At 29.0% G+C, this 121,896-nt stretch overlaps 12 protein-coding genes across 17 annotated transcripts; 5 read left to right on the top strand and 7 right to left on the bottom strand.

Annotated features, from left to right (window-relative positions):
• Window positions 1-714: 714 nt before the first annotated feature.
• Window positions 715-4,453, bottom strand: LOC123298435. The gene is made up of 4 exons (XM_044880434.1): window positions 4,302-4,453; window positions 3,357-3,634; window positions 2,632-2,844; window positions 715-764 (listed from the first exon to the last, which is right to left on the bottom strand). The coding sequence occupies exons 1-4, from the start codon at window positions 4,374-4,376 to the stop codon at window positions 734-736; spliced, it is 597 nt and encodes a 198-aa protein (XP_044736369.1). The 5' UTR covers window positions 4,377-4,453; the 3' UTR covers window positions 715-733.
• A 4,406-nt stretch (window positions 4,454-8,859) lies between these two features.
• On the top strand, window positions 8,860-13,030 carry LOC123297896 (dynein intermediate chain 2, ciliary). The gene is made up of 10 exons (XM_044879717.1): window positions 8,860-8,914; window positions 8,971-9,087; window positions 9,146-9,350; window positions 9,742-10,013; window positions 10,569-10,824; window positions 11,083-11,244; window positions 11,451-11,879; window positions 12,089-12,317; window positions 12,555-12,788; window positions 12,853-13,030. The coding sequence occupies exons 1-10, from the start codon at window positions 8,891-8,893 to the stop codon at window positions 13,028-13,030; spliced, it is 2,106 nt and encodes a 701-aa protein (XP_044735652.1). The 5' UTR covers window positions 8,860-8,890.
• A 2,496-nt stretch (window positions 13,031-15,526) lies between these two features.
• On the bottom strand, window positions 15,527-17,709 carry LOC123298434 (fukutin-related protein). The gene is made up of 3 exons (XM_044880433.1): window positions 16,933-17,709; window positions 16,472-16,629; window positions 15,527-16,245 (listed from the first exon to the last, which is right to left on the bottom strand). The coding sequence occupies exons 1-3, from the start codon at window positions 17,692-17,694 to the stop codon at window positions 15,588-15,590; spliced, it is 1,578 nt and encodes a 525-aa protein (XP_044736368.1). The 5' UTR covers window positions 17,695-17,709; the 3' UTR covers window positions 15,527-15,587.
• A 3,723-nt stretch (window positions 17,710-21,432) lies between these two features.
• LOC123298193 (nicalin-1) lies at window positions 21,433-25,654 on the bottom strand. The gene is made up of 7 exons (XM_044880129.1): window positions 25,367-25,654; window positions 25,117-25,304; window positions 24,367-24,693; window positions 23,793-24,002; window positions 23,181-23,585; window positions 21,674-21,894; window positions 21,433-21,607 (listed from the first exon to the last, which is right to left on the bottom strand). Exons 1-7 carry the CDS (start codon window positions 25,539-25,541, stop codon window positions 21,463-21,465), a joined length of 1,671 nt encoding a protein of 556 aa, XP_044736064.1. The 5' UTR covers window positions 25,542-25,654; the 3' UTR covers window positions 21,433-21,462.
• Window positions 25,655-26,748: 1,094 nt separating this feature from the next.
• Window positions 26,749-28,760, top strand: LOC123298194 (tubulin alpha-4 chain-like). Of its 3 annotated transcripts, none has more exons than XM_044880132.1 (4): window positions 26,749-26,882; window positions 27,105-27,324; window positions 27,387-27,688; window positions 27,745-28,760. In XM_044880132.1, exons 1-4 carry the CDS (start codon window positions 26,880-26,882, stop codon window positions 28,576-28,578), a joined length of 1,359 nt encoding a protein of 452 aa, XP_044736067.1. In that variant the 5' UTR covers window positions 26,749-26,879; the 3' UTR covers window positions 28,579-28,760. The 3 variants fall into 3 exon arrangements, with proteins under 3 accessions (XP_044736067.1, XP_044736068.1, XP_044736065.1); XM_044880133.1 differs by having other exon boundaries at window positions 26,750-26,882; window positions 27,108-27,324; XM_044880130.1 differs by lacking the exon at window positions 26,749-26,882 and adding an exon at window positions 26,902-27,031.
• A 108-nt stretch (window positions 28,761-28,868) lies between these two features.
• Window positions 28,869-40,256, bottom strand: LOC123298191 (coiled-coil domain-containing protein 186). Of its 3 annotated transcripts, none has more exons than XM_044880126.1 (12): window positions 39,764-40,256; window positions 39,168-39,348; window positions 38,172-38,504; window positions 37,251-37,386; window positions 37,037-37,191; window positions 36,809-36,951; window positions 35,948-36,128; window positions 35,443-35,682; window positions 35,181-35,378; window positions 34,027-34,263; window positions 29,979-30,128; window positions 28,869-28,964 (listed from the first exon to the last, which is right to left on the bottom strand). In XM_044880126.1, the coding sequence occupies exons 1-12, from the start codon at window positions 40,114-40,116 to the stop codon at window positions 28,896-28,898; spliced, it is 2,376 nt and encodes a 791-aa protein (XP_044736061.1). In that variant the 5' UTR covers window positions 40,117-40,256; the 3' UTR covers window positions 28,869-28,895. The 3 variants fall into 3 exon arrangements, with proteins under 3 accessions (XP_044736061.1, XP_044736062.1, XP_044736063.1); XM_044880127.1 differs by lacking the exon at window positions 28,869-28,964 and adding an exon at window positions 32,197-32,210 and having other exon boundaries at window positions 30,061-30,128; XM_044880128.1 differs by lacking the exon at window positions 28,869-28,964 and having other exon boundaries at window positions 30,066-30,162.
• Window positions 40,257-42,383: 2,127 nt separating this feature from the next.
• On the bottom strand, window positions 42,384-43,809 carry LOC123298278 (zinc finger protein 239-like). Its single transcript, XM_044880238.1, has one exon. It carries the CDS (start codon window positions 43,787-43,789, stop codon window positions 42,707-42,709), a length of 1,083 nt encoding a protein of 360 aa, XP_044736173.1. The 5' UTR covers window positions 43,790-43,809; the 3' UTR covers window positions 42,384-42,706.
• Window positions 43,810-44,918: 1,109 nt separating this feature from the next.
• On the top strand, window positions 44,919-45,732 carry LOC123298358 (small integral membrane protein 4). The gene is made up of 2 exons (XM_044880342.1): window positions 44,919-45,170; window positions 45,600-45,732. The coding sequence occupies exons 1-2, from the start codon at window positions 45,017-45,019 to the stop codon at window positions 45,674-45,676; spliced, it is 231 nt and encodes a 76-aa protein (XP_044736277.1). The 5' UTR covers window positions 44,919-45,016; the 3' UTR covers window positions 45,677-45,732.
• Window positions 45,678-45,990, top strand: LOC123298359 (protein brawnin). Its single transcript, XM_044880343.1, has one exon. It carries the CDS (start codon window positions 45,678-45,680, stop codon window positions 45,852-45,854), a length of 177 nt encoding a protein of 58 aa, XP_044736278.1. The 3' UTR covers window positions 45,855-45,990.
• A 930-nt stretch (window positions 45,991-46,920) lies between these two features.
• Window positions 46,921-57,070, bottom strand: LOC123298190 (DNA topoisomerase 2-binding protein 1). Of its 2 annotated transcripts, none has more exons than XM_044880124.1 (22): window positions 56,851-57,070; window positions 56,643-56,782; window positions 56,448-56,583; window positions 56,281-56,388; window positions 55,423-55,684; window positions 55,194-55,361; window positions 54,436-54,558; window positions 54,262-54,365; window positions 54,037-54,200; window positions 53,699-53,840; window positions 53,466-53,628; window positions 53,186-53,398; window positions 52,867-53,048; window positions 51,777-51,946; window positions 51,503-51,705; window positions 50,176-50,972; window positions 49,996-50,115; window positions 48,512-48,662; window positions 48,296-48,444; window positions 48,031-48,234; window positions 47,537-47,751; window positions 46,921-47,373 (listed from the first exon to the last, which is right to left on the bottom strand). In XM_044880124.1, the coding sequence occupies exons 1-22, from the start codon at window positions 56,941-56,943 to the stop codon at window positions 47,172-47,174; spliced, it is 4,209 nt and encodes a 1,402-aa protein (XP_044736059.1). In that variant the 5' UTR covers window positions 56,944-57,070; the 3' UTR covers window positions 46,921-47,171. The 2 variants fall into 2 exon arrangements, with proteins under 2 accessions (XP_044736059.1, XP_044736060.1); XM_044880125.1 differs by having other exon boundaries at window positions 56,448-56,580.
• A 1,023-nt stretch (window positions 57,071-58,093) lies between these two features.
• LOC123297894 (intraflagellar transport protein 46 homolog) lies at window positions 58,094-61,134 on the bottom strand. The gene is made up of 5 exons (XM_044879712.1): window positions 60,998-61,134; window positions 60,488-60,747; window positions 59,622-59,883; window positions 59,444-59,556; window positions 58,094-58,403 (listed from the first exon to the last, which is right to left on the bottom strand). Exons 1-5 carry the CDS (start codon window positions 61,109-61,111, stop codon window positions 58,094-58,096), a joined length of 1,059 nt encoding a protein of 352 aa, XP_044735647.1. The 5' UTR covers window positions 61,112-61,134.
• Window positions 61,135-76,245: 15,111 nt separating this feature from the next.
• LOC123298554 (farnesol dehydrogenase-like) lies at window positions 76,246-81,490 on the top strand. The gene is made up of 5 exons (XM_044880586.1): window positions 76,246-76,397; window positions 77,962-78,169; window positions 78,942-79,204; window positions 79,992-80,138; window positions 81,449-81,490. Exons 1-5 carry the CDS (start codon window positions 76,302-76,304, stop codon window positions 81,488-81,490), a joined length of 756 nt encoding a protein of 251 aa, XP_044736521.1. The 5' UTR covers window positions 76,246-76,301.
• Window positions 81,491-121,896: the final 40,406 nt, after the last annotated feature.

Below are 121,896 nucleotides of genomic sequence, written 5' to 3'. Positions count from 1 at the left end.
TACACTTAGTGTGGGTTTGCAAATTCATTAAATAATTTTTTGTGGACTGTTATAAAAAAGTTTGATTGTCTTGAAAAATTTATTTTTCAATTTTCTGATAATTTTTGTATTTTTGTGTTACTGTAATTTGTTGATAATGTTTTACATATTTACTTTTAACTTTGTAAAAAATGTTTGTAATATTGTTATATGAATAAATTTAGCTATGACGATGGTTCTGTTGCAATCAAAATATCGATATTTAACGAAATGGAAATCTGTAGTATGTTTTTTAATTATAGTTTTTAAATAAATATACGATTTTATTTCGAGTTTCGTGGTATTTATTTCAATAACTATACTCAAAATAAAGTAAATTCCACAAGGCCATTAGATTTTGGAATTTATGAAGACACTTTCACAAAAAATTTTATAGTTCTTTAACTAAAGATATAATGAATCAAAAATTGATGCTACTAGACAATCGAATAAGTGATTTTTTTCTTAAAAGCATGCAATGTGCTTCGTTTACATTTTTCTTTTATAAGTTTACTCAAACGTACGGGAATAAGAATCATAATTTTAAATAATAAGAATTTCAATAATCAATTAGGTACTTAATTAAACTTAACTTACAAAATATAAAATTTTAATATTAATAATTTAATATTTAATAATTTAATTTATGGAATTTTATCGATCTTGAAATGATGAACAAAAACTCAAATAATATATGGGAGCTGCCAGTATTGAGCTATATATTGTGGAAATTCATTTTTATGTGTCTAGGAAGAAATAAAAAAAATTGAATTGCATTTTTTCAATTATTGGAAACTGATTAACATGGCCATGACATTTAAAAACGGTAGTTTCTGTGTGAATAAGTTTATTCTTGTTTCATTATGACGAAAAAATCTGCGTAAGTAATTTTTTATTTTTCTGAAGTAGATTCGGCTCAAGAACAAGTAAAATTTACAAAATTTAAACCCCGACAAAAAAATTTCGGGTACGGAACCCTACACTCCACTTGAAACATTTCTAAGAACACTCTCCTTTAAATTGCCTTTTTCCTTAAACCAAGTATGTAATCTCACTAAATTTAGGTTATACTTTTTAAATTTCTGATCAAAATTAACCTAGCTCTATTAGGTGACTAGACTGACATCACAGTTGAAAAGAATGACCTAAAATTAGGGGTTTTCTAAAAAAATTTCAATAAGATTGGATCAAATTTCCCTGTGTTATCAAAAAAATCGAATTTTTTAACTCTATGACGTCATATGATTACCAAAAATTTAATTTTGCTCTATCACATCTAAATTTTATCCAATTTTGATAAACCAAGTATCTAATCCCACTAAATTTTAAATGTATGGGATGCTAGATGTTTGGACAAAGCGTCCCTGCATATTTCGAATATCGTATCGAATAATCATGGCCGTTGTCATGTCAAACTGACACTAATAGACCTTTTTATCGATTTGTTTTTGTTTCGGACAGTTGTCAAAAAACTATTCAACCTAAGAAAGTTAAATATATTTTATCTTTTTCAAGCAGCGCTTTTTGACAAGGATAAGAGATAGAAGATATGTCTTTACTTTATTTAAAACAGTCCGAAACAAAAAAGAATCATTTTGTAAATGACAAGCCCTATTGATGCTGGCATAAAACATTTTGTGCTAGCCGTCAGTTACTGTCAGTTTAATATAACTAAATGCGTATTAATTGGATGTCTGTGTAGAGCCCAAATTAAACATAAAAAAAACGCGTCTTAAATCAATAAATTTTAATTGTAGTGGAAGTTTTCATAACAAATTTGTATATTATTGGCACAATATGGAAGAAAATTTCACAACTATTTCTTCCAGTTATAATTCCAGGGCCAGAAAATCATAAATTGTAAATTCAGTTAAATAGTAATTCTGTTTCAAACTCTTTGAAAATTTCGAGTGGATTGAATCGGAATAACTTCATTGCTTTTTGAATCATTCTATCCGAAACAAAAACTATTCGTTATTTAACTTGTGTTCCGAAATTCCAAATAAGCACAAACCAGCAGCTGGATTGGATTTTGAAATAGAATGCTTAAGAATACTATAATTTCAAAATCATTAACTTAAATAAATTCTTCCCGAAAATATCTAACCATTACGTAATCCAATTTTGCAAAATATATTAGAAATGCAGCTTGAAAACTAAAGCAGAAAACTATAAAAATGTTTGGCACAATATTTGTATGTATTTTTTTAAGTTGAAAGGCATTGCTTTTGGCACTTTTACTATTTTTGTAACGTCACTAGAAGACGCTTTGCTTATTATAAATATCCAACGAATATTATAAACGAAACAAGATAAATGATAATCGTATGCATATACCTACATATTTTCACAAATTTTACAGTCGATTAATGTCGATACCCTTCTGTTTTCGAAAAAAAAAATTGCATATAATAATTACTTTATTTTAAAAATACTAACAATTGTTATTTTAACCAGAAACGGAATATATCGACACAAATCGAAGATATAAACTTGAAAAATTTATTCCTCTTTAGAACACAATAGCCGTTGCAATTTTATTGTTTCGTCTAATAGAGAATTCGTTTTTTCTTGTTCAAATAAATTTAATAATAAATAATTTAAATTAATTACATAATAGAACATTTCTCCGTTGGTAATGACATACAGCATTCAAATCGTCGATTTAAAGGTGTGGGAGGAACTAAATGTAAATCGTCTTCTTCATCTTCATCCTCACCTCCCGAAATTGACATTTCTTCTATACTGAATGTGTCTGTTAATTCTTGATGTTTGTGAATTTCTTTAACTCGATTTATTGGGAAAAAATTTGCTATATCTTCCTCACTAAAATAAAAAATGAAATTAGAACTTATTTCAATTTTTCTAATTTTACGTAATAAATCGGTATCCAGGCAAGAAGAGCTCTTAAATAGGAACTCAATCTCCATATTTTACATGTATATCAGATCGTTAGAATTCTTTTAAATAAGCTTTTTGGTCTATAATCCAATAATTTTCTTTAAGGTTGCGAAAAACAGCTCCAAGTGGTTCATGGAGTAGTGGCCGGTGATGGGCCAAACCCTTTTTCGGTATCACAACGGACCCTATGATCTAATGTGTGTCCCACTCCAGAACAACCACTGTAACCTAGCCTAACCTAACCTATTGCGAAAAATATAACGGTTTGATTTTTTTCTGGATAAAAAATTTTACGTTTGAAATTTAAATATTAAATAAAGCATAAAGCATAATTTTTTTCTAGGAATTAGCAATTCTATCTCTCGAAAACACTGTATTCTTTAAAGTAGTTAAAAATCTATTTTAAATTCAAAGTATTTACTAATTTTTCAATTTACCTTTCATCTGTTTCCCAATCAACTAAAGGTTGTTGCTCTTTAACGCCCGGTATTGGTAATCTCTCTATTGGTATTAAATTCTGAGTGGTTTTCTTATATTCTTGTAAACGATGTTTACGTTTCGCTTGTTCTATACGGGCCTCTAATTTTCTTTGAATTTGTCGAGTACTTGCGTTTCCACCTATGCATGATGATACGACCACTATTGGCTGAATATCTTTTGATGAAACTGATCTGGGTGGTGATGAACTACTTCCACAAGAGCTATCACTTCCTACCTGTTAAATAAATTAAACAAGCTATCATTTAAATTGAATCAATTAATGTAGGATTGTCACCTCTAAATATACTTCTCTACATTTAATCCGAAGCCTTCGGTTTCCAAGGCCTGAGTCTAATTTCAAAAAATGTGTAATTTTATGGGGAAGTGAATGTTCACTTTTTTGTGAAAAAATTTTAATTTCTTTAGTCTGTAGAATATTTTTGCCAGTGGCAACCCTTAGTTAACGCCTTGCCCTAACCATGAAATGTAAAGACATGTGGAAAATTTCGATTTCGAAAATCGGACCCATTACAATAACTTCCTATAGGTACTGAAAAGTTAATTAAATCGTTCTATATATTATTAGAACGATTGATCTAGAAAATTCTCTATCATTTTAAATAGTTTTGAATCGTAGCAGACAATTTATAACTTTTAAAAATGATTGAACGATTTGAAATGGTTTTTCTTAACCAGGGATTTATTAACTTAATGACACTTATAAATATTTTATTTTATTTATGTTGGATTAAGTAGAAATTCATTCATAGTAATCTAGGTTTAATAAGATTATGCTAAACTTCTTTGATTGAAATTAAAGAATCAATTAAAACTACTACAAAACTATTCACAACAATACATATTGACCAATAATATAATTTTAGCTCAGAATAAATTCTTACCGCATTAAATAATCCTTCTTCTTCGCTTATAATTGATGGTTTAGTATCTCCACTGTCGATTCCACTATCTTCCATTATAATTTGATTTAATGTATAAAAATTTTTTATTAAAATATTAGTAAACAGTATTTACTCGATTCAACATTGATAATAATTTCTGTTTAGTTCCATTTCAATATAAAATTTTGATGAAATATGACTTCCATAAAATTTTTCATTGATTTCTTGTTAAATTATCACAAAATTTAATTACCAGACAATAAAAACATGTTTGTAAATGTTAACATTCAAGTAAATAATATATTTTCATTTGCCATATCACGTTTTCGTCAGGAAAATCAATATTTGAAACAAGTGGTTTGTAACTTGGATTGAATGATGCCACATATTAGAGAGTTCATGCACTCAGAACAAATACTTTATATAAATAAATTAAGATTATTTCATTTTCCAGTATATATGAAATAAATTTATTTTCTTTGAACGATTCTTAACTCTCTTGGGTTATCCCGTAAAACAGAATTTTCTTCTCATAGAACAGCACATTTGTGATCGGATTATTTCGTATTTTATAAAATATAAGGAAATTAAATGCCAAACACGGAAATTTCCGACCATATATATTTGCTTTTTGGGAAATATGTGAAAAAATTTTACCAGTTTTTTCCATAGATTAAATATTTGCCTCATTTTATCTGGTGATGGTAAATTTTTGTAATTTGGGATCAAATTATAAAATATTAAATAAAATTTTTTTTTCCAGTCTAATTCCCTATTCGCTCCTTTCTAGTTCATTCCGATATTAAATTCTTCGAATCTTGATTAGTATTAAACAAATTAAGCCATGAATTACATTCGTGAAAATAAAATTGCTTCACTAAATATCACTCTTCACACATTTTCAGTTTATTCTCCTTGGTGAACAAAATATTTGAAGAAAAAGTCTTAAAAACTCTGAAAAAGTCTTAAGAACTTTGAATTAGACTGTCCAAAAACGTTGAGAAATTCAGAGTTATTCAGAGTTCCTAAGAATTTTTCGGAGTTTCTAAGACTTATTCTTTCTTCACATATTTTTTCCACAAGGGCTTTTTTCATTATAATTCTGTATTCTTCCTCTATTCATTCTAAAAATTATCCTATACATCGTCAATTTTATTTACAGTGCAAACAATATCTTTTATCACATTCTGGTATATTTTCTGTTTCTCAGGATTTAAGCCTCTTTCATTTATGGCTATATTTTGTTTGACCCTTTTTATGAAGTACTTAAAATCAGAATTTTTACGTTTCGAATTTCTAAATACAAAACCTAATGCCGTAAAAAATATATGAAGAATATAATCATAAAAAACGTTCTCATGACCAATACGGTAAGAAATTTCTCTACGAAAGTGGTAAGAAAATTGTTTTATATATGTAAACAGTTTTTTTTCTGGGTATGCCTTATGTGGATAAGCAGAAAATACAGCAGCTTCAAATTTTATGGATATGTAAATCGATGATCTTGCAATATTCGATAAAATAATTTTATCGGAATTAATTTCTGTATTATAAAAAATTTTACTAAAAATTACTTGAAGTCTTTTGAATTCTAATGTTGATTGTACTAATTTAAATGGGTCATTTTCAGGATAGAACGAATTCCAAAATTTCCATTTATCTTTGTTATTATATTTTATCTCAAATTCGACTCCTCCATTTGATAAATTAAATTTTTTACCACAGAACGTAAGAGTTTCATTTCCATTCTGTTTTAAATTACTTTGTATTTTTTCTTCACTTAGTAGGCATTGTTTTTTCATCACATTTATAAATTTTTCTGCCAAAGTTTCATCGGTTGTAATAAACATATAATCATCTACAACACGATAAAGTAGCGATTCAGTATTTTTAAACTCTGATAAATACTCTCTATCGAAATTACATCGGTAAATATCACATAGAGCGGATGAAAAGGGACACCCTTGAAGGATACCGTGTTCCCATTTGTAGTATCGAACAATTTTTTCATTTAATTTTGGTCTCAGTTTTTTCCGTGGAAGAAACCCGCATGATACTATTTGGTTTTTCAACTGTATTTCAATTTCATTCAATAATTTGCGCTCGTTCGAATTATCTAAAAATTTATACTTTTTTTGTCTTAGCATTGCAATTAGATGGTTGATGTGAATATTGCCGAAAGCATCCTTAATATCTAAGACTACGCCATATTTTTTAGCTTTATGGTCTTTATTGAAATCAACCCAGTGTTGTTCCAGATTATTACTCTTGCAAATACGATCTTCTATAAGTCCATACAAAATTCCATTGGCCCATTTTTTAGAGTCCTTTGATGGAAATAAATACCGTGGCATTTCGTTTCGTTTACCGTACTTCTTTAGTATTTTACACTTGCTAACAACAATACGGTAATCTTTTGTCTTCTTTCTTTTCGGACGAATTTGTAGATCACCGCAATAGTATTTCTTAATATCTTCAATATTATTTTCTAACGGTTTTATATATTTTTTGTTACATAAATCTTGAATGACCATTTTATAGAAATTTTTCCAAGCCGAAATATGAAAATAAACACATTCGTAACCAATGCTTGGACTAAGCATTGTTATGTGAAAATTAACAGATATTAACGGTTTTATATAACATTTTACAAACCATATTAAAATATTTATCACTACAGACTTCTTTTTTTCTTCAGGTAAAACGTTCAAATATGATACACCAATCAAATTCCAATTTCGTGTAAATTCTTCAAGGTATATAGCCTCATTTCGTGCACTGAAAATGATTCGCTTTATAATATATTCAAATAGATTCCAATTTTTTAAACTTCCAAATATTTGTCTAGGTATTACTCTTTTAACAACCCGTTTTATTGAATTAAAAACTTGTATTTTTTTCGCTATTTCAAACTTCTGTTTACCTCTTGCGTCTCGTTTTACAGCTCTATATTCAAGACAATTTTTTTTATCAAAATTGTCTAAAAATTCATTTAAAATTGGAATTAAATTGTCTCTTATTGTGCCGGCCTCAGATCTTTTTAAGTTATATTTATTGTTAATAACTTTCAATAAATCATTGGCTAGATATAAACCTGGGTTTTTCGTTCGCACAGCCTTGATTATTACATTGTATCTCGGCCAAACCATCTCTTGTTTTTCGACATCAATTAGATTAGATAACAATGAGTAATAAATATTTGATTGTGGTACATATTTGATTCTCTCAGGTTGATTGTTTTTACCATGTTTTCGATTTTCCATTTTGTCAGTTTTAGTATTCTAGCTAATTTAAATACTTACTCTGCATGTATTTTAAAAAAATTAAGTTTTCAGCTTATTATTTATAACTTTGAATACCTGACCACTATTACGATTGTACAAATAAATAATTATACGTCACTTTAAGATTTAATTCAATTTTCATTTTAGGTATTTGATTTAATTTTTCAAAGTTTTAACGACTTTTGAACAAATAAAATGTCAAATTTTATTTTAAAAGTTTTACTCACGAAGTATAGATACAAGGAGTCTGAACGGTATAAGCTAAGCTTATGCTTTTCCATGGTATTCATGTACACAAAATAAACTCGATCATAGTTGCTTTTTCTGCCACTGGCTGCGCAACCGTACCGATGCTATTATTATCTGTCCCCTAAATTGAGACCTTACGTTCGCACTCCTTGTATCTATACTTCATGGTTTTACTCATGATCAAAAGATATATAAGGTCTGCTATGGTATATTTAATGCTAAGAAACACTCTACCTAGCGGTAGAAAACAAAGTTACCTCGCATAGATATATAATATTGAACGGAAATGTATAACTCCACATAAAATTGTATACCCTGCGTTGGAAACGTGCTTCCCTTCGTAAACTGTTCGGGAATTTTTATTCCCTTTACGGGAATTTTAATTCCCTTTAATGTAAATTTTATAAAAAATATGGTAAATTTTAGCCCGATACATAACCCTAATTTTGAGAAAAACGAATTTAAAATTAGACACAAATAAATTACATCACAACGCATGAGTTAATACCTCTAATAAAAGCGTGTCCCATAATTTTTGGTCTTTTGATCCAGATAAAAAACAAATGACTTAAGCACATTAACGACTTGCTCTAGTTAGATTCAATGGTAATTAGTACGTTTTATAAGGGAAACCATCATTGAAAGCCAAGTGTATATGTTTATGTATTACCACAACTCATGAGCTTTCAGCTTTGTACAGCTATACAATATATATCTCCAGCAGATAAGCTAGAATTGCAATGTAGGTTATAGTTGTAGGCCACTTTGCTACGGACCACTTCACATAATAGTTTCTATCATGCCAATCAGCCCTCGTGCGAGGACCCCTAAAATCCATATATATATATATATATATATATATATATATATATATATATATATATATATATATATATATATATATATATATATATATCTAAAATCGTTTTTCTGTTCCTATGGATACTTTATTTATTATTATTGATTTTTAATTATATTATTTATTTATATTAACTGCTTATTTGAATAGCTCAAATCTATTTTGAATTAAAACTAAATTAATATAATTTTATATAAATGCCTCCTAAAAAAGAGCCGAAGGTTTGTAATTATCACTTATTTAAGTTTTACAAAAATAACAATAATTATATTTTTAGGGAGGTGGGAAGGGTGGCGTTAAAAGCAATAACAAAATTTTTACATTATCCCAAATAGACGTAGAAAAGTTAAAAGAGCTCCATAGGCCAGAAGATCAGTTAGTTCTATCAACAAAGGTAAATGTATAAGGATTAATTGAGCTTTTTTTTATTGAAAAATTTTACACGGTTTTAGGAGTTGGAGGATGAAATAACTAAAATTTTATTGACCCAGAATCCTATAAAGGCAGATAGTTTAGTTAATTACAGCTATTTCACAGGATATTATGAATACCTTCCTGATCCTGGCGATGCTGTCACGTTTTTTAATATGGAAGGTACACTTTTGGAACGTGGTACGCCCAAATACATAGCACAACTTGTTAGCCAAGGAGTCGATCGTGAGTATAAATTATGAAGAGCCTAATATATAATTCCTTACATATATATATATATATTCGTACATACTATTATGATTTATGTAAGCTACAAAAATTAATAATGAAAATTTTATTTGTTTGGATTCATTTTTGAAATAGTTAACCCTGAAAGTTTGCTTTGTAATTATAATTACTGAAATGTACTATTAATTATATAGTCGACTAAAAATGCCACTTTCATGAAGCGAATTCCAAATTTAACCAGCATTAGGATATGAAAACCAAATAAAACCAATATCAAGAAAGTCAATTATCAAATAGAACCCCAAAAAAATATCAAAAATCATTCGACCCAGACTAAATGGACTATGTAATCAATACATTATAACATTTTAATATAATAAATTTTAAGCTGCGACGCTTGAGGAAGAGGAAGCAGAAGAAGAACACCTCGAAGAGGAAGAAGAACAGAATGAAGAATTAAAACATAAGGATTCAATTGTACCCTCAGATGAAGGCTTTGCAGACTCGGTTGTTGAGGGTGAAGAAGATGAAGAAGAGGAAGGTGGGCATGATGCTGGCCATGACGATGAAGATGAAGAAATTTTTACAAAGCCTAAAAAGCAGATGAATATGTTTAATTACTGTGAACGCGCTTCAATGACCTACATTACAGTTTATCGAGTATGTATCGATGTGCATAGAAGATTTTGTGATTCAATATTTCAAAAGATAAGAAAGAGAAAAAACATCTTGTTGCATATACAATATACAAAAATTAAAATTATTCAATGTTTGTCTTTTCCTTGTAAATCTACGGTTTCTGAGATGCGAGTTACGTTGGAATAGTAGAAATTTTATATCGATAGAGTCCAATGCCCTTTAAGATTTTTGTTATTTGATATATATTGGTTAGTAAAGTAAAAAGCGTAGTACCGTGAAATTTTTCGTAATTCTACGCTATTTTTGTTGAAATAAGGGTTGAGAAATGGAGAGAAACTTGATACAAGCTTGATACAAGTTTCTTTCCATTTTTCAAGCCTACGGCAGATAAAATTCGTTAAAATTTGAGCATAGAAAAATTTGATTGCACCATTTATGTTCCAAGGCTACTGTTTAATATACTCTCTTTACTAACCGATTTCTTTAAAAAAATAAAAATCCTAAAGAGATTAACACGTGATTTCGATTCAAATTTAGAAATTAGAAATCCTACATTTTTATGTTAATTATATACAGGCAGGTGATGGCCAAACAATTCCACCTCCACGAGCGACATATTCAGCGCAAGTCCATCAATGGGGTATTTATGATGCTTTGCAAGAAGATTTTGATAGGCAAGAAAAATTAAAAGAAGATAAAACTAAAAAGAAACCAAAGAAACAAAGAAAAAAAGAAATTGATAAACAAGATATTATAAATAGGAAAATGTTTATCGCATTAAATGTTTTGGAAAGAATGATAAATCAAAATACTTACAATGATATTGCTCAAGGTATAAGTTTTGGATATCCTGCTTTAATCATTTGATAAGATATTAGCTTTCGATAAACATACTGCTACAAGTCTCCTTACCTCTTCTGAGCTTGCGCCTGTCAAAATTCTGCTGCATATGTGCATACTGCCGGTCTAATTAGAGTTTATACTTAACAAAAAAAGATTTCCTGTCCTGCCGGTTATCTATGCACCTATTACCTATTACTATATTATGATGTAGATTTATAAATACTAGCACATTAATTTTCATTAATAGATTACAGATTTTGGGATGATCCAGCTGATGAATTTAAAGAAGATGTGGGAACTTTATTGCCACTTTGGAAATTTTCATATGAAAAGGCTAAGAAAATGACTGTTACAGATATTCGTTGCAGTCATTGGTATTATGATTTATTTGGTGTCTCGTTTGGATCATGTAAGTGTCTAATAATATTGAGAAAAGCACAGCGAATTTCAATAATTAATCAGGGATCTTACAAAGTTATATAGTAACTTGACATTCTTAATTTTCTCATGACTTAAAGGCAGAGAATTATTACCTGTTTAGTTCATAATTTGCCTCCAATTCTGTACATGCGACAAATGAAAACAGATTTAACCTATTAATGAATATCCTTTTAGTTGATTTTACCAACCGTTTAGACGAAGGATACATGTGTTTATTCACCGTTAAAAATCCTTCTTATCCGGAAAGTATTTGTAGAACAAACAGTGGTTGTATGTGTGTCGATATTCATCCGAATAATCCATATTTTGTTGTGGTCGGTTTATATGATGGCAACGTTTATGTGTATAATATTCAACAAACAACAAGCGCTCCACAATTTCGAAGTGATCCAATTACACAAAAACATACCGATATCGTATGGGAAGTACAATGGGCGAAAGATCTTGATGATGGTGATCTCAATTTCTATTCCATATCTGGCGATGGAAAAGTTAATCAGTGGGTGTTGCTTTTAAATTCATTTTCGTTAACTACAGTAATGACATTATACATGGATTCATCTCCAGTTCCTGGACCTGACGGAACATTTATTAAATTATTAGGTAATATTTTTTCAATATAAATTTTTATAGAACAGCCTTCTTAGGTGATATTCAAAAAATAATGAAAAGACGACAATAACTATATGCTCTTTAAGCGAACTATGTTTTAAACATACATAAGTTCACTGTGTTTGTTTATTTATAAAAGGCCCCAATAATTCAAAACTTTAAAATTTCAAAACTGAAATTCTATATAATTTAAATTTCAGCTTGCGGTTCTTGCCTAAGATTACATCCCAACAATCCATTAGTGTATTTAGTTGGGACAGAAGATGGATTTATTTATAAATGCAGTCCACAATATTCATTTTTACACATGGTCACATATCAAGCACATGATATGCCCGTGTACCGTATCGATTTTAATAAATTCAACGATAGTATTTTCATATCTTGCAGTGGTGACTGGCGAATAAAAATTTGGGAAGATGGTCGTACGTAAGTCTAAATTATTACAATCAATTTTAAAATAACATATATATTTTAATACTATTTGTCATTTGCTCAACGATTTTTACTTCATTAATATTTTAATGGTGTTAAAAAAAACTCGCACCTCGATATCTTCAGTAATTTTTCTGTAATACACACAGAAACACAAAAACAGTTTCGATTTTATTTATAAAATGGTTTTGTGTCACGTACTAATAAAATCAACAATTTTATTTATTGCAGAGAACCACTGTTTGTATTTGATTTGGGTACGTGTGTAGGCGATGTTAGATGGGCCCCTTACTCAAGTACAGTATTTGCTGCAGTCACAAATGACGGAAAAGTTCATGTTTACGATATAAACATCAACAAATACAAACCAATGTGTATCCAAAATATTGTAAATTTTAGAAGAAACAAATTAACACGTATTGCCTTCAATAGAAAATTGCCTATTATATATGTTGGCGACGATAAGTAAGTAAAAAAAAAAAAAAATTGAAACATCGTTCGAAATAACAGTGTTACGTTATTATTACAGGGGTACGGTAACAAGTTTGAAATTATCTCCAAATTTGCGAATTCCCGTTAAGCCGACAAAGAAACAATCTGAAATGACGCAAGAAGAGCTACAACTTTGGAAATTAGAAAAAATATTATCGCTAATGAGAGAGCCGACAGTACTAGAACGTCCACCAGATATTGTTGAAGAAGATTAATCAAATATTTTAATTTATATTCGAATAAATTTTTATTATTTATTTTAAGATTGTTTCCTTTCGCAAAATGGGGATTTTTAATTTATTGTATTAGTGCGAATAAATATTTGTATAAAAATGATTAAAAACAAACAAGGGATATCCGTATAAACTGACAATAGTTATTTTTTGGAAAAAATGAGTATACAAATACAGAAAGATACGAAACATAAAAAATACAGGATGGTTTAAGCATGTAGCCATCGTTAGAATGGAGTTATTAAGGGGACGCCGAGGCATCATAGAGACAATTTTTGTAGTATTTACCCAGAATTCGTAGATTATTGGTGTGCATATGATCGTCTACTGATTTAAATAATTTTGAGCAAATTCTACTAGAATTTGATCAATAATAATATTATTATTAAACAATATTTCTGTAATCGATATCCACAGAATTTATAACTTTCTTAAATACTTAAATCTCTTATCAGTTAATATGAGCTAATTTTTAGCCCTCTGCGCCCAATAGCCAGATTAGTGCCAGTCATCTTTTAAAATAACTAGATGCCTATATCAATCGGAGACAGTTTATACGACAGTCGAAAATATGGTCTTATGATATTTAGGTGCTTTGCATGACAGGTTCTACTTTAACAAAAAGTTAGTAAAAATTATCTAAAATTATTGTTTATTATTTTGGCATTAAATTTTTATTACATTTTTTAACAATAAAGTAAATACTATATACTTTTTTATAACAGGAATAAATTTTTAAATAGTGTAATTATACGTTTTTAAAAACTACTTTGGCACTTTCAACTGTTAACCGAATACATAAAATAAACTTATTAACATTTTATACATATAAGCTATAGTTTAGGATGCTTCCTTACTATTTTACAATTACAATACAATCTCACTAATCCGGCATTTCAATAGATCGATACGTCAAATAATCCGACAAAAACAGACCTCAATATTCTCTTAATGAAATGCTTTATTTTGTTTATTATGCATTTTTGAATTTTTCTATACAATCCAGTAATCCGGACATTCAAATAATTCACTTGATAGACTGACACAGTAATGTCTAGCCCAAAAAGCCAAAGAGGATTATTGACTACGATACACACGTATAAAACGAATTGAAATATTCTTTCAAACAATAATCTTAGTTTAATAAAATAATTTCCAATAATGACTAAAAATGGTATTTTTGGAAATAAAGGATCTTAAAACGTAAAGATCCGATGAAAACTCATCATCGAATTTTTTGATGGAAAATGTTACCTCTATTTTTCTACGTGTTGCCTCTATATAAAGATAAAAATGTAATAAATTTATTATTATTAATAAATTTATTATATAATAATAAATTTGATAAGCGTAGCGCCAATGGCTCAATGGATCGAACCGGATTAAAAAATACAGTTTTTGAGTTCACTAGAAATCAGGTTTCCGGTCTAGATACCTGTGGTCTATATTCTTTAAATGGGCAGAAAATTTCTGATTATCTTATTGAGTTATTTTAGTTTGACCGATAAGTGTGGGTGTATATCTGCCTGTCTATGGAATCGTAGCTCCTAACCGATTTTGATTTTTTCTATAGGGTTCTAGCTATGCTTCAAGAAAATTGGTTCAGTTTGGAGAGAGCTACAAGGAAAAAACTGCATTTGTCGGGTTTTTTTTATATTTTGTAAATATCACTAGTACAAAAGTTAGTATAGTTAATCAATTTTCAGTCGAAAATAAAAGAAACGTCTCGAAATGCATTTTTTTAAATAATTTTAAAAATAAAAGTGTTGCTGGCAAACACAAATTGGAATATCACATCTAAAAGATGTTTGAAATATTGTTCCGTTTTTGAACATTTTTGTTTGTTTTGTTTGTTATAACATTACCTTATTTCGAAAAAATCGAAAAATATTGAGAAAGATTTAATAAAAAAGACTCAAAAATAACTAGAAAAGATCCTACCTATTTTTATACTCTATAAAAATTTTTGGAAGCATTTTAAATTAATTATCATATCTATTCGACTAAATCTAAGTATAGTGTTTTTAAATTTGTACGTAGTAGTTGCTAATAGTAAGTCTTGTAACTTGTACACATAAAAAAAATGAAATAGTTCCCGTGCTCAGATTAAACGTAAGGAAGCATTCATTTTTCTTTAAAAGATTATTTAACAAATTTTAAAAACTTCTAAAAAATGATTATATGCAATAAAACTTCTGTTTTTTCTTTTTTGTTTGTAATAATTTTTAACACAAATACTTTGAGAAATTACAGTAAAATCTCGATAATTTAAACCTCAACGTACACCGTTCATATCAGTGATAAATTAACTTAAACGAATAATTTGGACATTCCTTAGTAACTCAACGGAGCATCTTATCGAAAGTAATGATGACTAAAATATAGTTTGTACCTGTATAACTAGTTACTCTTTAATCTAATTTATAAAAAAAAATTTTTTTTTATTATAAAAACTTAAAACTTAAGAAACCCCTTGAACTTCATCTTATCGAGAGTATACGATATATTTGAAATTGAATTATTTTTAACTATCTATTATCTACTCTATATTGGCTACAGACGTTTTATATATCTTTTTTGGGAATTTTAAACGAGTCGGATCTGGATATTGGGGATTTTCAATAGCCCCTTTACCAAATTTTAACTCTAAGAAATCACGAATATTATTTGGACTAGGTACAGTTTTACCTAAAAATTCTATACTAGAAATAGGATGCAAGAAATAATCAGGAAATTCCATATTTTTATGACTAGTAAACCAACCATCACGCGTCATTGTACCATTTTTCACATAAAATGGAAACAAATTAACAAAAATACGATTTTTTTTACTATAATGTACACGAAAAAATTGACCTTCAGTGGCTTTCTCCCAAACAAAACCTTGTTCATCCGTTGTTGGACGATCCGAAGCTCTTGATAACCAAACTACTTTGTGCATATCATCACGATTTATTCCAATATCCACATCGTAGTCCCATGGTAAGATGTCGCCACCACGCATAGCACCTAATAGGCTTCCTGCTTCCAGCCAGTGCCGAACACCCGCTTCGGACAAACATGAAAATACATGACGAGCAGTACGGCGCAAATGAGCTAAACAACATGGTGGAGTCCATAAGTTTTTGTACAAATACGACGGCACTGATTCAAAAACTGTTCCAAAGCAACGACTTGTATCTCTAGTACATCCATACCTATTTATCAAAATAAATTTTTAAATCCTTCAAAATTTTTGCCTTTCTATCCATACCAAATTATTTGTTTAAAAGAAGGAATAATTATATTTTTTGAACAGTAAATATTTTCAAACAAAAAATATAGTAACATAGTTATTTGTTTAAATATCCTGCTTATACTGGCTAGGTCCAATCCTTAGCAAATTCTAAAACTAATTATTAATAATATAAATGAAAATCTTACCAATCAACAACACCATTTTCTTTAATAATTTTCTTAATGGATAATTGGGCAAAAGCTTGTTTTCTTCGAGATAATTCAATTTGCTCTCTTCTTAATTGAGCATGATGTGAATGTAAAACAGATCTCCCATCCCATAAATATGAATTAATAATATGAACCTAAATTTAAAAAAAATCACAAAAAATCAAATTTAAAGTCATGGAATACTTCCTTTCATCACGGTTATTGTAATCAAAGCCTGATAAATTCTTCGACTATAGATATATTGACATTGAAGAAGAAAGGAAGGTAATCGTTATAAAATCAGCTTAGAAACTGTTTCTTAAAATTAACATTCAGAAAAAATGTTAAGGAATACCATGAGCTTTACCAAAGTTGGAGGGTGCAAAGAGGATCGATAAAGTTTTAATAAAATTCTTATTTATGTAGTATAGGAGCTTGAAATACTGAGAAATACGTACCTTCGAATTTAAAACAGCCGTTTGGACGTACAAAGTTTCAGGAAATGGTAACATAAACGGTTCCGTTAAACGTTTCAACAATTGTGTTTCAATCAAGGTAGCATGTTTTCCCGTAACAGCATCACAACTAATAGATTTCTCCTTATTGTTATTAACAATTGTTGAATATTTTAATGTCCATTCACGAATATTTAAATCAATCTTTAAACAACCAAAGTTCTTATTATTTGAGTACAACGCTACACTTAAATCATTTGGATTTTTAATTAATTCATTCACTAACGATTGAATAATTTGTTTCGATGAAATTCTAGTTGAATCAGGTATAAATAGCACATATTTCGTATTAATCATAAACAATGGTAAACGATCCTTTAACGGCACATTTAAATTAACACCTAAATTAAAAAAATGTATATTTTTGCTAAATGTTGTGTTTGAGTACAAGATATTTAAGGGTGGATAAGGAATATCATCACTTATTATAAATATTTGTATGTTTGGAAATAATGATAAAATTGATTCAACTGTTGCACTAACATCATTTTCATAAAGTTCGAATTGTCGAATAACAACGGTTATCGACTTACTTATATGTTTACTAGGTGCTTTATTTACAATTGCAGTTTGGTATTGTTCTTGAAATAAAATTTTTTTGGATCCAACCCCTATATGTGAAAATAATTTCCATGTAAAATACAATGCAATCACATTTACAAAAATTATTAAAAATGCTATCAATTTTGATACTTTAATACGCATATTTTATCACATTTTTTATAAAATAAATATAAAATTTTTTTATAATTTTGTTGATTAAAATTGCTCCTTTAAATTTATATACTTTAATAATACATCCCTTAATATTGTGTCATCATATGCACTTTTATACAAACCCTTCAATTACAACCCCAACTATCTATTCTAATACTAACTTCATATTCAAATATTGGCGTGAAAATGTATGGGAGGGTAGAGAATTTTTTACGAATGAATGAGCTATTAACCATTTTATCGAGTGTATGTTTTATTTATAATATACCAACATAGAAAAATATACCTATACATTGTTGCTAACTTTCTAATACCTGCAGCTTCATTAATATCGTTTTTTCCTTAAGGCACACTAAATATATTTAACGCCTGCATAAATTATTGAATTCTTTACGTAAAATGTATTATGTATATATGACGGATTTAACTTAAAATCAATTTGGCGACTTTTGGCGAAACTTTAAAAAAATATTCCTTACTATTTCTATTATCATTGTAGGAGGAGATAAGATATATATAATTTATTCCATTATGAAAAATTAATTTTTGAATTGAATATAAACAATTTGCATTTTATCAATGCAAGCTTTGTATGTGCCTTTCGCAACTCGCAGGCTTATTAGAAATTTAATTACGTTTTTGAGCAAAATTTAACAATTTACGATGTTTTTGGTAGAAAAAACACACATCAATACATAGTATAAAAAAAAGTCGATTCTCGCTGCTTGTCCCTATGTCCCTATCTATGCTTAGATCTTTAAAATACGCAACGGATTTTGATGATGATTATTTCTAATAGATAGAGTGATTCAAGAGGAAGGTTTTTATGTATAATACATGCATATTATAGTGGAGAAACACTAATAATTTTATAGGTTAAACGAAATTGTGAACAAAAGGAGGGTAAGTGACGGCGTATGAAGTGAAGGTTATATCACAATAATCTTTGTATTTAAAATTGAAGTTGTCCAGCAAAACGGGTAGTTCGCATCTGTGATGATGAGGATTTTTTAAATTTTCGATATAACAATTTAAGATTTATTTTAGGCTGTATTTATGACAATAATATTTTTATTGAAAAGTACCCCTCAATTTTTGTAGGTAAAAACAGGGTTTAAATTTAAAATTAAACGATGGATTCTGACAGTACTTTATATAAGTAGATAAACAGTCTCCAGGGGCACGTCCTGTTAGTTGTGCGTCGTGTTAATGAAGAAATATCAGTGCTAAAATTTTTCATATCAGTAATCCGGCCCCTGGCTAATCCGACGCTCCCTGTAATCTGACGTGTCTATTATTATTTAAAACATAGTGAAGTATGATTTTTACTTCAGAGTATAACATATAGAATCTTATTATTGAATTTGTGATTTATCGAATTACAAGGTACTTTTTTGTAAAAAATTCCGGATTATAGGGACTCTTCGACAATACTCTATAATCCTCCAAATTCGATAGTTCGACATTGCCCTGCAAAACGTTTGCCGGATTACCGATATTCCACTGTAATATATTATAAGGGGAGTGTTTATAAAAAAATTTCATAAAATGAATAGTCAAATTTAAATGAATTTTTTTTTATTAACAATAAATATAATATTTATCATACACGTTTCATATAAAACCGACTAAAAGAAACCAAATTAAACCAAAAATTATTATAATACATCTAAAACACTTATTTTTTAAATGAATAACAGTAATTGATAGTATTGCTTTTTCAATAACGTAAACTTTTTCATTAAACATATTAATTAAGCTAAAATACAATATTTTCGGAGATCATAACTGGAAGAAAATTACATGCAAATCATTTTAATCGCAAAATCGTTTCGCAAACAATGAATATTTATGGTATAAATGCAATGAATATAATATGAATAACGATTATCATTCGAAATTAAATTCGACTACTAATCGTTTAAAATATGAGACATTTCAGAGCTATGTTTCTAAATATTCAATTTCGAAGTGTGGAAAACTGCGGGTTAGCAACAGTTTTGGGCTAGCAAATTTCGGTATTTTCTTTAAAAGGATGCAAGATATCGGATTTTTAATTTCATGCTTAGTTTTTCAATGATGAATTATTTCATATAATTCTGATATTTCTATCAGAAATTGTAATAAGAGGAAAAATATCGAACAAATATTAAAAAAAAAAAAAATCAGTCCCATTTTAGATAAGTAAATAGTTTCGATAATTTACGCTTCACTGACTCGGCAATAATTATGTTTATGGAATAGCTTGATCGTCATGATTGGACAAATATTTTTATACACAAGGATTGAATAAAAGTGAATATATGGAAATCAAAATAGTATTAGATATTTTTACAATTGCTAAAATAGTAATTGCTAATAAATACGGAGTGTTAATTAAATCTGAAAACAGTCAAATATTTTGAAAAATACACTCAAATAAGACAACGATAAATGCGTTTCAGCTTTTGTTTTAATTATTTCACCGATGCTAAACGGGAGTTTCATCTAGTTACTATTTAGTAGTGAACAAGTTTATATTTCTGAAATTATTATATCGTTTTCGAATTTTAAGGGGTAGTTAGCTCGCAAACTTGTGCTCTTTATTTCTATAAGCCATAGTACTCATTTTAATTGTCACAATAACTCAGGCGAATCCAGAAAATATTTTCGAAAAGGCAATTTTGAACTCTTCATGAACATATTTTGAATAATTAATGTTTTCTACTTTTAAGTTTGTGTATTTTTAGATTGAACGACAAGATATATCTGAGAAATCGGCTAAAATTACCACAGGATATCGAGCTTCGTATACGATTTTTTAACATCTCAAAAAATACACAATACTCGTCAAATGATTTTTGAATTTTTGGGCCAAATTACTATAGTATATGATTTTTATCCAGATTGGAAACAAAATAATTTTCCCTATTTTTCGCAATTTTCTTAAAATTTTTATTTCGGATGATTCGATAAAACTTTGAATATAGGGTAATTTTAACCCAATAAATTCAAAACTCAGTTTATTTAACGATTGGATGAATCATTTTTGAGATATAGGCCCAATTCTTGTAACAAGTCAAATGAGCTGTATTAATGATTTTGGGTCTTTATAAATCTAAATAATCTAAAAACATCAAGATCTGATTTATTTTGCGGTTGAACGATAAGTTTCTGATATATCGACTGAAGGATATTGCTCTAGGATATCCGTCTTCTGATATCTCAGAAACTACTCATTCAGTCGTCAAAGTATTTTTTTAATATTTGTATAAAATTACTCCAAATTTTTATGCAAATCAGAGGCAAAAGAGATATACCATTCTAGCTACGAGCTATACAATTGTATTATGTATTACGACTAAGGGCTGCAGGGAACGTGCTAATTACTTAAATCGCTTATATCATTACTTTTTGTAGGGGGCAATTGCTCTAATTGACTATTAACTTTTGCCACAGAATGAGGTATAATTAATAATGACATTCTTTTTGATCTAAGAATATTATTAAAGCTACGAACGGTATGGCGAATTTTTATTATTTATTGATCTGACATGTACTTTTGAGATATTCGACTCCAAACAGATTTCATTAACGTTCTTTATATTTAGAGGTATTTTCAAGAATTAAAAATTACGTACAATTACTTAACTATCAATAAATATAATAATTTTTAGTTAAAATTAAAATTTGGTAAATATATTCTACACAAAAAAAAGAAACTTATTCGTGGTAACAATCCATAATAAATTATATAAAAACAACTCGTATCTACATTTAATCGATTTTTTTATAAGAATTGGTTGATATTGATGATGTAAATTGATACAATTTTGGAAAATATTGTATTGCAAAATAAATAGCTGTTAAATATATTACAATGGCAACAGTAAGAACTAAATCAAATATGGCAGGTTTTACGCTGAAAATAAGAATATTTTAAGATATTATTATCATCAAATAAATGAAACAATTTTTAAAGACTTACTTATATACATTAACTGTTGATCCTGTAACATCATAAAACATAAATTCAGGATCACGTTTGTCCGGTGTAAATGTGCTTGTTTTAACATCTTTAACATATTTGTTGAGTAATGTTTTTAATGTTGGTACTATAATATTTTGTTTTTGAACTAAAAGCTGTGTAGATCGTGGCTGCGAACTAACGATATTCAAAACTGATTCTAATGCTTCTGGTTCTACTTTCTGTAAAGCGAGAAACATTCAATTCTTATTATTTACATTACAAATAAATAGCTGAAATTTTTTTGATACTAAGTCGGGAACACTAGATTTTGGGATTATACGGCCAACATATAAAGGTGATTGGTTACACGAAATTTTTTTTCCTAGACTGTAGGGAAATAACATGCATTCAAATAATCAACGAAAGGTCAACTTTGAGCAAAAGTGCCAACTTAGAGCAGAAACGCATTAAAAAGTACGGAGATTACTGGCATTACGCAACGATAATTTGATTATTTTTTTATTTCGATTTTATTCAAAAATTTTTATTTTCCATAACTTTTGCCAAGGTCTGTAGGCAGAGTATTTTAACGAACGGCTAGCCATTTAGTCATCCAAAGTACTAGAAATAAATGAAAACAATGTCGTCAGCCTAGAGAAAGAGAGGGTATTTTTCCATCTCGCTTATCTGCAGTCGGGTATAATTACCGCGCATGTGCGAAATTTATAAACTGTAAAACGTGATAGTATATTCAATTATTTACACAAATAGCTAAAATTGTACTATTATTCATATACACAACAAAGATACGAATAGGGTACTATCTATTGGTAGTGAAAATAAATTATGAAATTTGATAAAAATTAAAATTTATGTAGAAATATACTTAAATATTCTGATTTTGAATCATAAAAGCACATTCTTGTTTTATAATATTAAAATTGAAAGTCGTAATTTGTAATCTGTATATCACGTGGTCTAAAACACGATCCGCCATGATGTGACATCACACAGGCAAAAATAATATGCATTAGTTTCTAATTTATTGATGGCTTTCATAGTAATTGTAGTTTATGTTACCATCAACTTTATTTATACATATAATAATTACATACACAACTGTTGCTTTTACCAATATTATGCCACCAAAATGGCTGACAACGTTTTTGCGAGAATAAAAAAGGTTTAAAATTTAATTTAATTTTATGGCAACAAATCGTGTTTATTTTGCCGAAATATATTTTTTTGTTGCTTTTTATTAGGAAAATCATCATTTTGAAGTACTTTTTCAAACATAGTAGAATACCCTATTGTGAATACACTATAAGTATGAAGATATTGTTGCTATTTCTCTTTGTAGGTGACCTTAAAACTTACTGGCATTAACACTATAGATAACTATGATGTTAGAAATACGGCAATCAATTTACAATCGTGTGTCATGTTTAATCCATATGCAAGAAGTTTTTGAAAAGATGCTTCAATTTTTTATTTAAAAACGCTGATTTCTGACTTTCGTACTTACCAAAGATCCACTAAATAGATCATTTGCTGTATAATTATAAACAAATTTTCCTAATGCTTCAGCAACAATATGTGTATTTCTAACTAATCGATCAATACGAATATTTTCCTTGACATCTAAAATGGTACCACGCATAGAATCCCGATGACTTTTTAATGATGATAATGTAAATGCTGGAAGACGCCGTATACTGTATCGTTCATGTTCCCATGCTAACATTTCATCAGCTAAGTTTATTTTTTTATGGACACCATCAATTGTAACTGACGGATATTTATCGGCAGCAGATTTTAATTCTTTGAAGAATTGAGCAGCTGGTGATCCATCTTTTGGTGGTTTTGAAACATGCATATAAAGTGCATCACCAGTAGCTAATGTGTCCAGGCAAACAACAAACGAAGCATCCTAAAAATGTATAACTTTATTAAACTGAGAAATGTTACAAGTAATGCAGTCAATTGTTTTAATAACCGGTGTATTTTTAAATTTATTACGAAAAAGTTTTAATAATAAGTTATTTATTCACGATCACTTATTAAAAAAGTTACTGAACATAGTTTATTTAGAATTATGAGAAAAATATAAAATATTTATTAAAAATAAAATTTATACTTGGATTATGGATCCATCTAAAGAGTCCAATTGATCTTCAAGCCATTTTTTACTTCCTTGATAATTAATTTTTCCTCCAGCTGTTAATAAAAAAACTAAATTATATTTTCCTTGAGTTTTTGAATTTGAATACAAATGTGAAAATAATCGAGCAATTTCTAAAAGTATTGCTATACCAGAACCATTTGAGTCAGCCCCGAAAGATAACTCCTAAAAAAATTATTTAGAAAGATAATTTTATACTAAGGAATCGTTTATTGAGAATTTTCTAAATAAATGTGGAGATATTAACAAGATATCCTTTGGATGAATTAAAGCCTTTTTTTTGAATATAGCAAAAATAAAAGTGCGTTCGCTTGTTTTTTAACTGTTGTCAAATTTCCAGCCAGTGCTTTTTTATGCAAAACATAGCCCGTATCGATTACAGTTCAAATTTTGAAATTTTCATTTTCAAAATGTATTATAATCTTTGTCATCGCTTTCTACGATTCAATTAAAATCATTTAGTTTCACCCGAGAAATCTTTTTAAAAATTCCCACATCTGATTAGAAACAACCCGTAAATTTTACATACAGGAGCAACTCCAAAACTATCGTAATGTGCTATAACAGCAATTGTTGGAATTTTTCCATCGGATCCAATACCACCTAATTTACCATGCAGTGTAACAAGAGTCATGTCCTGTTTTGGACCAGCTGTTCCAGGGTTAATAACAATTTGATATCCATTTGCAGAAATAGAATTTATAATTGCTTCTAAAGCTGTGCCCGATTTTTCATCAGAAATAAAACCATTTGAAATATCTGTTACAATTTCATTTAATTCTGGTGAATATTTTGCAAAGTAAACTGGCGATGATATTTCTTGTGCTAACATAGCATCTTCCAAGATCATTAAATGCTATAAAAATACATTAAAATTAGTTACAACGCAAAATCATTATCATTTCAATGTCAGTTTGGAATCGAAAGTAATTTCTTATGTTCATGAGAAATTCCCTATATTGTTTGTAAAAATCATAAAAGTCTTTAGCAAGAGTTATTTTGTAACAGTACCAAATTGTTTATTTTGTTATTTATTTTCCTAATTTTTATAGAATTTCTCTTTAACAAGATAGACACCTAAACTAGATTATTTCTTGGGGACAAATGATCAGGGGCAAGGTATTTTAAGATTCACGCATTATCTGGATATCCTATAAATAAATTAAAATTATGTTTTAAATATTCCACATAATAAAGTCTATTATTGTTATCTGATTATATTACTAAGTAAATATTTATCTTGAATATCACAATTAGAAGTTAAAAATAAATTAATTACTTGTTTTTCTTCTGCACTTAAAGCAGATAAATTTTCAGGTATGATAATAAGTAGAGCGCCAGCCTTGGCCCGAATTTCTCTAAAATGATCAACAGTAAGATCTTGTAATCGAGCAACGACACAATGTCTAAAAGTACTCCAACTTGTTAATGAACGAGCCTCTAAATTTACAGCAGCACTTCGACAACCTAAAAATAGTCAAAGTTGTTTTATGAAAATGATTTTTTTAAATTATTTAAAAATTATTTACCGTGAGCAACTCCATGTATATCAAAATGTTGCATACGATGAACAGCAAATTCATGTGAACCAGATACAGGATTCACCGGTGATATTATTATAAATATCGGTAATACAATTAATAAATAATACGGTAAATAACTACGAAAAATTTCTGCAACACTATCTGCTTCTTCAAACCACATCTTTATGTTATAAAATTATAAATATTTACTAAATAAAAAAGAAGCACTTCAATGTTCTAACCTAATCGATTAATTTAATACGAAGCCCCATTTACAAGTCATTTGCAGAAACTGATATTATCCTCTCTCAGTTAAAGGTTGGTACACACTAAGCTTTGTCAGAATCAACTACATGACTTGTTTTTATATTATAAGTTTATACCTAATATTACACTGTAAAATTGATATTCATGATAGTTGGTAATATATAATTAATAATATAAAACATAAAACATGCATCCAAACTCTTCATAAAACATGCGTTTTACATGGTTTTACATTTTATAATATTTGGTCCCTTTGCTGTAGTACTCCTTTTCAATATTAGCGTAAGTATATCGTGTATACCTTACACATGACCATTGAACTTATTTAATAAACAGCCACATGATCCGTCGTATATTATGTAACGTGTACTCTCGAATTTAAATAAATAAAAAAATCGTTAAGCATTAAATTTCTGAACTAAAATAGTCATGATTACGGAATATGGGTTCTTTTTTTACAGATTTTTAGATATGTCATAATAACAGGGCAGGCCGTACTCAAACTTTCAAATTCACAAAGCATTGGTGGATTTACACATTTAACCCCGACAGTATAGCTTATTTATTTAAGTTTTGTCGCCCTATTTAGAAATTTAGGGGCTCCCTATACCGTCCGCCTTTAGCCCTTAGTGCCCTTTACGGGTACACTTTTGTCAATACTTGTCCGGCCGATTACATTTTTTTCGCCAGCGAGTATTTCACCACTATTTTTTTACCTTCGAAAATTCGATGCCTGTATAATCTGCCGCCCTAGGCTCCAGCCTACTCAACCTATTGATAAAATCCACATACTGCCAAAAATAAAATGGTACCTTGATTGACAACTTTCAAAAAAATTTTAATTTAAAATGTAGTTTCGTAAGTAAAGAGAAATGAATAAAATGCAATCGCACCAGGACTCGAACCCGGACCTCTTGAATTCATGCTACACTTTCGTTTCGTACTATATAAAACTCTATTCTTAGAAAATCAAAGGTGATCGGCATCAAAAACTCTGAGTAAAGATCCGATTCAATTAGATTAAAGGCAATCTATTATAAACAAGTTGCCAAATATAAAACAAAAATAAGGTAGATTTTTTCTATCCAAGTTACCTGAAATTTTCAAACATAAAAGTAATGTAGTTAATGGAGATAAATAAATAGTCGTTTTTAATCATACAAAAATTTTAGTAGAAATTTCTTTTTGGGGTTTCGAAAGAATATTTTTTTAATTTAATCAGTTAACAGGGCAAAATTTATTGCATATAAAGATGGTAAGTTTCCTATGATGATTTATCCAGCGCCCAAAAGAAACTTTTAGAAAATAATTAAACAGTTTTCCTACGAGCATTGATCAAAATTCTTATCAAAATCGTTATATTTCCAAATTTTAATGCTTAATCAAACAATGGAATTTTTTAAGGTAATGTTTTGAAAATCGATCCAGCAATTTACATATGTTTGAACAGAATACTCTTTTTCCCTTTTTATTTCAGAGGGAATGTATTTCGATTCATGTTGGTCAAGCCGGTGTTCAAATAGGAAATTCAACATGGGAACTATATTGTTTAGAGCACGGAATTGCACCTAATGGGACTTTAATGAAAGGAGAAAAATCAACGGCCGATAATTGTTACACAACTTTCTTCTCAGAAATTGAAAGTGGTAAAATGGTTCCAAGAGCAATAATGGTTGATTTGGAACCCACTGTAATCGGTATTTAAATGTAATTTACATTTAATAAACTTGTAAGTAATTGAAAATTTTCTTCCTAATAGATGAAGTGCGAGTAGGAAGTTACAAACAATTGTATCATCCAGAACAAATGATTACTGGAAAAGAAGATGCGGCGAATAATTATGCAAGAGGGCATTATAGTATTGGAAAAGAAATGATTGGTTTTGTTATGGATCGAATACACAAGCTAGCTGAACAATGCAATGGATTACAAGGATTTTTTGTTTTTCATTCATTCGGAGGAGGTACAGGATCAGGATTTTCGTCTTTATTAATGCAAAAGTTAAGTCAAGATTTTGGGAAAAAAAGCAAATTAGAATTTGTAGTATACCCTGCACCCCAGGTAAAAACTTAATAATTTTTCGCTTGAACGAAATTTTCAAAAATTTGGTAATTTAGGTGTGCACTGCTGTAGTAGAACCCTACAATGCTGTATTAACGACTCATACCACTATCAATCATTCAGATTGCGCATTTATGGTTGACAATGAAGCAATTTACGATATATGCCGAAGAAAATTAGGAATCGAACGACCAGATTATACTAACTTAAATCGATTAATTAGTCAAGTAGTATCGTCAATTACAGCGTCGTTACGTTTCGATGGCGCTTTAAACGTTGATTTAACAGAATTTCAAACCAATTTAGTTCCATATCCAAGAATTCACTTCCCATTAGCTTCTTACGCACCCGTTGTTTCGTCAGATAAAGCATATCACGAAGGAATGTCAGTGAGTGAAATAACTGCTGAATTATTTGAGACAACAAATCAAATGGTAAAATGTGATCCAAGGCAAGGCAAATACATGGCATGTTGTCTTTTATACCGTGGTGATGTTGTACCGAAAGATGTAAATGCTGCAATTGCATTCATGAAAGCAAAAAGTAATGTTCGATTTGTTGATTGGTGCCCGACAGGGTTTAAAGTAGGCATTAATTATCAAGCACCAACAGTTGTACCTGGTGGGGATTTAGCAAGAGTTCAACGTGCCGTTTGTATGCTATCAAATACTACCGCAATTGCGGCAGCCTGGAGCAAACTTAATTATAAATTTGATTTAATGTATGCTAAAAGAGCGTTCGTACATTGGTATGTTAGTGAAGGTATGGAAGAAGGTGAATTTCAAGAGGCTCGAGAGGATTTGGGTACTTTAGAAAAAGATTACGAAGAAGTATCTTTAGAATCAAATATTCCTGAGGGTCAGGCAGATGGCGATTATTTTTCTCCATAAATGTTTAAAAATTTTGTTCGTTTTTTAACTTCTGTATTTTTGTGCCCTTTTTTTAAAAAATTTCATTTAGTGTTCTATTTATACAACGAAACAAGCTTTTTGTTAAAAAAATCTGTATTTATTTTAAGTACATTTATACATCATAACGCATATACAAGATATAATAATATATTAATCATAAATCGCTAAATATGGAATTTTTTTAAATCAATAAATAAAGAATGGAAAGTTACATTTAAATGCAATGTTACTTATAATTTTCTGAATTTGCTAGTACGGTGTTGCTTTTCAATCTTTTTTTATTTACACATTTCAGATTAAGTTACATTTGTTTTTATCTCTGACTTTAGGCGTTCAATTTCTTGTCCCAATGTATCCACACTTTCCTTAAAAGAAAAAAATATTGTATTAGAAAAACATAAGAAACTTTAGCATGAAAAAATAACATTCCAAAATGAACTTGGAATTTTTTGCGAATGATTAAAATATTTAGTACTTTCTTACGCAATGAAAGGGAATCTGCAGAGATAAGCTAATGCCGGTTTTCCAGTACACGGACAAACAAAAACAAAACAGCAACTTTTTACACACTTTTTGAAGACTTGGCAATGTAATCGTCATTAGTTTCAGTTTTGTTTTTCAACAAAAACAAAAACTTAACTGTTCGTTTAGTGGAAAACCGGCATAAGAGACTGAATAAGATGGACCTTCACTCATCTGATAACCAGATGCTTGTGGGCAAACTCCTATGATAGCTTGCCAATCGAAAAGTGCTTATGACTATTTTTAATTAAATTAACTAAGGTATGGACAGGGTAAGTCAACCAATCGAAATTTTCATGAGAAGATAATTAAATTATGAAAATAGCAAACTTTCCTGCAAAAACCGTTATTTAAAAAAATTAATTAAAAAACATGAACACTTTTGGATAGACATAGTCGTGTTTATCATAAAACATTTCTCATCTGGCTAATAGATGGGTGAAGGTCGATGTTATATCTAATGTATTGTAGTAACTGAGCTCAGAATCTCTTATATTTGCAGCAAACTTCTTAACCATTCGATCCTGAATAAGTGATTTAATACCCAAGTCGCCACTGCATCACTTCTTAATATATCTATATCTTTTTAAAATAATTTGTTTAAAAATCGTGTCACCCTACGTTAACCACACGGTCACACTTTTCCACTCGTTTCGTTTGATTTAATTTCTGGAAAACTTACGAACAAATGAAACCATATATAATTTGGTCACCATTCGGTGTAGTTACCATATTCATCAAATAAGTTATAAAGTATTAATACGATAATAAAAAGTCAGAAAAACCCCATTATTTCTTTATTTTACGTTTAAAAACAATACAAGAGTTTTATTTCTAAAAAATAAATAAAAACTTACTTTCAAAGTGATATTTTTGAGTATCGTATCTTCTAATACAGCTTGCAGTTTTCTGTTAATATCCAATGAGAGTTCTAATGTTAAATTGTTGTCTGATACACGGGAATTGAACATGGACGCCATTACTCCTTTTGATTTTGCTACCTCCGCCTGACAAATGTTATAATTTCTCAATATATTTTCTCTGTACAAAAATGATGTACAGTATTAAAGAAATCAAAACAAAATTAGTTATAGCAAGCGTATTTTTATTATTGAATTAGAATTTACCTTTCTACATTTTTATGCCAAACAATATCATGGGGATGCTTTTGTAACAGAGTTAAGACAGTACCCAACGTAGCGAATTCAAAATATACAAAACCTTTAAGACACTTTAAGTCTCATCGCAATGCTCTAGCAACATCCGTGTTGGAATATGAGCTTGAGAAGTTTCAAAAAACGCATGTATGACAAACAAATATTCCTCCAAATATATATATATACCCCCAGATGTCATTCGAAAACGATTTCTTTAAAAATTTTCCATTGCATTGCTTTAAGATCATAAAGCTGCCTTGACTCTGATTACAGTTTTTACAACATGCATTGCAAACAAAATGCAATCTAACCGCTAAACAACTAAGCAAGACTTCGATAAATTTCACGTGGTAACAACAATTTAGACTAAATATAGCTTTTGTATCCAAAAAATGGAGTTATCTGTCGAACAAATGGTAACCGGCGGTAATACTCCTCCCCTTGTCAATTTTTCATGTTAATGAGTTTATGAAATCACAACGTCAAAAATCGAATTTTTAAGAATATTATTCGATTGTGTAAACCTTACAATTTTAAGGTTGTCTCTTTAAAATCAAATTGCCTCTTTAAAATTGCATTTAAAAATTTTTAAAATTGAAAAGTTTATAAAGTTGAAAGTGTGTGCAAGTGTCTTATGTCGATTTTGCGCAACTTAGTTTTAAATACGTTTTTTTCAAAATGAGGGCCGCATTTAACTAATTAAAAGATGAAAACGCTTAAATTGTCTTTCCAGAAACTCCGTATACGAATAATTTATTTGTTATATTAAGAAAAAAATCGATTAAAATATGTACGATGCTAAATATCTAGAAAACGATTTGGCCATTATGTAATATCTCGACAATTATTTAACCGATTTATAAAATAAAGCTCAAATTTCATAGTATAAAATAAAAATGAAGTCACATGGGTAACACAAAAAATTACATTATTGCACGGCTACTATGGAATTAAGAGCCGGTATATTCAATATTTTTATACCCAGTATGTATGTGTAAAATGATAGCTATATTATGTTCAGTAAGTCTGTAACGCTAAAAAATATTTATAGAGTAATTTCCGATATATTCAAAGCTAAGAAAATAATGGAGCATTGCCCGGCGCATATTTAATTTTGTAATTGATATTTAATTTATTTACGCAGTTTGTTTGCGTAAATGTATAATTTCTTAAGGATGTACGAGCATCAAGGCAATTTTAAATAAAAAGCTAGATTGTTTCATATGAAGTTATACTAAGTCTAAATACATTCTGAAAATTTTAAGGGGGGGGAGGGTGTTGTCCGATTATTTAAATAAATTAATGACTTCAAAAGTAGGCATATTTAACATTGGTCTTATAGGAAAAACGGTAGATATATGACATGTTTTCATAGATTTCTCCAAAACTAGTCGGTGGAAATTAAAAAAAACTATTTATTTAAGTTAAAACCTTAATAAATTAATGAAAACAAAAAAAACCTGTTGTGCCCGACTAGTTAAGGATGTATGAGCACGGTAATGGGGACACAAATTTAAAAATATTTTTTTTCAATTTTGATGGTGAATTATATAATAACTTGACAATATAAGACGAAAAGTAAGAATAAAATTTTTCGATATCTGGAGAATTTTCAAAATGTGGAAAATTTTGTGTAATTATTTAGTTTTCGATAATTCCAAAACCAAGGCAAATATCGAAAAATTGTAGTCTTATTTTTCGTCTACATTCATGAAGTTATAACAAAATTCATCATCAAAGTTGAAAATAAAGTATGTACAAATAATTTCAACCCAAAATCTAAAATTGCCTTGGTGCTCGTACTACCTTAGATAAGTGCATTAGATCATTAGCAAAAAAACATTTAAAACATTTTTGATTGTGCATTAATAAACAAGTAACCAAAGAAAAGTGCTAAATAGACGAAATAAATACTCACCAAAAATAGGCAGGCTAATGAAAATCAAAAATTTGAATTTAAATCTTTGAATATTTAAATACAGTAGAATCTCGATAAGTTAAACCTCGGTAACATAAAAACCTTAATTACTTCGAAAAATACTACGTTCCCTTCCCATCAGAGCCCAAAACCTCTATAGCTTAAAATACGCAACCTCTATAACTTAAATAAATAATTTCTGTTAGGCCCTCAGTAACTAAAAGAAATGTTTCCACAACCTCTATAACATAAAATTGTGTGAATGAGTCATTTTGAAAGAGTGTCAAAACAAATGGTTTCGATATTTATTGCTTGCACGTTTTTACTTGTTAACGTAAACAATAACATTACCTATTGTTTGCTTTATCTAAATTCTTCAAAGCTTTGCGGTGGTTAGCTTTGTCACAACGACTTACTTGCATCATAAGTTTTTTGATTGTTGTTCTGGAAACATCGCTTTACTTACTGTGTGATAAAACTGTCTTAAAATGAGTACAAAAAGAAAACTAACAACCCTCACCTACGCTGATAAATTAAAAGCTATAGAAGCAGTGAAAAATGGATTGAAAAGGAAAGAAGTTGCGGCTCAATTTGGAATACATGAGAGTACATTGTCTCTCATCATTAAAAAAGAAGCTGAAATCTTGAAGAAACAAGAATCAGGAGGAAATCTTCAATGTAAAAGACAAAAAAATGCCGAATTCCCTAATTTAGAACATCCCATCCTTCTGATGCATTCAATAACATAGACCCTTGATAACTAAAAACCTCTATAACTTAAAATATTTTTTGTTTCCCTTGGACTTTAACTTATCGAGATTCTACTGTAATTACATTATCGAACTCGAAATTAAAATTTTTTTAAAATTACAATCTTGTGTTCGTCTAGTTAACAAATTGCTAATCGAATATTTGATATGTGGTGAACTAATATATATGTACATTTGTACAAAATTTTGTTTTGTGCTTAAAAAGTGCATTCACCATTTACCAATTAAGATTTTTGGTAGACCTTAAGAAGTTTAAATAAAATGCAATTATTTCCCAATAGCAAGCTATTTCAAACACCTACCCTCATTCCTGAATTTGTCGACAATTAATAGAATTCAAGTTTATTTTTTAAATTCAAAGTATTATCAAGTTTTTTTCTAGTCCCTCATAAAATTATTTCGAATTAAATTGGTACTTAGTATAATCTATGTTAATATTAAAAATGTGAAAGTGTATTTGTTCATTTATTTGTTTTCAAACAAAAACTGAGTAACGGATGGCTGTATTTCATTGAAAAAGACTGGGATGGCATCAGCTATTTTTTCTCCCATGGAAATATCTCCTTCGAAAAATTCTTATTGAAATGATATAAATACAGAAACTTAGCGATTGGAATAAAAGTTTTACATACCATGTTACAACCTCTGTTAGGAATACTATGAATATAAAAAATAAACTCTGTTGGCAATAAAAAGAATATAATACATAATATAATTCAATATTTTTTAACTATGTATACTTCAAAATGTCAAAACGAACTTATATTCAACAATGCAGGGTTCCGTTTTGATGGTAGTTTAAATCTTCATTTTATTAGACTATCTATCACACGAATTAAAATATAACCTAATTATGGAAACTATAACTAATTACATTTTGCATAAAATTTTCATTTCTCAAATGAATATTTTTACATTATCAATCGGTGTGAAAGCGTTTAATCAACTTCCTCAAATCATGTATTATATTCTCATTATTATTGAAATTAATTAAAATTGGCCATTTGAAGTTTTGTACATGAAAAAAAAAAAAAAAAAACTAAAATAATAATAAACATACTTTGTGATTATCCATTGCATTAGAGGTGAGAGCACCTGTCTGTTCTCGAACCATATAATCTTGTAATAATCGACTTTTCTTTTGTAGTTCTCCTACTAAAGTTTGTACATGACTCTCTAGAAAATCTAATTTCTCGGATTTCCTTGCACTTATCCTTTGCAATCGCATTACATGTTCCAATAACGCAGATTTATCTAATTCAATTGGTGTATCTAAAACTATGGGGCTTGTGCTGGTCTACAAAGAAAATATACATTATTACATAATAAAACAATTTAGTATTTAAACAAAAAAGTGTGTACAATAGAAAACAATTTGTCCATGTAAATGAAGTCACAGTAACCTGTCGCAATCTAACCTAATTTGCTCAGCAATTCCTTCGTTCAAGAATTACTTCTATTAAATGAGTGCATGGAATTAATGAAAAATAAAAAGTCAGTTCCACCATCAAAAGTGTGGTGTGAGTTCGAGTTCATTTGAAGACCGATCTATAGAACAATTTCAGGTTTTACATATACAGTATGTTCACAGTTTTTGGTAACACTAAAAATTTCAGCTGTTTGACTTTGTATAAAATGTGATTTTCGCGGAATGAAAGAGAGTATAGAAATGCATATATTTTGAAAATTTAAATTTGTAATCCTTGCGGTACACACGTATGGAATACAATTTATCTTTTTTTAAATGACACACCTATTATTTTTTTTTAAGATTTGAACACGTTAATAATTTCAAATTCAACTTGCTGTACCTTTATAAATTCAGCATTTAGATGAAAATTTTCTTGTATGTTTTAAAATTAATAATATTCAAATCTCTAAAAAATAATAGGAGTACCATTTAAAAAAAAAACCCTTGCGATACGCGCGTACGGATTACAAACTTAAAATTTTTAGAAAATATGCATTTCGATACTCCTTTTCATGCCCCGAAAACCACATTTCATACGACGTCTAACAGCTGAAATTTGTAATGTTAATAAAAACTGTAAACACACTATATATGCTGAACTGCTTATGGTCATGAAAGAACTAGAAAACCTAAATCCTAACTAAGGTATTTCTGCTAAGTCTAATAAATTTTTTAAATTTGGAAAATAGTACGGAAGTTAAAGTGATTTAGATTGTAGTAAAAAATATATGAAATATACTTACGGATGTAGTATTGGCTGGTTTCGAAGTAGAGATGGTGGCTGCCTCCTTATTAACAGTTTCGTGAGCTCTATTAATAGGCGAAGGTGAATTACTAACATCTGACGATTGAGATGATGATTTATATGAGTTTTTCATTTCTTCGCTATTTTTAAGGGACTCAATCGTTTTATGGCAATGCTGTAATTCTTTTGTCATTTGCTAAAATGGAAATAAAAAAATCACATCAACTTATAAAAAATATTGGAAATTGTGATTCATTTACCTTAACTGTGGTGTCGAATTTTCGTTTCAATACTTGATTTTCACCTTTTTGATATTCCAACTCACGTTTTAATTTTTCAATTTCCTGAGTTTTTTCTGCTACATGTCTTGTCAATAAAGTATTTTCGCTGTTTCGGCCTTCCTTTTCGTCTTCCAAATCTTTTGTAAGGATATTTATTTTTGATTGCATTTCTTTCGTTGATCTACGTAAATTTTCTTGTTCACACTGCAATTGTTGTACCTTAAAAATTTTTTTAAATTAAAATCATAAAAATAGTATCTGCAGACAAAATTTAAACCAAAGTAATATCCCAAGATTAAACTGTGGGAAAAATATTTGAAGAAAGAATAAGTCTTAAAAACTCTTAGAAAACTCTGAATAACTCTAAATTAGACAGTCCAAAAACGTTTAGAAATTCAGAATTGTTCAGAGTTCCTAAGACTTTGAGTTTTTAAGACTTATCCTTTCTTCGAATATTTTTTCGATCAGAGAAGTATAAACTTACTTTTGTTTCAATAGCAGATGATTCAGATTGAAGTCTAACATTTTTCTCTGTTAATGTTTGTGTAAATTTTAACATTTCTTCTTCACGATGAACACAATTTTCTATATCGTTTTGAAGTTCAAAATTTTGTTGTCTTAACTTATCGTTTTCTATTTCCATTAATTTGTATTTTTCTTCTTTGCTAGTAAAACAAAAAGTACATTAAAAATTCATTTTGGAAATATTCAAAAACCAAAAAAATTATGTGAAATCGAAAAATTTATTTCTGCTCATACTATGAAACATGGGCATACTCATCATTGACCCAAGCCGTTTTTTGATAACGATAAGATGCAGAATACAACTATTAAATTTTTTAAAAAATGTTTATTTATAAAGAAACTAACAATGTTTGCGGGAAATCTTTTTTAAAAGTAAACTATAATTCTATAAAAATCAAATGCGTATTGTTGAAATAAGGGATAATCCTGATGTCGAATTGGCCAAATTACCCATAAAAATGTAAAACTAGACTTGATACCATGACAAAATTTAAAATTTAAATTTAAATTGATTAAAAAACGAAGAAGTTATAAGCAATAAAAGATTCCATTCAAAGGTTGCCCATCTCCTTTTAGCAAAACAAAGTTTTATTAAGCGATATCCACGTATGGCGTCACTAGTTCATATCTTGCATACTAGTAAAGATTTTTAAAAACCAACTTCATTTTTCTATTCGTGAAGTGAGAATTCTTTATTTAAAGTGATAAACAAAAATTTTGTCCGATCCCCTATTTTGCATTAAAATTTTGCTAAATCTATTCAATGTTATTTTTTCAAATCCTATTTATTTACCAAATAAGTTTTATTTAGATAATTTACCTTTCTAATTTAAGTTTTATTTGTTCTAATTGAGACTCTAATGCTATTGATTTTGCAGTTTGTTCAGATTCTTTGTTTTTAGTTTCACGTAATTCAGCTAATTTTTTATCCGTTTCAAATCGTTCCAATTCTAATTGTTGTACCTGTTCAAACAAATAAACTTAATATAAATGCAAAAGAATGTCGTTATTTTACTAAGAATCAATTCTTATCGAGAATACACTTTACCTTTAACGACAATTGATTATTCTCTTGAATCACTTTTTCAAATTTTTCTTGCAATTTATCCAGTTCAAGTTGCAGATAATGAGATCGTTGTTCCCTGTCACCACATTCATGTCGAACCAATATTAAGTTTGCCGTAACTTCTTTTAGCTGTTTATCTGTAAACAATTTAAATTATTTACTTTGTGTTATAAAATAAATGCGGGATAATAATTACCAAGCATAAATGCTTTATTTTCTTGGGATTCACGAAAAGTACGAATAGAGTCTTGTGCTTCACGTTTGGCTGTTTCAATCTGCGTATTAGCAGCTGATAATTTTGAATTTAATGTTTCTATGGTATGTTGAAGATCCTAAATATACAAAATTATTTATGAATGACATGTTTTTTAATTTATTAAAAGCTACGTCCTATACACGCTTTGTTAAAAAATAACAGATTCGATTTTGATACAATAAAGAGCAGAATTTTTATAGTAACGTTGCCATCGGTTGTATATATTCCAATTTGATTAAAAAAATCGTAGCTTTCAAAGAATAATTTTCAAAAATTATAAACCTCTCGCGACAATTTTAACAAGATTTTCTTGTTTCATAAATCCAATTTACCTTATACAACTATAAATATAAAGTGAAACAAACAAAATAATCAAATGACTTATCTAACTTTTTTTAAATAGTGGTAAAACCAACCGAGCCCCGCTTTCGGGCATAAAAGGTACGTATAATTTTTGAACGTTCCTTCGTCGGTAAAGCTATTAGTTGGCCCCAATTTAAAAAATAATAGTAATATTACTCGCCAATAGATGTAAGAGTCATATTTTTCAGTTTTTACTGAAAACACGGATAAATCGACGTTTTCTAAAAATGAAACGTAGTTAGATCGATTTTCCGCCCCAAAAACCACCTGTATACTAAATTTCATGAAAATAGTTGACGCCGTTTCCGAGATTCTAGATATGTATATATATATATGTATATATATATATGTATATATATATATGTATATATATATATGTATATATATATATGTATATATATATATGTATATATATATATGTATATATATATATGTATATATATATATATATATGTATATTGTTCGTTTAATTATATAAGATTTAATATTTATACATACCCGACGTGCTTCCTGTTCACTTTTTAACGCCGATTTAGTATTTTTTAAAGCTTGTTCCGTTGTAAATAAATTTCCTTTATATTTTTCGCATTCTCTTTGTGCACTAAATAATTCGTGACATTTATTGTCAAATAATTGACAAATACGATTTTTTTCCGATGCTGATAACGATACTTTATTATTAAGTAACTCAATCTCTTTCATTGCATCACGCAATTGTTTTTCTAATAATTCTCTTGCATTCTTCTGATCAATAACGTTTTTTTCACTAACCGCATATCGCATAACAGTTGCTTCTTTTTCTCTTTTTGCACTTTCATACCGTTGTATCGCCTAAACATAAATTAAATATTAAAATATAAATGCTATTTTATTTTATTACAAGTGAAATTTAAAAAACTCCCGACAAATTTTTTGGGTACGGAACCCCAAACTCGCACTTGAATCATATCTAAGAACACTCTCCATTAAATTACCTTTTTCCTTTCACAAAATGAGCATTCATTGAGCATTCACAAAAATGAATCGATTTTGAGAATCACTACCAATTTTTTTAGTTGTTCCGAGTACGGAACTCTAAACTCGCAATTCGAACATAGCTAAGAACACTCTCCATTAAATTATCTTTAAATGAAACAAAAAAATCAAAAACATTTCATCCGTTTAGGCGTTAAGATTTCACAGACTGAGAGACACTCAAACACACATAGCCGTCAGACTTATAACACTATTTTTTCGATTCGGGGGTTAAAAATAAAAAATGGTGGGCATAGATTTACACGTTGGACACTGAGTTTATCGATGATTGTGGTCAATTTCTTCAAGACCGCGTGATTGTGAGTGTGAAGTTTAATAATATTAGCTTATTTTTATTTTATTTGCAAAATTGAGGTGAAATGTTATGATTCCCAAAATCATTCGCGCTCAATATGTTAAGTACAATTCAAACCATTTGCACCTTTTTTTATTTCAGGTGATACTAAAATTTTTTCCTACCGTTTGATATTTGGCTTCTACTTCTGCTCTAGCTAATCCCTGCTGTAAATTGACTTCTTCCAGATAATGGATATGATCTATAGCCCGCTCTAAATCTACTTTGTATTTTGCAACAGATAAGCGTAATTCTGATAATTCTTGTTCATGTACTTCATTTTCAATTTTTGTCTCTTCTAAACTTCTGTAACAAAATTAAACTTAGATATTTATGAAGGCAAATATATTTTTTTTAAATCTTTTAATGTAATAATGCTATATTTATTTTAAATCATATCCTACAAATTTTGAAAGGTATCTTTTTATTGTATAGCGATTTTTCTATTATTTAAAACCAATTTCATATTAACAAGGGCTTCGCGTTCTTTACAGTAAGAAGTGATCTAAATGTTGATTCATAACCATTTAAACCAGCGTAAATAGAATTTTCTACATGTAGTTTTACAAATCTTCTTGTATGTTTCCATTTTTGAAATGGTTGAACTGAATAATTTATATAGGGTTGGAAATATTTTCTGTGTTAAAGAAGTAAAAAGATTTTTGCTCGTTTACTTACAACTTCTGTCCGAAAATAATAATATATTCACAAGCAAACTTACTCTGGAGGATTTAAACTTGGACTTGTATTATCAGGATAATCACTATTAAAACTTGTAGACTCAATAAATTTATTTGGTGTAACAGGACTTGATTTTTTTGGTGACGACCTCTGTCTTTGATCGTTTGGTGCTGGGCTATATGAATCCCGTTCACTAGCACCTGGAGAACAATCTGAAATACCTTCATCTCCAACAGCAACTACTTCTTCAACATTAACATTATCCACTTGTTTATCGCTCTCATTGTTTGATATCACACTCATACTTGTATTTTGGTCACTTGGATCGTTTACATATTGAATTTTATTTATGTATTTCGATTCATCGTCTGATATATTATTTCCAGTCGCCATAAAAGATCCTTGTTATCACCGCAATAAAAATTTGTTACAATGTAATTTTGAATAAATGATAATAAACGTTGAATTTTACATATTTCAGTGTACTTTTTTGACGTATGGAAGATTGATAAGAAACATTTGACAGTTCTACACACCACCGTTTCAATAGTTACCAGATATTATCAGTAATTTAAATAAATTCTAACATTTTTAGTAATGTTTTATTATATTAATTAATTATTTAAAACATAAATTATTGCTAATATGTAGACCTTTAGTTCAATTAATAATTCAAGTCAATTGTTTATTAGAACAGATATAGTTCATTTCGTGGAGAATGAACACACTAATTTGTATACAACAGTTTTATGTAAATCAATATTTAATACCGTTAACTCATGTACCTGTAATATCTATTTTATTCATTTTTTTCTCACAGAATTTAAATTTTTATGTCCAATGTATGAATAGGAATGTGGATTTTTTTTTATTCAAAATTATTCAATACTACTCCTTTTTTTGTCTTTAAAAGCAAAAAACTTATTTTAAGGTTTACATTCGGTTTTAATAAAAAGTTGCATACAAAAGTTATTGCAGTAGTAGTATGAAACTAATATTCCCCGAATTCTTAAAAAAAGTCCGTAAATCGGAGGCATGAAACAAAATTTTCTTTACTTTAAAAAACAAGATGGTGTTACAAATTTTTTTCTAAAAGCATAAGTTTTATTGAGAGTGAAAGCAATTTTTTGGAGAACGGAAGAACGGCAATTTTTGGGCATATTTAGAACTGATAAGCCATTATGACCCAATTCTTCGCGAACATTTAGAGAAATTGAAGATTTCTCAACAACAAAAAACGTTTGCAGGTCCACATCTTCCAACAAATATTCAAAATTAGTTCATTGAAGTTTGTGCCCAAAGCGTAAAATCAGCCATATTAGAAGGGAAGATTGCTAGATATTTCGCTATTATAGTTGATACCACACCTGATTCAAGCCACATCGAACAAACAGCGTTCATTTTGTGGTACCTTCATTTTAACCCTGAGAAAAAGATATTCCCAATTGAAAGACTTGTAGGTTTCATCGGCTGGAATAAAACACTGGCGAGGCGATCGCTGATTTAATTTGCGAAGCTCTGAAAAAATACGAAATTCCTTTGGAAGTGTTTTTTCAATGGATTGGTGGTAGGAGCCCGAACTTATTAATCTCTTGGCCCCGGATTTTCTCCCGAAGGCCTTGTTTTATCCGATACAACGGAATTTTTATATATTATTACTAAGTTCAATTTATGTTAATAATTTTCGATAATTGTGTTTTTATATTTCCGAATGAGTTAACTAAACTAACTAAAACTTCAGCTGTTAAAAATTAAAAATATGACTCAGTCAAGACAATGAAATAAAATTTTGTTTTTCCAAATTTGTGGATAAATTATCTGTTATTATAAAAACATACGTATTATTTTACAATATCAACAGAAGTAAATAATTTTTCATCTAGGAAAAGAGATGACACAGACACGCTGAGAAGTTCTTCTCCGTTTTGAAGAAACGAAAAACTGAAAGTTTAATGGAGGTTATTATAAGGAAATATCATTAATTAAATGAAAAAATTGTTATTTTTAATTTACAAAATTTAATTTTTACATATATTACAATTATTAATTTTAAATTACACATCAAAATGATTGATCAACAATTTTTTAATATGAAGATATAGAGTATTTTCTTCGAATATAATAAAAAAATCTGATTATGGCATATTAAAAAGAAGTTGAAATTGAAACTCAATATTGTGAATTAAAAAGTATTATTACAACTCAAAGGAAACATGCAATTTCAAATTAAACTATATTTCGATTCCTTAACATTTATATATACAGGCTAACCCATTTTAATCGATGGATCCAAATATTTTCCACAAAAAACTACAAAAAAATGTTTCGCATGAAAATTATTTAGATTAAAGTTGTACATCATATTCTAGCGTCAGATTTTATCTGCGTCTTCTGGATCCTTTAATAGTTGACTCCGATTCTTAACAATAGGAGATAGAATAACAATTTAAATTAGAAAGTTGAACCTCATAAAAAAACTAACCTTTTTTATAAAAAATATTTTTTCGAAAATCGTACTGCATTTTATCAAAAGAAGAAGCAAATATTTTAGAACATGTTTGGGTCTGTCGATTAAAATGGGTTACCCTGTATATAAGAAAAATAATAAACAGGCATTTAATTTCATATTAGATCTCATGTATGTAATATTCGATCACGTAGCCAGAAGTTGATTTTGAATTACATGGAAGCGGAAAAAACATTTCATGATTATAATTTTATTAATTTAAGTATTTTGAAAAAACATTCGAGGAAAAACAAAAGACTGTTGATTCATTTTAAAATGGGAATCGGGTAATCCCAGATGTAATAATAAATAGTGATGTTGAACATTTTTGAAAACAAGTAACTATAAAGAATTTTCCAATGCTATAGCCACCAATTAATGGTTGCTTTATGCACTTAAACTATAAAGTTTATTTTGCGCTTCTCTGAAGACAAAACATATTTTTCCTTAAAATAACTTAATTTTTGTTTTAAAAATTCATACTAGTTCTGTTTTTACTTCAATTTTATGATGCATTTTTTCATGTGCATATAAATAACTACGTTGAACAAATCCTTTACCACATTCCTTGCAAATATGCGGACGTTTATCAGTATGTGTAAAATTATGTACCCGTAACGTATTTTGTCGATTAAAAGATTTATTACATATTTTACATTGAAATGGTTTTAATCCTGAATGTATTAGCACATGGCGATTTAATAATGTTTTGGTATGAAATGCTTTACCACAATGTTCACAAGGAAAACGCCTTTCATCTGTATGTTTACGCATATGTTCCACTAAATGCCAAGACATTTGAAAATTTTTCGGACACAAAGTACATGAATACGGTCGTTCTCGTGTATGCGTTCGATGATGATAACGTAAATCTGTTCGTTGACGAAATTCTTTACCACATGTTGAACATAAATATGGTCGTAAACCGCTATGCACTCTTTTGTGACAATTCAAACCGGTTTTTTGACGATACGTTTTATCACATATATCACATTTGAATTTTTTTTGTTCGGTATGTGACGTCATGTGATAGTTCAATCGCCGAATATCAATAAATTGTTTACCACAAACCGTACATAAAAATGGGTAAACTTTATTATGTTGTCGCATGTGAATTCGTAGCGAATAGAACGATTTGTACAAGTTCGGACACTTTGGACAAGGATATAGTTTTGATTTATCGTCCAAACATATAAATTGATAATCTTCCTCTTTTCCTAAATCATCTTCTGTTTTAATCATAACATCTTCATTATTATCAGCTTCTGGTACATAATTTTCTGTATTGCTTTCATAGAATTCCTCACAAGTTTCTTCTTTTGCGGCAACCATTGATTGATTAAGTAATGCATCCTGTATTAATTGAATTTCAGATTTTTCTTCATCTGAATCCCATTCTACTTTAATTTTTATTTCTTCGATGTCATTATTATTTAAGAATTCTTCATCTAAAAATTCTATTTTTTGTGATAGAAATTCTTGTAATACACTTTCAGTTTTTTGTAGGGTTTGTTTAAAATTGTAAGCATCAGTTAAGTTTGATATACATTTCGAACACATTTTTGTCGGTAATTCATCAGTATTACCCACCTGAAAAGTTAGGAAAATGATATTAGAATTATAATTATAATCATGTTTAAAAAAGGCTAGTCTTTGACACTCATAGTAATACAAGGTAGCATTTAAATGAAGAAAACTGTAAGTAGAACGGTTAGACTAAATTTCTTAAGTCTTACAATGAAAGGTCATATAGAAGTATCTGAAGAAAATTGTCAATGGCCAATAAAATTCAGTCTATTTCATTTTTAGGACGTATATTTTTTAAGAAATTGACTCAAATTGACTCGAAAAACCGCTTTCTATATGGAATTACGGACGATATCTTAGTAACTCTGCTTTCAATCATCAATGGGGCCTGATTTTTAAATTTTGTTTTTATTCAAAACTACCTTATGTGCTGAGTTTTATCGAAATCGAAAAATTTTCTCGAATATTGGAATTTTCTTAGTCAGTACTGTTTGTTTCAGAATTTGATAAAACACACATAATAGTAATTTTTACTGAAATGCTTTGCTACAATATTCACAGACAAAATGTCTCATCTGTATTTTTACGAATTTAGATGAATACGATCATTTGAACCTAGGTATCAAATTGTCTCGATTTGTGTTATTTTCTAGAATAATTAGAACCCAAAATATAAGAAAATCAAGTTTATTTGATTATTAGACAAATATTTTCTGAAAATTTGCCTGAAATGGATTCGATAAATCACTCATCGACTGGCATTTTTGATAATATCTCAAAAAAAGATTACCATATTATTTATAGCTATATTTTTGGCAACAAAATCTTCTAAAAAACTTTATATCCTGAATTATTACTCGTAGAGCAGACAATTAGGCATACTGCGCCCCTCTAAATTCGTATCTAGTGAAAAATGTGATATAACGAAACTTACACTGATTGAAGAAACTTCCATTAACATTTCTAATAACGATGGTGATGAATTTAGGTCAAAAATTGATTCCATTTTTTCATAATATCCTAAACAACCTCTACAAATTTTTGATAAATTAAAATTATTTCTCATTAACAAATCCATTTTAATTAAAATATCAGAAAAATCATTTCAATAGCAATGAATTTCTTGGTTAACTTGAAACAGTAGATATGTCAAAATTTTAAACTAGAAATTAGGAAGATTTGTGTCATCAGAAAAGTATTGGTTATGTCATAAAAATTTAACGTTATTTGATTCAGTTGTTTTCTAAATCCAGCTTTTAAATGAAATTACAAAATAAAACTTTAAAATATTATTTGGATAAGTGGCCAGGAAAACGTACACTCGGAATTTATCGATTTTTACCCCTATTTTTTGTACTTGGAGCTGCATTAGAATTTTCTATGATCAATTGGCATGTTGGAGAAACAAATTTCTGTAAGTTTATGGGTTTTTATATTTACTAAAAATATACGTATACAGAAAGTGATTGGAAAGTAAATTGGACTCCCCCGTAATTGGGATTATACACGATACTGAAAATACAAATTTCCACATGTCGTTGAGTATCAAAATAATATTGCCCGTGAATTAGACAATTTTTCAATGTTTTCCTTAATTTTTAAATTATGAAGGCGAAGATTAGGTAATTATTTACCCCATAGTCTTTAAAACAAATAAAGCACATGATTATGACATAAAGCAATTCTAATCAAGAATTAAGTGGCAAAAATGTTTTTTTACAAAATTTTGAGAAAAATTAATCTTTAAATTGATTGCCATTTAGATTCTTTCTTTTCCCCCCATTTTTTTTAATTGGTGATCAATATTTTCTTTTTTAAAACATTAGTTTGAATTTTATTTCAGATAGAACATTTAAAAAACGACAAGTAAAAGAAATAATTGAAGAAAAATTGCACGCAAACGTAGAACGGCAGAATTAAAATGCCTGCTGGAGTATCTTGGCCTACGTATTTAAAATTTTTCGCCGCCGCTATGTTATCAATGATGGCCGGTTCACAAGTTGTCCATATGTATTACAGACCTTTAGATGACATGAACGAATTAATTGAAGCAGAAATTCGTAAAAAGAAACTGGCCGAATCAGCAATTAGTCCATGATCGTGATATTCTTTAAATATCTATTGGGATTCTAATATTTTTTTGTTAATTTCATTGTTATAATATGAATTTTGTTTATATTTATGTTTTCTTTAGTAACATATTTAGATCTCAATGTATTTTATGGAAATTGAACTTTTAATAAATGTAAATATTTAAAAAAAAACAAACGATTTTAAAATGATTGTTTTATTTGCCTAAATTTACAAAATTTAAAAACGATAATTATTTTTTACTCCTTGATTCGTATTAATGATAAATAAAACTGTTGTAACATCTGCATTTTACTTCTTTTGGTGGCTTCCTTATGACGAACAAAAATCCGACGACCACGAGGAGGTAAATAATAATATCCACTTTTTGCAAACATAAAAAGAAGGTAGTTGAATAAGAAAAAAATAGGTAATTTTATTCTATCTACCTCTGTTTCACAAAAATAGCACGCATTTACATAGAGTATATATACTAAAACGTGCGTTTTTTGTGACACATAAATCACGTTCTCCATTTCAAAAATTGCAATTTTGTCAAAATGAAGCCATATACAACTAATAACTAGATGTTATATTTGTTATCACTAATACGACCCTAATACTCTTTCGGCAAATGTCTAGAAATGGGAAAACATTTTAAACTAAAATAATTTAATAAAATATATATTAAACATAAAAATTATGTAATTTAAACATAAAAGTTAAAATTATGTACAATGACAGTGTTAATGAACGTAAAATGCATTTTCTGATCTTTTTTTTTTTTTTTTGAAACACGTAATTCTGAAAATCATTATGATTCTAAAAAATGATTAATATTAATAAGAAAACCAGGCCTGAAATTATAGAATTCCGTATTAATAGCCAGCAGAATAATCAAAGAATATATAAAAAAGTAAAATCCACAACACTTTTATTATCACATATTTAAAATTTTGTATGTTGGCGAAGAGGGCGAGTCTAAAACATATATTATTTGGGAAAATTTTTCAGTTTTCTTTTACGGTGTTGGCAAAATTTTCAGATTAATGATAAGCTTGAAATGAATAAATATAAGTTTTTTTTCTAGTTAGAATACAATTGAATAACAAATGGAAAAATAATTGTATCTGATAAAAATGAAGTTAGAAAGGCCGCCGACATCAATAATTTTTGCGGGCTAATAATAATAACTTGAAATTATACTTAATTTTAATTATCGTAATTAAAAAATAAACATTTTTATCTGTTATTTTTAAACTGCTAAAATAGCACTTCTAAAAGAATGCATTAAAAAATGAGATTGAAGCCCAGCTTCTAGACATTTACCCAATTTTCAATATAACTATTTGTAATACGATAACAGATTTGGTATAATACAATCTTTAGGGTTTAATGGAGGATCTGAGATTAAAACATTACTTAAATATATTGGAGGCAAACAGAAAACACCCTTCGATGCTAAAAATTTAGTTTGGGGAAAATCATTGAGTTGTTTTGGATCAACAAAACAATGAGTAGCGTCATCTAAATCTTCATCACAGGATCTGAAAAAAAAAAAAAAAAATTATAAAAAAATTAAATTAAAATTAATCGGTCAGCATGTTAAGCAGGACCTTCAATTTTCAGATAATTTGACCGAATAGCCTTTCACATTTAAGTTATGTGGGGAGTCTTTTCATTTATTTTGTTAATCAAGTTGTTACTTACACGTCATTTATAACAGTTCCACCACCCGCTTCAATCAGTCGTATTAATTGATCTTTTCTTGATTTAACAAAAATAATTGCTCGCATTCCATGGTATGCTCTTTGTTTAGTCTCACTTATTTTTGTCCGCCATCTAAATACGGCAGCCGCAATTTGTGGATTGGGTATATCTGTTAACGATGTTGCTAATGGATTGCCGTATTCATACAATTCTTCCTAAAATAAAAAAATTATCAGTTTAGAATAACTATATGAAAACATATAATCCATCTACCGTTTTACTTGGTTTTACTAAAAAAATAATGTTAAATATGCCTATTTTTGAAGTAATTTATTTATTTAAATAATCGGGCAACCCCCTCCTATAATTTTTAGAATTAATTTAGACTTAGTCCAACTTCATATAAAGAAAATCAAGCTTTTTATTTAAAATTGCATTGGTTTTCGTACATCCTTTAAAAAAATAGATGTAAATGGTAAGTTTAAAGCGCTTACATTTAAAAAATGGCCTGCTTTCGCTGAATCTTCTAAATAAGAAGTATGTAATACCCATTTTCCAGCAGCAACACTTGCTAACATTTTTTCATTTCGTGATAAAGTTGGACATATTAAATGTGTTGATGCTTCATCGAATAACGTGATTTGATCAGAAATTATTCCTCCAACCGATTCTATTAATTCAATATATTTCTGTCTATCCTGAAAAGTTTAGTAATTTTTAAATTTTGAATACTCATACATACAAGAAAATTATGCTTACAGTGGTTGGAATTTGGGATAACATAAACCGTCGTGGTAAGATAAACGAGGATTCTGGTTTATGTACAGATGGTGATAAGTTTTCATGATTATCTGCTTCTAAGGGATCTTCCCAGCCAATTGTTTCACTTTGTGATTCAACAGGCATTCCTGAAATTTAATATTGTTTTACAAACTAATCTTAAAATGATAAAATTCTTAATTAAAAATTGTATACTTGTAAGAGTGGGTTCTTCATTTTCACATTGTCGTTCTTCTGTTCTGACTAATGAGCGTCGTAAACCTTCTTCACTGGCTCGTCTTTGAAGCATAACTTTCAACTGTTGAACTTGTGCACTAACAAGTGGATTTTTTGTCGGTGTTAACACCTAAAAATTCATTGAACTATAAATTTAAACTGTTTTTTTTTTTTTTTTTTTTTTTTTTTTTTTTCATGTAATTACAACATTATTTAGATAAAAAAATCAAATTACCAAAATTAATTGTGCAGAATGCCCTGTTACGTATGTGGAGCAATCGGGCCGCGCATTCAAAGAAAGAATAGAGGAACTTAGCGCATCTATTCAACTAAAAATCATCGGCGCCACAGCTTTTTCAGACCATTGCATTCTAAATGCTTATAAATACATGCGCGAAAGATAAGCTTATAAACGTTTTAGAAGGGATGGAAATTTGGAAAAAATTCAAAAACAATATATAATGATGAAAAGGATGTGTCACGAACTCGTATTTTGAGTCTAAATTTCAAATAACTTTCTTTAAATTTTCATTCCATTTACAAGGTATTAATAAGTTCGTAAATTTTATAAAAACCACTATATTTATCATAAACAAATTATGTATAAATTAATTTAATCCCTTGATAATGAACGAAAACTCGAAAAATTTTGAGAAAAAAAAAACTTGTAGTCATACATCAACAATAAAAATATTTTTGAATATTTTATTAATTTCAATCTTTTCTTCTCTTCTCTATATATATAAATGCGAAAGTAAGAATGTTTGTTTGTTACGTTTTCACGCTAAAACTAGCGAATGGTTTTTAATGAAACTGTACAGCAATATAGCTCATACTTCAGAATAACACATGAGCTATAATTTATAAAGATATATTTAAAAAAAAAATAAATAAAATTTAATCTGACATTTACTATTTTAAATTTTTACAGAAATCTGTAATTTATGGTTCAAATTGATGATTATAGACGGAGCAGATCTATAATAATCATTTTGAACCATAAACTAAAATATTCTGTAAAAATTTAAAATAGTCAATGTCAAACTATTCATGGTCAACTTTTCTGATATACTCAATGAATTATGACTATTTTACATTTAACAAAATTGAAAATTGTGTACATCAAGAGAGGTGGAGGCAATAAAGCGGTGTTTTTTACTTTTAAGCCCAGTGAAACGGGCAGGTTATCAGGCTAGTTATTTATAAATTTAAAGCTTCACTTTTTAATAAGGATTGTCAAAAAAAAAAGAACTCCTGACACTACACTTCACTTTTTATCTTTCCGTAATTTTTTTTACAGCTTTGTTCAATAATAAGTTCTTAATATTGTAAAATTATAAAGATTAACAAATAATGATGTGGGTGGCCTCAGTTATAGGCGTATATGTCAGAGAAACGGAGGGTAGATCCCATTATTATTAATATTGTAAAATTTCATAGACTTTTGTTTATAAAAAACAAACCTTTTCCACAGGACTGCAATTTTCTTGTTGTGCATCCTCTGTTTTACCAGTTTCAATATTTTCTTCATAATCAGCTGGTAAAATTTTCCTCCACAGTCTTTCTTTTAACTCCGATAACGGCTGAAAAAAAAAAAAACAATTAAATTAGATTTTAAAAACGATTAATTTTGAAATACATACTGTTGAATTAAGTCTTGGTCTTTTCGATGGTGGTGTATGATGATAACTAGGTAAAGCATTAATACGTTTAGCCCAATATTTTCTAGTTTCAGGTGAAGGATTTGGATTTCCAAAGCATCGTCCAAGTGGTGTTTCTGGTGTGACAACGTGTGAAGGTGTTAATGGTAATGGTGAGTTATCCGGTGTACTATTTTTTGGTAATCCTAAATTTTCAAAAAATTTAGCGACTGGTGTCATTGGTTGACTAAGACCGATTGGACTATTTATATTTGTTAGTTTGTTAAGATGAATTGGAGTTTTAGATTTTGGTTCCACAAATGGTGAATTATTTTTCGTATCTGGAAATAATTTACTAAATCGCTGTTGTAATGGGGTGAATTGACTATCAGAAGATGATTGTTTCTCCGATAAGAATGAATCACTTTTTGGTGTCCTTTTATTATTAGCATTCATGGACTGATTTTTTGACGTATTTTGCAAAGAAAAATTTGTGTCTTCTAAATCGACCACTGGTAATGGTGAAGAAACTCTTTTTGGAGTTTCATTTTTACTTTCAGTAGTTTTTGTACTTGTCGTACTGAAGAAATCGTCCAATGGATGTTTTTTCTTTTCATTAACTTTACTGGTTTTAGGAGTTATGTGTTCGTTTGTTTTGTTACTACTCTCATTATCTTTATTTAATTCATCAATATTTTCTACGATTGTAGAATTATTCTGATTATTGACAATGTTAGATGGTCTGGATGTTGATGCATTATTTTCGTTGGATACTGAATCAGTTTTCGTGTTGTCTTTCACTGTAAAATTATTAAATTTAAACGAATTTGTATTAAACGAGGAGAAAGTTTGTGTTAAATCAAAGTTCGGTGCAAGTTTAATGGTAGGTAGAAACATTTCATTTAAGTTTCTTCCCTCGAATTCCATAATGGATGATCATCAATATAAATTACAGGGGGTTAGTACAATTATCTCTACGAATGTTGATTTCACGTGTAAAAGTCTGTGTTAAAAATTGTTGAGAACAATAATATAAAAGTTTATTAGTCAAATTTCGATTTTTTTTTTTTTTTTTTTAAATCGTAGATTCCAAAAACTGAATGAAGAGTCAAAACGGTTTTTCAGTTTTATGACGAAACTAAATATCGAAAGCAATAATTTGAATCGAACAAACCTTTTCTAAGGATCATCATTTGTAAAGTCAATTAAATAGTCAAAATATTGAGAAATGTTTCAAACAAAAGTTGCTGGAAATATTGTTCTCAAAAATATCCCGGATTTCGATTTAACACAAAACATTGATGTACCAAGTTATTGGATTAAAACTTACAGGGAGATTCTTTAACAGTATATAAATTTTCTGGAATATGTTTACATTCAGCTGCACAGGCAAGTAGCCAATCTTCAGTAACAGTATAAAGACCCCATCTAACTGCAGCCGTATATTTACTTCCCATTGGAGCAGGACAAATCAAATGTGTCGATGCTGGCACACCTTTTTTATTATCTTTTTTTGACAACATTTCTTCTGCACTAAATTAATAAGCCTTTTTGAAGTAAGCTAACTTTTTGAGATATATCATTAATATAAAAATGTATTTTACCTTGCACCCAGGTACTGTATAAGCCAAATTATAAAAGACCGTTCATAATTTTTATACGAACTTAAAGTGATAACGCAACCTTTTAAAGGTGCTGCATCTTCTTTTGATAAAGTAACAGGTTTATGATAATATTTAACAGGATATAATTTATTATCATTAAAACATTCTTCCTAAAAATTAAGCACAAGTTTGAGTAATTGATAAATTATTGAACATCATAGATTTAATTTATATTTATAATTTAATATAGCTGAAGTACAGTTTTCTTAAGGTAGTTTGTTACTCAAAACACTAAAACTTGACTCCACATTTTTTTATATTTATTCGAAAGATTATTCTTAAATACATGCATAGAAAAAAATCATATTATCATATCCTGCAAAAATATGAGATTTTATGAGTGTCATTGTTTAATAACTGAATGTGCGTATTAAGTATTATTCTTAAATACTTAATTAAGGGTTTCTAAAAAATCGGTAAGCTTGAGCTTCCAAAAAAACGACATCTCAAACACACATTAGAAAGAATTCAAAACGATCTACCGTATAATTTCTGTTTAAGTAATTTTTTAATATTATCACCTGGCTTATATCTATGTTGTTTATCGAAAACATTAAAACGCATTGTGCGAACTTGAATGTTTATTATACAGTGTGTTCATTTCAAAAGTATCCACCCTTAATAACTCTTGACCTGATGTGATTATTATTTTGTGTGAAAACATGTCGATTTGTATATCGAGTGGGAAATTCAAAAATGGTATCTAGAGAATTTTAGGTTTCACCCCTTCGCCCCTAGCCACTCCAACTTTGAAATTTCAAATTGCATCCTCTACCTTGTTACACCCCATTTGACATTTGGTACAGCAGAATGACATTGATCAATAAAATATTATATTGTTTTACTTTAATTTATTATCAATTTTGTTTGTATCTTTAATTGAAAAAAACAATTTAAAAAGGTCTGCTGATTTGACTTAGTGATTTAGGTAACAAATTACCTTAATTTACAATAGACGAAAAACGCTCTATTTAAAGCTACTAAGGGGGTCCTCAATTTACATTATAATTATGTAAGTCTATTTACATACCACCCATAAATTTGTAACAATTTCTCTAGCATTCAGTTCGCATTCAACTCCTTCAAGAGGTACAATAGCATAATCAACTTTATCACGACTATTTTTAACAACTTCACCACCACAGTTTGTTATTATTTCTGCAATTTGTTCTTCTGACGTTTCATCCCAATCCACTATGGAAAATTTAATACCTAAAAAATAATTAATTTAGTATGAATAATTTATTTTTAAACGTATATTTTTAGTTGTCGCTTTTCCTACTTATTATAAACAGTTTCTCTGAAAAACTTTTGAATCATTTCAGAACAATAGATTCATAAAAGGTTACCTTCAAATATATCAGAAGATCCTGTAACATCTGTAATATGTGAAGTTGAATCATCAACAGGCAAAGGAGCAACTTGTTCTATATGACTTTGTCGAGGCAATGGTAAATTATCCTTAACAATTGTGTCAGATTCATTATTTTTTAATGTTTTTGCTTGTTCAGCTTCAGTAAGATTTCCTCCCGCTAAGAATTGGTCCAAAGTATCTGGTTCACCTGCACAAATTTTATAATTGATATCTTTAAATTTTATTACAACTTTTAAAATGTGTTATTTTTATACCTGAATGTCTCTTTTGAAAATATTCTTTCATAAAATCATTTTCGTTTTCTGTTCCAAAAACAGGATTCTCTTTTCCTGTCGTTAACATTTCATCTTCTTTATCAACGGAATCGTTGTTTTTGGATATGCTAGCAGAACTATTTGTGCGCAACATTTGAACGCCCTAATTTAATAAAGTTAATCTAATAATTTAATATTATAATAAAAAAAATTGACATTTTAAGATATCCAACCTTTTTACTTAACGGTGAACTGGGTGATAACATTGAATCAGTATTTTTAGATTTAGTTGGATTTAATTTGTAGGGTTCTTCAGGTGCTGGACATTTTAATTTTATACTTTCAATAATCCATTCCAAAGATAATGCTATTGGACTGTAAATAATATATTTAATTAGTAATGATGATTTTACACTCCGGAAAAATTTCGGGGAAGCTGGACTTTGGTAAAAAGCTCTTTTATCATGTTATACTTCGCAAAAATTAGTCTTACTTATTAGTCTCACAATCAAACTTTCCTATATTTGCTTTCGAGAAAAAATAATATTTCTGCAAATTTTTAGAACCTTACCTATGGCCTTCTTCGTGAAATTTTTCAATTTCAGATGTGCTATAATCTTGAGCAATTAAATGAGTTACGTGTCCAGAAATTGTATCATAACGAATAGCCCCACCTAAATTTAAGATTTTACATAGTTTTTCACGTTGTTCAACAGGAAACCCAGCCAAATATACCTAAATCAGAAAATAAGTTAAATAGAAAAATTCACAATTCTTTTTTTTTTGTATGACTTACACAACATCCATCTAAAAACGGGCCGATTTTCTTAATTTCTCTCAATTCTGGAAGATTTTGCATTATACTATCTACTTTTGTGTGAGTATTGTCTTCGTTGTTACCTACAGCAAAATCAGGACCATCTTCATAAAAGTTACTATTTTCATGATAAAAATGCAGTATAAAACAAACCTGTTTTAGGTGTGCCTTTAAACGGTAGTATGGATGAAATGGTAGAAGAATTCATTAGTCTCGATTCTGATATGTCTCGAGAGTCACCTTGTATAGTACTGGCCATTGAAAAATTTAGACCAACTGTTTAAAAAAAATATACTTAATAAAGTCCTTGTTATGATTAATTTAACGTTTAAAACATTCACGTAGGTGTTTAAAATCGATGGCATTTCTATCCAATAATTTGGGGGTAACGTATTATTTGAAAAGTTTTTTTTTAATAATACTGTTATCGAAAAAGCTATCAGTGTGTGTTAAGCATGATTACAACACTTTCAAGCTTAATACTCTTTTAAAAATTTCATTTGCAAGTGGAAACCATGTTGCAACACTACAGGAAAATAAATCGGTAAAAATCCTCTTAGCTAAATCTCTAATTTTCTTAGGGTTTCACCTGGAATCCAACGGAATAAGCTGAACACTTGTACAAACCAACGAAGACAAAGCCAACGAGATTTTCGCAAAAAAAAGTTTTTAGCAAATTTTGACCTTGAATATCTAAGGAACGCTCTCACGTGATCATCTAACTTTTGAGATAACATTAAAATAAAGATATGTACAAATATTAAGTTTATTCCGTTAGATTCCAAAGTTGGCTCCTTTTTTTTTACTAAGATGAGTGGATTACATTTAGTATTTAATCCAGTGGTTATAACGCTTCTCAATGCAAATCGATAAAATAAAAATTAAGCATAAATGTGTTAAATCAAAATTACCAGTTTCGTTTGGATTATTTAACGTTGACGAAGCAAAATCTTTATCCATAATACGGTATTTATCAAAAGGTAGAGCATACCCAAGTTTTGCGCTGTCTGAAACCCAATCCATTGTACAACAATCGATTTTACTTTTTTTTGCAGCATAATATTTTTCGCTCGCTGCGCCTGTTACAAACAATTCATGTAATTTTTGTATAAAGTTTAAAAAAAAAAAATCATGAATTACCTTTCCGACAGATTAAAACTTTTGTGAATTCCGATTGAAATTTTCCAGAATAACTCCCACCATTATTATTGATTAAAGTGGTGATACTATCTCGTTCTTTTTTACTTAAGCCAGTGCTAGTGACATTTAATTTATAAAATGGAGGGCATTTATGTTTATCAAAAATGGGGTCATCAGCAAACATCGTATTAGACAAATTTTCCTCCCATACAGCGTCCACCCATGAACTCAAATAAACAGGAATTTTTAATTCAACAGCCCACTGAAATATTTTTAAAATTTTGTAATATGAAACGCAACAATAAATACGATATCTTGAAAATTTTATGTTAAACGATTATATATTGTATTTTTTTGGGTCAAAATTGACCCTATTTATTTATTTTTTTTTTATTTTGTGTCAAAATTACCTTGTGGACTGAATTTATCGAAATAGAAGACGGAAAATTTCAGAGTTTGATAACACACGAGTAATTTTGACCCAAAAAATCAGCTTCGTTTGACGTGTATTTCTTAAACTATAGCCCAAAATGCTGTATGAAGTCTAAATTTTGGAGAGATTTACAGCAGTACCTAGAGAACTACCGATCTATGCATCAAATGAAACGGATTTTTGAATCTTGTTTACTCTATGTATTCAAAAAAACAAAGTCGAAAAATTTTTAATTGTACTATTTTAAGCGTAAGGAATTTAATTGTACTATTTTAAGCGTTAGAAAAAAAGTTTGATTTCTTTGATTCCCAGGTTTAGCTTTGTAATTATCATTTTATTAAAATGAAATCTAAATTAATTTGCTAGTTCTTAATTCCTCACATTTAAAGCTGGAAAACTCTCACATAGAAAGCTCATGTACTTACAGCATATTTAACTGAATTTACGCAATCAGTAACTAAGTGTGTAGTCTGCTTTGTGAAACTTGGAGAATATAGACCACCCATGTATCCAATTTTAAGTTGTAAATTTTTCTGGTAAAAAAAGTTAATATTAAACAATTTGTTTAATCAGATATTATTATTATTCAAACCTTTTCGGCAGGAGGAATTCCAGAGCAACAAACAATCATGTTGGTCATTGAAATGGTGTACACAGGTGTTGGACAATTTGGTATTGGTATTTTTTCAAGTAAACATGTTTTTAAACATCGATATCCCAGAATTCTGCTAAGAAAAATATTTAATGTATTTAATTAAGCGATAAAAATTAACAAAGTTCTACTTACAAACACTTTTCTTCGACTAAAGTCTTAAAAACATCTCCTTCAAATTCTTGAAAAACCACAACATCTTGTTTTGTTTTGGATATTTGTTTCCAATTTTGTTCCCGAATCCATGAACATTTTTTAACGTGGCTTCGACACAACTAAAATTTTTTTTATTAATATTAAATGGTATATAATGGTTTGGGATGCATATAACGAGAATTCTTACATCGAATGTGCCTTTCATTCCATCATCGCAATCACTTTCGTCAACATAATCTCTTGGTATAATGAAATAAATATTAACGTCATCTGGGTTCATTTTAGTTTAATAAAAGTATCTAGAAATTATTCAAATTTAATTTACTATAAAAATTATAAAAAAAACTTAATACATTTTGAAAAATTCTATATCTCAATACGAGAAAAATGAGTTATACTGAAACGTGAAATCGTTATTTTATTGTCAAATTTGAAACTTTGAACTTTCAACTGTATATTGGTAACACTGCTAAAAAGGTAACCATATAAATATAACTAGATTTTGTATAAAGACCTGTTTACATCTAATCGTAATTAAGGAATGTAGAGATAATGCTACGTAATTCTGCTTATTCTACGCACCTTACTACGCACCAAACATAGGTGGAAAAGATTTTGGTCCGTATTTAAACTCAGATAAATCTTGGCTGTATTTAACCTAAAATCAAAAACTTCAAAAAACTTAACTATATTTATAAAGATCTCTTTTCAGTGGAACGATTTTACATGAAGGCAATAATTTTCAGAAGCTCAGTGATGCAAAATATGCAGTTGTAATTTTGCTCCAAGTTTTACTGAACCCATGATTACCAAGGCGTAACCAATATCTGTCAAAAAAAAGATGGCAGTTGTATCCTTTTGCACCGTGATAGAATCATAGAGATATATGAATACTTAGAGCACGCCAGGGGACAAAACATACGATATGCGTAGCTAGAAAGAAAACTGCCAGTGAGTTCCCCTGTGTTCTTGCCTAATACATATACTTATACGTAAAATACTGACTATCGTGTATAATAAGTATATGTGTACATATTATTATTACAAGCACACAGAGGAACTCACCGCCAGCCTTCTCTCTCACTACGCATATCGCCTCCACTTACAGGCTAGCAGACCCCTGACATTCTCTATCTGTATTATCTCTATGGATAGAGGAACGCAAGTAAGGCGCGAGTTTGATTTTAAAAATATGACGTATTTATTTAGTATTTCGTTCGTATGTAGGTATCGTATGTGTTCGTGGACAAATTTTGTAAATTCTCTCGTTTGAGTTGAGTATCGTTGTGTAGAGTCCATGACCAAGGCGATGAGTCAAGGAAAATAGAAGGGAAATTAAAAAAAGGCTGGCTGTAAAAATGGAGTACGTTAATTAAATATAGGCACTAAACTGTTTATTTATATATTTTATTTAAATAATTTTTATTTAATTAATAATTGATAATCACTTGTTCATTGTCACTGTCTTCAGATAAACGAGTTAAAGGTTTCGATTCAATTTCCAAATTTTCTGTAGTATTCAAATACAGATAATAGTTTTTGATCGCTAGACACATCGAAAACAATACATGTAACGATTCGATGCGGCTCTCGTACACCGGAATATCGAATATTGAACAAACTAATTCAATATATTGTTCTAATGTACAATTCATTTGATAATTTGGAAATCCATTTTTTAATGCATCCGCTTCTTCTTGCGGCCAATCTTGCAATAGTGAGTCCACATCGGGCATTGAACTAGAAATAAAAATATTTCTAAAATAATTATTTGTTATAAGGTGCAATTATCCGCCTGCGTCGCTGGGCAATTTTAACTTATTTTAAGAATAAGCGAACACAAACAATTGGCTGAATTAATTGTTGAAATACTCTGTATAGAAAGTGTTGATTGTCACCAACACAATTATATGGCGGCCTTTCGGTTAAATTTTCAAAAATAATTTTTTTGTTTTGCGAGAATGTTTCCCAATTTAACAGTTTAGGAAAAGAAGTATAACTTCAAAAACAGTTTAGGAAAAAATGGACACCAAAATTTTATAATAATAAGCACCTTTACGGGTAAACAATGACGTTAACGAAAAAATGTTTCAAACAAAAGTTGTTTATTTTTTTATAAGAAACATTATTACATTAAAACTTATGTTCTTGATTTGTCAGTCTGGACATTGCCTTTTATATATATATAGACAAATTAGATTTAATAATTTTAAAATTCCAGCGAATTTTCGTGTAGTAATAAATCTCAAAATGGAGTTTTATTTTTACTTAATCATGTCGAAAACAGATTTTGGACTTGCATACTTTCTTATATAATATTGAGAATTCATAGGGATCAAACCTGAAAAATCGACTTTTTGTTGCAAAAAAAATTAAAGGTAAAATGTTAAAATATCTTATATTTCAAATATGTTATGGAAATCTTCATTTTATTTTTTTGTTGCCAATTTTCCAAGCAATTTTTTTATTTTTCAAAAAAGCAGTGACTATTTTTTACTTTTAAGGTTTTTCATTATTAGCTTTTCCCTGTTACTTGTTACTGTGATTATTTTACGAAAATACCTCGGGCAACACATATTTTGAATTTATCTATTCTCGAGAGTGTACTGTATTTTCTGGCAGCCATTTTAAGTTTTTTTCATTATTTCCTCATTTTTATTTGTTTGATATCTATCTATTTTTCCTCAAATTCTAAGAAATGGACCTTCTAACATAAGCCTAAATCCGATTACCTTCTCTATTTTATTTAAATTACTCAAGAAAACCCTAAGAATCCTTACTTTTTATACGTAACTGTAGGAGGTGGATGTGAACCATGTAAATCACTGATATCATTTATCCATTGATCAATTGCTTTGGGGTTTTTATCCACATCTTGAATTTTCTTTACATTCTGTAAAAAAAATATGGAAATACTTAAGAAATAGTACTTTTTTTCTGAAATAGTTAGTTAGTTACCATTGGCGTTTTGGATTTTTTACTTTTTTCAGTAGCTCGTAATTGCAAAAATAATAACGCTGAATCACTCTGAGTTGCTGATGGTTCATCTAGTACCTCTAAGCCTAGTTGTAATAATGAGCTAGTATTAAATGATTCCCCTGTCCATTCTCTGTCTGGAGTAACAACTTTTAAGAATGCATCAGTATCACCAATAGCTGGTATGAACTCTGGTATGAAAGGTTTTAATCGATATTCCATGTCAATCCTTTGTGGTGTATACCTATAAATTTAAAAATGGACGGTTAGATCCATTAATTTATGTCTTCATTTAAACATAATAAAAGCATCAGCTTATGGATCAAGGGGACCATCAAGACAAAAAAGGCAAATTTATGATAACCTATTAAATTTGATATTACAACGATATATTCTAAAAATAAACTTAAAAGCTACTCTCATTGTTTCTCATCCTCTTGGAAAATTTTGAAGAAATTGCAGGTTCAAAAAATTGATTCTTGATCCTGATCACAAAAATTTCCCACTTGCTCTGCGTAAACACATAACATGGAGTCTATTGTCCATTTTCATACCAAATTTATATTTTATGAGTGCCAGGACGATGTTACCAAGGGTTCTCCCTCTTCCAACAATGAGTATTTGTTCGTTAATTTGTTTATATCTTTTGCAATTTTTGATGTTAAAAAATAATAGGTTCGTCAAATAGCCAATTTTTAGAATGTGACATGGCAAACATTCGTGTCAGTAGAGAAAAAAACAGCCCAGGTACAAATACCGAGTGTGTTATCTGGCAAATATCGCGGAAGCCTTATATACTTAGAAATATAAAAATGAAATTTCATTTATTATATATAGATTAATATTACCTCATTATATGATCAAACAGATTTGATATTTCTGCAGATACTTGTAAATTTTCAAACTGTTTTGGATCATAACTACCCTCAGGTAAAGCCACTTTGGTATGTGTGTCCATATTATCTTCATCATCCGATTCACTCGTTTCTGTTGATGAATTATTCGGTTTTGGAAATGTAGGTGGTCTAGCTGATAATCTTGTTCGAGCTTCACTTGGACGTCTTTGAACCATTGTTGTAACATTATTAGATGGTCCAGCTGTGGGTGACTAAAAAAGTGTATGGTTTTTGAATAAATAAGTTTTTTCGGAGGTGGGGAGGGATTACGATTTCAGAATGTAGTACTTTAATTGGATTGATTTTTGTTGAATTGGCTTTTTTTATGTAAACACCAATTTTGTTCACTTTTTCCGTAAAAAAAGCAATCCTCAATATGCTATCCTCAATTGTATAAAACAGAGTATCTTATAAAGATCTGAAAACCATCGTAGCAAAAAATCAATTTTAAGTGAAACTTACTTCTGATAAATTTGAAATAAATCGTTCAGGATTTGGAGAATCCCCGATGTTTCGTAGTTCTGGTTCTGATCCTGACGAAGACATATCACTATTACTTTTGCTAAGATGAGCCATTTTTATAAAAATTCTAAAACGTTTAGATCAAGGTTTATAATTATTGTAACTATAGTAACAACTAAATAACATAGCTGCAATCACGATACACAAGAAATGTGGAATTTTAACAATGTGGGGTAAAGACGATATCTACAATTTATAATGCAGTCCTTATATTGAATACATACAGGTGGCAGCACCAGTAATAAAGTGTCTACAAAATATTTGTACTTTAATATACGTATAGGTAAAACAAGTAAATTTGACTGAGTTAATTGTTGAAATACCCTGTATAGAAAGTATTGATTGTGCTTGCATTATCTTTTATAAATTAGATGAGATTAAAAATTTTTTTTACGTTTAAACTTTAGTTATATTTTTAACGGTTTAATAATATGGGTCCTACGGACCCAATTGACCTATGTTGCTTATTTACGAACTAAAACTCACTTTTTACGTCCTGAACACTCTTTAAAAATTTTAGCTTGATATATCTTTCCGTTTTTGAGTTATCGTGATCACGGACGGACGACAGACAAAAATGGACTTATTAGGTGATTTTATGAACCAAATTAGACCAAAATTTTAACTCCAATTAAGTGGGGGGGGGGGGTAGTTTTGTATGAAATTCCGTCAATTTTAATACAATACTTAACCGATATTAAAAATTGATTCGCCTATAAAATGCTATATTGTCAGCAAATAACATGGGCTATATTTTTATTTTATAAAATATTAGCGTTCCGCAACAAAAAGATAAAACCCATGAAATTGTGTACAAAAGGAGAGACAAGTGAGGACACTGGAAGAGAAGGCTCTGGCGCGGTAGTATTTGTTTTTAAAGTTGAAATGGCACGCACACGACTTTCCTTGACTGTTAGGCGGTACGAAGTTCAACGAATCAGCCAGTATGTATATATTTAAGAGGATCGAAAAATACAGTATCAGACATTTTTGGTGAGACTAAAAGAATAGAAAAGAGGAGTGCAATGGCCGAAACCCTTTGATGATAGGACACATTTTTTCTGACGAACATGTAAAATTTCGATATTTGATGAGAATCAACTGATAGAAATTCTTGCAAATTTGAGACATATTAAAATTAGTGGAATTTTCATTTTTTTAGCCGAACAGACCATTATTTTGTTAGGATAAGATAAATTTACAATTTTTGCATATTTCTAACAACATTAAGGATGTACGAGCGCCAGGGCAGTTTAAGATAAAAGGCTTGATTTTTTTTAATAGTTAGACTAGGTAAGCCTAAAACAATTCTGAAAATTTCAGAGGGGAGGCGGGTTGCCCGATTATTTAAATAAATAAATGACTTCAGACGTAGGCATATTATTTAACATTGGTCTTATGGGAAAACGGCAAATGTATGATATGATTTCATAGATTTCTCCAAAACTATTCGGAGGAAATTAAAAAAAACCATTTAAATTAAATTTAAAACCTTAAAAATTATTGAAAACCAAAAATAACCCGTTGTGCCCGACTGATTAAGGATATATGAGCACGGTAGTGGGTACACAAATTAAAGAAAAGTTTCAATTTTGATGATGAATTATTTTATAACTTGACTACCTTAAAAGAGATACCTCCGTTGAAGAGCCCAATAACTCTCCGGCTGTATTCTAATAAAGTTTTATCTGCTAAACCCAAAGGGAATGACCCTTTATTAAGTTAGATAAATTCTACAATTTTTAGAATGTTGCGATTGCATGTTATTAGTAAATGCGTTTTACTAGTTTTCTTTTATCATTTAAACACGTCACCATTTTTTTTTCTCTCGCATGAAAATTTACATTTTTTTTAATATAACATTTATCTTTATTTTATTTTTATATTTTGTGCTAGCATGATTATTATGCTTATGTGGGAAGTATAGCTTTTAAAATATATATTTATTAAAAATTTGAATGGAATGTTGGTACCGAGATGTTAATCAGAATTATAACTATTTAGGTTACTACAATTTAATTAGTTTTTTACACATGGTCATAAAAATATCGCTCCCTATAATTCATGCTCATTTTGACAGTTTTTCTTTCTACGTTTGGTTTATTTCTTGAAATGTAATACGAATCATGAAGTGTAGGTATAGACAGAAACTACCAGAGCTGGATTAAGCTATAGACCCAACACACATCAATTAATTTATTAAAATATTTTGTCTATTTCTTTATTAAATTACTTTTTCTTCGAAATATTGACGGAATAACAAAAAATAGTTTAAAAAAACAAAAACGACAAAAAGATATTGTGTTCTTATAAAAAAAATTTAACGGAATTGATTACCTTCTCCTTGATTTATTTCGTTGATTAGTAAGAATTTTTTTTAATCATCGAATTGAATATAAGATGTAGTTGCCAGATCCGGAGCCAGAAATTTGGACCGAAAAGGTCCAACATTTTTGTTTGTCCATATTATAAATGTAAACCATTGGATTCTACGCATCAAACATGTCACCAAAAGTTTACCTTGTTTGCAAAAACCAAAAAGTGAGTAGTAGTGGCGTTGCCTATAAAAAAAAGTACCCTATAAAAATCATACTTTTGACTAGTAAGATCACGTTTTGTCCTCTCACAAAGCCTGACAACGCCGGGCGCACCGGCTATAATTTGACGGCAGTTAAGCGGTTTTTCGATTGTTAGATAAATCTACAGAGCATTTGTTACTTTTGACCCGCCGTTACTTTTTTACCTGCTCTCCTCTACTATTTACGAAATGGAAATTAAAAATCATTAAATGAATTTGTTGACGTATAAATAGAGTGTAAAAAATGTATAGAGATTGTTATTCATATAAAACTTTTTTAATCATAAAATCTACCTATTAATTACTGAGAAAATGTAATAACAGAAGAAAATGTGAAAAATCTCTCTTCCCTTATCATTTAAATATAAATTATGTAACGTGAAAGTGAACTCGTTGACAACAATAATTATTGTATGCGTTTGAATTTCATTAAAAAGTTTTTCTTATTTAATTTTTGTTATTAAAATGAAACAAAAAAAAAATTATTAAGTATGAAAATTAGAACGACTAATTTCGATAATTAATTATATTCTTACAGAAGAAATCATTCATCTGACAATGTTTTAAGAACTTTTTTTGTTGTTAAAAATTGAAAATAATTATGAAAAAATATTTTTAGATGATTTGTGTTTTATTCTTTATTACTTTTTAGCTTTCATTGTTCTTCTGCATGAAAATTAATTCAGATAAAATATATTTTCTGGTCGACAAAATTGGAATTTTTTTTGTACCATTGATGCGATGGATTATTTTGTATAGCTTTCGGGGTGCTGATTTTGAATCCAGCTTCAGATTTTTTCGAATACATAAAGTTTTCGAAATATTTTTACCAAAAAAGGGAAAAGTTCGTTTTTCGGTTACATTCGAAATTCCGGAACACCTTTATGTAATTTTTTTCTCATATTTAAATTGGAAGTCATAATTTGTCTTCACTCTTCCTTTAAAATACTTTTTGAATTTTTCCGATATTTCTTTTGCTCTTCGAAAAATAATATGATATTTATTATAGTTAAAATACATACTGTATTACTACTGATTTTTTTGAAAATTTCAAAATGGCTTTTCAAGGCAAATGAATGGTATTTTCTGGTGGCGTAAAATTTTTTGTGAGAAAATATTATTCACCGGTGAAACATGACTTCCAATTTAGAGCAAAACAAGTTTTTTCCATATCAAAAGGCGAATTTCTCGAAAACGGGACTTGCTAAAGCAATTTTGCGTTCAGATTTGCATTAAGCACGTCAAAAACCTTTCAAAAAGTATACTCTTGTTTCGGGTATAAAATATGTGTTGACCAGTGATATCTTTGGTTTCCTTCATGCTTCGCAAGCTTGTTTAACAATACAAAAAACGTGTAAATTTTTAATCGACTCAGGGTAAGTGTAGCAATTTGCACTAGGAATAGTTACCCAAATGTAATTAAAGTACCCCGGAAGACTGTACATAGAGAATGGTTTTCGGTCAAATGTCGCCAGAATTATTTGGGAAAATATTTTTTTTGTCATTCTAAACAAATATCTCCATGGACAAAAATCGCCTAATTTTTTAGGGTTATTTATGATGGATATTGCTTGAATTTATTTAAATTTTTTATGCTAATGCTTAAAACTATAGTTTTAAGTAGGCTATAATGTCTAAAGCATGCAATAATACTTTTTCGCAACTTATTTAATTAAGGAGAGAAACATGAGAAATTGTTGTCAAAAAGATTGCGACTACCAAATTTTTCTTCTATTTGGAAAACTTTTAATTGTGCCACATTTTCTTTCAAATCAGAGGATTTTTGTATACAATTTTTCTTTGTGTAATATCTTCGTCAGTTATTATCGTTTTCCGATTAAAAATTCCCATCCTGTAAAAATACTCTCTTATACACTAAAGGATTTTAGAATTATAATCCACGGTAAACGTTTTTAGACCGCATGCCCACGCTTACTAAATTTACTGATTAAATCACTATTGAGAGACTTTGTCCCTGTGTTCTGTGTGTCTTGTTGTATTGAACAACTTCTTACATGAGAAGTGGGTGGGATTTTGATTGCACCCCTCCTGTTTGATATTGTTGAATTGGAAGATCATCGAATAGTAAGAGGAAAAACCTACTTGTCTGATAAATATTAAATATGATTTTATAACGGGGTGATCATTTACCTACCTACGTTAAGGAAACAGACGTAGACATGCGGTCTAATATTTAAGGGAATATTATTTGCCATTCGGTTTATTATTATTTCTGTTAAGTCTTCATTTTTATTTACAGTCAACATAGTACAAAGAATTAACTCTACCACTTGAGAAATTTTTACTTGATTCATTGAATTGAAATATTATACATATATGTATTCAATCTTTAAATGTATAAATAATACTTTGAATATAATATTTTATATATCTAAGTTACATCGTTATCGTTGTATGTAGTATATGTAAGTAAAGAATTATACAATATGAAACGTGCTATTTTCTTTTACTAACATCTTAAAATTAAATATCTTTTGTCAATATATCGGTCGTTTCTATATACAGTCAAATTACTAACAATATTTCCAATTACATTTGTAAAAGGCTCCGCAATTTTAGATAGGAAAATGACTTTCTGTGAAACTTTTACAACCGCCCCCAATATATTCTTCTGATCGTTCAGATCAAAAGCTCTCATAGCCATAAATTTTTTTAACGGGTAGTTTTCGAGCTACGGGTGATCAAAGCTACACATACATTATTGTTATACAAGTCCGTAGCTCGAAAACTACTAGTTAAAAAATTTTGTGGAGAGCTGTTGATCAGAACGATTCGAAGAACATTTTGTCCGTGGTTTGAAAAAGTTACACAGAAAGCCATTTTCCTAGTCATATAGGTATTATAAATATAATACATTCGTTGTAGTAAATTCGTAGGGAGACTTTTTACCCAGAAAACTCTTCAAATGCCTGAAATGTAAACAACCTATGAATAACGTAAAACTTTACAAATAAGTCTATTCACCTTCCAAATTTTACAACACAAATTTTGTCATGAAAATCAGTATATGCGTATAAAAAGTATAAATATTCTAAAATAACTATTTCTAATAATTTTTTTTCGAAATCTCTTACAACCACTGACGCTAGGCAAAATATTAAGAATTTGCTCTAATTGTAGTAAGTTGAGTTTAAAGTTTAGATTCGGTTAACTATCTTAAAAATTGTAACCCATAACCCTGTATATGACTGTGCAAAATTTCAAGTCGATATTTCTATAAATAAAGAAAATATGAAGGTGTCTCCGTCTTAAATGCTGACACACTGAATAATTATATAATTTTTGAGATTATAGTAATTTATTTTGGGCAAATTATCATGGCAAACTACTAAATTTCTTTCCATGATTTTTCAAGACTTTCTCCATGTTTTTAAAAAATTCATTTCCATGTTATCTATTCTTTGACTTTTAAAATTTAGATAGTTACCATTCTGATTATTATGAAAAACATTAATGGTGAGGCAATATTGGAAAGTTTTGATCAAGCTTTGGCCATGTGAATTTCAATCACATTTCTTCACTTGATAGTATAGTATGATATAGTAACAAGAGCAAACGTTGTAATAGTTCGACACAGTAGTAAATAATTTCACAATAAATAATATTAATCTTTTATAGTTTTCTTCATTTCCTTTTGTTACATATTTTCTGTTCAATAATTTTCTTTATTTCAAATGGTTTACTGGATTTCTGTTTGTTTTTAAAATATTCTAAATATAAGTTTATATTATATTCTAGGAAAACAATTATTTGCGATTTGAAACTCTTCTTCAGCTTAGTATTCATTAATAAAACATAGAGATGCATTCAATATAAATTTCCTGTGTGCTGTTTTGAACCAAGATTGGTTCTCACTATTCTAATCAGAGAGAATATATAAATCCTAAAAATAGAAATGACTTTGGGGATGTTTACATGACTATATTGTGAAAAAATTGTGTATTTTCATTCAGTTATTTTCAGAAATCTGATGCGAAATGGCATACAGCTCAATAGCTTGTTGAGATACAAAGGTCTCGAATCAATCTACAGCCAAGATTGATTGAATGCCATGGTTATCATATTCGTTGTGTGCGTGGTCATGGTAGGGCCAATAAAATCGATGCCAGCATTTCCAGTTTTGGCGATAAAGGAGGCTGTTATGACTAATTTGCGATTCTTTACATGTTAATGTTATAGAAAATGTCAAATTAAAATTATTGAAAAACACTAATTAATTAAACTTAATGCAAAAAAAATTGTGAAAATAAGAAATCAAATTGCACAAATATTATTTTTCAATTGTAAATTATCATTATTATTTATTTAAATTTGTGAGACAATAATATTAAATTTTCAATGTAAGCCATAAATGCAATCCATACAATTATATATGCATCCATACAATTCTATAATTAAAGTAGTGTATCGTTACCATGGAAAAACTCACGCACGGTCCAAATAGATAGATAACATATAGATCTTACGTTGGTTACTTTACCAAGCTTTTCTCTCCAAGTTACCGATACGTCAACCATCCTCAATTATGAGACGCCCATATATTTTTGCTGTAAGTAACTTTCATTTAAATGTTAGCTTCAGTCATTAAAATTAAAATTTAGCATGGGGAAATGGCTTTACTAGTTGCTCGATTTTACAAAAACGATCGAGAGGTATCTTGGGACACCCAGTAGGAACCATATTTCTTTCGTACCTTGGTACATAAATGTATCACTTACTTTTTTTATTTACAGGATATTTTTCTGAAAATTTAATGTATTAATTTTAGAAGTCAAATACTTGTTTGATTCTTTAAAGAATTTAGTTTTATAGCTACTTTTAGTTGTTACTGTTTCAATTAATTTTAATATTAGTTTAAAAAAGACATATTTCTGATTTAGCAGTCAACCCAAGATGTGCGTACGTTACGTTTGGTTTGATCAGGATATTTATTATGACATAACATAAAAAATGCATTGTACTTACTATAAATTATCTCTGTTTTCTTTAACTTATGCTAACTTTGACAACTAAATTTTTTTAAACGATAAAACATAAAATTTTGACAAAAAATACAAATTGAAAGTTATAAAAATATTTTTGCATTATCTTAAAATTCATGGCGATCTGAATCGATCGAAAAAGTTTTAGTTTCCTAGGTAATGTAGATGTCGGTTTTTAGTGTCTGTTGCAGTTTTTTGGTTTGAACTCCCAACCAGCAAACAAAAATTGTGCGCTATAGAACATAGTTCCCAAAAAACTTTCATTGCTTATTTACTTAATTTCAACACAAATACAATCTAAACTGTTACGATGAACTTGAACTGAAATCAAAATCCAATTAAAAATTATAAACAAAAAAGATAAATTTAACTTCGCATAAAATAACCTTCCCTCTTATTTTAGTGAGAGGAAAACGTTCTTGACTTTTATGTCAAATGAAAATTTTTCCTTTGTGAAGAAGTATAAAATAATTTTTGTTAAACAACATTTATTTATTAAAAACGAATTTTCTAGCAAATAATTATTATTTTCGTAAGCTTTTTAATTGCTATATCACAGACATTCTATGTGATCTACAGACTCAGTTATTATGGTATGGTATATTATGTTAAGTTGTTCCCTTCAATGTGTATATAGTACACATTGCATCTAGGAAAACCCTTTTGTGTTAATATCTACAAAAAAATTAATCGTAAAGCGTGTTAACATCTCAAGCATATGAGATTCCGATTATAGCACTATAATAAATTTTTGGATTTTGGTTTGGTATTAGAAATTGTTATTAGAAATGTGGTATTAGAAATTGTTACGCAAATGAGCATACAGAAATCTTCAAAAAACACTAATGAGATTCTGATTAATTTAGTACTTCGTTCTGACGTGAGTGAGGGAAGTCTAGTAATAGTGCGGATTAACTTAAGAGGTTATATCCAGAGCGAGTTATTTTTTTGGGAGGCCATTTATTTTACAAAAATATAAAAACGTTTACAAATAGGACATTTCTTTAACTTTAAGATCCCATGGTCCGATTTAAAAAATTTGAAATGGTACAGTTCCTGTAGAGTATTTCTTTGGAGATTTTCCAAAAAAAAGTGTCCGGTGGTGAACACCATTTCTCTCTGATTTGAATTATTCAAAATGAAAATATCCAGAAAACTTCTTTAGTCGATAGATGAATACTAAAAATGGTTTATTACAGAACCAATTTCAAAGTAAATAAGTTTGTGCATGCATGTTGCCAAATTTCTTGTCAAACAAATTATAAACTCAAATATAAACCTTAATCAGTAATACCTCTAACTAACGAGATAGGTGGGACCGAGTCATAATCGTGTAGGTCGAGGTATATGCGTAAAAAAAGAAATTGCTTATCTTTGAATTTGGGTAAATGAAAGTAGCGATGTATTACTGTATTACTATAATATAAGAGTCAAGAAATCTGGCAATAGGCAAGGACAAACATATATGATGACTTATGAGGAACTATTTTGGTGTAATATCTTAAAACATCAAAATTTGAAACTCACAGTAGAACACATTATTTGGAGTACATTAGTAAACATCATCAAAATCCAAAAAATTAAATGCTCTATCACATTTATTATCACACTCTACCAATTTATATCCAAATTTTGTAAACCAACCATAGATTTATACTAACTTTGGGTCATATTTTTCAAATTTGTGGTCAAAGACCTACCTTTTAAAGTTTTAAAGATAGAAGAGCCTTGGTTCCGATATTTCGCACAAAGTTGAATGTTACCTAAATAGGCCGTGGGTAGGGTCTGGTGCGAATATAAAAATCGAACAACTCGACCGAATGTCATGAAATTCTTTTCTGATCATATTCCCGCTAATACGCTTCGACAGACACCTCAACAAAGTCAATATAATTTTTTTCGCACGTAGACACCCACAGACACACACACACACACACACGCATATTTCTTCTCCAAGTTGGTGTTAATGCCTAACCATGAAACGTAAAGATATGTGGAAAATTTCAATTTCGAAAATCGGGCCCATTAAAATAACTTTCTTTACTGGGAAGTTAAAAATTCCGATTGAACTACAATCTTTTTACATTGAATGTTTATTATAATTTATTAATGAAAAAATTTTAAAATTATAAATATTAAAAATTTACTATTCTTGTTAACACTTTTACGGCTGATAAGATTTTCAAATATAAAAGCCATATACTTTTTATCCCTCTTTTTTTTTGGTCAGGATTAAAAGCTTTTCTTACGCTAGCAACCCCTTAAACAAAGATTTGTAATATATATCCTAAACTTATAATAAATAACATAACTATTACACAGCTATAAGTAGAAAAAGATAGTCAAACTTTAATCTTATGGTCGTATATACGTCTTTCTTTCCTTTATGCCACATAATTTGTAAATAAATAAATATATATAGAATACTTGTAAAATATTTTCAATGTATGAGTATGTTCTTTAATGTATATAAAGAGAATTAAAGCAGTTTTCGGAGCGTGAATTGCATAGCGCAAAAGATTGTGAGAAAGTGAACAGTGACTATTAAAGATTTGTATGATTACAACAAGTAAATAGGGTTTAACAAAATCGTATATAATTATTATCGAAAAAAAAATTTAATGACTTGTTCTGCACTTTTCACCCATTTTTATTTATTATATACCTGTTAATTTTGAAACTTATGCACAACTTATGATGCCATGATCTACCTGATATCGAATTAAATTAAAAAATACGTGACAAAAAAATCAATGGGTACCAAATTTTTAATTTGGTGAAAGCGGTGGTAAAAGTGATAGTAAATTTTAAAAAAATTAGTAGCGCAAGGAGCAGCGTTAGCAAAGCAAACTCCTCTGAGATAAGAGTACTTTTTTTGCTTAAAACTGATCAAACAAGTGAAATTTACAAAATTTAACAAACCTTCGAAAAATTTTTCGGTTATAAAACTCTATAACTAAGGACACTTAAAATCGATCATCAAAATCAAAATCGATTTATACGTTTAGCGCTGAGATGTCACAGGCAGACACATACACATAGCGGTTAAACTAACACCCCTGTTTTTAGTTCGGGAGTTAAAAATACAATAAAATTTTTATTTTGAAAAAATTCAAAATTTTGTACTTTTCGCATCCCCCTACCCCTTGTTTATCTGTCCATTTGTCTCATTAACGAGCTTGACCTTTCAAATACCAAGACCCTTCTTGATACCAAATTTTATTCAAATCAGACTTAAATTGCGACCGCCAGAGAGTTTACAGACACATAAACGTCTGTTTAAGTAGCATCGAAGGATATTTGAAGAAATTTTTTCAAAATTTCATCATCTTTACAAAAGCAAAAGCTATATTTCGTTCGGGAATTCGCTTAAATAAAAATAAAATCGGAATGTTAAACCCTTAGAAAAGTCGGAAGGAAATCTGTGGTAAATTGTTAAAATATTAGCTGTGCGAGTGAACTACATGAAAGTAATGAAGTCATTCACCCTTAACAGTAAATAGTGCCGTAAAAGAGTATAAACGGCAATACTATAATAGTACTATACTATACTGTACTACCAAATGAAAGAGAGGGCTTAAAACCAAACGACTGACTATCCATCCATCTATCCATCTATTCTTCTTATAATAAACCACCATGAACTAACTGAATGTACTATACATACATCCAGTTATTCCTTTTTGGTCTACGACCAAGCGAAGTATTTGACGGTCATTTCAGAACGGCTGCAAATTTTACAAGCTTTTATCGAGGTCATGTCAATCAAATTATTCCTCTACAAAAATATTAATACTTCTTTCTTGCCTGAAAAATTTTCGATTTCCTGGCAAGCATAAATTTATGAATATGAATATTTCATTTTTGGTGGAGGGTAAGAAATTTGTGGACAAGACAATTATAATAGAGTATTGTGGTTGTAACCGAAACAATTATAGTAGAAGTTACAACTATTGTAAACAACTGATTACGTACTGAGCATTGTGTAGAACCTCCGGTGGTACAGTATTAGACAAAAATTATACCAAGCTCATACACTCTTACCGTACATTGTTTATAATCCAAAACTTTTTGGCAATATTGTAGCGGAGAAACAGCCTTAATTCGAATATCGTTCACAATGGATATAAATCAAATTTAAAACTGCCGCAAAAGTAACCTTAGAAAACGTTGTAGGATATTTTTACTAGAAATGGCAAACTCACAAATTTTTAGCCGTTCTTGAATGATTGCCAAATATTACGTCCGGCCCTATATTTATTTTAACTCCAAGTCAACTCTTGTGTATATGTTGTGTATTTGTATAAAAGTATTTTCTAACATCTAGTTCACATACAGACAATTTGAAGTCATCTCAATAACACCTCCTTCCTATCTACACTCATACAATCGCCATTTAATGATTCTTCTTTTATAAATAAATACCGCCCAATTGTACATTTAAACCGCCACAAAGGTTATTAATCTATAGCACTTTTCAGTAAAGCAATTTATGTATAGAATTCTTTTTTCAAAGAGACGCGTTTTTTAATGAGCCCATGAAAAAAACACTTTATATGAAAACTTGAGGTGGTCAGGAAAGTTAAAATTATTAGAAAATTTAAAACCCGATCCCAAAAGCTTTTATCCACAGTCAAATGTATATTATATAATGCAGAGAAGACAATAATTTCCTGTTTTAAGGCGATTAAAATAAAATGTTCTTATTTGAAATGTTATTTTACTTACAATTAGATTTTAAACCACCATATTGGATTAAGAAAGATTCAAGCAGTTCTGCTCATAATGTCCTTTTATTTACCCCTATTAAAGACGTTGGAAAATATTCGGTATATTGGGAAAGTTTGCCAAATTAAAACAATCCCTATCCCTATTTATATTATAAATGTGAAAGTAAGAATGTTTGTTTGTTTAGCTTTCACGCCAAAACTAGCGAATGGTTTTTAATGAAACTGTACAGCAATATAGCTCATAGATCAGAATAACGCATGAGCTATAAATTATAAAGATATAGATATTTAATAAAAAAAATTAAATTTAATCTGACATTTACTATTTTTTACTAAATTTTTATAGAAATTTTTAATTTATGGTTCAAAATAATGATCACAGATGGAGTAGAATGATCATCATTTTGAACCATAAATTAAAGATTTCTGTAAAAATTTAAAACAGTAAATGACAAACGATTCATGGCCACCTTTTCTGATATACTCAATGAATGATGACTGTTTTACAATTTCAAAAATTGAAAACTTTGTATATCTTTTGCTGCGTAAAACAATCCTTTCAAGTGTTATGGAAGGGGAATAAGTGAGATCAAGAGAGGTGAAGGCTATAAAGCGGTGGTTTTTACTTTTAAGCCCAGTGAAGTGTGCGGATATCAAGTTAGTATAAGATATACATACGACTATGAATTTTCATCATCATCAACTTCCATGACGGATGATTATCCATTTACGGTTTTTGCAGACAAGCCTAAACCATTATTTTCGTTAGATTATATTTTTTTGATGGAAATTTCAATTGGCTATCAGACTGGTGCAGAGCTGTTCATACCATATGGACAGTAATGCCAACATAGGGAACAGCATCGATCTTGGTATCACAAAAAAGATAAATTAATTACCGAAATGATGGTGTAGGCTTGCCTTCAAAAAACCGCTCATGGAAAAAATTGATTTAAATTAATTTAATCAAAAGTGGTCATGAACACTTTTCGATAGAAAAAGTATGGTAGGAGTGTTTAAAAATCAATAAAATTTCATAAAAAATATGGCTCATTTGGTTAATATCAGATGGGTGAAGTTCGACCTTATACCGTCTCTTACAATTAGACCAATATGATCTTGTAAAGTTTATAAGCCAAGTCCGTAAATATTTATTTTTTTGTTGAGAAAAATAGTTTCCCATGCAATCTTATTTTTCTTCCGATCCGTCGAGCCATCGACAAAGACAATTATTTTTTTGGTCAAGAAATAAACACTGATTTTCATGGTAAAATTTTTAATTTATATTTTAAACATAATAATTATTCCCTAACGTTTTTACGATTATTACATAGTTTTTAATATCTTAAATGAACAAAATTTCTCCCTTTTTTGTTGTCGTTAGTATAATTGTAATTATTTTCGTTCATTTTAAAAATAGTAATAATCGTAAATTAAACCACTCTTTGTATACATTCACTAAATGTTTCTTCTATTTTATGTTACATAAAATGTGTAAGTTTGAACTTTTATCGTGATCCTTTTTCTTGTAATTTATGAATTCATGTAAGATTATGAAAAACTTTGTGTAAACATACACATTAGTTATATTTTTATTGGTATGGAGTTTCAAAACTGTCTAATATGAGTTTAACAACGACTTCAATAAAAATGGTTCATGAAGGTATTGTTTTCAATTTTGGAATCAAAGTTAAAAAGTCATTTTTATACATTTTTTGAACAAATGATATTTATTTTAATCTTTTTTTAATCCCCGAACCAAAAAAGGGGTGTTATAAGTTTGAGCGCTATGTTTGTGTGTATGTCTGGGGCCTCAAGAAAAGTGGAACATAAAAAAAGACACCAAAAACTGACCATTTTTATCTAGGTAACCTAGGAAACTAAAATTTTTTTCAGTCGATTCAGCTTTCTATGAATTTTGAGAAAATGAAAAATATTTTTATAATTTGTATTTTTTGTCAAAATTTTATGTTTTATCATTAAAAAAAATTGAGTTGTGAAAGTTAGTAAAGTTAGTTAGTTAGTTAGTTAGTTAAAGATAACAGAGATAATTTAAAGTAAGGACAAAGCAATTTTTATGTTATGCCATAATAAATATCCTGAACAAACCAAACGTAATGTACACACATATCGAGCTGACTACTAAATCAGAAGTATGTCTTTTTTAAACTAATATTACACTTAATTCCTACAGTAAAAACTAAGAGTATACTATATATATATACTATAAAATTAAATTCTTTAAAGAATCAAACAAGTATTTGACTTTTAAAATTTCTACTTTCAGAAAAATATTTTGTAAATAAAAAGAGTAAGCGCTACATTTATAATGTACTAAGATACGAAAGGAATTAGGCTCCTACCGTGTGTCCCACGACACTCCTCGTCCTCTTTTTATTGTTTTTTTTGAAACTTTTGAATTTTTTTATAATCTTTTGAATCTTTTGTTCTGTGAGCTTTGAAACTCAAATCTAAATTCAAAAATGAATTCTAAATACTGTGCATTGCAAACCTGATTTCATATAAATGGTAAAGAAAGGCCAGAAACTTTTGCGATGAAAAATTGATAAAAAATTATTGTTTTAGTATCCATTTATGAACGTTCTTCGTTCGATACTTATATTCGATTTAAAAAAATTTCCAACCTACATTTTGAAACAATTTTGAAAAGACAATAAAATTTATTATCAAATCAGACATTGGAATTTAATTTGTATCAAATAATTTAACCATTAATATAATAAATAAAATTAAATTACTTTACAATTTTTGTAATAAAAATAAAATTATTTATTACTTTTAAATAATATTATAAAAATAAATGAAAATGTACTTTATCAGTTGTTAATAATTTATTGTAATTACTTGAAAAAAGAGAGTACTTTATTAAATTTAAAACAAAACAACAAAAAAGTTTTAATATCTATCGGATTATGGATAAGTGGGCGAATAAAGTAGTTGTTGTAACTGGTGCAAGTTCTGGTATTGGGTATGGTATTGCTAAACGATTAACTAAATATGGTTTGCAGGTACAATTATATTTTATTTAACTTATGTTAGTGGAGCATATGATTTATTAGAAATGTTATAAAATAAATGATAATCATATAAAATTTAACACATTTACGTGGTCGGATCACTTAAGGTGGTCTTCTTTTTTACATTCCATTTTGCAATGTAAAAATGTAAACATGTACAATGAATTAGTTTTTTTTTTTATTAAAAAGATTCACTCACACAAGTATGTCTGATTTAATGGTCTTCTATAACGCACAAAAAAAGAAGTTTTTATGGAATTAATCTAGACTATCTGTTGGTGTTGCATATGCAACACCATCGCTTCCAGGACACAGTTTCTATCCATAAATTTTGATTATTCTTGTTATGTGTGTCATTGACAAACGCTTCTCCAAATGAGCGTAAATGTTACTTAAAAGAATTTCAACAATTGATATTAGTGGCAGGTCGAAGTCCTGATCTTTATTCTCGTTATTATTTGAGTTAATAACGATTTAATGGTACAGACATTTCAAAATAAAAATATAGGCAATAGTGTCAAAATTAATTCTAAAAATTTCAAAATAGCCACTAATAAAAAAACACGCTACATTTTGTTCCGTTAAAAATACGCAATGTTTGCAGACATGTAACTTTGGCATCGTTGGTTCTTTTGGGAACTACCAGACTCATTTTAAGGTAAAAAAAAATTGAGCCTGAAGATGCGCTACTGCAATCAATATACCTTCTAAGTGATAATAGGAAATTCAAGACGAATAAAGAATAAATTAAAATTTAAACAAATTAAAAAAAAACAATTTTGTTACCAGCTGAACTAAAAAGTAGAAAATAATATATATAAGTTCAAGAAAAAAAATAGAATGATGAAGAAAAAAATCATTATCGGAAAAAATGGGGGGTGCAAGATTAATAATATTGTAAATATTTTATTGAAAGATGATTTTTTTCTTTTTTCTTAATCACTCTATTTTTCCTTGAACTTATAGAAATTATTTTCTACTTTTTAGTGCAGCTAGTTACAAGAACGTTTTTTTTTTTAGTTTTTTTATTTACTATTATTTATTTTCTACATTTTAGTTCAGCTAATTTTTTAATATAATGGAATGTTATCTGCGCTTCCACCATCAAAGATATTTTAGTTAATAGTTAATCCTGAAGATCCTGATCAGGATAGTCGAAAAAAACTTATTAAATTATTGTATTGTGATTGGTCCTTGATAGTTGTGCGAAATTTCAATTCAATCCGCGTTTTTGAAGTGTGTGAAAATCACGTTCAAAGATTCCATAGAGACATAGATATACACATCAAGCTAATTAATAAAAGCGTGTTAAAAGAACAAAGATTTCTACACTATGTAGAACAGAGGTTCCCAAACATTTTATCTCGTAGACCTTTTGCTAGTTTTTTTATTAATTAGACAGAACTTCTGCCACACAATGTCGGATTAGCAGTAAAATAGTTTTTTTTAGTTATAAAATGAATGCCTGTAATAAAATGAATCTAACATCCGCTTTTTTCTCGTTTATGGATCGTCTTTTACAAAAAACTTACCCGCGTCCTTTTCTTTCTTTTAGGTGATTGGCTTAGCAAGACGTGTGGAACGAATTCAGAAGCTGGCAAGTGAGTTGGCAAATGAATCAGGAAAACTGCATCCTATCAAATGTGATATCACAAATGATAATCAAGTCACTGAGATTTTTAATAATATTAAAAAACAGTTTGGTGGTATTGATGTATTAATTAATAATGCTGGTTGCGTGACAAAAAATGAAACACTACTAGGTAATTATAATAAGTTTTTTTCTTAAGTTCTGCTAGCGTACCTACTTGTAAATTTAAAGAAGCTTTACAACATCATTCTTGAATTCTAACAAGTGACTCTCATAATTTACTCAGCGGCTTTAATTACTTGGTGGCCTATGTCTTGTTCTGCGCAAGACTGAGGTTTGTAAAATTTATTAAAATAACGATTTTTGGTTTTGATAAAAGAAAATTGAAACGGACATTCCTAAATATGTACAACTATTGGGATTTGTATAGGATACCAGAGCAGAATTGAAAATCCTAATAGATGCAACCAAGCCAGGTGAGGCATTTAGATTCAAGGTTTCGGTGTTGTTGTAATTTTATGAAGGTATGAGATTAAAAAAGATCTAACAGCAGCGCTGTCTGAGAAAATGAGATATTTTATTTAATTCCATACCTTGACTTCAATTATTTACATAAATTTGTGCAAATTTTTCATAAAAATCATTTAGTGATAATGATGGGATAACCCCAATGGATGTTTTACAAAATAATTTTAATAAAATTCCTTGATGACATACAATATGCAGGAAAACACAGTCGCAGGAAAAATTTTTCTCCTGTTGGCTATTTTGATTTACGCAGATAATATTTGTGTTAAAATAATATTACCATACAACTGCGCTTTTCAAATTAATTTTTAAAAAATACAATGGATAGACTTTTTTTTAAAATTAATTTATTCATCTTTTTAATCCCAAATTCATTCGGACTGTTTGTGATATCTATTTTTGTTTTTTTTTTTCAGAGGGTTCAATGGAAGTACATCGTAATTTAATAGAAACAAATATTTTGGCATTAACACATTGTACACAATTAGCCGTAAAATCAATGATTGAACGTAATATATATGGACAAGTTATCAACTTAAATAGTATTTATGGACATATTATACCAATTGCAAAGCCAATACCAAATTTATATCCCGCATCAAAATTTGCCGTTACAGCAATTAGTGAAACATTACGTCAAGAATTGTACTTTTTAAATAATACAAAAATAAAAGTAGCTGTAAGTTTTATGATATATTATTTTTGTTTAAGATTTTAAGGCATTAAATACACATAAGTTTGTGTAACTTTTTTTTTTATATAATTTGTGTTTTCACGTCTTTTTGTTTGACTGGAGACTGCCGTAGTATTTATCTTTGCTATCAAAGCTTCCTATTTTAAACCATAGTTGGTTGGCTAAACCATGGTTTCACATATTTTTGAAAGTAGGTAACCTCATTCACGTTTAAGAAGAAGTAAAGCCAACTGCTTACAGCTTAACTGTTTAAGAATGCTGCTCATTAAGTGTTTAAGAATGCTGTTTGTATTAGAAAAAAATTTCCTAATAATTGCTGAGAACTGTAAGTTGTGAGCTTTCTCCGTTGCTTGGTAGTTACTTACTGTCTAAGTCAGGGGTGGCGAACCTTATTGTATCAGCGGGACATTTAAAAAAAAAATGTTTGGTGAGACTGTGGCGTGAATAAATTTTTAAGTCCATATTAAACTAAACTAAATCAACCAGCTACATTTCCAATTCTTCAATTTCAAAACCAATCGAATTGTGACAAGTTCAGTTTATTAAATGATGCCACATTAGGGTACATGATATACTTGAATGTTTCGGACAGTTCTTTGAACTGAGAAAATTTCGCAGAATCGTGCCATTTGGTTTGCCATCCCTGGTCTAAGTAACCACTACTGGGTTTTTTGTTATTTACCAAGCCTTTAAACAATATTTTGAGAAGCCTGTAACATATATATATATTTTATAATTTCTATGTTTTAATAATTTAAAATTTTAATTACAGAGCTTAAGCCCTGGTTACGTTGATACAGAAATCGTACGAACAGAAGAGGGTGAAGTAAATCCATTTTTAGCTGATTTAGAATTTTTAAATGTTGATGACATTGTTGAGGGTGTTGTATTTATATTAAGTCTTCCAAATCATGTTCAGGCAAGTTTTTAAATAATTATTTTTATTATAGGTATGACTTAATCAAGAGATTAAACAGAGCCAAGTTACAATGTTTGTGTATATTGTATACCTATACATTTTACGTTTGTTAAAATGTTCAAATGCGTGTAAATTAGATGTAAAACATATTTAACGTAAAACGATCTTCTTGTATATTTTCGTCTTTTTGTATATTTTATAGTTTTTTTTGGTTAGTCGGATAAATGAATACATAAAATTGCCATTCTTAGGGAGTCCTCAATAACAGATCCAATTTTAATGATCTTTTTTCAAAATGATGATTTTTGTATATTATTTAAAATCAGAAACATTTCAGAAAAGGGAAATAATCTGGAGGGCGAATAGGCAATGTCACGACTGATATATTGACGCCCAGCCTAAATAGCTAATGATAGAAGTTTCAAATTTCGAGAAGATATTGATTTTATACTGTAGATGTCACATAAGAAAGGATTTTTCGAAATTCATCCACTAAAAGCGTGAAATAGGGGATAAAATTTTGTATGAAAATATATACAAATCTTCATTTTTGAGTTTTCAACTCACCGATTTTAAAAATTCTTTCATCTATAGAATGCTACATTATCGTCAATAAATACGGGTTGTAGTGTATTTAAAAAAAGTTAGGGTTCCACACTAAAACTAAAACTCCATTTTATTGTTGTTAAGTAAAAATACATTTTTTTGAGGAAAAAAATCACGCAAGAGTGAATTATTTATATAAGTAGTACAAATATTGTTGAAATAATATGAATAACTATCGGTTATCCACGTTATAACCTTTAATTCTCCTAACTTCCCTTTTGTTCACTATTTAATGAATTGTACATTTACTGCGAATCCTTAATAATTTTGAAAAGAAAAACGGCCAAGTCACTTGCTAATAATGTAGTATTCTATCCATGAAAGAATTTATAAAATCGGTGAAGTAGTGAACTCAAAAATGACTGTTTGTATATATTTTCATACAAACTTTCATCCCCTATTTCACCCTTTTAGGAGATGAATTTCAAAAAATCCTTTCTTATTTGACGTCTGCAGTATAAAATCAATATCTGCTCGAAATTTAAAACTTCTTTCATTAGCGATTTAGGCTTGGCGTCGATATAGCAGTCGCTACATTGCCTATTCCCCATTCCTAATTATTTTCCCCCTCTGGAATGTTTCTGATTTTAAATAATAAACAAAAAGAATTCATTGATGCGACTAGGTTATTTCTTTATAAGTTTAAGTCATGGAAATAATTTTGGTACATTTAATTATAGATATATTTTAATTTTTCGTTACAGGTGAATGAATTAACTCTCCGACATGTTGGCGAAAAATTTTGATTTCAAATTTCTTTTTTTATAATTATCATTAAATAAATTATGTTAAGTACTATAAATTTGGATAATTTTTTTTTTTTATTATCCTATCATTTCATTCTATACAGATTCAGAGCAGGATAGATAATAGTTCTTTTCTTTTCTCACCAAGAAAAAAACCTTTTTTCGTGTAAAATTAAAAACAAACGAGTTCTTCAATAAAAAGAAATCCACCCCACTTCTTTTCGGATCTAAATCGAAAAATATCGATCCTAGAAAAAAATTAATTATAACCAAATTTGTAAGAAATTTAATTCCCAACAACTTCACAACTTCTGTGGTAATCATTTTTCGCGTTAAATTAAAAATAAACGAATTATGCAATAAACAAAAATTTACGACTACCGTTTTTCTGGTCTAAATTGAAAGATATCGATCCTAAGAAAAAATTGAAAAGCATCAAAACTGTAGGAAACTTAATTTCAAATAACTGTGGTAATTATTCAATAAACAATTCCCCCTCAAATTCAAGATGGCGGATGACGCAACAGATTGTAGACTGCCTGTGAGTCTCTACAATGATTTCTGAAGGGAATTTATTATTTCTGGGTAAAATTCTAATTCGATTAGTCTAACCTCGCGCTCGCACCTACAGCGGAATTTCAATGTGTCTGGCAAGATGAAAGAACCATTAAAACTGTCCGGCTATTTAGGTAACATTTTTTTATGGGTAACATATATAAAATTCAGCTTTTATACTAAAACGAAAGTATAATTATAATTTACTACAATTTAGAGGTGTCTGGCGCGGGGTAGCAACTCTAAAAAGTATCCATTAATATGGGAATTTAAAGTATTATTTTATACACCTTAACTACCTTCTACCTGCCCAAGTAAACATAATCCAAATTCTATAGTCGCTGGTCGTTCTTACCTGCGATGGGGACATAGAGAAACTTTTATAAAATAACGAAATAATTGTTAAATGAGTGGCTATATATTAATTAATAAAATATAATCAAATAAACTTTTTAGTTATATTTTCGCATGAGTAAGTGTCACTGGATATAACAAATATAAAATTTAATAATTTAAAATTGTATTATAAACTATTTAACATTAAAATAGTTATTAGTCAAACATTTTAAACATTGCGAGTAACAACATAACAATACAAAACAAACATGTTATGTTATTTGTTTCACATTTTAAAATGTATACAAACTAAAGTGGTGTTCTTTCAATGAATGAACGAACGATACAAATAAACCAATAACATTATATAGTATTGCAATATTTACCGTCTAAGTTCAAAATTACACTTTATATACAGTCACATTTTATAGCTCGAAAGCGTTCTAGATACAGAGTAAAATTTTTCTGAGGAGGCGTTTTACAAATATAATTTTTCTTCCAAAAATTCTACATCCTGTCTCTAGAAAAAGACTGTTTCTTGGCTATAAGTGAATTGAAAAATTCTTATTATTTTAACACTATCTACTATTTGATGATAACATTATATTTGTAAATGAAAGTTCTAACATAATCATATATTGATTACGAGAGTGGTACCCACCCGCTTCGCTGGTTTAAAAGTAAAGATTGATAAAGATTGCTCTCGCTGATCCGCTTTCTATAACACTCAAAATAAGTTTCATTAAAAATCATTCGCTAGTTTTAGCGTGAAAGCGTAACAAACAAACATACTTACTTTGGCAATATATAGAGATAGAGATAGAGATTGCAGGATATATGAGAAAATATGCTTATCAAAAATGTTTACCCTATTTTCAAAAACTGCGTTTTTATGAAAATAAGACCGAATATGAATTATCAACAGCTCCTTTGAAATTTTATACTTTCTAGTTTTCAAATCATAAAGAACAAACTTGCTATCATCAACTCTTTTATGATGAAGATTGAAAGGATGGGGGATGTTTTAATTTTTTTATGAATGACAAGCATATTAAACATAGTTATGTGTTTTACAAGACATTCACTCAAGTCTTTCGAAAGCTATTATTTCTTGGTACGTACTCAAACAATCCCGTATGCGCTTTTTTATGCGCTCTATTATTGAAACTTGGGACAAAATGGAATCGAAGATCTTTGATTTCAATTGGTTCTTGTAGTAATATTCAACTTCGCACCGTAAAGATTTTATGGTGGAGGGAATATTTTTTTACATTATCTAAAAGATTGTTATGATCCATAGCTTAATCACATAAATTTATAACAATTAAAAGAGAAAAAGTCCGTCAAACAAACATCTATTTTTACAGACAGACCGCACTCTTGAAAAGCGACTGGAAAGGTAGAAATTAAATACCCATTTTAGCGTGATTTTTGTATTTTTTGGGAGTTAAAGTTGCTTAATGAAATGTTTTAACGGAAATTGACCATCAAAGGAACGAAGAGAAAATGTTTTCTTTAATTTCAATAAAAATTTTAAGGTAGTTCGGGCTCGTAGGTTTCAAATCAAGGGTTTGAAAAGCAAATATCTTCAAAATAAGAAGTCAAATGTTTATTTTATCGTGATATTTGTATTTTGTTGGATATAATTCACCTTATAAAATCCTACGGCAAATAACTATCAAAGAAATTTTTCTAATTTTGTGGTTTTTCCATGCGTATTCCTAAAAAAGAAAATTTAGAAAAAGAAATAGAAAATATCTCGAAAATTTACCAAATGGCACTGTTTTTTCTACGGTTTTTAAATAAAAAATATTAAAAAAAGTAGAAATGTATTATAATGTTTGTATTTTTGGGATTTTATTTTTTAAGTTATAAAATGATTTGTAGAAAAATTTTTTTTCAAATTATATTTCGTTTCTTAGTTAATTTCCGATACAGACTGTAAACAAACATATAAAATAATAATATATATTAAAATAATAACACAAGTACTCTATACCTATTTATAATAATAATTCACATACACAAAATGCATGTTTTTATAACCAACCCACTCATTTATAATACCTAAAACAAACACATTACATGTGGGCATTATACTTACAATATTCGTACTGAGTAACTCATATGTATACACATATATAGGTAGGCATATTACTATTATATGTAAAAAGTTTTCCATTAAGAATGGTAGAACTTAAAACACAATAATGTTTATTGGAAAAATCGTCATGCAACATTACATGCAATGTTGAACAACGCATGCAAATTATTTAACTTTATATCAAAATTAAAGTTCAGTTCGAGCTACTTACCGAGTGCAACATTATTTCCATTGAAATCTGACTATTTATCGTTTGATTAGAAATTTTAAAGATGTACATACGAGCACCATGGCAATTTTAGATAAATAGCTTGATTTTTTAAAATCTGAAGTTGGACTAAGTCTAAATTAATTCTGAAAATTTTAGGGGGGGAGGATGCCCGATAATTGAAATGAATAAATGACTTAAAAAGTAGACATATTTAACATTGGTTTTATCGTAAAACGGTAGATGGATAATTTGTTTTTATAGATTTCTCCTAGTTGGTGGAAATTAAAAAAAGCTATTTTAATTAAAGTTAATTAAAGTAGTAAATCTATTGAAAACAACAAAAAACCTGTTGTGCTCGACAAATTAAGGATGTATGAGCACGGTAGTGGGGACACAAATTTAAAAAATTTATTTATTTTATTTTGATGGTGAATTATGTTATAACTTGACAATATAATAACAAGTGAGAATAAAATTTTTCGATATCTGGAGTAATTTTAAAAATAATGAAAATTGATAATATTGTTTTTCGAAAACTAAGACAGATATCGAAAAATTTTATTCTTATTTTTCATTTAAATTTATGAAGTTATAACAAAATTCATCATCAAAGTTGAAAATAAGGCACAAAAAATTTCAACCCTAAATCTAAAATTGCCTTGATGCTCGTACTACCTTAAATCAACTGTTTCAGTAAATAATCAAATATCTTGTCAAAACATTCAAACTAAAAATTGTATTGCGCCTCCAGAGTTACCAGGCTGTATTTGGTTGGTATTGCATGTATTGCACAAATTATCATAAAATAATCTTTCAAATTGGTAAAAATTTTTATGATTACTCTAACACAAGTTGTTTAATTTCAGTTCAAAATTCAATCATTCTTAATGGAAAACTCTTTATAAATTACAAACGATTACTAAAATAATTTATGATATTTTTTTTTGTATTATTATAAAATAAACAAAACAAGAGACTCTTCAATAATTTATAATTTTTCGAGGTATATTATTGGTAGGTATTGATTTTTTATTCAAAACTTTTTATTAAATTATTTTTGTTTTAATAACTATAATGTTACTAGCGGCCCCGACGGACGTTGTCCCGTAAAAACGTAACTCCAATTCATGAATACCTATACTACGTTTAGCCTGTCCGCTAAACCCATCCCGCTAAACCCCAATTTAACTCCTATTTATTGGAGTGGCCTGACCTTCGACCTTTGGCCTGACCCTGGATAGTAGAGCTCGATGCGCTCGCATATGGCTCTAATAAATGCCTATTGACAATACCTGAATACTATTAAAAATACATAGTACACATAGTATACATAATGTGATATGATTTATATGCGCTCCCACCATTTAATGAAATTTCATTTTTTTGGTACGGAGCCCTCAAAAACAGTTGTACTGGACCAAATTGTAAATCTAAACCATCCTCGAATCCCCTTGAACTCACACAAAAAATTTCATCGAAATCGGTCCAGCCGTCTAGGAGGAGTTCAGTCACATACACACGCACACAAGAAATATATATATTAAGATATTCAGAGAGATTGTCCACCAAATTTGTATTATACCTACAGACATTTTATTCAGTATTTGCTAACCGAGAACTTAATCGATACTAATTTAAAGATTGATTCAGATAAAAAATTCTTATAAAGTTTTAGAAAATAATGATGGTTATTTGGTGTCTTAGAGGAATTAAGTGATGTCTTTGGGCAAGGATGTCATCGAGAAATAATGTGTGAAGTATCTTAACTAATAAGGAACTTCTGGTGCGAACGGAAAAAATCGTTTAGTGTTGGATAGCTCAGTAATTGAGGAAGGCTATAGACTATATAACATCATGTGTTTTCAGTTACCCGCCCGATTTTCTGGATGATTTCGCTTTTAAAATCAAAATAATTTGGTTTCAGAATAAAGAGTAACATATATTGTTTATAAAGTTTAGTAAATTATCCAGAGAAGAAGATGTAAAATGCATAATCTATTATTATTGAAGCCTTTCCTTAGGTTTCACATATTTAATCCCTACCGGTTTATGGTCTGACTTTCGATCTGAAAATAATCGTTGTTTGGTATTCTGTAGTTTTTAAGTTTGGTAAGTTGGAAGTTGGCATCAAGAGAAGATTCTGTTTCCTGTAAATTTAAGTCAAAAGAGGTGAACAAAATTCTAACCGGATATAGACTATTTGTTTTTTAACCCCCGAACTTAAAAAAAAGGGGTGTTATAAGTTTGACCGTTATGTGTGTGTATCTGTTGCATCGTAGAGCCTAAACGAATGAACCGATTTTAATTTTTTTTGAAAGTTAATTTAACGGAGCGTGTTCTTATATATGTTTCAAGTGCGAGGTTGGTTTTTAAGTTTATGCTCATCAAAATTTTTTTTATAGAATATCAGTCGGTACCTGTTTCTTATATTGTATTATATACAATATAAGAAACTGATATTATATTTTACATTTTACTAATACACCCCCCAGTAGAACAAGTCCAAGGTTTATAGATTATTATAACTCATGTTCTGTAACTTTAAATAATCGTGGTAAGTATTAATAAAGCATTTTACAAAAGACAAAAGCACTCTAGTTATGAACAATAAATACATATACTTACACTTACATCATGCAATGACACAATGTTATGTATTATACTTATAGTGTATAGTCAATCAATTTCGAATAATGAAATTAATTTTAGTACCTACATATAATATGAAACTAATATACAAGGTGCGTCAGAAGAAATGACCCTATCTCTAGAAGTTGAAACTAAAATTGAGCATAGTTGCTTATCCTCTCAGTTTTCGGCAATTTCTATGAAAATATAAGTATTCTATGGAAAATATAAATTACACATATTCAAAAAGTTTTTGGGAGAATGGTACAATTGCCCTGCGAAGATATGATAAATAACTGTTAGCTAAGTGATTGTGAGATATATTTCTACTACAACTGAATGACCCGGTGAACTTCGTTTCACCTACAACGGAATAGTTTTCACAGCCGTCTAATTTCATCTCATAAATTTGAAATATATCGAAAATGACTCATTTTATGAAAACATTTTTATCCCCGTACTTCTTTAGTTAGATCTAACATCACAGGACACACAGGAAAAAATGTTTCAAACGAAAGTTGTTATTTTTTTTATAAGAAACAGTTTTTACATATAAACTTTTGTTCTGTCTCTAACGGTTTACAAGATGGGTCCTACGGACCCAAGACCCAATTGACCTATGTTGCTCATTTACGAACTCGACCTCACGTTTTACGTACTTAGAACGCTTTCTGATAATAAATAATACTAGCTCGGCTCGTGAAGAATTCCGCAGTGCGGTATCCGTGGCTAAAAACAGGCTTAAGAATTAATATAACGTATTAATAGTAATTTACTTTATTTCTATTTATAGACAATTTTATTACAGATATGATATACAAATTACATAATGAACAAAATTAAAGGCTAGAGAAATAATACATAAGATAAAAAACAAACATATAAAAAAAAGCATTATCTTCCAAGGAAAAACATTCATTGGCGATGCTTGAACTTGAAACTAGCCCGTTTAAAAATTGACTTACCTACTCTTTTTAGAAAAGTAAAAAAGTTCGCAAGAAACCTTGTCCAATAGTGGTCCCATTCTTAGCCGACCTAGTGGCTCCATTATCAAATCGAATGATTCACCTATTCACAGAAATATTTTCGTATAAAATTTAAGAACTGGAATAACTTTAAAGGAAAAGATATTCGAACAAAAACATTTGTGTCTTTTTAAATATTATTTTCATAAGTAAAATTCACTAGAGTTAGAATCTTTCTTCTCGGTGCATCCTGTATAGACTGAGAATGAATGAATACCATTTTGTAATAATATAAATCCATTAACTAGAAATTTTCATGGACAATAAAACCAAATCAGTTAGTTCCTTCTATTAAATGCTAGAAGGTAATGTGGCGTCTTCTTGTTTAAGTGCTCTTTCCTTAATAAGGTATTGTGTGACATAATTCGTGTTGCTTTCATCAATTCAAAGTCATATAATTTTACATGTAATTAATAAACTATTAGAAATGTAAATGCGATTAATTTGACTTTAGATACGAGTAAAAGTTGATCTGGTTCGTATATTCTTGATAAATATTAGTAAAAGAGGAAATAATTTCTGCCCATTATCAAATAAGCTCTATGATGATTACACAAACGTTACACACTGCTGGCAGGTTTCCCCCCTCCAAACGTCCGCAAAAGGGTTACATGGTTTCATTGATTTTAGTCGCGAAGGCAAGGGGGGATATGGCTGCCAGCATTACGTAACATTTGTGCGGTCGTTAGGGAACTTATTTGGCAAGGAGCAGAAAATTTTCTCAATTTTTACTCATTTTAAAAATTAAAACTATCCATGGCGTTCCCACATTTTATTATTAATCTTTACATTTTTTGCGAAAAATTAATATTCTTCAGAGAATTTTGGAAACATTTAAATTACGGTAGCTGTTTTGCACTTACGTTGCCACAAACAGAGATACTAGACGTAAAAACTTCTTCAATCTGTCAAATAAAAGCCTTTTCACAGATTGTCAAAAGCGGTCATGCCAATCCGGTCATGATTATTCTCTGAATTTGATTTTCCGTTGAATTGTCATAAGAAGTTTTTATGAAATAAAATAAGTAAACTGTGACAACTTAATTAAAGTAAATCAATAAATGCCTGCAAATTAATTAATTTTAAATTACCTAATTTAGGTTAATTATTCTGCAAATAATATTTGAATAACAATTTTAAAACATGATTTAATATTTATTACATTACCTAGAACTATTCTATGTCGAAACAAATTCAGAAACCATATCACTTTCAACTTTAAAGTAGTGTAGTGAAGATATATAGTAATTATTACATATTTATTTACCGTGTATTCAAAAATCAGACACATGTTTTAGAACTAAATTTCACAATTTTGTTAAATTCCTCGATTGAGGCTGTGCTGGCAGAGATTATACTTACATCAATCAAATTACTGAAACATAATAGTTATGAAAGTTATGAAATAGTAACATCAAGCGAAGGTTGGATCCAAATAATAAATTAGTACATATATACAAGACTTTCAGGAAGCATTTAATATTTATAATGAAAGTGGAAGAAGGCTCCAAAACCTCGGTTCCTGGAGAAGCTACGTATCCACTAAATTGAGCAAGGCATCAGGAATGCTTTTTATCAAAAAATTTTATGCGCTTTTAATACATGGCGGTGTAAGAGTTCTTAAAACTCAACGTGAAGATCTGCACTGGCCGTCAACCTAGCCTGTTTATTTCTTATTTCTAACCAACCATTCTTGAAACTACTAAAACCGTCATTCTTGATGGATATGACTAAAATTTTATGGAATTAAAGAAAACTAAATTTTAGTTCTTGGGATAAAAACAATTCAACAAATTAAAATTTGATCTTGTATCCTTGTGTGCATAATTAAAATTGAATCATCTTGTGAATTGTTTATATTAGATAGTATATAAGATAGTATATAAGTATTTAATATACAGGACCGCAATAAAGATGGCGGGGGCTCCGAGGCCAGTTTATAAATGAATGCGTAGGCATTATTATTTTGTCAGCTCAATGATATTTATGCAATTGGAAAGATAATGCTGTTTGCAATATCGCCAATCAACCTTCAACTTTATATGCCGTCACTTACCCTTCTTTTGTTCACAATTTCGTTTAAGCTATACAATTATCTGTGTTTTTCTACTATATCATGCATGTATTATACTTAGAAACCTTCCTCTTAAATCACTCTATCTATTAGAAAAACCAGCATCAAAATCCGTTGCGTAGTAGAGATCTAAGCATACATTGGGACATAGGGACAGACAGCGAGAAGCGACTATATTTTATACTATGTATTGATGATTGTATTCAACTCTTCAGTTGAAATCATTTGAAGAATATCAAAGAATCCGAACCTTTCAAAAACAATTTCATATGTTGATATTCTTTTTGATAAAGACTGTATTAAATGGTCCACAATTGTGGGAAAACCTTCAACTCCGAATTAAAGCATGGGTGACAACTGGACTGATGTAGGTTTAAAGTGACGGAAACTTGAGGCCAGTGGGAACAGTAATCTCATTGTTAATACAGCCCTGGTAGTACGTATATATATTATAGCTACTTGTATGAACTATGAACCAACATTGTGTGTAGCTAAATATACATATATAGCTAAAATAACAACAAACTTTATAATTAATTGTATAGTAAATTAATCGGAAAATTACATTCAATGGAAAGTTTTCAGTGTAAACTGATCGTCACATCAAAATCAAGAGTATGTCATAAACACTCGAAACACAGTTTTAACCAAATGTACCAACAAAACGTTTAAACATACTACATACATAATATTATATAGTTTATATAAATAAAGTCAACTATAATATTGTGTGTAGTTTTACTTTGCACACAAATTATTTATACGAATATTTACTATTTCTATAATATTAACTTTTCGTATTATGCAATATAACTGCTGGCAGTTCACGCTTTTTGCAACGTTCTATTTAGGTTCACTAAAACTAGCCAGAATATTAAAGAAATAGGGGATAATCCTGCTGTCGAATTGGCCATATTACCCATAAAATTGTAAAACTAGACTTGAAACCATGGCAAAATTTAAAATTGAAATTCAAAAACGAAGAAGTTATAAGAAATCAAAGATTGCATTCATAGGTTGTCCATCTCCTTTTAGCAGAACAAAGTTTTATATGTAATCTCCTTGGCGATATTCACGTATGACGTCACTAGCGGGTCATCTTCCTCTTTGTTTAATTAGGAATTTTATACGTTCATATCTTGCGTGCTAGTAAAGATTCAATCAACTTCACTTTTCTATTCGTGATGTGAGAATTCTCAGGGATAAAAAAAATTTAAACCAACCCCCAATTGTATTTTTTATACTATGTATAAATGAAATATATGCAGGTATATTAAGTTTAGTCCCAAGTTTGTAACGCTTAAAAATATTGATGCTAAGAATAAAATGTTGGTATTTATATTCATAAAATCACCTAAAATGTCCATTCTCGGTTGTTCGTCTGTCTGCTCGTTTGTAATCACGATAACTCAAAAAACAAAGAGATATTAAGCTGAAATTTTTATAGCGTGCTTAGGATTTAACAAATGTAAGGTAGAGTTTGTAAATGAGCAAAATATGTCAATTGGGTCTTGGGCCCGAAAGATTCAAAGAACAAAAGTTAAAATGTAAAAAATGTTCCATACAAAAAATAAACAACTTTCGGTTGAAACATTTTTTCGTAAATATCAGTGTTTACTCGTGTAATACAATATGTTAATGCAAATAAAATACGTTAAATTTATACGTTACATATATTATGTATGTGTTTGTTTGTTTATAGCTATATCCACTGAGGAAGTTAGAAGAAAGATACTGTAATTACTTTGTGGTGTAGGACTGGCTATCTTTCTTTGCTTACATGACGTGAAAAAACAAACTATTGCGTAATAAACACTGTATATACATGGATGGTATTTCAACAATTAACTGATTCAATTGTTTGATTTCACTTGTTTCCTGAAGTTTTTATTAAACCACCTTATCAAGACAAGATTCATCTTTCTTACGTAATATTTCATTTGAAAATATTTGAAAGCCACCTTTTCGACTGTGAATTATTTTGGACAAGTTTTTCGAATTCTTTTCAAGAATCTATTCAAATGTTGTTTTGAAAGCCGTCGATAATACTTCTTTCCTTTAATTTTCGTTTTTATGTTGAATACTTTTTAAAAAGAAACGTATATATATTAATGGTTCAAGTACTGTAAAGAAGGTAGTATTTTAAAAGGCATATCTGTATACAATAAGAACTAATATGTAAGTCATTAATATTAAAAAATAAAAACAACATTAGAATATAATAAAATCGTTATGATAATTTCACACTTAAATTCCATTAAAATTAAATTCATCAATTTTATAGTGACTTTACACTACATAATATATAAATAAAATATTAAATGCATTATAGTCAAGAGGCTTATGGCATTTATATTTCACAACATGTTTGAGATCTAGTTTTGTTTACGGGCAAAGTAATCAACCGAACAGTCCACTGTGAATTGCAGCAAAAAAAAAAACTGCCGCAAGAAGTGAATACCTTTGGTATAACTGTGTTTTTTATCTTTTAAATTAATAAAAGTTATGAATGGTTTAAATTCCATAATTTAAAAATTGAAATTATTAAAATACTAGCTAAACCCGACCTCATTTCGCTGAGGCTTTGTTTGATATTTATTGTAAAAGGAGTAAATAATGTGGCATGTGGCGTCAGTGATCGGTCGTTAACTGTTGTTTTCAAAGTGGAATGTATGCCCAAACCATGTTGAACATCAAACCAAAATTTTTATTCCCTACTAAAAAACTATTATAATATAATCGGTCAACGGGGCTAAAGAAGTTTTCACTTCAATAAAAATTCTGAAATTAACAGTAAAATAAAATACTATTTGCAAGTAAATATTTTCTTACCATAGTAAGAAAATGTTTAATTGCTACAAAATTAAATACTTATAATACTATTTTCTTGAATTAAGTATTTCTATTGTGTACTCAAGAAATATTTACTTGTTATAAAAACAACAACGGCTAAAGATTTAATTAAATTCAAATTTATTAAAAATATCGATTTTGTTATTCATTATTCTACTAGTAGGCCATCAAATTGAAAGCAGTGAAAGTAAAAATTACTTTCGAAAGGTTCTCCGTAGCGCCAAGCTATCTTTTACATATCTCGAAAATTGTGAGTGCCGACACTTTTTTGATAGTTTATTATCTTGAAATATTAATAGTATTCTCAGTGAGGACATGATAATGAGGCTACAATACCCACACCTCATGCAGAAGATTGTTATATTAAAAATGATTTCATGTTTTTAAAAATTTTTATTGAAAAAAAAAAATATTTTCCTCTTTTAGCATGTCGAGCACAAATAAGAACAAACCTCTTAATAGATTGAATAATGGTTGTTTTAAACTATAAATTCTGACGGAGAAATGATAAAACAACACGCAGAATGATAAATGGTTTGTTTCTAAACTTGCTTTCAATATATTATGTATAACGTAATTTACCATAGGAATAAAAAAAATAGAAAACAATTTCTGTTTCCTGAAATTCACCCAATTTTTCCTGAAAACTCACTTTGTGGCAAACCAATATTTGCTATATTTTGTGCAGCTAGCTTAAAAAATATACTTAAGCATTCCGACTAACCCTTAGCTGCATGGTTACTTAACATCAAAAATATTATACAAATCCATTAATAACACATATGTGGTAAAAAAAATTTTATATTACAATTGGTCATTAATACATGAAACAAAGAATTTATAATTATACAAAATAAAATTCATTTATGATGTTTCGTGTTGTCTTCTGAAAGCCTATGCTGCACGCATTTGTTTTGAATATGTCTACAAAATTATTATAAATGAACTACTTTGTAAAGTTATTAATTGAGTTTACCACACTTTGATATCACTTTTATTATACCAAGTGTTTTATATTTATTTGTAGGCGTACACATACAAGGTGCCACAATTATTATGATCGTTTTATAACCATAGTTACTTATAAAAATCATAATAATAAACTAAACATATAAGTTCTCAATATTACAAAATATATTGCCCGAAGTCTTATCTTGTTAAAGGCACAGCGTATCACAGACCCAAAAACTACAAAGAAACTTCCATCTAAAAAGTTTATTTTTTATATTACAATGTTATTCTAAAAAGTTTTGCCTCCTAGAATGTTTCCTTATAGTTTGAGCTAGAGATTAAGGTTTAATGTGTTGTATATTAAAATTATCTAGGCTATTATTATTTAAAAAAATTCTTTGTGAAAGTTAATAGAAGTTAAAGATACCAGAGATAATTTAAAGTAAGTACAATGAAATTTTCATATTTTGGCATAATAAATATCCTGACCAAACCAAACGTAATATACGCACATATTGGGTTAACTACCTAATCAGAAGTCTTTTTAAAATGAACATTAAAATTAATTCTTACAGTAAAAACTAAAAGTAGCAATAAAATTAAAATTAATTAAAGAATCAAATAAGTATATTTGAATTATAAAATTAAAACCTTAAATTTTCAGAAAATAATATACCAAGGTACGAAAGTAACATAGTTCCTACCGGGTGTCCCAAAACACCTCTCGTTCTTTTTTGAATTAAAATATTACAAATAAATGAATAAGGAGAGTGATCCAGTCTTGTTAAAATGATGTTTTTTTGTAATTAACAAATATCTTAATAGTTTGGCCTTAAAACATTTTTTCCATTGGCCGTAAAATTGAAGGGGTTAGGGGTATTGTTCCACCATTATCCGAAAACTTAAGGCGAATAAATCAAATTTTAAGCACATAATATATGTTACAAGACAAGACAACATGTATAGTATGCATACGCTATAGAAGAATGTTACAAGATAACCCATTAATGGACACTCTATAATATGTTAAAGATGAATTAAATTTATATGATATACCTATCTGAATATAATATAAAATAAAATATTTAAACAAAGATATAAGAGAATGAAGAAGAATCATTAATGAACGAATTGAATATACACAAAATAATACCCTAATAGGAAACTTGTTCTACCCTACACTACCATACCAATCATAATAATGAATGTAATAATATTATGTTATGGATCGTTTTTTATTTACTATACTGTATCAGAGTATAATAATTTTAAAATATTGATAATAATATTATTGGTAAGGAGATTCATTCAAAAACATTTTACCGACGCAACGACTTTATGTATTTATAGACCGTATAAAATGATGATGATTAGACCGCTACAGATGTAAACATTTTTATAATGTAACATTATATGAAACACGAAACGAGAAACCCGTCAAAAACGTGGCATAAACGAAAACATTTTATAATAAATAATTAAAATAATAAAAAATAATTTTATTATTAGTGTATGACTACAAGTTTTTTTATTTGATCTCAAAATTTTCCGAGATATACAAAATTTGTTTGTAATAAATTTGATGATAAATTCAAAATTTTACAAACATGCGAGAAAGGGAAGATGAAATGCGTTTAGAAGGGTTGGAAATTTGGAAAGATTCAAAAACAACGTGTAACGATAAAAAGGATGTATTACGAACTCTTCTTTTGAGTCTAAATTTCAAAAAATTTTTTTTTAATTTTCATTTCAACTTCCAAGTTAGTCATACAAACGTCAAAAATTTTATGAAGCCATAGTATTTATTATGTTGTATTTATTATAAACAAATTTTGTATAAATTAAATTAAATCTCTTAAGAATGAACGCAAGTTTGAAAAATTTTGAGGTCAAATAAAAAAACTTTTAGTTATACACTAATAATAAAATTACTTTTTATTATTTTAATTGTTTATTATAATACAGTATGTACTACCAAAAACCAAATATAAATTTAATTAAAAATTTTTAATTTAAAGACAAGTATATGGGCAAAATATTGCTTAGGTAATAGGAAATCGAATATTTTTTAAGCTATCCTTCATTTTCTTTTAATAAATACATAGTATACAGCAAAGTCGCTTCCGTCTATCTGCCCCTAATCCCTGTGTATGCTTAGATCTTTAAAACTACACAACGGATTTGGATGTGGTTTTTGCTAATAGATAGAGTGATACAAGAAAAAGGTTTTTATGTATAATATGTACTTCAAAAACTTTAAAAGTTGTGCATCGATTAAGCTCAAATAATGACACGATATACAAGCAGCTTCAAGGTGAAATTTATCTAGAGATGAAAAGGTGGATCGAGAAAGTGGGGATGAACAATTGAATATTTTCAAATATACCCAAGTGGGGTATCAAATAAAAGAGCACAACGAACCGCTACGTTACCGTAACCACTACGCAAGGAGATATGGGGGAGAAGGTGAAAGTGAGGATGTTGTCCAGAAAGTAGTTCTTAATCTTTAAAACTCGATTCTAGTTTAGATTTGGTAAGGCTGCCATTGGTGTCTAGGTGCTGGACTAACCAATCAATTTCCCCTTCTTCTTGTTTTGAGCGAAATGAAATTGTTTCAGAACACAAAAGAGATTTGATGTCGACAGATTTTAATTCTTAGAGGTCATCGAAAACTCTTTCTTCTTGAGTCAGTGCCCTGTAAGTGGCCATTATATAACTTACATGGGTTTTCTACGGCCTTATTTTTATTTCAGTGCTCTCCATTTAATATTAATTATTATTAGCTTTTCTTCAGAAGGAGAAGAGTTTCATTGCTGTTTGTAAAAGTTTGTTACTAAAACATTTGAATGTTTATTCGTACTCATTTATAGAAGATATAGACAGCTAAGTATTATCTTAGAATAGACGAGACTCGAAGATTTAATTTCCGCTTGATTATCCCAAATTCTTTCTGATGATATTGAAAGAACTTTGGTTGTACGACAACAAGCAACGGATATTGAAGTAAATAATATAAGCATGTAGATTATATTGTTTCATTATTTATATGTTTACGTGGGAGAGATATTATTGTAAAGAATTCTTTATTGGAATCACGAATATTTTATCTAAGTATTTTAAGTATTAAGTATTTTACACCTTCTAGTATTGTTTTGATTTTATTTTAAATAATCATTTGGTTTATTATAATTAATTCTTTAAGTATGACGGACTTTATCATCACCATAAAACACATTCTTTGAAATTTAAAATAATTTTCAATTTAAGTCAAGTCAAGTATATATTTTATGATTCCAATCGAAACAAAAAGATACTTTGGACCATTTTTAAAGAAAGATTAGAGAAACTAAAATTGTTTAGAAACTAATTCGTTTTCCCAAGATCTGAATTTGTTCAGTCGGTTTTGACATACATTTAACCACACCAGATGAGAAAGCCAAATAAGCTGTTCATAATAAATATCTTTAAAAAAGAATATAAGAAGTTTTTGTGAGAAGAATCTTGTGTGGGTGATTGACTTCCCATCAAGAGTTCGTAAGCATAAGTTCAGGTATTTATTATTTATTATCAAGAATAAACAAAAACAATTGAAGTATACAGTAAAAATAAATTTCTACATAATCTAAAATTTAAATCAAAATATAAATGGTCTTACATGGATATTCAATAGCACAGATACAGTAAAGTGTAGTAATGCTATATGTAGTGTATGTAATATAATGTTATAGTTTTTACGAAAATATTCTCTTTGTAAAATATCCTTTTGTTTCTTTCTTTCAAAATCATTTTTGAAATTGTTTTCGAACAATATCGATATATCTTTTGATGAAATTCATGTAGCATACAGTATGATTGGATAATTTATTGGTTTATTGGCAAAAAAGGAAAAATAAAGCTGCTAACTACTATCGGTGTTTTACAATCTACACTAAACAACATTGGCACAAGTTTTCTTGTATAAAACATTAAAATGTTTAGTGATTGTTTCAAAAGGGTGCAAGAAAATCATCTCTTGCTAATACCATTGTGTGTTTCCATGTATTTTTTCTTCAAATATACAATGTTTAAAATTTTCGCCTTAAAATGAAAACCTCAAAAAAGGATTTCCAATTCTTGAAGATATATACGAGGTTTTATAAACAATAATGGAACAAAAAGTGTGTTTTTGGGGTGTAGAGTTTTCATTCTTTTACTTTCAGTTTACTTCAAATGTTTAAAATTCATTATAAGATAAAAATAAGAGGTTTTCCATCTAAAAATGACATAACATTTTTTTTAGTCCCCGAATTAAAAAAAAGGGGGTGTTATAAGTTTGACCGCTATGGGTGAGTCTGTTTGAATGTCTGTCTGTGGCATCGTAGCGCCTAAACGGATGAACCGATTTTAATTTGTTTGGTTTCATTCGAAAGGTAATTTAACTAACGGAGAGTGTTCTTAGCTATGTTTCAAGTGCGAGGTTAGTTTAAAATGCTCGAAAAACTAATAAATTGGCGATGAATTGAATTGTTTGGAAAAGGCATGACATATAATTTTAACATTTAAATAATTACTATGGAAATGAATGGTCAAATAAACCTGATTCAATTCATTTCGAAAAGTGAAATAGTCAAATAATTAGGTAATTCAAAACAATAATTGAAAAGAACAAAGTCAACTCAAATATTTCAATTTTAATTAAAATATTTTCAAAAATTGTTCCCAAAAATGATAGCTCTCTAAGTATCCTTTTCATCTCATCTGATGTCCTTATGACCACCACTTTGATAATGATTTATGAAGGAGTGTTATAAGTTTAAAGTGCTTATCTGTGCGTTTATGTGTTTCTCAGTGGTATCGTTGCCCCTAAACGACTTGATTGAGAACATTTTATAGCTAAGTTTCCAAAAATCGGTTAACAAGAATTAAATCGCTCAATTTTACCCAACCATGCGTATTTACAGTGTATATATTTTAACACTAAACTCTTAAAACAAACCTACATTGACATTTTCGCAATAAAGAACTGACTTTGTATTAATTTCAGATTTACCTGGAAGATCCCAAATAAAACTATTATTAATCTGTGGGAAAATGCTAAGGGGAAGTATAGACAATTCGGAATTCATCCTAAAATATTACACAAGTGTTTAAGATCGCACTTATATGCATGGCAAAACTTACATTTAGAAACTATATGTGCACATTTTCTTATTTCTTGTATTTCTTATGCAATATTGATGATTCCATCTACCTTTGGTATTCAATGTGCAAATGTATATGATCTTTGTTTTTTTTTTTTTGGGGTTCGTGTATGACCTTTGAAGGTATGGTGACCATTTCTATATTTGTATGTTTATACGAATATCATGATTTAAAATTTGTTTTACATAAAAAAAAAGTTGCAGAATTTGATGGAGGGCATCATGCTCTCACATCAGATTGGAGCTAGTTTTTCGAATTTTTTGAATAGTCAATTTTGATCGTAAACGGTAAGAGATTTTTAATCTAACAATTTTTTAATTACATTAATATTAAGTTTTTGGTAGTACATACTATATTATAATAAATAATTAAAATAAAAAAAAATAATTGTATTATTTGTGTATGACTATAAGTTTTTATACCATGTATATATGAAATATACATAGTATATTAAGTTTAGTCCTAAGTTTGTAACGCTTAAAAATAATGATGCTAGGAAAAAAATTTTGTCGTAGGTGTTCATAAAATCACCTAATTAGTCCATTTCCGGTTGTCCGTACATCCGTCCGTCCGTCTGTGGACACGATAACTCAAAAACGAAAAAAGATATCAAGCTGAAATTAACAGCGCACTCAGGACGTAAAAAGTGTGGTCAAGTTCGTAAATGAGCATCATAGGTCAAAAAAAACGAACCCAATTGTAGTGCAATTTTACCGTTAATCTAAGTCAGCTAAAGACCAATTGAGCAAAAATCAAATTTACATTCTATTTTTTTGTCGTCATTTCCAACGGCGGTGTGGTAGGCTTGGTAGAGTGTTGGACTTCTATTACATAGGTTTAAGGTTCAAAGCTCATGCAAGTCGATCACCGTCAATTGTTCAATCAATACACAATATATGATCTGGAAGTGGTTATCTGAGGAACGCATTACTAAGGGCACTGATGGCACAGTTCCGATTCGTCTCGACGGTAGTACAAGTACGCTAAGAATAACCCGCATCAGATCATTCTGTGGCCAGATTGAACAGCTGTATTGAAGAACAATTGAAAAGCCGTTTAGCGACTGTCTGATGGTGATTACCTCACCATCACATACAGTTTTTGTTTAATTTTTTGAAAAATTTAACAAACGAACCAGATAGGTGTCAGTTGTTCGTGCTTTTGACTAAGGATACAAAGTACCTCAGTTCGTATCAAAAGCGGGATCTCCGGTAAATTAAAAAAATAAAAATTCATAAACACCAACTTTACAAATTTTTTGTCTAAATTAAAAAAAAACGAACCCAATTGTAGTGCAATTTTAGGTTAATCTAAGTCAGCTAAAGACCAATTGAGCAAAAATCAAATTTACATTCTACTTTTTTCTTGTCATTTCCAACGGCGGTGTGGTAGGCTTGGTAGAGTGTTGGACTTCTATTCCATAGGTTTAAGGTTCAAAGCTCATGCAAGTCGATCACCGTCAATTGTTCAATCAATACACAATATATGATCTGGAAGTGGTTATCTGAGGAACGCATTACTAAGGGCACTGATGGCACAGTTCCGATTCGTCTCGACGGTAGTACAAGTACGCTAAGAATAACCCGCATCAGATCATTCTGTGGCCAGATTGAACAGCTGTATTGAAGAACAATTGAAAAGCCGTTTAGCGGCTGTCTGATGGTGATTACCTCACCATCACATACAGTTTTTGTTTAATTTTTTGAAAAATTTAACAAACGAACCAGATAGGTGTCAGTTGTTCGTGCTTTTGACTAAGGATACAAAGTACCTCAGTTCGTATCAAAAGCGGGATCTCCGGTAAATTAAAAAAATAAAAATTCATAAACACCAACTTTACAAATTTTTTTGTCTAAATTAAAAAAAAACGAACCCAATTGTAGTGCAATTTTAGAGTTAATCTAAGTCAGCTAAAGACCAATTGAGCAAAAATCAAATTTACATTCTATTTTTTTGTTGTCATTTCCAACGGCGGTGTGGTAGGCTTGGTAGAGTGTTGGACTTCTATTCCATAGGTTTAAGGTTCAAAGCTCATGCAAGTCGATCACCGTCAATTGTTCAATCAATACACAATATATGATCTGGAAGTGGTTATCTGAGGAACGCATTACTAAGGGCACTGATGGCACAGTTCCGATTCGTCTCGACGGTAGTACAAGTACGCTAAGAATAACCCGCATCAGATCATTCTGTGGCCAGATTGAACAGCTGTATTGAAGAACAATCGAAAAGCCGTTTAGCGACTGTCTGATGGTGATTACCTCACCATCACATACAGTTTTTGTTTAATTTTTTGAAAAAATGTAACAAACGAACCAGATAGGTATCAGTTGTTCGTGCTTTTGACTACTTCCTTTGAATCTTCCTTCAAATTATTTTATCTCAAAATTTTCTTTATCAATTATATCTATATTAAAGTGTGCAAGTCAATATAATTGACAATCTGCATTCAGGTGATTGGCTATTAAAAATATAGTTTAAAATATTATGGTCAACTGACCCCGAATTACTTCTACATTTTTAGATAATGATTCGCAACGATTTATATCTGAGTAGTATTTACAAGAAAATGATGATTATCGAAAAACCCATTATTTATTTAATTATAATGGATAGTTTTATATCTATAAAAAGATGTATCATATGTTATTTTTTAAGACAAAGGGTTTTCGAAAAACCACAAAACACGATTTAGTTACAAGGGAGGACAGTTATGTCGTCGCATACAATTGTAAAAAAAAAAAAAAACAAACCAAAGCAAAAAAAAAATATCGAACATCGAATTTTGTTTATTTATCAACTTTAAAAAATCTATACAATACGGCTGTATATTATTTTCTATGCAGATAAAAAACTCAACTGTTTAAAAATAAAAATAAAGTGTCAAACAAAATTTACAATGAGATTCTGTATGGTTTAAATGAACAAAACGGCAATTCTAACAGAAATTTTCAGAATCAAATCACGTATACCTTTCCATAAATTTTAAGCCGAAGTTTTTATTATATGATTAATGGGTATATATTAATTATATGATTATTTGAGTATATAAAATTAAAATTATATATGCTAAAAGGAAGGCAATGATAACGACATATGTCAAAAAACATTGTTTAAAATTTGCAACTCGAAAAGGCGAAATTATTTTCTTTTTTCTTAATATTGCTTACCATTTTTCAGTCCTTTCGAGACTTACAATTTCCCTACAATCTTATTTTTACGTTTTCAAAGACTTTACGTTTTCAAAGACTGTTATAGTATTGCGCTGTAAAATTTTGTGTCCAATTACATGACGTCACTAGCAAATGTATACTATGTGTTTTTGTACCATCTAGATATATGAATATCACTAGTATGACAGAATACATGCGTTAAGCAATGCATCTAAGTGAGAGCAATTATACATATGCGTGCAACAAAACTCCCACTCTCTGCATGCACACAACAGAAGATCTGTCGTATCGTATCTGTAGAGGCAATTACATGCTAAACACATATATGTAATACCTCACTTAGATACATTGCTTAACGCATTTATTCAGTCATAGTAGTGATATTCATATATCTAGATGGTACAAAAACACATAGTATACCTCATGAAACTCTTCCCCTTCGTTCTTAAAGTGTCTCTTTCACAAATACATAATCATTTGCTCTAAGCTATATAAAACAAGTTGTTAACACTCTGTCAACAGTGGGAAAAATTCTATTGAGAGTTGGCCCATTCCCGATCACTATTCAATGAACCACTTGGAGCTATTTAAGAACAGTAGGAGTGCTTTTGCTTCAGGTCGGAGACGTCGTCAAAGAAAGGTTGGCTTAAACAAAGGTTGGCGGAAACATCGTTTATTCCTCCTACCTACTGTAACAGCTTCTGCAATAGTCGTCACACAATGTCAGGCCCAGACGTTTAGCGCGCCTGTTGATTAGACAGTGTTTTATAATAGCCACAATAATTTTTCTAGTAGAGGTCCTTAGAAACGATATAAGATCTTTGGAACGCCCACGATTGCACTCCACTACCATGTCTGTCTTGTAGTACCACAAGTACGTTCTTGCCTCCATATGGTATCAGGGCCGTTTTAAGATATCCTCTTTAAGGAGCACCTTGCAGTTTGTAAACGGAACTTCTACATGCCTATTGAACCTTGTGTCCGTCAGCATTGTGCCATTTCTATCAAGCTTGTCGACTTTACAATTTTCTGAAATGTCTTTGTGACCTGGAACCCATATCAGGCTTACATTCACTTGTGCCGCTAGGTCATTTATAAGGACAAAAAAAAATTGTAAGGATGTAAGTATCTGATATGGAACCCTATATAAAAGTCAATAAATCGATTTTTTGTTTTTAAAAAATATCAAATAAAATGTATATAAAATGTTCATCGTTAAATACGAATGAGCATCATCATCATCACTAGAAAGATATCAGGTCATTGGTTTGTTTGTGATGTTTTATACGTATAATACGTATACTGTACGTATAAACGTATATATATATATATTATGTGTTCACTACTGATTTAAATGCATAAATAAAGTTCATATGTCGCTTGTTGGTTTGTTACTGTATCCGATCAAAAATATAACAGATACAAAAGGGCAAAGTTATTCGTTTAAAAACTGAAACCATAAAAAATTAATATATTTTGATGAGGTCTTTATCTCAAAATAGTTGAGTTCGTTTTTGCCTTAATGTATCCATCTTTGCGTTTCATACATGTAATTGTTCTTTTACAAAATTGTTAAAAAACATTCCTACATCCTCCTCGGGAGTGATTTCTCGAACCGTTTTCGTAATTATCTGTTCTAAATGGTTTACGTTTCTAAACAACCATAGACATTTCTATTTCTGGGCACCCTGTATATTCGATGTCAAAAGTGAATAGCTGAATGTTAATATTTTGGAAAGCAGATATTTTTATAAAGAATAACTTTTTTTCGTAAGCCTTATAATAAAAAAGTTTTTCATATGTATTTTAAGTAGATACCATGTATACTGTAGTCTCCTTTTAATTTCCTTTATTTTGGTACATTACCAATATTTTTAAATAAAGTATTATTCTTTTACGTCAAAAATCCATTTTTCAAACGATTGGACACTTGGGTTTTTAGGACGAATATAACGATACTTTAACTGTCAAAATCCATCGGGTCTTTTGGAAGATACATACAAAATACTCGAAAAAATCATAACCACTTCTTGACATTCGGATAAAAACAATTTTTCCTTGTTGAATTTATAATTTTTGGACTCTTTTATAATAATCGAAGACTTAAGAGCAACTACTTCTGGTTTTCACCGTGTTACACCTCTAAGACGAAGGAAGTTTTTAAAGTTCAAACTTGAAAAAAGATTTTATTCTTATTGGAGACTCAAATTTTCTAATTTTAATCAACAGCAAGCTTGTGTATTGATTTTTTATTAGCAACAATTAGCAACAGAATAGGTTTGCTTGTAGGTCTGATGTTCAATAAGTTGCCTTTTGCTAGAATATTTTTCAAAGATCTTTGCTTTAAAACATTTACAAACTCATTATTTGCTCGAACCGATATTCCAGCCCATTTAGGAGACCTAGTCTTATAATTTTAGAATACTGATTTTAGACACCAAGTATCAACATATTAGATGCTCTATCGTCGCATTCCTTGTAAAAGTTGCAATTTGTGATTACCCATTTTTAAGATTAATCTCCACAGCCAATTTCTTATATTAAGTCCCATGGTTATGCAGACTAGATTCTTCTTATTATTCAGCCGTCATGTCACTTTGCCCTACATCTATGAAAAATGATACAATCATCTTGATCCTACCATATCTCATCTTGCCCATTTTAACCACATATATTCCAAAAAAACTTTAATCTCAACTTACAAGTTTTTCTTGATCTTGTTTAACGCACTCCCGTCTACTTAGATACAATATAACATTTGAACATAAACAGATTAGTTCGCTTGTGCCATGTATGCTCTAACAACTATCGTCAAGTTTCCATATCTGTTTATAATTCTAGTATGTAAATAAAAATTTAAAAAAAAAATCAGCAAAAGATGCACCTTACAAAACTATGTTGTCTATGTATAGACATTATTACAATGATTAAGCAGCAGCAAGTCGAATCATCATCTATTTGACCATCTGTATCCGTTATACGTTCAGTGTATTTAGCTGTATTTTGAAGATTTATAATTTTGAATTTAATATAATTTCGAAAGTCAATGTGTGTTCTCAAGTCAATGTAATTTGAAAAGTCATATTAGCCAAAAAAACTAAGGTAATGGACTTGTGTATATTTCCAATCCTAATGTATGGGGCTGAAATTTCAATCTAAACCAAGAAAAAACTTGACTTATGACCTGCCAACGTGGATAAAAACTTAGTTTTCTAAATATATAACGTGTTGGTTCGTCAAATATAAGAGCACGAAATATTAGATTTATAACTAATCAGATGTACTGCGCTAAACAATATTTTTGTTATCATTCTGATAACAAATGTGAATTAACAATAAAAAAATAGTTGAACAATCTGGTACAATGAGCCATCCTTATATTATGGCGGCTAAATAACAGGCCCGCTCGCACAAGGAAACCAAAGCTTTAGAAACGTATACTTAAAGTCTTACGCTTTAGACACATAATTACAGTTATTAAAAAAATTACTGCTTAAAAATATGAGAATGTATACATAAAGTTGATATAATTTCCGTAGATTTTGAATGAAAAGTATTAGAAAATATGTAAACATTATTATGAAACTTTTTGTACAAGTTATAAATTATTTCCATGGCCTGAAGTCTGATATATTAAATCCTCTCTAATTATTCATGTACCACCATTAAAAATAATATTTAAAGAAAAAATTTCAACAAGAGAAGTTGCTATTGTTTAAAAAAACATTTTTAAAGTTTATGAAAATACTGACTTTACAGTAATGGGAATTCAGAAATACGGATGGTGTACCTAAATGCTTTGTGAACCTCTTAATATTTTTGATTGTAGTATTGTGAAATACGCAAAATATTTGTCTCGCGTTGGAATTTAAAAAATGACACGAGAGATGACAATGTATGGTAAACAAGGCTTTAATTTCATTTTAAGAGGCTCAATTTTGTGCGTTGAAAATATTATCAGAAGATTTGATATTTCCGAGTAAATTTTTAAAACTAGGTATTTTTATCGTACTTTGGAACTAAGGCAATAATTTTTTATAGACACCTGTAACTTCGTTTTGAGGTAAGTATACACATTATTTGGCAGATCATTCTATTTGTTTGAAAAAAAGATTTTTGAAAATAATTGTTAATGAAAATTTTGTAATGAATTAATATAAAGTTTCCGAAATCAGCGAGTTTTTGAAGGAATGGAAAGCAAAGTAGACCATCTTTGACCCTTTTAACAAAAATTTTGTGAAATAGTTATTGTATGTTTACTGGATATAATATAGAGTTGATGCCCCGAAGGAAAAGGCAGCGCGAAAAATTTCTTGTACATATTTGCAATTTGCGACAGAGCTGACGTACGAACCTTACTAGGCATTTATTTATATTCGTATCACAGTTTCTGGGATACGTATCGTTTGAAAATTATCCATTTCGAACCTTCGTATTAAACATTTAATTAAAATAAATTGTTGAGGTCTGAATATCGAATACTTGAAATAATGGTAATTTTTTCCTAAAAATTTTATAAAACCTCATTATTATGTTTTAAATTTGTTGATTATTTGTTTGGATGTGGAAAATGTAGTATACGCCATTTACTTGGTGTGTAGAGAATATTATTATTATCAGTAGAATGAATTAACTGGAGTTGGTTTTGTTAATATATTCACGTTGACGACAGATTTAATTAAAAGTTTTACAATGATGTTAGGTGGAGTTATATTACCACGACAAATACATATATTTATATGAGAAGGATATCAAGGTCGGCCATACGTTTGAAGTATGACCACAAATTTCGTTTAAGAAAGAACTTGGAAATTCCAAACACATTGCTGCAAACGTCAAGGGAAATATATTCTACTATTTCAAATTAATTGAGTAAAGAAGTAATTAGATATGACGTGGAACGAACATAATAAAATCAAATGTTTAATTCTGTGAATTTTTTTTATTATTCGGAATTTTGATTGAAGAATGATTTATAATTCTTAATATTTTGTAACTTTCTCTAAATAACGCGGCAAAGTCATATCAGATTTTTCGACATTGTGGTTCTCTTCGCCCTTCCCGGTCATAATGGCATCTACCAAATTTACGCTGTTTCGAGTGTCTCAGTGGCTTGTTCCTAAATGTCTCTCTAAAATAAATATATAAATAATAGTTTAAATAACCAAAAAACAGGCTTTTGATATTAGCTGAACTAGTAGAAAACAATTTATATAAGTTTAAAATAAAATAGAGTGATTAAGAAAATAAATGATTTTAATGTAAAAAAGCGTGGGGTGCTAGGTTATAGTTATTGTAAATATTTTATTGACAGATATTGTAAGAGTGAAGTCATTATAAAATATTTTAAAAAGTATCCCACGCTTTTATACGATAAAATGATTATTTTCTTAATCACTGATTTTTGAACTTATTTAGAAATTATTTACTACCTTTTAGTTCAGCTAGTAACAAAAGCGTGCTCTTTAAGTTTCTTAAACTATTATTATATAATATTATGGAATACTATATGCACTTCCACCAGCAAAGATTTTTTAAGTTAATTATTAATTTTGAAGGTCCTGATCATGATAATCAGACAAACTTTAAGTTGTGTTGTCTTGACGAGTGTCGGAAGTTTCAATTAAATCTGACATTTTCAAGGGGATGAAAAATAAGTTCAAAAATTCCCTTACATAGATACATACCTAGCTAATAAAAGCGTGTTAAAATACTTCTACTATATCATTTATTTTTTGATTATGGAATCATAAAAAAACCTTTTCTCAAATTAGTTGAGACTGATTAAATTTTTAATGATACGAAATAGAATTTAAGAAAAACGAAACAGTTTAGATTACCTTATGTAAATAATAGAACAAAATTTTATCACAGCTAATCAAGAGACAAACAAAAAAAACGAGTGTATTGTAAGTGTATCTACAAAGAAGGCTTACCTAGACGATTTTTCGATGTACTCAAACAAATATAACTTTCTTTTTAGTTATGGATATCGATAGAGAAGTCTCGATAAAAACTTTTACTATTAAAACGACATACATATTACCGACTTTTTTTTATACATTATATAAGGTATGTAAGGACATATATCGAACCGAAAATAAGCTGGTATTAAATATGTAACAAATGTGAATAATTAATATATAGAAACCATAAAATTTTTAATTCAAACCTCAATATGATTTATTATCAGAATTCTTTAAAATGTTTTTTTCTTCTGAGTAACCTAAAGCTCTTGTTTAGCCACACAAATCTTTTGTTATGTACTCTTGTAAAAGTTTTTGAAATGATTAGAAAAATTTCGACATCACTAATTCTATGACAAAATAATTTGTATAAGGATATCGATAATACACACATTAATTTATACTTAGAAATGGTTTTTCATGATCCAAATGAGAATTGTGGTATACAAATAAATGGGCATGTAACAAAAAATTTACGCTATGCAGATGATTCTCTCTTAATTGCGAGTAATGAACAGTGTTAATTAAACGAACTTAATGCAGGAGTGCAACTTTATGGCCTTGAAATAAATATTAAAAAAAACAGTCTCTATGATAGTGTCAAAAAGCTCCAACATCACTTTAAATTTAAAATTAAATAATACCCATATAAAACAAGTTCACGAAAAAAAATACTTAGGTCAAATAGTGACGAGTGATGAAAAAAAGTGATAGAGAAATTAAAAATAGGATATTTATGGCCAAACAAAGTTTTGGTAATTTAAAATCATTACTTACTAAGAACATTATTTGTGTAAATACAAAGGTGAGGATGATAATGTATAATATCTGCGGTCGCTAATGACCTAGACGTTAAAGGCGATTTAAAAAAAAAAAGGTGAGGATGCTAAAGTGCTATATGTGGTCTCTGTTAGTATACGGCTGTGAATCGTGGACAATATCACAGCGAATGCAGTCAGCGTTGCTAGCATTTGAGATGTGGATCTGGCGTAGAATTAAAAAAATATCATGGACTGAAGATATCTCCAATGAAACAGTTTTAAATGGTATTGGTGTTAAAAGACTTTTCTTAAGTACAATTTGGTTAAGGCAATTGCAATTTTTGGGTCGTGTGATTGGACAGCAGTCGATAGAACATTTAGTACGTACTGGAAAAATCGTCGACAAAAAATCTAGAAGTCGCAAAAGTAAAATGTTTATAAAGTTCCTCAACATACAGAACTTATCGACTTCTGAACTGATTCACATGGCCTATAATCGTGATTCATGGAAAGCCATGTTAGCCAACGTACGACAGGACATGGTAATTTAGTAGTAGTAATACACACATTGTTTTTCATTTTGAAATCATTTAAAGTTTGAAGTTTATAAATATGATACTTAAAAGTCTATTATGATATAAATTTTCTATTATATTCTAGATAATTATATCTCATTTATATGGAATGAAATATATTCTATAAAATTTTTATATAAATACGACTAAAACAGAGAAATTATTTAAATGCATTTCATATTTTATGCATAAAACTATTAATAAAGAATTTTTCTTTGTAATTTTCCATCATCATATTAATACCAGTAAAATTTAATTAACTTCTTTCACAATTCACATTTATTGTATCCTTGGCCTGTTTCTTTTGTCAATATTTGTTCTGTGTTATGTACAATAGTTTATTACAGGATCTTTTAAAGAATGAACGGTAACAATTATTCGAAATATTTCTTGTTCGTAAAATTTTATGTAAAATTTTTTATACATTTGTGAGAAGGAAACGAAAATTATGTTGGATCCTAAAATTATTTCTTGACTCTTATTTAAGCCTTTTTAAATAATTTCGTAAGGAATAACTTTTAAAAATGCCAAAACCGAGCTCTAGTAAAAATGTTCTAGCTCCTTGTAATAAACTAAAATGTTCTAGCTCCTTCTAGTACTGCAGGAACTGTCACAGTGGTGAAGAGGAGGAGAATATGTCTCATCTTCTCTGTGACTGCCCAGCTCTTTTCATGAGGAGATGGACTTACTTTAGTCAGCCTCTCTTTGACGACCTCTCCGACCTAAATTTCGTCGATGTCAAAGCTCTCCTGCTGTTCTTAAACAGCTCCAAGGTTCATGGAGTAGTGGCCAGGGATGGGTCAAGCCTTTTTCGGTATCACAATGGACCCTATGGTCTTAGTGTGTCCCACCCAGCCACTCTAACCTAACCTTCTAATAAAACTAAAAGTTAGCTTTTTATCTATCGCAAAAGTGGAATAACTAGAAAACTTCTCCATATATATGTTCATCGACTCCACTGACAACCGCAATTTCGTGAAGTTAGCGAACAAATTCGGATTAGGTTTTATTATTTACAGAAAATATTTTTAAGGATAATTATTATGTGGGAAAATAAAAAAAAGGTAATTCCTTAATAATTAATTTAGATCATCCTGTAGTAGTGCTTTAGGTACAGTCAAAGGAACTATAAATATGGTATTATAATATAAGTTCAGTTTTTTTTTTTTTCTTTTTTTTTTTTTTAAACATTATTTTATAAAATAATTAATTTAAAAAGATGAAAAAAATTTTAATTGAAATTTAAAAATAATTATTTATGCATATCTGTGTGGTGGTATATATGAATTACATTGGAAGTATGAGGTTAGATGAAGCTTAGAAAGGTCAGGTAAATGGTTTCCAATCCTTACTAGTATACTGAAATTGAAATGGTTAAGGCTTTGTCAGGGTCATATGTTTACTTTAGGCCAGACGTGGCGAACCTTTATGTATCGACTATTTGTATTTTATATAAAGAAATGTTTAATGAGATCAGAGACGTGCTGTCAAATAATTTTGACTTCTAAGAATTAATAAAAACATTTAACAACTATACAATTAAAAATTGAGGTTTTAGAATCAAACAATCTGTAATTACCCTCCAAAACTTTTTAAAAGATGTTTAAGGATGGTTTTAAGATTTTGAAAAGCTCAAAAATTTAATTTGCATTAGATTTCAGCTTTGAAAATAATCTTTTTGGAGTTTTTCCAAACGTTAAACAGTTAATAACTCAAAAACGATTAACTTTAAGAAAAAATTACGAGGAGTCTTTTTCACGTAAAATTGCCCAAAAAACCTCGGATAGCTTTATTTGGTTCAAAAAATTAACATTTAACTCTTTATGTAGAGTGGACAGTATATACAAAAGTTGGACCAATAGTGTTTCTGCCAACACTCGGAATATTTAATCTATTAGCTTTTTTTTAACAAGAATCATTTGACAAAATGCGGTCCTCTACTTTCGATTTCGATTTTAAATCCTGTATAAAATACGTTGTTTATACCCTTATCAATATTTACCACAAATTTAAATCAACCTGTTTAAAAGTATATTAACATTATGTCAGAGATTTTATTCGTTATTTTAATATACAAAGTAAATATCTTATTTGAATATTAATTAAAGTCTCAAAGTGTAATAGATTTTGTCACATTACATTAAGTTTGACTTGAAAAACATGGATATGTGTTTGGACGTTAATAAACAAATTTGAATAAACCACACTTTTGCAGCTAATTTTATGCTAAAAACCTATACACAAAAATTTAAAATTTTTGCTTAACTAAGCTTAATTCGTATTCTTTGTTACTTGTATATGAAAAATAAAAAACAGAAGATTGTAAGTTTAGTCTAAAGCCGGCCTTGGGAATGTTTTTATTAACTTCCCAATGTATATGTTTTTATTAATTTCCCGACTTATATAGAAAGTTATTGTAAAAGGTCCGATTTTCGAAATCGAAACTTTTAACGTATCTTTACTTTTCATGGTCACGACAAAGCATTAACACTAAATTGAAATATTTAGATCTCAGAATCAATTAAAAAACTATTGGCTTACATTTTTTAGGAAATAGTAAGCAAGATTTTTGTAGTCAATCCTCTCTCCTTCCACTCTTAGCGTTCCTTAGCTATTGAACTTACAAGAGAAGTTTTTCCTAAGATCCTTACGTTAAGATCTTTAACGGTATAATAAATAAAATTAATTAAAATGTAGCCATGTACCGAACACAAAAATGTACCCAACGAAACAGTATACACAATTATTCATTTTTCTTAAATGCTTGTAACTTAAAGATATTTTAGCTTCAAAACGTCCATATTTTTATTATCCAAACTGAGCTTTATGTCTTATAGAACATATCCATTAAAGATGTTGGTAATGAAAAATAAACAACCCTATAATAATAATAATATTCCACAATTATTCAAGTGCAATAAAATTTCGTCGAATACATGATAATTCACTTTAATTAAAATCCATCAAGTTGTGCAAAAGTATACCAAGCGTGTATCAAGTAAGACGACTACAACTAGACAAGTAAGTATAATTGTTCTAAGATTAAATGAAGTATTAAGAAAAATATGGTGTTAAATACTCATATTTCCTCTATCTACAGGTCTAAATCAAAACGTAAATCATCAGAAAAATCTGATACACTAAGAAAAATTCAATTCTGTATCATACAAAACTCATTTTGAAACTTGTACCTTCTAGTATTTCAATGAACGGAATTAACTGCTTTAAAAACATTCCAACTCTTAAAAAAATTGTTAATAATTAATTGTTAATTGTTAATTGTATCTTTTTAATGCGCGATGCAAAAAATTTTCTTTTGATAATTTTATTTTTTTGATGATCAGAGGTATGTTGACATTAGAACAAAATGGTTTTAATAACTGGTTCTCAGTTATACAAATAAATTAAATTTTGAATGGGACTGTATCTATTGAAAAAAAGGGAAGGTATTATCTTCACTTTTACTTAAAACCTATCGAAAAGAGTATTGAGTCACTATTTTCCGTGGTTATTTCGAAATTCTTGCATTTTTATTTTTCTTACAGGATGTTATTAAAGTTAAAAGAATATTGTAAAGTAAATTAAAAATATAATTTCTAAAACTAAATTTGTGGCATTAATGTTAGCAAGTAAAATATGTCAGCTGTCAAAACTTTGAACTCCTTTGGTTAGTGGTTCTGATATTTTATAGCGCATCTAAGTGACATCGGAGTTGCTCAGCGGAAATTTTTATATTTATTTAGGAAAATGATGATATGACAAAGATGCTGAATCCAAAATTTAAAAGCTGAGCTATTTTGAAATATTATGGGTACCGAAAAATTGGCAGACGCTTTCCCTCGTATCTTTTAATTAAAAAATTTTGCAATATATAGAGGCAAGTATTATTTCTGTGTCATTATCTAGAAAAATATACCCGATTTGATCACACACATATGCGTTAACAATAATAATTATTTGAAAAATCCATTTAGAAAAATGAATTGGGTGGAAAATAAGGAAATGATATATATATTTAATCTAACATTAGGGATTTAAGAAAAATAAAATATTTCTACATATGCAACTTTCTATATAAAATAATATACAAAATGTATATGAGACATGATTAGAATTCGATTCCCCCTTTTTACAATAAGAAAAACTTGCAACAATATGATCGTTCATTGTGTGGATATGGGTATATGTCGAAAGAGATTAGAAACACAAAAAAATAAAAGAATAACATCTAACCACCCACCCACATCACTTGATATAATATTGTAAAGTGTATACATATATTTATCGAAGTAGGTATTATGTTCCCCAGGGTGTGCAACCCTCACCCTAGTTACTTGTTTCACTATTTTAATTTTACTGTATTGAAATGCATATAATATAATGTTCATGTATACATCACATATTTACAATATGGAGATATGTTTTTTCCATGTACAATATTATTCAACAAAATAGAATTAATGCCGTCCCAATTTTTGCATTTAACAAGAAAACCGTTAGAATTTCGATTCTTGAGATTATTTTCAAATATAATCATTCTGAAATAATGCATTAAAAAGATGCAAGCCAAAGTTTAAAAGTTGTGAAATTTCAAGGATTCATAAATGTCAAACCTATCCAATAGTCAACAAGTTCAAATCGGTGAAATATAGAAATAATAGTCTTAAAAATGCATGTGAAGAAAAATGTACCAAAAGCGTTTTTCAGCACATATAAAAATTGTAAAAATCATAAACAATTAAAGATTAAAGAAAATGCATTTTGTTTATCGCCAATATTTCATAAAATATTTAATATTTAAGAAATTCTATGAAATTAGAACATTACCAATAAAAAGCTCCTAGTTTCGAAAGTCTATCTGCATTATTTATAATTTAAATTAACGCTGAAAATCAGTCTTTTTGCGTCATTTTTAGATTGTTGTAATATGATCAAAAAGGAGTATTTCACGCTAATGAATTTGCTTAAGGTATTAAATATTAATTTAACAAGTGAAAACAAGCAATTGACTGAGTTAATTGTTGAAATACCATTTTACTACTTAATTTTTGTTCTTTAATGGTTTACAAGATGGGTCGTACGGACCCAAAACTCAATTGACCAATGTTGCTCATTTACGAACTCGATCTCACTTTTTTTGTCCTACACACGCTATCAAAATTTCAGCTTGATATCCTTTTTCTTTTTTTAGGTTATCGTGTTCACAGACGATAGAAGGATAGACAGACATTTGGAAATGGACATATTAGATGATTTTATGAAAACCTATACCAAATTTTGTTCGTAGCATCAATATTTTTAAGCGTTACAAATTTGGGACTAAAGTTAATATACCTTTATATATATTTCGTATATACTTGATATAAATTTTTTTTAAAAAGTTTGGTGTATTCTACACAATACATTAAAGATTTACTACAGTTGGAAATTTATATTAAAGTTAATTTTCTCGAATTTTAACGATTTTTCTACTGGCGTTTTTTAATGCAGTAAATAATTTCAAGACAGATTATTTTTAAGCTGACAATGCTATTAGGTAATTGTCAGTATTCAAGTTTGTTGATTTTTGTAGGCTTTCTTAATCGGGAGAGGAACAGAATAAGCATTTATTTGGATCAAAAACTATTTTAAGTTGGTTGATATTTTTTAGATTTTGAGTGTATAGGTACCTCAGCTTGTTGTTTCTTTGTAGAATATGAATGTGGTGTTAAATATTATTATCATAGGTTATGTTAGATCTATTGTGAATGAAAAATAAAAATGAAAAAATATTATGTACCACATGTGAGTTTTTCCAATTACATTTATTTATCAGTAATAAAGAAATTGTTCTTTTTTTTTGTCGTGTTGATAAATACTATTGAAGAATATGTGTGTAGGTACATTTTAATATATTGTTCGATACACGAAATGTTGGAGTTAGGTTATCAAAATAATATTTTCGGATAAGAAAGTATTGTTATGGATGATTTCGAGCTTTGAGAACACGCAATTAGTATTAAAAAAACTGGAAACATTGTATCTAATAATTGAATAAGCATATAAAGTTAAACATATTGATAAACCGTTTTTCCTCAAAATATTTTCATCCACCAAAATAGCTTAAGTGAAATAAAAGTATAATTTTGACTTATACATGATTCAATTCAAATTTATCAAATCAAAAATGTTTACATTGTCTTAGATCATTAGAGTTTGAAGGTTTTTCCACTCGATAGACTACAACTGTTTTTGAGGGTCCCGCACAAAAAAAAAATTAATTTTAATTAAATGGTGGGAGCGCATATAAATCATATATTACTTTATATTACAACACGCTATGTATTACGTATTTTTAATAGTATTGAGGTGTTATATATTATTATTATTTAGGAATTGTGAAAAGGTATTTCTTAGAGCTACATGTGAGCGCAGCCAGCTCTTCTGTCGAAGGCTCAAGCCAGGCCAAAGGCCGAAGGTCAGGCCGTGGACTGCTCAATAGATGAGAGTAAAATTTGGGTTTAGCGGGATGGGTTTAGCTGGATGGTTTAAGCGAGATGGGTTAAGCGGGGAGGGTTTAGCGGATAGGCTTAGCATAGTATAAATATTAATGAATTGGAGTTACGTTTCCACAGGACATCGTCTGTCGGATCGGCTAGTTTAACATAAATTTATATAACATATAATACGTGTTGAATATTATTAATTTACATATATTATAATTTAATCTATTTTAAGACACATTTGGTGAAAATATGATTATAAGGCGGTGGACAGAAGTAGACGATGATATTTTCTATAAAAACATTTAAAAAAATTTTACTATGGAAAGGAAAAAGGTCGACGAAACCATTCGTTGGCCGGTAAATATTTGCATGTGGAGAAGATTGTAATTTTTAAGTTCGAAAAGATTACTTATAAAAATAACTTTCTAAAATAATTTCAAAACATAATTACAAACCATTTTGATAATACCTATATGTATAAATGAAAAGTTTTTTGAAGAACAATCAATGATTTAGAGAGAGTTTTTCCACTATAATCGTGATAAACATTAATTCTATTATGAGTCATCAGAATATATTACACATACCCACATACTCACATAAGTATCTAAACCCAATATTGAATACAATATAATAAGAAATATTATTATATACCTATAAATATAATTCTACAATGACAGATATTATATAATATATAATATCTGATCAATATATTATTGACATTTTTTATATTAAACAAATGTCTGGGAATATTATCACCTGAAGTCTAAATGTAATCATATTTTAACTTGATATTGATGATATATGGAGTAAAAATAATAAACTACTAAGCATAATGTATAAAGTAGGTATACACAGTATGTTATTAATAGTTATAATTTTTATACATATGTTTCTTTATTTCATTATTAAAAAGTAATGTAGTCGCCACGTTTCCATCATTCTTATCTGAATAATTAATAAAAATGTTATAATTACTCTCATAGAAATGTTAATATAAAGAAAAATCTATGGTAATCTTTACTGGTTCAATTTTCTTACTGTTTCGAATTAAATGCACTATTGAAATGCCCCAAATCATATTCATTTAATAACTATTGAAATTTAGAAAATTAAAAAAAAACCCCGACCGATTTTTCGAGCATGGAACTCTAAACTTGCACTTGAAACTTATTTATGAACACTTTATATTAAATTACCTTTTTCCTTTGAGCCTTCTACAAACTGAATCGATTTTGAAAATCATCGCCTATTTCTTAGCTGTCCCGGGTACAGAACCCTAAACTCGTACTTGAAACACAAAAAATAAAAATCGGTTCACCCGTTTAGGCGCTACGATGCCACAGACGGACAGATAGTCATACACACACACACACACACATACACATAGCGGTAAAACTTATGACAACCCTTTTTTTTGGTTCGAGAGTTAAAAAATGTCATTCCTATGAATATACTTGGAAACGAAAAAAACCCTGATTTTGTATAAACAATGTTGGTAAAAAATTAATAATTAAAAAAATTTGAGCACGTTATACAATCGGAGGAGTATTTTTCGAGTTATATCTGGTACCAAATTTAAGCTTTTTATTCAAAATTTTAGCTAATATCTCAAAAAATATTTACCTAATCACTAGATGAATCAGATTTATTATATTTTTTGGGTAAGAATTCCTTTATCAAGTTTCGGTTGCCTTATCAAGTATCGTCAAATGCCGAAACAATAATTTTATGGGTACACCAAAAAGGGAAAATTGTCAAAAATCGAGAAAAATTATGGTTTTCCGAATTTTTTCAATCGATACCTCTGATACTATATTTGTCCAATCGTAAAACAACTAATTTTTGTTGCCTTATCAAGTTTCGTCAAATGCCGAAACAATAATTTTATGGGCACCAAAAAGGGAAATTTGCCAATAATCGAGAAAAATTATGGTTTTCCGGATTTTTTCAATCGATACCTCTGATACTATATTCGTTCAATCGTAAAAAAACTAAATTTTCTTTCTTGTGACCTATTTAGGATAATAATGATCCCGAAAATAATAATTTGAGGTATCGGAGGATCGCACTGAAATAGGGTCATTTCGTTCGGGATTTTAGAAGAAATCTCAAAAACTGATCATCAAATCGTTAAATGAACCTGTTTTTTTTTGTTGTATTTTTGGGTCAAAATTGTCTGATATACCATTTTTTATCATAAAAACGAAACCAATTTCTTTGTTTTCATTTTCGACCCGATCATATTATCCCTTTCAAACGATTTTAGGGATCCGCGCTTGTTATATCAAAGGGCAGAAAACTGATGATATGGAATCGAACGCTGGAGTAGTAGACGAAAAGTAACATGAAAAAGAAGTGGATAAACGCTTTTGCTCATAAAACATACAGACTTAAAATTCGCAGGATAGATAATGTAAAATAAAACTCGTATAAATATAAAAACAATTATAAAATAAAATATTCAACTCTTGTCTTTATATTATAGAATTAATAATTATTATTTATACGTTCTATTATCTTCAGAAATATCTGAATTTCACAACCTGTTTACGATATTTCATTTATTATAAGTTTTTTGATTTTGTTCAACTGATATAAACGCTGTCAACATACGGAAAAAGATTAAATATATATACTTCGCAATGACAAGTAATGACAAACACTAAATTACAATGTCGATTAGAATACAAATTATATCAAATATTCAATAATATTTAAAAAAAATTCATTTATAAATCATAATTTCTATTAAAATTAACCGGGGGGCTGCTTATTAATGAGGAATACCAACATGTATATCTATTTAAAAAATAATGGTTTTTGGTTCAATTATGTGGACTAATTAAAATTAGGTTTTGAGGCTATTTAAAATGTTTTTAGCAGAGGTAATTTTCATATGCGTTCATTTGTGTTTTTCAGATGTGGGAGAAAATGATTAAATGTTACATATCAAAATAACATGTCCTGCTTGGTCCACCCGCTAAACAGAAACTATATTGCCATCGCTTTGTCAATTAAATGGCTTTCAGTCTGGGTTGAGCCTTTGGCTGTGGAACTCACTGCGCTTGCATACTACTCTAATTAATTAATACCTATAATATATTTGGCCCCGCTACACAGAAACCTTAGTTCCATTTCTTGGTCACTTAAGCGCTTTTCGGCCTGGATCCTTAAAGAGTATAAAATCATTTCAAAAATGTTTTCGATTTTTATACCATGTATGTATATGAAATATATCATATATATAGTATATTAAGTTTAGTCAGTCAATTGTTTCTTTCACTTGTTTTCTTTGAATTTTTAATTAAAATTGGAACAAAATATCTTTACTAAAGATATATCCTGCAATATCTTTTGCAGGATTGACTTTTTCTTTGCAAAAATGGAACATGAAATTAAATTGGATAGACACAAATAAAAACCACCTACAGATACATTGTATATGCTACTGGTATATATATTATATCGGTTGAAATTTAATGTATGCCTGCAATCAATAACCTTTTAACAAATTCTTTTTGTACTTTTTTGTAAAAAAATATGAAAACAATTTCGGCTGTTTGTAACATACATTGAAACAAAAATCATATAGAAGCATTTTTGTGTAAAAATTCGAAAATTTTTGTCCTATACACCGAAAAAGTCCAGGCAAATAGAAACAAAATATATTTTATATTATTCTTTTATATTTGAATTGCCACACGATTTTTTGACAAAAATTAAACTGGCAGAACTAGCCAAGAACAAAGCCGAAAATAATTTTTTACAAAGATCAAATAAATAATATATCACAATTTTTTGAAACTGAAATTGTTAAGGCAGTTAGCGGGATTTTTGTATACCATGTTTATGAAATATACCAAGGTATACTAAGTTTAGTCCCAAGTTTGTAACGCTTAAAAATATTGATACTATGAACAAAATTTTTTTTATAGGTGTTCATAAAATCAACTAATTAGTCCATTTCCGGTTGTCTGTCTGTCTGTCTTTCGTCTGTCTGTCCGTCTGTCATCACGATTACTCAAAAACGAAAAGATATATCAAGCTGAAATTTTTATAGCGTGCTTGGAACGTAAAAAGTGAGGTCAAGTTCGCAAATGAGCAACATAGGTCAATTGGGTCTTGGTTCCGTAGGACCCATCTTGTAAACCGTTAGAGATTAAGTTAAGAACAAAAGTTTAAATGTAAATATTCCTTATAAAAATAAACAACTTTTGTTTGAAACATTTTTTCGTAAGCATCACTATTTAACCGTGAGAGCGCAAATTATGCGCAAATTGTATAGTTTGAATTATATATATGTGTGACATTTATGTTATTTGTAATGTGACAGTAATTAACATTATCTATACATGGTATTTAAACAATTAACTCAGTCATTTGTTTGTTTTCACTTGTTAAATATCTTATTAGAAGTTAAAAGAATAATCACAAATAAACAATGCAGAATGACAAAACAGGAGTTTTGGTATTTTGATAGTGCGAGACAATAAGAAATGATCAATTAAAAAAACTTTGGCTTTTCAATTTTTTGATTTCTCGACTTTTTAGAGTTAGTTTAGATTATACCTTTATCAAAATGAATTTTTTTGCATTTATCTTTAAAAATACTTTTGTGCTGCGGTACGAGCTCCTATGAATGTACTATGGTTATTATTACAAAAAGAGCCAAATTCGCTTTATGGAAAAAATACATTCACTTAAAATAAGACGATACTCACTATTTGTTATATGATTGATGCTTTTATCAATATGCATTTTGTACAAAGAAAAAACTTTCTATTATTTTAAGTGTATTTCCATAATAACAAAATCAGTCAAAACAAAACACAAAATTTTACCTTTGTCAGATGTATGTAGAGACAGGAGGAAAAACGAAAATTTAATAATGTTACTTTCCCATCAAAATATAGTTTCAACTTTTATTTTTCAATCAATCATACAAATACGATGCACGCATGTAATATATGAGAGTTTATTGTTTGATGTATATGTTTGTTATTTGCACGTGTGTTTGCAAAAAGGGATATTTTCCAAAAGAAATGTGTTTTTGTTTTCTCAAAGATATGCAACTGTAAAATGTTTGCGCTTTTCCAGGATCTGTCTCGAATCTTATTTATTTATTTTATTTATTCTATATTGTCAAGAAAATATGTCTTCTCATCTCCGTGCAGAAAGTGTCAACTTTCTGCCCACTGTGCTAAACGAATTTGCCGCTTTCCGCTCCCCTTCTTTTCAGTAAAGTTAGATTCAAGTTTGAAATATTCAATAAAAAATTTGTCGAACAATTTAGCGTTTTTTCTTGTTTAAGGTAGTGCTTTTTTTGCCTAAATTATTCTGAAAAATATATTTTGTTATACTGATTTTGAAGCTCTGATATTTTGGATCCAAGTTAAATGTCGAATGTTTTTAAAAATTATTTAAAAAAAAATTTGGAGCTCTTACTAAATTTATTATACAAGCAAAATATTTAATGTTAAATTATTTACTTATTTGTAATTTATTTTTTTGGTATCATTTGCTAG

The sequence above is a fragment of the Chrysoperla carnea genome, chromosome 4 (genome assembly GCF_905475395.1).
Source record: "Chrysoperla carnea chromosome 4, inChrCarn1.1, whole genome shotgun sequence".
Lineage (NCBI taxonomy): Eukaryota > Metazoa > Arthropoda > Insecta > Neuroptera > Chrysopidae > Chrysoperla > Chrysoperla carnea.
Note: the sequence above shows the minus strand (reverse complement) of the source record. Positions and strands in the feature narration are given on the sequence as shown.

Bases quoted from the DNA above. Each gene is read 5' to 3' on its own strand.
- LOC123298435 (XM_044880434.1), bottom strand. From the start codon at position 4,376: ATGGAAGATAGTGGAATCGACAGTGGAGATACTAAACCATCAATTATA. The intron at 3,635-4,301 runs GTAAGAATTTAT...TTTATTTAACAG, and splicing joins AAGAAGGATTATTTAATGCG to GTAGGAAGTGATAGCTCTTG. The intron at 2,845-3,356 runs GTAAATTGAAAA...TTTTTATTTTAG, and splicing joins GATTGGGAAACAGATGAAAG to TGAGGAAGATATAGCAAATT.
- LOC123297896 (XM_044879717.1), top strand. From the start codon at position 8,891: ATGCCTCCTAAAAAAGAGCCGAAG. The intron at 11,245-11,450 runs GTAAGTGTCTAA...ATATCCTTTTAG, and splicing joins TGGTGTCTCGTTTGGATCAT to TTGATTTTACCAACCGTTTA. The intron at 11,880-12,088 runs GTAATATTTTTT...TTTAAATTTCAG, and splicing joins AACATTTATTAAATTATTAG to CTTGCGGTTCTTGCCTAAGA.
- LOC123298434 (XM_044880433.1), bottom strand. From the start codon at position 17,694: ATGCGTATTAAAGTATCAAAATTGATAGCATTTTTAATAATTTTTGTA. The intron at 16,630-16,932 runs GTACGTATTTCT...TTTTAAATTTAG, and splicing joins CGGCTGTTTTAAATTCGAAG to GTTCATATTATTAATTCATA. The intron at 16,246-16,471 runs GTAAGATTTTCA...TTTGATAAATAG, and splicing joins GAAAATGGTGTTGTTGATTG to GTATGGATGTACTAGAGATA.
- LOC123298193 (XM_044880129.1), bottom strand. From the start codon at position 25,541: ATGTGGTTTGAAGAAGCAGATAGTGTTGCAGAAATTTTTCGTAGTTAT. The intron at 24,003-24,366 runs GTATGTAAAATT...TAATTTTTTTAG, and splicing joins ATAGTTTTGGAGTTGCTCCT to GAGTTATCTTTCGGGGCTGA. The intron at 21,895-23,180 runs GTAAGTACGAAA...CTCGCTTTACAG, and splicing joins ATCTATTTAGTGGATCTTTG to AAAGTAGAACCAGAAGCATT.
- LOC123298194 (XM_044880130.1), top strand. From the start codon at position 27,002: ATGCTTAATCAAACAATGGAATTTTTTAAG. The intron at 27,032-27,104 runs GTAATGTTTTGA...TTTTTATTTCAG, and splicing joins AAACAATGGAATTTTTTAAG to AGGGAATGTATTTCGATTCA. The intron at 27,689-27,744 runs GTAAAAACTTAA...TTGGTAATTTAG, and splicing joins TAGTATACCCTGCACCCCAG to GTGTGCACTGCTGTAGTAGA.
- LOC123298191 (XM_044880126.1), bottom strand. From the start codon at position 40,116: ATGGCGACTGGAAATAATATATCAGACGATGAATCGAAATACATAAAT. The intron at 36,952-37,036 runs GTAAAGTGTATT...TTGTTTGAACAG, and splicing joins ATAATCAATTGTCGTTAAAG to GTACAACAATTAGAATTGGA. The intron at 35,379-35,442 runs GTAAATGAATCA...TTTCCATTTTAG, and splicing joins AATTCGACACCACAGTTAAG to CAAATGACAAAAGAATTACA.
- LOC123298278 (XM_044880238.1), bottom strand. From the start codon at position 43,789: ATGTGTTCGAAATGTATATCAAACTTAACTGATGCTTACAATTTTAAA.
- LOC123298358 (XM_044880342.1), top strand. From the start codon at position 45,017: ATGAAATTACAAAATAAAACTTTAAAATATTATTTGGATAAGTGGCCA. The intron at 45,171-45,599 runs GTAAGTTTATGG...ATTTTATTTCAG, and splicing joins TGTTGGAGAAACAAATTTCT to ATAGAACATTTAAAAAACGA.
- LOC123298359 (XM_044880343.1), top strand. From the start codon at position 45,678: ATGCCTGCTGGAGTATCTTGGCCTACGTATTTAAAATTTTTCGCCGCC.
- LOC123298190 (XM_044880124.1), bottom strand. From the start codon at position 56,943: ATGAACCCAGATGACGTTAATATTTATTTCATTATACCAAGAGATTAT. The intron at 56,783-56,850 runs GTAAGAATTCTC...AAAAAATTTTAG, and splicing joins GAATGAAAGGCACATTCGAT to TTGTGTCGAAGCCACGTTAA. The intron at 48,235-48,295 runs GTAAGCATAATT...TAAACTTTTCAG, and splicing joins TATCCCAAATTCCAACCACT to GATAGACAGAAATATATTGA.
- LOC123297894 (XM_044879712.1), bottom strand. From the start codon at position 61,111: ATGGCTCATCTTAGCAAAAGTAATAGTGATATGTCTTCGTCAGGATCA. The intron at 60,748-60,997 runs GTAAGTTTCACT...ACACTTTTTTAG, and splicing joins TTATTTCAAATTTATCAGAA to TCACCCACAGCTGGACCATC. The intron at 58,404-59,443 runs GTAAGGATTCTT...TTTTATTTCTAG, and splicing joins CCTACAGTTACGTATAAAAA to TTCAATGCCCGATGTGGACT.
- LOC123298554 (XM_044880586.1), top strand. From the start codon at position 76,302: ATGGATAAGTGGGCGAATAAAGTAGTTGTTGTAACTGGTGCAAGTTCT. The intron at 78,170-78,941 runs GTAATTATAATA...TTTTTTTTTCAG, and splicing joins AAAAAATGAAACACTACTAG to AGGGTTCAATGGAAGTACAT. The intron at 80,139-81,448 runs GCAAGTTTTTAA...TTTTCGTTACAG, and splicing joins GTCTTCCAAATCATGTTCAG to GTGAATGAATTAACTCTCCG.